The sequence below is a fragment of the Drosophila biarmipes genome, unplaced genomic scaffold, assembly GCF_025231255.1.
Source record: "Drosophila biarmipes strain raj3 unplaced genomic scaffold, RU_DBia_V1.1 ptg000004l, whole genome shotgun sequence".
NCBI lineage: Eukaryota > Metazoa > Arthropoda > Insecta > Diptera > Drosophilidae > Drosophila > Drosophila biarmipes.
Window position 1 is genome coordinate 1,786,561 of NW_026114526.1, and position 144,179 is coordinate 1,930,739.

The 144,179-nt window shown below is 35.0% G+C and overlaps 3 protein-coding genes and 3 long non-coding RNA genes across 23 annotated transcripts; 2 read left to right on the forward strand and 4 right to left on the reverse strand.

Annotated features, from left to right (window-relative positions):
* Positions 1 to 1,927: 1,927 nt before the first annotated feature.
* On the reverse strand, positions 1,928 to 3,514 carry LOC108024276 (repressor of RNA polymerase III transcription MAF1 homolog). Of its 5 annotated transcripts, none has more exons than XM_017094169.3 (5): positions 3,246 to 3,514; positions 2,720 to 3,103; positions 2,420 to 2,666; positions 2,090 to 2,367; positions 1,928 to 2,035 (listed from the first exon to the last, which is right to left on the reverse strand). In XM_017094169.3, exons 2-5 carry the CDS (start codon positions 2,818 to 2,820, stop codon positions 1,981 to 1,983), a joined length of 681 nt encoding a protein of 226 aa, XP_016949658.1. In that variant the 5' UTR covers positions 2,821 to 3,103; positions 3,246 to 3,514; the 3' UTR covers positions 1,928 to 1,980. The 5 variants fall into 5 exon arrangements, with proteins under 5 accessions (XP_016949658.1, XP_050745526.1, XP_016949661.1 ...); XM_050889569.1 differs by having other exon boundaries at positions 2,720 to 3,100; positions 3,301 to 3,512; XM_017094172.3 differs by having other exon boundaries at positions 3,301 to 3,512.
* A 1,296-nt stretch (positions 3,515 to 4,810) lies between these two features.
* On the forward strand, positions 4,811 to 54,554 carry LOC108024275 (uncharacterized). The gene is made up of 11 exons (XR_007764800.1): positions 4,811 to 5,098; positions 5,168 to 5,241; positions 9,763 to 9,852; positions 38,836 to 39,147; positions 39,208 to 40,352; positions 44,911 to 45,222; positions 45,283 to 46,431; positions 51,396 to 51,707; positions 51,768 to 52,916; positions 53,118 to 53,326; positions 53,396 to 54,554. It is a non-coding gene; the product is annotated as an uncharacterized LOC108024275 (long non-coding RNA).
* LOC122818737 (uncharacterized) lies at positions 37,260 to 66,313 on the reverse strand. 8 transcript variants are annotated; one of them, XR_007764797.1, is made up of 4 exons: positions 66,298 to 66,313; positions 39,504 to 39,735; positions 37,720 to 37,909; positions 37,260 to 37,646 (listed from the first exon to the last, which is right to left on the reverse strand). XR_007764797.1 is itself a non-coding variant. In XM_044093815.2 (2 exons), the coding sequence occupies exons 1-2, from the start codon at positions 39,654 to 39,656 to the stop codon at positions 37,748 to 37,750; spliced, it is 315 nt and encodes a 104-aa protein (XP_043949750.1). In that variant the 3' UTR covers positions 37,672 to 37,747. The 8 variants fall into 8 exon arrangements, 1 of the variants encoding a protein (XP_043949750.1); XR_007764796.1 differs by lacking the exon at positions 66,298 to 66,313 and adding an exon at positions 59,815 to 59,830; XR_007764795.1 differs by lacking the exon at positions 66,298 to 66,313 and adding an exon at positions 53,454 to 53,469.
* Positions 66,314 to 75,380: 9,067 nt separating this feature from the next.
* On the forward strand, positions 75,381 to 96,394 carry LOC108030491 (RNA polymerase I-specific transcription initiation factor RRN3). Of its 4 annotated transcripts, XM_044093794.2 has the most exons (7): positions 75,381 to 75,854; positions 75,909 to 75,932; positions 78,490 to 78,971; positions 81,349 to 81,840; positions 81,913 to 82,088; positions 95,713 to 95,962; positions 96,021 to 96,394. In XM_044093794.2, the coding sequence occupies exons 1-7, from the start codon at positions 75,627 to 75,629 to the stop codon at positions 96,214 to 96,216; spliced, it is 1,848 nt and encodes a 615-aa protein (XP_043949729.1). In that variant the 5' UTR covers positions 75,381 to 75,626; the 3' UTR covers positions 96,217 to 96,394. The 4 variants fall into 4 exon arrangements, with proteins under 4 accessions (XP_043949729.1, XP_043949730.1, XP_043949733.1 ...); XM_044093795.2 differs by lacking the exon at positions 75,909 to 75,932 and having other exon boundaries at positions 75,382 to 75,854; XM_044093798.2 differs by lacking the exons at positions 75,381 to 75,854; positions 75,909 to 75,932 and having other exon boundaries at positions 78,490 to 78,754.
* LOC127011652 (uncharacterized) lies at positions 92,158 to 94,501 on the reverse strand. The gene is made up of 3 exons (XR_007764835.1): positions 93,109 to 94,501; positions 92,936 to 93,050; positions 92,158 to 92,737 (listed from the first exon to the last, which is right to left on the reverse strand). It is a non-coding gene; the product is annotated as an uncharacterized LOC127011652 (long non-coding RNA).
* A 599-nt stretch (positions 96,395 to 96,993) lies between the features above and the next one.
* Positions 96,994 to 103,491, reverse strand: LOC127011650 (uncharacterized). Of its 4 annotated transcripts, none has more exons than XR_007764831.1 (3): positions 103,364 to 103,491; positions 97,173 to 97,490; positions 96,994 to 97,121 (listed from the first exon to the last, which is right to left on the reverse strand). It is a non-coding gene; the product is annotated as an uncharacterized LOC127011650 (long non-coding RNA). The 4 variants fall into 4 exon arrangements; XR_007764833.1 differs by lacking the exon at positions 97,173 to 97,490 and adding an exon at positions 102,192 to 102,509; XR_007764830.1 differs by lacking the exon at positions 103,364 to 103,491 and adding an exon at positions 98,345 to 98,496.
* Between the last annotated feature and the right edge of the window lie 40,688 nt (positions 103,492 to 144,179).

A 144,179-nucleotide genomic window follows, 5' to 3' on the forward strand; every position in this document is an offset into this window, starting at 1 on the left:
TCAGTGAGATGCAGGCTTAGGGAAGCGTCACCGTTCTCAGACTAGGGTGAACAGACTGACGAGTTCTTCAGGATCACTCCTCTCGACACCCGACCGCCTGTCCCTTGCTCTGTCCCGGATGGTCCAACTGGCGTTTTCGCTCAGATCGTGCGGACAGTCGAGGCGAAACGCCAGGAAGCTGCCTCGCTCTTCACTTCGCTTCTACGCCTTGTAGAAACGAACGTTCCACCGTAGCCTCACCCTTTCGCTTACTGTCCGTGCCGTTCCTACGGGCTCGATTCTCATTGCGTGGCTGTTGCGGTGTGGAGCCCTGCTCGCTGATGGCGGTGTCCTGCGAACTGCTCCTGACTGGGTAGCTGTACGTAGCATTGTGTTGGGTTCTCGGGCAGACGCCGATCCAAGACTTCTCTCCCTTCGGGCTCTTTACTCTCGGGGTTCGGTCGCGTCGCTCCTTCACAAATCAGAACCGTAGGCTCTCCCTTCTGGCTGATCCCGCCAGGACCTGCTAAACTCCACTTGGCGCACGGGGCTCACGCAGGGACATGCCAAAGTAGTGCTTGGGGCGAGGTACACTGGGGTTCGACAGGCTTACCCCCGAGCTCACGATTTCTTGTCGCCGGCCTTCACTGCTCCAAGTCTGGTAGACCCTCCAGGCGTAACGCCAGGACTTCGTTGGCAAGAATAAGCAGATCGCTTTGACTTAGCCGTGTGGTTCCCCTTGGACCTCAGCCACCTGTATCTCAGTTCGGAGATTCCTTGTAATCCCAATCCCGAACGTCTCGACGTAGCGATCTTGCTCCTTGTAGGCTCCGGCGCTGCTTTTGACGACTCGCCTTGTTGTGGCTCTCTCGTAGTTTACTTGGTTGGTTTTCTGTTCACTTGATATCTGATCGACTGCTTGTCCTAAATCTTCGACTGACCGTGATCGACTGACCCTGCTGCCAGCGCCCTGCGGGTTTTGAATTACGAAAACCGTTATTCCCCTTTTGCGCACGCCCCGCCGAAACTCTCCGCACCGGGTCCATAGTCCATGGCTCCTGTTTGACCCTCTTGGCCTTCATGCGCTGCTTCCCGCCGACGTCGAGCATGATGCTGCCTCCCGCTGATTCCCGTGATGCATATGGCATGCTTGTATGCCGCTTCGCTGCCGAGATGTGGCACCTTGGTCCAAAGTTTACGACCGCGTCCAAAGTCCGGCGGCATCCCGTTACTTCCTTTTGCACACGGCATTTTCGCTCTGCCCGCCAAGTCTCCGCTCTCTCTTTCTCCATCCTTTACTTTAAATTCCAAAATGTATATTTCTTATATTAAAATGGATAACTTATTGCTTACTTAAATGATACTTATTGGTGTCTCGTTCTATTTTGAAAACTAATTTTTTTTTTCTTATTCTAGATAGAGCCATCCGAGCCTCGGGAGAAACAGCTGCAAAAGGCAATGAGGTGTGTTAGGAACTTGAGCTGCCTTAAGTGGAAAGTTACTCAGACCTTGATGCAGAGGTACCCTGGAACCCAACGACCCCAATAACACGAGAGCCCACGTTGTAAATCGAATAAAAAATTTAATTAAATCAATACAAGAAAACAAAAATTATATTTTATTTTTGTGTATTTGCTAAGCGCTTAACCTGTGCTCAATCTGTGTTGCTTAATTAGGCGCTCAACCTGTACTGAATCTGTGCTTTTTCTTCGATTAAAAAAGCTCTCAAAAGGGTGCTTAGAAAAGGCCTAAATCTGTGCTCAGTCTTGAGCACTGCGGAAATGTGGAAATTTTAATTTAAAATTAGTATCAAACTTTCTTATTTTAAATATTTATTAACTTATTGAAGTTAACATCTCTCTTCAATCAAATTTCAAGGATACAGTAGACATGCAAATTTGCGGTCAAACCAATACCAGTTTAAAAACATTCTGGAATCTCCAGTCAATTGGTTTGAAAAAATTCTATATTAAATTTTGTGAAATAGGCGACAGCATTTTCTTAATATATATCCTCTTCCATCGAAAATTCCGAGGTTTCTCCAGCATATAGTGAACTGAAATATAGTAATTAATAACAGTTTTTATTTTTAAGAACAAATTATACATACTTTACTGCACGACTTGTAAAAAATACAATCCGCTTTAATTTCTTGTTGTAAAAGAAATAATTAAACGACCACAAACAGCCTGGTTCTCCAAAAGGATCACAGCTCAGATCGGGATTATAACTGTATATGTCACATTCTAATAAGATAACTTCGTCATCAACAGCAGACCATAATGGCTGTCGTATAACTTGATATTGATCTCCCGCTAATGCCGATAAATTTGAGTGAATTGAGTTCATTACCCACTGTAATGATGGCTCTTTGCTAAATTCATGAGACTTTAACCATTTTTTAGAATCGACAGACATGTATATAATATTAATTATTTACCTTAGCTTCAGAAAAATCGTAATCTGGCTCAAATGAAGCATTTAAAGTTGCAATTAAATAAAACAATGTCTTTCTGGAAATTGTATCACACATAGTAATGCCTTCATCTCCAGACTGACTGTTGTTTTGCCGAAAGTTAGGCGAAAAGTCAGACAAAGTTTGGGGTGGTGATAACGCCTGAAGGTCATGCCCATGAGTATCTGCTGTAAATCGTTTATACAGTACTTTTTCAGCTGCAACCATTTTGCTAAAAAAATTAATTAGTTTTGAATCATTTTTTAAATAATTTTAGGGACATACCATGAATAACTTTCTATGCGACCAAAGATCGTTATTCCACTTGTTTGTATAGAAAGTGCATTGTTGATGGCCTCAAAACGTGAACTCTCCAGTAACTTCATGATTTGAGAGGCAAGTTTCAGCAATAGGATTATACTCAGGTTGAACTATGACAACTAGTTCGTTTAGAATTTCGAACCAGTTAATACGTAAACTTGTGCCTTATTTGAACTTCAATAATTATTGCTTGAAGTATTGTCATTTCAAACAAAGAAACCATAATTTGATGACAATTAAAATCTCTGAACATGGTTTTCGGGACTCCAAAATTTGTCCTCTGATATTTGTTTGTGAACCCGTTTTAATTTTAAGTCAGCATAAAATCCACCATTTATTTAATTACTTCTAAAATCAAGATTAATTAACATTATGTTTATGATATAAATGTACATATAAAAAGTTATAAAATGTATGCATACATATCACAATAATTTATATTGTACGTTATATTGTAAGTAAGCATAGTTTAAGATTTAACTCTTCTTACATGGCTTACAAACATCCTCACTTTTAACCGATAAGAAGTGAATTTTAGCATATACCCGTGCGTGTACTTCTAAAAATGCACAGCATGTGTCTGAATTCAACACAATGTTGTGCGTCACATCAAACAAAAATTTTTTAATCAAACAATTTATTGACATAGAGCTAAAACACATATTTTACGAAAACATTTTTTTGAATTAACGAAATACCACCGACACAAATGTTTTACATGAACTTTTTAAGAACCAATTGTTATATCAATGTTTCCCAAACCATTTGAACGTATGGAATGAAACGTAATTTTCATACCTTGTATCTCTGCATATGTACACCAGAAAGAGTTGTCTACTTATATGATATTTCCACTTAAGCCTTATCTAAACTTCTTAAGGAAATACTTACAAAAAACAGGCCCCAAAGACGCCTTCAGAAGGTAGGTGCAATCATTATTGTGGGAATTGACCCACAGGAAGCTATACCACAACAAATCGAATCGGCAAAATAGTGGAGTTGATGAAAATAATCATATCATAGAAAAAAAACCTTAGTCCAACTATAGAGAGACAACCATCGGCCGGTCCTTTTTTTGCGTCTCTCCGTTATGTTCAACAACATTTTGGTGGAACAATTTTTGCGGCTCAGCGACATGTGAATGCCCTCATTTTTAAAAGCAATATTGTATTTCGAACTAAAACAACTAACTTGGTTTATAGAAGTTAATTATTTAAAAAACATTCATTATTTTCAAAACAAATTAAATAATTTAAATTCAATCATTATGTTATGTTTATATTTTATATCAATTTTAGTTTATAGAAATTTAGTCCGTTAAAATGTATTTAAATAACTAAAACTTTTTAATATCAACATTTAAAAAAAATACACTTACTATATTTTGCTCCATCAGTAGTATTACGCATAAGGAAGGTTATAAGTGCAGTGGCACGCACCAATAGCGAAGAGAAACCTAAAGAAGAAGAAGAAGACATGTTTGACTTGTTTGAGTTTTCAAAAGTGATATTTTTTTAAATAATAAAGACAGGTAAGTGCTTCATTACGTGCGCTTTTTAAATATTTTATAGGTTTTAAAATATAACCTAGAAAATTGTGGTTCGGTTACCTAAAGGTTGCATTATAAAATATTTTGCGTCAATACAAAACCTGCAAAGGATTTTACACAGTTGGAAATGTAAATATACAATTATAAAAGTAAATCATCTTTTAACACTTATATGATATTTATATTTTCAAGAACGTTGGCTAACTACTCAGGGGTCCGGACATATGATTCAGGAGGGCGATAAACAATGTAAAAACAAGTTTCCTCTAATGGAAATACTAAAAACTAAAACGTGAAGGTGATAGGCCATTCAAAAAATGAGTAAAAAGGAACAAGTAAAATACTTCAAAACTTTGTGTTTAAATTTTCCCTTGTGAAAAAGCGGACATCCCATAAAATTGTCTATAAAGAGTAACTTGTTCTTCACTCGTGGAAGCTGACATGTCACGCTTTATGCACAAGTTGAGTTATAAGTGATACCTTATTTTTGGAACTGAAGGGAGGTTAAACTAACCGAAGGAGTGAGAGAGAGGCAAATAGGCGCCTAATGCTTTTCGTCGGAGCTAAGGAAATATCACAACAAGTACCATATTACCGAGTAAATAATGCCAGCTTAAAGAATAAGAAATTTAATCTTTGCTTGTGCCACAGGCAGTAATACAAAAACAAGGCGAATTCGCAGAATAGTGAAAGTACTAGAAAAATTCCAATCGATATGCTCTTTGAGGAGGAGCATGACTTGGTGAACTTCGCTGTCTTCATGAACTTCCTACCAGGCGTGTCTAGACAAAGAAGTAAGTTTTTTCCAAAAAAATTTTTACGTTGTACTTATATGAGTATTTTGTTTATCTAAAAATCACCAGTAAAACGATCTCAGCCGATTTTTCCATTTTGGTGTCCTGTTGGTCAAATCCCACATCTCGGTGCCTTTCTTAAGGTGCGCGCAAGTTAACAACCAGCTCCCAGCATAAGTTAGGCAGGGCAATTTTACATTTAATTATATCATATCCTATATCAGTCAATAATCTTTATGCATTATACCTATACTTCTATGTAATAAGTGTACCACCCTAATATTGTACCACTCTTATGGTGTCCAAGAAGATGAGCCAGCGAAGTGCACCGCTATGGGCCAGCGATCGTACGACTTTAGCAATTTTGCGCTTGGTCAGCGAAGATGCACTTCGCGTCCGGTCATACGTTTTCCTTTTTGTCATATATTAGAAACGAATATAGAACAGGCTTTAATCTTAATAACTGAATCAAGGGTACACGAGCAGACAAATATAGCCATATTATTAAGAAGTTGATAGACAATAATTTCAATCCTACAACGGATTATATTTTTATGGGTATATGTAGGCAGTGCAAATATGTATTACATTTATAAAACTTCATGTCTGTTGATAAGGAAAGATCAGAAAATTTGAAAAAAACGAGTTAAGTCATCGATGAGCGCGATAATCTAAATGCTCAAAATAAAAGTATCAAAAACTGAACTAAGCCTTAAGATAACGATGACATAGCAAGGAAACAATACGACTATACTGATGAGAACATCAGAAAGTCGGGTGAAGGTTTAAGAAAATTTTTAGCTCATTATATTAATCGTCGACTGACGTAAACAAATCATTGAGGATTACATATTTAAATACGTAACAAAACCGATATCATTACCGGTTTCGCTTTTCAGAATTGGTTGATTATGATTAGGCTAGAAACTGTAAATGTGCTGCACGGACCAACGGCGACTGAATATACATGATCAATGGTAAAAAAAACTTGGTTGAAATGGGTTGACTGTTCAAAATTTAAACTAATTATGAAAATTTATAGGATAAATCATTATTCAACCTTCAGTAGTCTAAAGGCATCTGTAGTTTAACGTTTCAATAGAACTCTTAAAGAACTGAATTTAGTTTCAATTAATAAATAAAATAATAGAGTGCATGGAATAATTAAAATAAGTTCAAGTAATGTCAATTCTTTCAAAACAAATATTACAAACTTCCTATAATCACTTGAAAATATTTATTCCAAGTAAATTTCGTAAGGGGCCCACGTTCGTATTATACAACTGAAATCTTTAAAATTAGAGAGGTGAATAATAAATACCCTAAAACATACTTACTTGAAGATTTAGATGGTTGTCCGACTTAGAGCGGATTCTATAAAGAAGAACTAAAAAAAAAAAATACGATTTCCCCATACATACCTACATAGTTAAAGTTTTAGTTAAGTAGCTGGGGTTTTCAAAGACAAGCTGGATAAATAAGGAAGACATTCTGTAGTATAACAAATAATTTATTTAATTTAATTTTTTATATGTTCAGCTTATCTTATACTTAGTTTAATAATATTTTTTTACAATCTTTACTTAAATAAACTTTAAAAAAATAAATAAACTTTTTACAAACTCAACATTTTTTTTATTTATATTTTCCAAAGTTTGGTTCATAATAAAACATCTCCAATTCAATTGATTTATAAAATAGTTCCTTTTCAACAAATTATTTCTATGAGATTAGTCAATAACATTCTCACATTAATCATTTTGAAAATAAAAATCCCAATGAAGTAACAATAAATAGATAACAAACCTCAGTTCTATTGGATATGTTTTGACTCGAGAATAAGAAATAAGAATATGATTAAATAAAAAGAGATATTTGTTTACTTCTTGTTTATTTAGATTATTTTTGTTATTGTTATAGCTGAGGCGAGCACGCATTTCGTGGATGTCGCTGGTAACATTCTGAGAGCTCATCTTTCGTTTGTGGTGTCTCTTGGTCTTGATACTTAGTTATTTAGCAGTGAACAGGTCTTAAAATCATTTTGGTGCTGACGATAAATTTATAACTAACCCTTTTTATTAGTTTTGAGTCTCTTATTCTATTTACATTTTCTATGACTTTTTATTTTCGGAACATTTAAAAAGGTATTCTTACTATTAGAATTGCTGTTAAGTTTCAAGACTCTTGGTTTTATGGTTTGCAAGTAAAAAATACTTTACCAATTCTAATTTTATGACCTTTTTTATGTAGGGGTAATATTTCTAAAAGAAAATATGGAAAATGAGTATATTTGTTCCTCCGTAAGAGGGACCACGTTCGCATTAGTAAATATAAACATGTCTTTGAGAAAGGGGTACACCAAAGTATATAATTGAAACTTTAAAATTAGAAAGGTGAACACTACGTACCCGAAAACATACTTACTTGAAGGTTTAGATGGTAAACCGATGCAGGGCGGATTCCATAAAGAAGAACTCAAGACAACACGATTCCTATATGTACCTAGTTAAAAAAGTTGTAAGGCGAAAAGGAAATAAAGTTCTAATTAAGTTGCTGAGATTTTCAAAAACTAGCTGTATAAATAAGGAAGACATTATGTAGCACACCAAATGGTTTCTTTAATAATTTTTTTTATGTTTAGCTAAAATAAGCTTGGTTTAATATTATCATTTTTGTACAAATTTAACTTAAATAAAATTAATTAATTTTTATTTGTACTTGTACTGATTTATAAAATAGTTCCTTTTCAATATATTTTTTTGCAATTAAAGGTTATGTAATAATTCTCCATCGCTCATAATTATTAAGTATCTTCTCACCCAAGGTGAAAAATTTTTTTTATTCATTTAACTTTATTTTGTGTGCTTTTAATCTAAACATTGTTTTATTGCCATAAAAAAACGGTTTCAAAGTGTTCAATTGTAAGATTTCCTGAACTTTGCTTAATTATTTGAAAATTTAACTTGATCTATTTTATAAGAATAAACCTTTGAGCATAGACCTACAAATTCTGTAATGGGCTTCCGTCAAGCTCATCTTTAAACAAGAAAGGAAGTTAACTTCGGCAAACCGAAGTTTGTATACCCTTGCAGTTATAGGAAATAAGAATTTTTTAGGATTGTTGCTGACTTCAGTGATATTAAAAAAAATTGCATTCTTTTTTCAGACCATTTTTTTTTTACATTTTAAAAGATAACATGTCAAAAAGCTTCAAAGCTATAATTTGTTTCATATTATTTTCCCACCAATTTTCCGTTCCTATGACAGCTATATGATATAGTCGACCGATTTTGATAAAATTAAATTCGAAATTCAGATCTAATTAAAAAATGTTATTTCCAAGCTTAGAAGGTTATATGTCAAAAAGCACTGAAGCTATAATTGGTTCATATTATTTTTCGATCGTTCCTATGACAGCCATACGATATAATCGTCCCATTTCGATCAAATTTAATTCAAAATTCAGAACTACTTAAAAAATGTTATTTCCAAGCATAGAAGATTGTATGTTAAAAAACATCAAAGATATAATATTTTATATTTTTGACAAATTTTCCGATCGTTTCTATGGCAGCTATTTGATATAGTAGTCTGTTTTTGATAAAATTTAGTTCGAATTTCAAAACCAATTAAAAAATGTTATTTCCAAGCGTAGGAGGTTATACGAGTATATTAATTATTTCTCTGATAGTTCCTGCATAGAAAGAAGACTTTTGGGAAAGTTTCAGGCTGATAACTTTAACTTAGAGGCTTGTTTGCGTAGAAACGGACACTGCGGTGCAAGCTTCTGACTTAAAATATTATACCCTTTCAAGGATATAAAAACGCAAAACTTTTTTTTATTAACTCTTTTGAAGTTATACAGATTTATAACTATACCTGTTACTCGTAGATTAAAAGGGTAGAATAGATTCGTCAGAAAGTATGTAACAGGTAAAAGGAAGCGTTTCCGACCCCATGAAGTATATATATTCTTGATCAAGATAAATAGCTGAGTCGATCTAGCCATGTCCGTCCGTCCGTATGAACGCTGACATGTGTAAAACTGCCATTCACACAACATATACCGAAATAGCCTTTGCTGCCTTTATATCTCATTTTTCATTTTGCTCCCTCAAGCTGAGTAACGTGTATCGAGGTACTCGTCTATAGCGTTCTTCCTTGGTTTATCTGAATAGTCCGATGTATCAAATATTGCTTGAGAACATTACGAATACCTTTAAAAAATCCACAGTTGAAAGATAAATGAATCAGTATCCATTTAATTTAAGAGTAAATGTTGGTAGTGAAAATCATATATTTTTTATTTCGATAAATCTAATATCCAAATGCAAATCCTAAATACATTGGCTTATTAAGTGGAATGGAAAATCTTTTTATATGAATTGCTTAATGAAAATAGGATTTTGAAATAAAAGTTTTTCCACAATGTACTAAAACTAACAAGTTTAATGTCGACTCTGCCTTCGGCGTAAATAATAATAACTTTAAAAAAATTATTTTAAATTTTTTTGCACTTTTTCTATCTAAAATATTTAGATCAACAGAATTCTTTAACCAAGACTTTTGTAAGAACTGAACTCTTCTGGGGATCTCTTTCAATACTAACCTATACATTGTTGCAAACTCCCATAACTTATTTCATAATATTTCTTATTTCCCAGGTCAGCAATAAATTTGTTCACGTCATCCTCTTTTGAGGCCAGACAATTTGAAGGAAAAAATGGAAGATCATTATGAAGATGATGTAAACGGTAGGGATATATTAAGTCCACTTTCAAAAAATAACCGTATTTGTTAAGAATTTGTGAAAGGAAAACAACTTCAGGTTACGAGACACAGCTTTTGGCTTAATTGGCACTCGACCATTCACATCAGAATCCCTTTCGTATCGATTGTCTAAAAACAATACATTTTCCTCGCTTTTTCAAGCGTTATCGGAAATAAAGTGACCATCAAATGAGCATACTAAAATTCGGGAATCCAGTGTATTGGATTTCCTGATCATTGTGTACTTAGGACTACATTTAGATCTTATTATAATATTATTATGTTTCTATACATGTTATATTAAATCTACGCATTACAATGATTTCCTTTTACCTATCCACGGCCTTATATTTTTAGCACTTCAAACACCCTTGCTTAGATTTCGTGAAACTTGAAAGCCCTCATCATCCCTCAACGAGAATCTGTCGTTTCAAAGTTCCTTTGCTATTATGTATGGGCCTTTAGCCACTAGCTATTTTTATTTGTTTTACGTTTCTTTTACACAGCAATTGCTTAAATTCATTGTAGGTAAAGCAACTGCCTCTGACTGAAACAATAGACTTTGGTGTGCTGTAAGCCCTGAAGTAAGCGCTTAATGCTTTCAAAACTTCTTTTGTATTTGTCGTCTTAGCTGTGTATAATCTTACTAATCTTCAATAAGAAATATGTGTTTATTCGCCCTACCTATAGCTACTGGTCCATAATGATCTATATGTAATAATGGAATTGACTTATCCCCTTTTAGAATACTCTTAAGGAAACCTTCTGATTTTCCAGTTTTTGGGAAAAACACTACACATTTTAAGCAACTTTCAATTTGACTACTGCATTTTTGTTTCATGATCTTTAACCAATATATTTTTAAAATCGCGTCTATCATTTTATCCATGTTCATTATGGTATTTTTTTTAAAATGTTCTAACTCAAAGCTGATGTATTAGACTCTGTTTCCCTCGTTTGCTTTGAGACATAGAAAACGGAATGAAATTTTCCATCTCTTTTCATTTTGTGTTTACACCGCACCGAGACCTAAAGAACTTGAATCGAAATGTAACTCGAAATCATCTTTATGATCATAATTAGCTAAAACAGAAGACTCTTTAAGATTTTTTTAGGTTTAAAAAAAAATTTAACTCCCTCTCCTTAAATGGGAACTTCATATCATACAGTTATTTGGTTAAAATATAAAAGTCTTTTATGAATCGTCTAAAATATGAGTAAAAACCCAAAAAGAATCCTATATAATTTATGCTTGTTCGCATAAATTCGCATTTGTCCAATCGCAATTATAAGTTATTATTAACTTTTAAATCTTCTTCTACATCCTTGCTTGCTACCATAATGTCATCATTATATACGATAACTTTAGTCTCTCAAATCAAAGCGTCATTTTGTATGCCCATAGGCATTTTCAAAAATTCGAACTCTGGTAACGGAGTTACAAAGATAGTGCATTTTATTGATTCGTCACTCTCTTTGAGAATAATCTTTTTTGACTTACTTGTTCAAAAGGTCATCTATTAAAGCCTTTTTTTTATTAGCTTCCTATAGTCTAAGCATAACCTAAGACTTCCGGAATTTTATACGCTTGCAGAGGGTATAAAGATTTTAGTCAGAAGTTTGCAACGTGAAGGAGACGTTTCCGACCCCATAAATATATATATTATTGATCAGCGTCACAAGACGAGTCGATCTAGCCATGTCCGTCTGTCCGTCCGTTTCTACGCAAACTAGTCTCTCAGTTTTAAAGCTATCTTTCTATTGCAGGTAGTATATAAGTCGGAACCAGCCGAATCAGACAACTATATTATATAGCTCCCATAGGAACTATCGGGGAAAATTTAAAAAAAAAATGATATCTTTGGTGTACGGACGACTATATAATATAGCTACCATAGGAACAATCTGAAAATTTGTGGTAAAATAATATTGAAAAATTATATCTTCGGGGTTTTTTAACTTATAACCTCCTACTCTTGGAAATAACATTTTTAATTTGGTTTTGAATTTCAAATTAAATTTTAACAAAATCGGACGACTATATCATATAGCTGTCATAGGAGCGATCGGATAATTGGTGGGAAATAATGTGAAACAAATTATAGCTTTGTGGCTTTTTGACTTGATATCTTATAATATTGGGAATATAAATTTTTAAATTTTTAAGAATTTCGAATTCAATTTAATAAAATTATTGATTATTTTTTAGAACTGCAAGGGTATACAAACTTCGGCTTGCCGAAGATAATTTCCTTTCTTGTTTTTTACTAAAACAATCTATGAAGAGTATTCCGATTCGCTATTTTGTACGATTCCTTTTCACTGTTCGATAGTCGCCTAGGCTTTGATTAGAATTAGAATTCTTTTTTGTCTCTATTTCTACTAGTTGTTCTTTAACAGTCGCTTCCTTTAACAGTAGATCCGTTACAGTCTTTTCACCTAACAGGAAACAACTGTTTTTTAACAGTCGCTTCTCCTAATAGTGGTTCCCTAACAGTCTCATCCCCTAATAGTTGTTTACAAACAGTTGAAAGTTGAAGTTAAAGGGTTGACCAATCTTCTCATAAAACAGTTTCAAGTTGTTGGTATTGTTATTAAAATTACTATCTTCAATAGTGTCAAGAGTGTCTAGATTAATGCTCAAACCACAAATTTTAATGAAATGCCTTCGCAAAATTGATTCATGTCCAATGGACTCATCAGCGACGATTATCAAATCAAACTTAATCTTTAATTCTTTATTACAAAGCATAACGTTTTATGGCTCTTATTTATGCCATAATACTTAGTGCTAACTTTATTAATGTTAAGTCCAACAGGGACTTCAGAAGACTTTATAAAAATTTAATGGGGCATTCTGCAATAGTTGGTATATTAGTTAAGTAAGTAAAAAAAATTTCTATAAATCTTACTTCATTGTTGTTGTCAAAAGCGCTTTTCCTCTGAGGACATTGTTCCACGAAATGAGTTTACAAACTCTACAAACAGTTTAAAGTTTAATGTTGCTGAAGTATAACTTTCTAATAAAATACCGCAACTTCAAAGGAGAAGGACGTGTGCCGCACGCTCACAAGCCAACAAGATTTCTATACACTTTGTGTTCTTTATATAATTCAATAAATTCCTTGTCAATAAATACTTTATTACCATCCTGAACGAGCGCAGAGGTATTTTTTTTGAGAAATCAGAAGTGGGATAAGAGCTCCAAACAGCAATAAAATGACATAAAAGCTTTATTTTATTCACCAAGAAAGGAGAATGGAGAAATACAAAATTTGACAAAACGACAACGCTACAACGGACAAACCAATACGGTCAATGTAAGGTGGTAAAAAGGCAGAAAGGCAATACTCCACACTTTAAGAAGCATCTGGAGAAAAAAAAGGACGCAGAAGAAAACTGTGAAAAAGCACCAATAGTGAGAAAAAAACTTGAGAAGAAGCCACGGACCACGAGGCTAACTAAAATATTACTTAAACTAGGTCAACTAAGGGTTGCCGATCTGGATATTATTCTAAGCACAAACAATATTCCAGTCGTCGAAAACAAACAGGATGTGATGAAATCGAACGCGATGATTACGAATTCGATGCAAATATTGTGCAATCTCAAATTGACGAGCTGAAGCAGTTGATGATCAGGCCTTAAGTGTTCATCAGAGAAATGCGACTTCGGGACAAGCTAACTTAGGGAGCACCGCATGTCCTGCACGTTAGGCATACCACCACCAGGCCAGAAAGCCCCGAACGCACAGCTTATACCAACACCATCATCAAGGGTGTGATCGCTGTGTTTCCCGAGTATGATTCAGTTAGGGACAACATTACTTCACAACAATTTATAAGCAAAACCGATCAGTTGCAAAGCGTTTATGAATAGAATGATGGGACAGTATTGTTTGCCGTATAGAATAAACTAAGAGGTGTCGCTAAGGAATGGTTAGATGCACAGACTGTGTTCCAAACATGGGAATTGTTTAAGACCGCCCTTTTACAAGATTTTCATAGCGTGGTAAACACAGCTGATGTTCATAACGAAAATCCAACGAATCGTTTAGCGAATACTTCTACATCATGATGGCAATTGGAAGACGAGCTAATATAGAGGAGCAATCCATCAATTCTTGTATTATTAACGGATTGAACCAAAGCGACTGCAGCAAGGCTTTGTTAGTTATGAATCTTCAGACGTGTTCGGATCTATTCAGGTCTCTGGACAATATAAAAACAGTGCAAACACTGCAGCAACAAAGTGCCTCTTCTCAGTCTGTTTACACGAAAGGCCAAGACGTAGCAGGCGGCGAGGCTAAACCTAAAGGACCAAAATGTTTTAATTGTAACCAAATGGGTCACATAGCTGCTAAGTGTCCAGATCCGCAGAAGTAGTTATACTGTTCAATATGTTCAAAGGTTGGGCATGAAGCTAAGGATTGCAGGGCTGTCATCAATCGCTTAAGTAGACGCAGCAAATACCAAAATACCACCTATAATGAAGACTATTGAGCTTGGAAGAAGAGAGTTTTCAGCATTCGTCGATACTGGCAGCGTCCATACACAAATTAAATTCATGTCATTCATGACATTCTTCCATACGACGTTCTCATGGACAGAGACTTAATCGCAGTAAAGACTACGAACAGATTGGAAATGCAGGCTCGATAATGCAAGCAGAGGAATCGGAAATCAAATTCAATATAAGTGCTGACGTCAGTAGCTCCCAGCGCAATGAGGTGAGCTATATGTTGCATAGATATACAAATTGTTTTGCCGAAGACCTTTCCCATACTGGCAGATGCAATGCCACTGCATGGACATCAAGGTGACAAAGGCAACACCCATACTGGGTCGTAGATACCAGGTAAGGCAAACAAAAGCTCTCAACGCAGTCACGATAAAAAAAAAACTATATCTAATGGCAATTGTAGAGGAAGCAAGCTGTCTGGAAACTAGTACTATACAATGTACAATTCTGGATATGACTTAAGGATATTATCAGATTCCAATGGAAAGCAAGAAATTTATTACATTTCCCGATGGATTCTACGAATTCAACGTAATGCCATTTGGCTTGCTAAATGCACCAATAGTATTTCAGGAGGTCATCATGGATTTGCTACGACAGCGAGAACATCAACGCAACATAATAACTTATGTAGACAAAGTCATCAAAAACAGTTGACGAAGGACTTGTCATTCTAAACGAGTTTTTGCAGGCAATCCGATCAGCTGGTCTAACTCTACGGCCATCCAAATGTTCTTTCCTGCAGACTAAGGTCAAGATTTTGGGACACTTAGTAACCGCAAACAGAATTCAGCCAGGAATCGAGAAATCCATATGCATCAGCAATTATGGAACGCTGCAAAACGATGCTGATGTACGCAGGTTTCTCGGCATTACTAGATTCTTCCGCAAGTTTGTCAAAGAATATAGCATAATGAGTAAGCTTCTAGAAAAGTCAAGAGTTCCTGTGAGAAGCAGAACAAGAAACAGCATTCTGGAACTTAAAGGAAGCTTTTACATCGCAGCCCGTATTGACTCTTTATACGGATGCAAGCAGCAAAGGTTCTAGGAAGAAGAACTGATGATGGCAGCAAGTTGGTGGTACCTCAAGCAATCAGATGGCGTAACCATGTGGGTAACCAAGCGCAACCATGATGCAGCAGGACATTTTGGAACCGAAAAGACTTTGGAAAAGCTAAAGAAACATTTCTGGTTCCCAAGGATGCGAGGATATATCAAGTCTTACATTGCGTCTTATCCTGAATGCTGTGTGAATAAGGTAAAAGGCGGAAAGTCTGAGGGTGAACTATACCTGCAGGAAGTAGTACCCATATTGTTCCGAACAATTGATATTGATCACATTGGGCCGTTCATAAGAAGTAAAACCGGAAACTGTCACATTCTAGTAGTTGTGTGAGCTTTTACGAAATACACCTTTCTAATACCAACACGTAATTAAAATAAGGCACCAGTTATAAAAGCCTTGAAACAAAATTTGCGCATCGTTTACGTCAAAAGGAGTTCGACAATTTTATGAATGAAAATGGAATTCAGCACATCGGCAATGTAAGAATAAAACGATACTAAGTGTATTGAAAACGAGCACAGCTAACGATAAGGATTGGGATCTAAACCTGGGTAAAATTCAATGGAGTATGAATACAAACATCAATTCTACCACAAGGTTTACTTCAAACGGTCTGGTATTTAACTTCAATGTATATGTATCCAAAAATCGGTTAACTCAGGCTTAAACTCAGGAATCTGAACCACAAGTCAATGTTGAAGTAAATCGCCAACAAGCAGAACAAAACATTAAAGCAGAGCAGCAAAAATGAAAGATACGATACGATGCCAGGCCTACTTACCCAAAGAAATTCGGTGTGTACGACAATATTGAAGATGACAAGTGCATATTTAAAATTTTGTGAACTTTAAAACAATTACCTATAATTCTAGTAGGTTATATTAACTATTCATTGGTTAGAAGAGTTGAGAAGTATAGATCCTAAAAAAATATTTGATAGAAGTGTAATAATTAGGACACCATCAAAACGATAAAGGAGACAGAAAATCATAGATCGAAGGAGAAGGCTGGTTAGAAGAGGTCGTACATACTTTGCTTGCAGGTTAGACTGTTGAGTTTGACAGACAAATTGCAAATTATTCTTATTATGTGTGCGGCCTGGGGTGGTCTTCCTCAGCCGCATTGGTTGAAGGGTGATCTTCGGTGCGGGGGAAGTGGTTGTCGCTAGTAGCGCCTTTACTTGTAAAATGACTACTAACAGTAGCCACTTGCCAGGTTCAACCGCAGGTGCGGGGGAAATGGTCACCGCTAGCTGTGCCTGTTGGTGTTAAGTGACTGCGAATAGCAGCCACTGGTGGTATCCGCCCGTGGTTGCGGAAAGAAGGGGTTGTTTTGGGTACGTCTTCACACGTAGAAGTTGGAGATCCCTCGCAGCTGTCTTAGCCGGATGGCTGTACTTTCAGCTTTGTAGATAAGGATGAATTTAGTTGGGAGGTAACTGACCCTATCTCCTACTGGCCTAGAGACTCAGACAGCGCAAATAATATAAAGATATTTAACGGCGGACTGCCGTAGTTTTTCAAAACTATAGAACTTTTGTTCTTTATTGTTACAGAGCATGAAGTGAAGTGAATTCAATTGTCGACTTCAAGCTGAACATAACATGATACTCACGCACATACGAGGTGTGTTCAAAAAGTAAGGTGAATTTGTATTTTCAAGAACAACTATTAATTTATTTACCAATATTAATGTTGTCCCCTTCAAAGTAATCTCCCTCAGATACAATACACTTATGCCAACGGTTTTTCCAATCCTCAAAGCACTTCCTAAAGCACTAATAATATTTAAAAATTACATCTTCGGTGTTTTTATCTAATAACCTCCTTCGCTTGGAAATAACATTTTTTATTTGGTTTTGTATTTCGAATTAAATTTTATCAAAATTTGACGACTATGTAATATAGCTGCCATAGGAAATTAATAGGAAAACATGAAATAAAAATTATATCTTTTGTGTTTTTTAACATATAACCTTATAAGCTTAAAAATAACATTTTTTAATTAGTTCTGAATTTCGAATAAAATTTTATTAAAATCTGACGAATATATCATATAGCTGTCATAGGAACGATCGGATAATTGGTGGGAAATAATAGGAAACAAATTATAGCTTTGGGGCTTTTTTACTTATTATCTTATAATATTGGAAATATACATTTTTGTATTTTTAAGAATTTCGAATTCAATTTAATAAAATTATTGATAATTTTTTATAACTGCAAGGGTATACAAACTTCGGCTTACCGAAGTTAACTTCCTTTCTTGTTTCTCTTATTTTATTACATAAAGATTTTTCTCCATTTAGTAATCTGGTAAAACAAGAATCTTCGGGGTTTAATGTGCAATAGTTGTTTAATAATTCGGTCTTAAAATTAGAAATTACATAAAACTTATTTTTACATTTTGCGACATGATTATTGATTAACAATTTTTCAGCACTGTGCGAAATGGATCTTGAGTTGTAATCTTTAAAACGATCAATAATTATAGGGTACTTAATATATATATTAATAAGATATATATTAATAAGATCAGTTATAATAACAGGTTTTTGTCATCATTGTTTAGAATTTTTGTGTTAAAAAGATCTATTTTTGCTAATGTAATTGTGTCCATTAAATTCATAAGTCCGTAAGTCAGCAAACGAAGGCGGTATTTTCTGAGTGGAATTTCTTGATCTCTAAAGGCGGTTATAAAGTTGTCAGATAGAGTTTTTATTTCTTTAAATATTTTGGAATTAATAAGGAATTGATCGTTATTGTTTTTTATCAAATCATCAATTTTATTTTGAACTGTTATGAAATCATCATGATCTGGTGTTCCTGCTATCCATTTCCAGATTGTGCCTAATTCATTAATGCCTCTTTTTGACCTAGTAGGTAATATTTGAGAAATACGCATTTTTATAATTTTTAAATCGTTGGTTATTTCCCATTTTGAATTCTGAACGTTATGACTGTTTAATAATTCTGTTTCAAGAGTAATAATATCTTTATAAAAACTTAAGTTAGTTATATGAAATAAATCCGCGTATGATTCATAAATGAGGACTTCTTTGGTATACTTGTAAAGAAAGAAATCATGGTTTGTGTAATGCATAATTTCGGATTTGGCTACCAGCAATAATAAATAAATTATTGAATTCATTATCTGTTTAAAATTTAATATTATCTTTATGAATCGTACGGTTTCTGTTATTAATAATAACTTTATTAGGATGATTTTCCTTAACTACCTGTTTTTTATATCTTGAGTTAAGCTTATTTCTTTCCCCTTGTTTCTTTTTGTAAATTACTTCACCTACGTGATAGTCCTTTTCTTTTCTGTCTTTATTATGAAAATGTAACATTTTATCCTGTGCTTGCTTCAACAATTGGGGAATTTTATCGTGTTTGATTTTGTTAAATAATATATCATTCGGTAGTTGATTGGTTATAGAGTAAATTGATAAGTTGTATTTCTGTGCTGCTCTAATTACTATTTCAAAATAATCAACTAATGCAACGTGCAATTTCTGTTAAAGTAGAGTGTGCCCTTTTAATTTGTCCGTTGGAAGTACTATTTTGAGGATCTGCATAAAATAAAGATATGACCTTTCTTTGTGCAAAAGATTTAAATTGGGATGAAGAAAAACTTGGTTCGATATCTATCATCAAGGTTTTGGGTAATGGGAATTGTTGTAAAATCTCTGAAACTTTGTTTTCTATAAGTAATTTAAATTAATTAGATTTTGAATATGAATCTATACAAGTGATGAATATAAGATTTTGGGCGTAATTAATGTCAATATGCAAACTTTCACCTTCTCTATCCGGAATAGGTGCTTGACCGATAGGAATTTGCACTGGATGTCTGTTATATTTGTTCTGATTGCAGATTGTGCAATTCTTAACAAACTCCTTTAGTTTTTGAAATTAGTTAGGCCAATAACATAGCAGGTTAATTTGTTTATAATTTTCATCAAGCCCTCTGTGTGCTTGACATTGCGTTTCTGTTATTATAAGCGATCTGTCTTCTAGTGTTCTAGTAAATAAAAATTTATTTATAAAATTATCCTTAAGTGGTTTTTGAATTATATAAAGGTCTCCTAAGCTACAATGAATTCCAATTGTTATATAAGGTGGAATGTATTCCTTTAAGAGAGTTATTAAATTTTCCGGAGTGCATACTCTATTATATGTCTAGTATTTCCGAACACGTTAATCGCCTCATGTATTGTATACCTCCCCGTTCCTATAAGCAATTGTTGCTTAAACTGGTGTAAGGGTCTTCGGGTTTCTTGTATAACATTCTCAAAACTACTCTCTGCTGAATGCTGAGTGTTTTGATCTGAGACCGACTCGATACTATCTGTTAAGTTATTAATTTGTATCCTAGATAATGCATCTGCAACAACATTTGCTGCTCCTGGCTTATAAATAATTTTTGGAGAATAACTTTCAATGAAAGAATACCATCTTTTCATTTCGATATTAGGGTTCTTTTGAGAAATTGAAAATGAAAGAGGTTGATGATCTGTGTAGATTTCAATGTTGTTAACTCCATATAAATAACTTCGTAAATTTTTAAAAGCCCAAACTATAGCTAAAAGTTTCTTCTTATTAGTAGCATATAATTGTTCAGTTTTTGTGAGGGTTTTTGATATAAAAGAAAGTGGTTTTCCTGCCTGAGAAAGAACCGCACCAATAGCCAAATAAGACGCATCGGTGGTTAAAGTAAATTTTTTATTATAATCGGGTTGAACTAACGCGATTAAATTATTTTTGAGCTCGTTGAAAGCTCTTACAGCTGGCTCATCCAACTGTATAGAAGTTTTGCGGGATGCCTTTTTTGGATACTCTTTTATATATTGGTAGTTCTTTTTTGTTCTTATAAATTCTTGTTTTAATATAACAAGAAGTTGCCCCTGTATCAATTAACATCTTTAATTTTTTATTTATTTTATTATCCTGTCTTATTAGGTAGGGTAGTCCTACTCCTGAGTTTGACCTCTTCAATGTTGTTCAACCTTATGGTCTTGTTAGCCGGTTGGTTAACAGTTCCTGTTTGTACTCTTTTATTTTGAGGTTGCTCCTGTTGTGTGTTTTGTGTTAAAATTTTTTTAGTTTGATTCCATTTATTTTAATAATTATTATATCCCTGATTATTACTGTTATGGGGTCTATTTGGCATCTGGATTAATTTATCAACATCCGTTGGCTCTGGCTTACTTTGTTGTCTAAAAGAGTTCTACTGATTTTGTTGGTCATTATTAAATCTTCCCTGATTCCAGGTATTGTTTCTATTTTGATTAAATATATTATAATTATTTCTTTGCTTGATTAAACCTTAAGTTATTAGTATATTTTTGATTATTATTATTATTGGTATATTGTCTGGGTTTGTTATTTGAGTTTTGTTGCCCATATAAGTTAGACTCATTAGTCTTGCGTTGTGATGATATTAAAATGTATCGCGAATTGGGCCCTCAAATTGTTGCTATCAAGTTCTTGTACTATTATCGGGTACGGTAAATCGGGTGGATTCATTGAAAATATTACATCTGAGATATGGCCGTTAAGGCCAGTTATGAACACTCGTAGGGCTGTCTTTCTATGTTTTTCATTAAGTTCAGATGTAATTGGTTTATTCCTCCCAAGTGTCATAATGGTTTTGTTAATCAAGAGAGTTAATTTTTTATTTACCAATATAAAAAAATTCCATAATCGATAATTTCCCCTGACTTAATACACTTAAGTCCTGCTCTAAAATATGTATAGGTCGCTTGTCACTAAAAACAAAATCTAGTCTTGCCATTATGGCGTCAAAATTCAATACGGTTCCATTTGAGTTAAAGCATCATTGGCAATGCCTGTAATTTTATTTCGAAGAATAGATAGTGCCGAAAAGTATTTTTCACTTCCCCTTTTGTATTGTCCCATTGCTATTTCCGCCGATTCTATCCAGCTAACAAAACTATCTTCTTCGCCTTTATATTCTCGAACCGACTTAATGATTTTATATGAAGTATCGCACCTCACGTTTGGACCAACAGCTTCCACTTTGAATTCCTCAACCTTCTTTAAATTGTGATTTAATTGTGTCTTTAAACTCGCAATTTCATTCATTAAGGACTCAATTCATTATTAACTATTTGTCCTATTAAATCGCTTACATTAACCATCTGGCTGCTAGAAGCCACTGGAGGTAAGGGTGAAGTCATGGTTAGAACTTTTTCAAAGTCGTTGATTAACTCTTCCACCTTGTTTGTTTTTATTTAAAAATTTTTTCGAACTATATTTATATATATGAAACTATAATTAAACAGCTCACTAATTGTTCTTCTTAGTTTCCTTGGATATGGGATGTCTTCCTTTTGCCTGATGATCCTGTTTGGGGTCTTCTTAAAGCGAGGGATGGCCCTCAGCTCTTCCTTCTTTTGTTGAATTTGTATTTGATTTTTAATTAAAATTTTTTATTTATTTGTTTGATTTTTAAATATCTGTTTGTTATCTTTATTTTTGTTTAATATTTGTTTTTGAGAGTAATGTTTTTTTTTTTGCAGTGTGTTTTTCGTTACGGTCACTAATTTAAGGATTGTTGTAAACAAAGGGGGATTATTGCATTAATTGTTTTCCTCCTTTAGCTATTTTCACGATGTAAGCACTTTTTATAAATATTTTTTTTTTTTGATAATTCTTATTCACTAGTTTACACAATTTTTATTAAAACCGAACTTAATTTTCACTGCTCGCGATATTAAAATTGTCGACCGATCAATTCGGATTCAAAAACGGACTGCATGACTTTGGTTCAATAATTCATAATCAAACCTCGGCTGAAAAGAATTATCATAAAAATTTGATTAAGAGAATCATCCAAGAGAGTCGAAGAATTTGATGATGAAAATTGTCAATTAAATTTGAAATTGCAATTTTGCAGAATTGAGATTCTGCCGGAAAACGATGTTTACGTTAGCGGACTTGGGTATCGCTTTTTGGGGCTCTGGTGTTTACAATATCGGCTTGGATGTTTACAGAATCAGTTTGGAGCGGAGAGTGTGAAACTGATCTGGGTGGGAATCGATCGGAGGCTTTGTTTAAAGAATGGAAAAAAGCTCTTGGCTCAAAGTTGTTTATAAATTGGGCAAGGGCCCCTATTTAATGTGTCATATAACTTGCACACTTTGTATGTTTTTAGTTTTTGCTCAGTTTCATGGAAATCATACAGACAGCTGTGTGTGGAGCAATAATGCATCCACCGAGGGAGTAGATACTTGTGAATCCCATCGAATTACGAATTACAAAGAGAAAGTACTTAATATTATGAAAATATATTATAATATGGGAAAAAACAATAATATTAGAAAACATATTTTCAAAATAAATGAATACATTTGTAATTATGCTCCAAAATAATCTTCAGACTTTTTATTTCGAGTTTGAACTTCAGGTATACTTGTGAGTTGTCACTCGGTGATTTCAACGTAACGTGATGGGACGTGCCAGAGATAGGCAGTCAGTGATCTTCTCAATGAGCAGTATGGATTTGAAAATATTCCCACATCTAAATATCATAAACTTGTGAGATTTATTTTATTGGCTTCCTTTTCTCAACTTGATCGGACATGTTTCTCTAGATAACAATCTTTGTATAGCTCGGCTGTGCGATCTTTTTCACATGCATAGCAACTATATGCAAATTATCCCAGAAGCCGGTATAAAAAATAAGAACTTCCGAGGATGGCTAAAAAATAATTTCAAATAAATCGGAAATATGGAGATGTGGAAAACCAAGACGGCAGATTAGCAGGAAAAACTGTCGAAATTGCTTCGCTAGGGCCCATGTGATGTACCAGTCTATATGTGTTACCTGCCGACAAGCCTTAGCCTTATGCTCGAAGAGAGGACGCCCGGGAAAATCGTTCTGCCGTAATTGCCGGGGACTTTAATGCCTGGGCTACGAAGTGGGGCTCTCCCCGAACAAATGCGAGGGGAAAGGCGCTACTTGAGACTTTCGCCGCACTTGACCTAGTACTGCTGCACTCTAAAACAAAACTGATTATTTCTAGAGCCGGCAACAGTTTTATCATTAACCTCATATTTGTGAGCGATGGGCTGGCTTCGGACTCAAGCTGGGAGGTAAGTGACACCTACGGGGGTAATGACCATGCAGCAATAATTTGTACGATAAGGTGTACAAATGGCCCACCACGATTTCCTAAGACCGTGTCAGGGTAAAAAATAGAAAAAAAATGTTGTTCGAATGTCTCTCCACAAGCGGTTCAGCCAAAGAAAGAACAAACTGTGATGCCTGTGATGCATCTTTGCAGATAAAGGGGAAAATCCCATCAAGAAGAAGACCTGCACTGCACTACTGATGGAATCAATCCATTGTGGAAGCCAGGAAATACTGCCACAGGACAAGACACGCATACCAACGCTCAAGAGGAAGGTCTGAATACGAGACACACTTTATATGTTTTGCAGGGGAAGAAGATATAATAAAAGAGAGCAAACGCAGGTGCTTTAATAATATATGCAAAGAAATAGACGCCAACCCTTGGGGCTTCGCATATTAACTTGTCACCAAACGGCTTCGTAAGCTTTAATAGGCCATCGCCGACATGCACAATCAGCCTAAAAAGGATACCTGAATCACTATTTACTGAGCAAGAGAGTATGGCGCGAACCTCACAGATCGTGAACAGGGCGAGCATAAACTCACAACTCCTTGGGGTACTGAAGACAATACTGGAAGATAAGGCACCGAGACCAGATGGAATCTTTAATGAAGTTCTTAAAATTGCATTAAAAAAAGGGTATGTAACATGTATAACGCATGCCTAACAAAGGTGTGTTTCTAGTCGCTGGAAAACACTGGGACTGGTAATCATACCAAAGGGGGACAAGCCGGCGGAATAGCCTTATTTGTACAGACCACACTGCGTTCTGGATACGGTGCACATTGGGATAAAATGTCTTTATTTTGGCCATAACCGTAATATTAAAGCTAGAAAGTTGAAATTTGGAGAATTTGCTGCTTATATTATTTTTGAATTTCGGATTTTTTTTTTTAACACTACAACCTTGCCTCCCACATAATTGAACTGCAGTATTTATAAAATTCATATTAATTACACTTTCATATAAGTAATACTTTTCTCTTCCTTATTTTTTATCCACAATTGTTAGAAAATTTTTATATTTTAATATTTTTGCATATTATAACATATCTTAATTAACGAAAACTTAAAAATACGTACATAAACTTGTATTAATTTAAACTTTCTTCTTCTAAATCAAGATCAAAATATAGTATACTTTCAAACTCGTCTTCAACACTATATGCTTGGGCTGCATCTTCCGGTTTTGGAGGAACTAAAAGTGCAATAACTTCACTTGGCAATGGGTGTGATTTTGAGCTCTTTTTTTGAGCGATGCTTGATAAGTAAGGATCAGAAGAATCCAAAGCTCGGTGAAATACGTCTGTTAAATTGTTCACTTGGCTATTTTTCCTGGCATGCAAAATCCTATCGCGCTTGTAATATTTGTTGCGAGCCTCAGATGCGTTTTCGCCTAAGCAACCAACAGGAAGTACAGATGATTTAATTATTTCTGGACCATGAACTAAAATTTTGTGGACCGTAGCGGTCATTGGATACCACGGATATTTAATTAAATGCAAACGAAGCGTTTCTTCACAAAATTTCTTAAACTTATTAAAACAAACGTCATATTCGCATGATAAAACTATTAAAATGATATGTAGTTTGTTTAAAAGCTCTTCATCCAGTTCTAATATTGAGGCAAATAATTTAACATTCGAAAATGCTCTTCGTGCCGTATTGCCATCGTTTCAGTTTCAATTTCCATTCTGACTTGGTTTGTTAATATGTAACCCCATTTCAGACCAAAGCTTTCGCTCAATGTCCTTCTTGCGTACCATCATTATTTCTTTGTCAGAGTCCGTACTAATTCGCCACTTTTGAATACTAACACGATATGAGATGTTGAGAAGGAATTCCAAAAACCTAATCCATGCGTGGAGAGGACTAACTCCGTACTGATAAGAATTTGGTTTAGGCTTGAACTTTTGACTGTTAACCTCTGTTTCTTTTAAAAAGTCCTTCGGACTGGCACCACAAATTGGACAGGATTGTGTTGAATTAGTGCCCGTTAATGTATTCAACACCTTTCCATCGATGAGCGTCATGTGTACTTCGAATAGAACTTCCACTCTCAATTGTTCCGCCTCATACATAAATGGCTTTAAGTCTTTTATTTGCGAATCCAAAAGAAATTTGGAATTCAAAATATGATCCCGGCTTTCTTTAGCAAACTCAATTTTTAGCGGCCTTCAATATTTAACGGATTGTGGACATCTGTTTCTCCAAATAATTCTCCCAATTTGATCCACCATTTGAAGGGGAATTATGGTAGTGACAAACAAAGATTGGTCCAGGCAAATGGGTTCGGTATCATTAAACCTTTGCTTATAAACGCTCTGTCCAAAATTTAGGAACTTCACTAATCAGCAAGCTTGCATGCACCACGTGGCAAGAACAGCTGACTTTCAACAGCTGGTGGGCTGCACAATAAAATACAAATTAAATACCTACCGCGGTGGGTAAAATTGTTGAAAGAATAATCTGTTCCCGGCTAGAAGATTCCCATACCATCGATGTCCCTGGAAAACTGTACTAAATCGCCGACAAAGCCATTGAGGGAGAAAAGGTGGTTGTACGCCACTAAGCAATATTGCATAGCGACAGCAGTGGATGTTAAAAACACATTTAACTCCGATATTGAGCTACTTCGAAGTCCGCCTGCTCCTGTACGAAACTGTTTCCAGGAAATTGACCCACAGGGTCAGCGGCGGAGTCCCCCAAGGATCAGTCATATGCCCTTTGTTGTGGAATGTCATGTATAATGGGATCCTAAGGTTTACGAAGCCCGAAATGGCATGACTTATTGCCTTATCTGCCACGAAGCTTAAAAAAAGCACCCGCTTGGCTCGACTCTAAGGGTCCCGCCTTGGCACCGCTCAAGACTAAAGCAGTCCTGATTAGTAGCATGTAGAAAGTGGAGACGTCTACTATCAATATTTGAGAAGCCTCAATTAAATCTTGCACAAGCCTAAAATACTTGGCTGTCATGATCGACCACCGGCTTTCTTTCAAAGAATATCTGTGTACACTAGTGGAAAGGGTAGAAATTGCTGAATCCCTTCGGAAAAAATGCAGAAAGCTTAGTTGCAGGGAATGTCGGACGTATACGCTTATTCCAGAACTGCAAGAACTGTTATTAAAAATGGCAACACTCAAAGCTGCAGTAAAAAATGAGAAAATATATTATAAAAATTATCTAAAAAAAAGAATAGACAAAAAAATAATAATAAATAAAATACAAATACAAATTTAATACAAAAGAAGACCTGTGAAAAAATAGAAAAGAAAATTAATAATAAATAAAATAAAAAATAGAACAAAAAATAAATTTAATACAAAAAGAAGACATGTGTTAGAGGCGGTTCGTCCCTTGCACCTTCGTGGGAAATTAAAATACCCTGTGCGGCCACAGAAGAAAAAGGAAGAAGAGATGTGTGAGTGGCAGTCCGCCCCTTGCACCCCTGTTGGAAACTGAAGTACCCTGTGCAGGCAGAAGAGAAGAAAAAGAAGACTTGTGCGAGAGGCAGTCCGCCCCTTGCACCTCCGTTGGAAACTAAAATACCCTGTGCAGCCAGCACAGAAAGAAAAGAATACTTGTGCGAGTGGCAGTCTGCCCCTTGCACCTCCGTTGGAGACCAAATGTCCTGTACAGCCAGCACCCGTCCCGTCGGGGCACCAAGCCGAAGTACGAAAAAGTGAACCGACAGCGCTTCCAAGAGCGCACATCTTTAACATTTTTTGTATTATATTGTACAGATAAGTCAGTTTCTAGCTTCGGGTCCTAATTTTTTTTCGCTAGGTAGAGATACAAAAATTTATATCTCTTAGAAATTATACGAGGTGTGTTCAAAAAGTAAGGTGACTTTGTATTTTCAAGAAAAACTATTAATTTATTTATCAATATTAATGTTGTCCCCTTCAAAGTAATTCCCCTCAGATACAATACACTTATGCCAACGGTTTTTCCAATCCTAAAAGCACTTCCCATAAGCACTTTTCGGTATAGCCTTGAGCTCTTCCAGCGATGCAGTCTTTATCTCTTCAATAGTTGCAAATCTCCGTCCTTTCATACGTCTCTTTAGTTTTGGGAACAAGAAAAAGTCACATGGGGCCAAATCCGGTGAATATGGTGGCTGGGGCATTATTGTGGTGTTGTTTTTGGCCAAAAAATCTTTCAATAGCAAAGATGAGTGAGCTGGGGCATTATCGTGATGCAAAAGACATGAATTGCTTTCCACAATTCTGGACGTTTCTTTCGTATTGCTTCTCGCAAACGGCGCATAACTCCTATACCTCATAATAATACTGTTTATTGACCGTACTACCATATGGTAAGAACTCCTGATGCACCACGCCATGGTAATCGAAGAATACAGTGATCAAAACTTTGACATTTGATCGAACTTGGCGTGCTTTTTTCGGTCTTCGCTCACCTGGGCTCTTCCATTGTGACGATTGGGCTTTGGTTTCGATATCATAACTATATACCCATGATTCGTCACCAGTTATGACCCTTTTGAGTAAATCTGGGTCGTCGCTGACGTTATCCAACAGCTCTTGAGCGATGCTCATGCGACGGTTCTTTTGGTCAAAATTCAGCAATTTTGGAACAAACTTCGTTGAAACACGACTAATGCCCAAAACGTTTGAAAAATTTTCATGGCACGAGCGAAGCGATATACCGACATCTTCAGCAACTTCTCTGATAGTGACTCGACGATTTTCCAAAACAATTTTCTTCACTGCTTGAACGTTTTCATCAGTTGTTGACGTGCTTGGGCGTCCAGAGCGAGGCTCGTCATCTTCCCGTCCATCTTGGAAGAGTTTGTACCACTTGTAAACATTTTTTTACTCAAAACAGTTTCACCGTATGCCACTGTCAACATTTCAAGTGTTTCGGAGCACTTAATTTAATTTTTTACACAAAATTTGATGCAAATCCTTTGATCCATATTTTTTGATAGCAAAAAATCGCTGAGCACGTAAAACAACTTGTTACCTTTACGCCTCTCACAACTAAACAAAAAAGGTGATTCAATTGAAACTTGGTACAGATGTTAGGGAAGAGTGTACCAACATAACAAAACAAAAAAATCGATAATCGAAAATATGTTGCCCGCGAAATTTGAAAAGTCACTTTACTTATTGAACACACCTCGTAGAAGCCAGACTGATGATCTGGATAAAATCTAATTTATTAAAATGAAAACCATTGTTATAATAATATATTTAAAAAAAAAAAGAAAATACAAAAATATTATATGTATGCAGTGACATAAATATGCTAAAAATTACGCACAATTGATATAAAAAAATGAATACAAATCTAATATGGAATGGGAGCAGTTAACTATATCCGTGAAATAAAAGACATATTTGAAAAGACTTATAAGTATATAAGCCAAAATAGGCCAATACATAAGGACACTATTACTTAACATGCAAAGATTTTTGTTGATCCTTTCAATAGTGCAAGAACTTTGGTGCATGAAAATAGGATAGCAATAAATAGAGCGAATCGGTAAAAATGATCTAAATTATTGATCAAGTTACGAACAAATTTGATAACTGTCAAAGATAGGTATAATTTAAATATATCGATACTGACAATTTTAAATACCTCTTTGACCTAACGGAAAATGAATATTCCGACTCGAGCGAAGGAATGGAAATTAAAGAAAAAGATCTACGTGATCTATCAACTCCTGAATTTATAATAGTAACAGAAGCTGAAGAAGAAGAAGATATAGACTCAGATATAAGTGCGCCAGACAAAAAAGAATACATAATGGCTGATCCAGCAGCCCAAAGGGCATATATAAAGGACATCTCGAGCGCCATTCCGGAATTTAACAGACAAAAGATACACCTTCAAAGATTTGTAACAGCTTTGAAGTTGGTCAACTTGACTAAATATACATTCGAAGATCTACATTATACAAGGACCTGACAATAAACTGTATCATAAAAAAATTTCAATAAACATCCGACGTAGTCAAAGCTAAAATAGCGAAGACAACCCAGAAAGGCATAACAGCCGAGAAATTTACAACAGAAATAGACAATTTACAAAAGCTCTTTAAAGCTTCGTACATTGACGAAGGCCTACCAGCCGAACATGCTGATAAATTCAGCATTAAAGAAGCCATTAGTACAATGACTAAAAATTGTGAGCATGAAAAAAAGAAAAGAAAAGAATTCTTGAGGCAGGAAACTTCGCAACGACGAACGAAGCCATCACTAACTACTTACAATGTAGTACTGAAATGACAGGCATTTTTTACACTACTTAACACAAGAAATACAGAAAGGTAGTCAATTTTAATAAATTAAATTATGAATCGCTTTGGAACTACTACTAAATATATAATCCCACATAATTTTCATTTTAAAAATTTACCATTCGCTATTCCCTGTGATGGAATAATAAAAAATGTTATTTCGAAGCGAAGAAGGTTATATGTCAAAAAGCACTAAAGCTATAATTTGTTTCATATTATTCTCCTACCAATTTTCCGATTGTTCCTACAGTTCCGAATGTTCCGACAGCCATACGATATTGTCGTCCCATTTTGAAAAAATTTAATTCGAAATTCAAAACCTATTAAAAAATGTTATTTTCAAGCGTAGGAGGTTATATGTTAAAAAACGCCAAAGACAATCTTTTTTAAAATTTTTTCTCCGATAGTTCCTTTGGGGAGATATAGTTGTTCGATCCCTGTGATGGAATATTAGGAATCGACTTTATTAAAAAAATACAACTGTCAGCTAGACTTCAATGCATCCGAACTTATAAGTAGACCAATCAATTTAAAATTTTCAATTTATGTTCCAATAACATACAGTTGTCCGAAAAATTAAAATAGCTTCAATGGAAGACATTGTATTGAATTCCAACCAAGATATTGAGTATAGTATATATATAGCAAATATCATAGCATCCCCTGAAAATACTTTCATGAGACTACTTAACACAACAAATGCAGGTAAGGTAGTCAATATAAATAAATTAAATTATGAATCACTTTCAAACTACGATTTAGTTCAATCAAACAAAGAAAATAGAATAATGTCTGTATTATCTCAACTTGCCAAAAATTTTCCTCCACAATTCCGAACACAACCGTCAACCCTATGCACACAATATAGCGGTGTATTCGGATTGGAAACCGCATCGTTGAGTACTAATAATTTTTGTAAACAAAAGCTGAGATTGAAGGATGATGAACCGGTCTATATCAAGAACTACAGAAGTCCTCATAGTCAAAAAAAAAAACAAAATTCAAGCCCAGGTACATAAATTATAAAAATATAAAATTGTGGAACTATCTGTTTCTGCAATAACAGCCCAATCTTATTAGTTCCAAAAAGTCCATACGGGGCTCAGATGAAAAGAAATGGCGATTAGTAATTAACTATCGTAAAATCAATAAAAAACTATTGTCCGATAAGTTCCCACTACCTAGAATTGATGACATTTTAGACCAAATAGGTAGAGAAAAATATTTTTCATGGCTTGACTTAAGGTCAGGGTTTCGGATTAAATATAGCACCAAACTCTTTTCATAGAATGATAACTATAGCAGATCCTATAGATAAATCCTATTTCATTATTTTTTTAGACCATTTTTTTTTACATCTGTATGTTAGAGTAGTCCAATTTTTAATAAATTGAATTCGAAATATATTCCCTATATTATAAGATAATATGTCAAAAAGCTATAATTTGTTTCATATTATTTTCCCACCGATTTTGATAAAATTTAATTCGAAAATTAGAACTAATTAAAAAATGTTATTTCCAAGCTAAGAAGGTTATAAGCTATAATTTGTTTCATATTATTTTCCCACCAATTTTCCGATTGTTCCTATGACAACCATACGATATAGTCGTCACATTTCGATAAAATTTAATTCGAAATTCAAAACCAATTAAAAAATGTTATTTCCAAGCGTAGGAGGTTATAAGTTAAAAAACACCAAAGATATAATTTCTTTTTAAATTTTTTCTCCGATTCAATCAATTGCAATTCATTGGGCAATAACACTCTTCAGACCATATACTTTATCGAGAATAACCATCGAAGAGCTTAAAGACATGACCAAAAGACATTACCACTACAAGATATCAAAATAGATAGAAATCCTGCGCAGGAGAAAAAGAAATGGAGTTGTCAAGTCAATCTACAGAAAAAGTTTCAAGGCCCAACGTTTACGGAGTCATCAATAATGACGAAGTACGTAAAGTAGTGACCTTGCACCTGACCTGTTTCTTCAAACGTGGAAAACAAATTATTGCAAGATATAATGTTAGCGATTTATTTACCAATGGAATTCTTGACTTAAGTCAGTTCTTCCAAAGGCTTGAAATGCAAGCCGTTATCAGCCAACTAAAAGTGGCACCGTGGGAAAAAATATTTGAACAAGTTTTATTAGATAATTTTAAAAAAATGGGCAACAAAGCACTGATATCATTGAGAAGAGCAAAACTTAACCCAGTGACTGTATTATATAATGATAAAGAAAAAGAAGCTATACTGTTTACATTTCACAAAGATCCAGTACAAGGAGGTCACACTGGAATAACTAACACCTTGGTCATGGTCAAAAGGTGTTATTATTGAAAAGGTATGACCCGATATATTACTAATTACATAAGAAAATGTAAAAAATTTAAAAACTCAAAACTGACAACGCATACAAAAAATCCTATGACAATCACAGATACTCCAATAAGTGCTTGCAAAGAAAAGTGCAAACACTGTCGCAAAAGCTATTTTCAAGTCTTTTATATTAAGATACGGTCCAATAAAATCGTTCATTTCGGACCAGGGAACCGAGTGAAAAATTCGATTATAAAGGAGTTATGCAGATACTTAAAAATTAAAAATATAACATCTAAAGCACACCACTACCAGACAGTTGGGAAAGTAGAACGAAGTCACAGAAAATTTAACAAAAACATACACTCATACATATCGATTGATAAAAATGATTGGTACGTATGGTTAAAATATTTCGTATACTGCTTCAATACTACACCCTCAGTTTAGTTTTTGGAAAAACATCGAATTTACAAGAAGCATAGAGCCTATGTATAACATTGATGATTATGCTAGAAAGAGTAAATAAAGATTAGAAGTAGCACATAAAAGAGCCAGAATTATAATAGAGGTAAATAAGAGGAAAAACAAAGAATTTTATGACCCTTCGACTAATTACATAAATATATATATAGGAGATAAAGTTTTATTAAAAAATGAAGCAGGACATAAACTAGACTTTAAATATACTGGACCCTATAAAGTTGAGTGTGTAGAAGACAAGGCTAAAATAGTAATTTCAAATAATAAAATTAAGAAACGAACAGTTCATAAGGATAGACAAAAAATTTGTATTTTAAAATCACTTTAATTCTTAATTTTCTTTAATTAAAAAAAAAAATATTTTTTGATTTATAACAATACTTTCTGATTAGAACCAAAAAAAATTAAAATAATAATAATAAAAAAAAGAAAAATAAAATAAAATGTTTATTTATATTTATATATATATCCTAAGAAAATAACTCCAAACTCCCTCCAAAAGGAGGGAGATGTAACATGTTCACACCTCGAAAGTACACTGTACTCTGTGTTATGCATTTATATAAGTAAAAACATATTGTAGAACTTGGCCACAATACTTACAGACAAATGTACAACCCAAGCAATTTCCAGAGTGCACGGTTATATGATCAGAGTGCACTGGGACTGGAGATTGCAGAGTCAGCATATTTGACATGCGACGACCATCCGTCAGCCTTAAGCATTTACACATAAGCGTCGACCGCAGCTCTGCCGGCATATCTTAGCGATCATTAGCTATATGCACCAAGCTAGCAGAAGGGAACAGATATTCAAGTCCAAGGCCTCGGCTGCGCTGGCTGTGTTACAGAAGCATTGTATGTAATTAAAAAAAATAAACGAGTTGAGAGCGGGCGATAAATACGATTAGCTTCAACGTAAAAATCCTTAAACGAAAGTAGATCAAGTTAAAAAAAATTAAAGTTAATAAAAATGGCAACAAAGTTTCTACATTACCAACAAATTTTAGAAGACATAACCTAGGCAAGGGCGAGTATCACAGACTTCGACATCGCTCTGGATACAAGCAAAAGCAACAAACGAGAGAGGTCGATAAAAGAAGCTCAACCAGCGAACAAGAACACACAACCTAGTTCCTGCACGATCTATGAACCTATGAGTGATGACGAGATGGAACACTAGGAGGCCAACCATACTGGGTACGTATCTGCTGCCCTCCTCACCTGCAACACCTGGCAACAAGCAAAATAGACGTAGTCCTCATCCAAAGGAATGGATTGTTGGTAACAGCATCTGTTGCTTATCAACCCGTAGACAAGTTATTTCACACCAGAGTAGGGGAAAAAACCATGACCTGCATTTTAACCAAAACAAACATCAACGCTTATCTAATTCCACAGTTTAGGGAAGGCAAACTCACTACGGTCAGTCTGGAACTCTACGCGTACAGACATCACATCATTCAATCAAGCTTTCGGCCCTGACGGGCCAATGCCAAACACCATAACACAGCAAGTCATACACGCACACTTGTCTTAGGAACTTAACCTGAGAGGACCCGCTAACTTACACCACACGCAATTGGAAAGCGCAAACACAAACAAAAGCGGTGGGTTACACTATGACAATGACTATTCCCTTCAATTAATAGACAATACCCTAATATCTTATCCACTAGTCAACCAGTTTGAAGCGCGGAATTTACAATAACTCTAGACTACAAAAAAACTCCTCACAATAACTTTAACACTCTATCGACGCACGTGCTCAAAAGTCAAGAATAAGAAACTCTAGTCAGAACTTTAGCTGACATCTGACATTCAAAGAAGAGCGGCGCTCTGCATCCGTACCAAGCATTGAATACAATCCTCGACCTTAAGCCCCTGAACTTGCTTGCCAAAAGCTGGACATTAGCATCAGCGCTTAGGCTCCGCGAAGCAGCAGCCTGGACAACAGGCTCAACTGGTCACTCCGCTGTACTAACGAATCAGAATCAGTCCATACCACGCATAACAGACTACGTTCCACCCATAGTCGACTTCGAAAAAAGTTCAAGGTCTTCATACCTACCCGTACCCTCAACCTTAAACGCCTTTTAACCCTAGAAAGCTTACTCACGTCCCAGCCTTGCGGCCATAAAGGGCGTAAGCCCAAAAAGAACAAACTGGTTCGATAAAACCCAATAACCCATAAGCTAGAGAAAATGATCTGCACTGGGATTACATGGTATTAAAGATAACGGCAGCTCATAGCAGGTAGTAAGATTCAATTATTAGGCAAAGAAAAGAAATGTCTATAAATATTGCTCTCTATAGTGATGCTCTTGGGACACATTTTGTCCAATTTGATATCGTTGTTATCTTAACCTTCGTAATGGAGTCAAATACTGAATGTTATGAATCGTAAATTGTAATACCTATAAACTAAAGATATCCATCATAACAGCTCCGAAAAATATAAAAATAAAATATATAAAACAAACAATCTTCAATAAAACCTTAAAGAGAGATAACGTGGCCACTATAATAATATTTGTTTATGTCCAATAACAACTGAACAAACTTGGTAGAACCCTAAAAAGTAAGGTATTCTTAACAACAAATCTTAACCAATCTTAGCCATTAATATAGACATCAATCACCGCATTCAACTGTATGGGTCAGTAAACGTAATGTTATGATAGCATCTTCAAGGCCAAATGAAATGCAACTGGCAAAATAAATTGTGCCCCAGATTTATTAAAACACAACAGAAAAGTGATCTTTTAAACTCTCATAGTAAGGCCTTTTATCCTGTCAACCAAAAAATTGTATCCTACGTAGCTCAGTAATTTTAATAACTTTTTGCTAACATCAGGAAAATTCTTAAAATCCTATTTGACAAACAAGTATCCAGCGCTAGTATCTGGTTCAATCATTTCTAACTCGTGTTCCTGAAGTATCAGTCCTAAAAAATTGACTCAAGAACTGAAGGCGCTACTATTAATAAACTTTGTGCCAATATCCAACGTTGAATTGTTGCAGCCGACCGATTTATGCTTAAAGCTTGCAGTAGAATTATGCTGCGAAAACTGCAGTTCCCAAATGTAGGAAGTTTAATAAAAGAAATCAAATTGATGACGTGATCAAAAGGTTATCATCCCAAGGATGCACTCTTCGTATCCTAGCATTCATTATGGGTGACTTCAATTAAGTTAAAACCAGCAGGGGATTGTTAGTAGTCGCAATCTTTCAAACCCATTTATCTTCAGTATGAAAATTTAGCAAGTAAAAGAAGAAATAAAAGGTTCGAAAACCTGAACTTAAAAAACGTAATTCGATCCTGGCAGGAATTGGTGAACCGAAACGGCCGTTATCCGTTCAGCTTCCAACCACCAGTAAAATTTGTCGAACAGCTGCTTCGTTAGCATTTGCACCCTAAAAAAAGGGCATTAATTGGGATCGTGGGTTTTAAGCACCAGAGAAGTACTTCGGAAGACTGTTTAACTATGCAGAAGAATTAACTATGGAAGGATTCACTGCTTGAAACCGGTTTGTGGGAAGTCGGAGTAAAGTCTATTGATATACTGTATTCATGTACTGTACTGTATATATATACTGTATTCATTTACGAAGAGACAATCGCGATCGAGGCGGAGCCAATCCTCAACTCTCGGCCATTGCCACCCTTAACAGAAGAACCAAACGACCTAGAAGCCCTTTCTTCAGCGCACCTGATAGTTGGGTAGTCCTTGATGCCTGCACCTGATTCCGTAACTAACGACAGCAGGCTGTCTTATCATACGCGGTGGTACCGTGTAACGACTTTAAAACATAAATTCCTTAAAATGTGGAGGCGAGACCACATTCACAAACTTTAGGCTCGGGCCAAATGGCTCAGACCTGCAGCCAACATTCAACCGGGCCAAATTGTTAGCATCTATGAGGACAATACATCTTCCCAAGGGTGGATACTGGGTCGAATCATGGAAACGCCGACTGAAAAACTGAAAAAATTTGGGCTTAAACGAACGGTTGTCAGGTTGCTTTAAAAAAATCCAACGCGGTCCCAGAGTAACGAATATTTTCGAGTTTATGGGAAAAATAAAATACAGAGTTGAGAGATAAAGTTTACCTTGCGACTTAATATGCTTCCTTGGCGAATCGTCGACGTCGAGAGGCAGCTGTTGGGTGGCACCCTACTGGATGGCTTACTGTGCGGAATTGCTTTAGCAAGTGAGCCAACATCGGTAGCACTTTGGACTTACTATTGCCGTTTGTAATCTTGAATTCAAATATTAAATCAATGCGTATTCGTTCTTAACTTTGCTTTAATGTACAATGTTTACTCTTATATACTAGAGCTAGATATGAACCCAAGATCATTAGATATTTAATACAGGTTTGATTTTTCCAAGCGTAATTAAATAACATTATTATTTTAATTTTAATCTCTGTTAATATAGGAGCCGTTAATACTTTAAATTATTGTCATGAAAAAACCTTCAATTACCATCTCCTCGAAGTAGTTTGAATAAATATGCAACATAATGCAAATATTCATGTAACAATTTAAATAGTTGGGTCGTCGCGATTGCAAGGGTCAAAGTAAGTCATGCGTTAGATAAAATCAAAACGAAATTTTAATGGGGATGACCAGCATACATATTTTACGCGTACCCCCAAAGTAGAGAAAATCGCTACTCTCATTCTAGTCTCAGTTGTTTTAGTTCACATTAATAGCTCAATCACCAATATTCGTATACAGCACTGAATTTTCTGGTAATATTATAAAAGAATCCAGCGCCAATCCAAGCGAATGAACGTGTTTTTTCCTAAGCTTCAAATAAAAATAGTTTTAACTATAAACTTATAGCTAAAATAAGCGTAGACATCAGTAAAAAGTGTAATAAGATTTCGCTTTTACTGTGAATAGTGCAAATCTTCTTTAGAACCGCCAAGATTGCCATATGAACTGATTTAAATAAATAAACAAACAATTAAAGTCAAACACCGCTTCTATATTTGTGTACGAACATCGAACCTACCGCCTTCGAACATATTTGTCCCCACTCTTTACACTCTTCGCGTCGCTATTTCTTTGCAATGCAGAGAAAATCCTCTGCGTCGAGAGTATGGATCAGCTTTTGGCGCTCTCGCAAGACCTTGGCGCTGATAAGCCAGCTTCTCATCTTCCGTCACGCTCTGCATCTTCGTCATCTGCGATGGATGGAATCTCTGAGAATTGTAAGGGATTTCGCCGCTATAATGTTCATGTATCTTAATCTAATTATAAATAGGTAATTTAAATTCGTATATTCTCTCCTCATTAGACATAAGATTTTTCTAACTCTTAAAATTACGACTCTCTTTATAAGGTATCTCACACTCTCTCGAGACTCTTTTTTGTCTTTAATAGTAGTGCATAGACTAATTATTATAGCAAAAGCAATAGGTGCGTATGAGTTACTGATTGTCTAGTTTGTTGATGATGTATGACAATGTATGCACGCCGAATGCGAGCAGCTATACTTAATCACGTAATCAGATAACTGGCCATCGTGTATGCCATACTAACACTCTAAACTTAGTAAATAAAATTGAAGAATTTAGGTATTTATTTGTTAATTCAAATATCAAAATTATATGTTTGTCCGAAACGTGGTTTTCGCCTTATGTTAGCGATTCGTTAGTAGAGTGTAGTGGCTACGATCTCTTTCGTTTAGACCGAAGTAGCCACGCTGGGGGAGTAGCCATAGATGTAAGTAAACGTCTCAATGCAAAAGTTTGTTTATAAACATCCGAGTGATAGTTCCGCTGAATGGATATTTTTTTTCAGATCACAAATACCTTATACTCATCAAAAACTTTTGATTGGCTGCATTTATAGACCACAAGGATTTATTGACTACCAAAATGTAATTGACTGGGGATTTCAACACGATTAAAATAAATAATCGGACTATCTATTCTATTCTATTGGCTTAAATTTAGTAAACTCATCAGTACCTACACATTTTTCAAACCACTGTGATACACTCCTTGACTTATTTATTTTTTTTTTTTTGTAACTAACTGTAATAAAATTTCCATGTATAATCAACCTTCAATGGCAATGTTTTTGAAACACGATCTAATTTATTTAATTTTTAATATTATTACAGACTTAACTGAAAACCATATAGTTTAGAGGGACTTTAAAAATATTGACTACGTCTTGCTAAGTACCGACTGTAATTTATGTGACTGGGACTCTATTTATGGCTATAAAAATATTAATTCTCAATTGTCTGTCCTACAAGATAATATTATATATTTATACAACCGTTCAGTATCATTAGTGACGAAAATGACCAAGCCTCGTAAAAATCCATGGTTTAGTGTAGCAATTAACAAACGGGATACTGCATTTCAAAAATGAAAGCGATATAAGACAAGCCAGCGCGCATCCCTGATATTAAGAAACTAGGCAGTTGGTAAGTCCAACACAACCCGATGTGATGTCAATCCTAATGAACTTAATAAACAATTTACAGACTGTAAAGTACCTGATGTAATAAAAGATGACTATCTTGACCACCTTCCTAAAAATACGTATCGAAATTGTGATATTATAAATTGCTGCTGTTATAATGGTACCTGTGATAGTAGTTTTAGTTTCACGGTTACTACTGAGACTGATGTCCTTAAATCAATAGTACTGATTAAGTCAAATGCAAATGGAGTCTACGACATAAGCCTAATATTTATAAAGATAATATTACCAAAAATATTACCATTATTACATTTATATAAGTACAAACATATTGTAGAACTTGGCCACAATACTTACAGACAAATGTACAACCCAATTTCCAGAGTGCACGGTTATATGATCAGAGTGCACTGGGACTGAAGATTGCAGAGTCAGCATATTTGACATGCGACGACCCTCCGTCAGCCTTAAGCATTTACACATAAGCGTCGACCGCAGCTCTGCCGGCATATCTTAGCGATCATTAGCTATATGCACCAAGCTAGCAGAAGGGAACAGATATTCAAGTCCAAGGCCTCGGCTGCGCTGGCTGTGTTACAGAAGCATTGTATGTAATTAAAAAAAATAAACGAGTTGAGAGCGGGCGATAAATACGATTAGCTTCAACGTAAAAATCCTTAAACGAAAGTAGATCAAGTTAAAAAAAATTAAAGTTAATAAAAATGGCAACAAAGTTTCTACATTACCAACAAATTTTAGAAGACATAACCTAGGCAAGGGCGAGTATCACAGACTTCGACATCGCTCTGGATACAAGCAAAAGCAAAAAACGAGAGAGATCGATAAAAGAAGCTCAACCAGCGAACAAGAAAGCCAAAACAACCAACCGAGCCACATGATCTAGGTCTTTTGCAGAAGTGGTAAAAGATAGAAAGATCATTGGAGGCATCGACCAGAACGAAGAAGGCGGCAGAATCCCAAGAAATCAGTGGGGTCTGGTTAGGCGGGCGACAGTGGCTTAAAAATAACTTCCAATGATCTTCCTTAAACAGGCGTGTCCAGAACCCCTCGCAGCGCAACAGTTCGACAAGGCGCAGCTCCATATCAACGATACGGACAAAATAGCGGCACACAACCTAGTTCCTGCACGATCTATGAACCTATGAGTGATGACGAGATGGAACACTAGGAGGCCAACCATACTGGGTACGTATCTGCTGCCCTCCTCACCTGCAACACCTGGCAACAAGCAAAATAGACGTAGTCCTCATCCAAAAGAATGGATTGTTGGTAACAGCATCTGTTGCTTATCAACCCGTAGACAAGTTATTTCACACCAGAGTAGGGGAAAAAACCATGACCTGCATTTTAACCAAAACAAACATCAACGCTTATCTAATTCCACAGTTTAGGGAAGGCAAACTCACTACGGTCAGTCTGGAACTCCACGCGTACAGACATCACATCATTCAATCAAGCTTTCGGCCCTGACGGGCCAATGCCAAACACCATAACACAGCAAGTCATACACGCACACTTGTCTTAGGAACTTAACCTGAGAGGACCCGCTAACTTACACCACACGCAATTGGAAAGCGCAAACACAAACAAAAGCGGTGGGTTACACTATGACAATGACTATTCCCTTCAATTAATAGACAATACCCTAATATCTTATCCACTAGTCAACCAGTTTGAAGCGCGGAATTTACAATAACTCTAGACTACAAAAAAACTCCTCACAATAACTTTAACACTCTATCGACGCACGTGCTCAAAAGTCAAGAATAAGAAACTCTAGTCAGAACTTTAGCTGACATCTGACATTCAAAGAAGAGCGGCGCTCTGCATCCGTGCTAATAATAATCATAGCAGGTAGTAAGATTCAATTATTAGGCAAAGAAAAGAAATGTCTATAAATATTGCTCTCTATAGTGATGCTCTTGGGACACATTTTGTCCAATTTGATATCGTTGTTATCTTAACCTTCGTAATGGAGTCAAATACTGAATGTTATGAATCGTAAATTGTAATACCTATAAACTAAAGATATCCATCATAACAGCTCCGAAAAATATAAAAATAAAATATATAAAACAAACAATCTTCAATAAAACCTTAAAGAGAGATAACGTGGCCACTATAATAATATTTGTTTATGTCCAATAACAACTGAACAAACTTGGTAGAACCCTAAAAAGTAAGGTATTCTTAACAACAAATCTTAACCAATCTTAGCCATTAATATAGACATCAATCACCGCATTCAACTGTATGGGTCAGTAAACGTAATGTTATGATAGCATCTTCAAGGCCAAATGAAATGCAACTGGCAAAATAAATTGTGCCCCAGATTTATTAAAACACAACAGAAAAGTGATCTTTTAAACTCTCATAGTAAGGCCTTTTATCCTGTCAACCAAAAAATTGTATCCTACGTAGCTCAGTAATTTTAATAACTTTTTGCTAACATCAGGAAAATTCTTAAAATCCTATTTGACAAACAAGTATCCAGCGCTAGTATCTGGTTCAATCATTTCTAACTCGTGTTCCTGAAGTATCAGTCCTAAAAAATTGACTCAAGAACTGAAGGCGCTACTATTAATAAACTTTGTGCCAATATCCAACGTTGAATTGTTGCAGCCGACCGATTTATGCTTAAAGCTTGCAGTAGAATTATGCTGCGAAAACTGCAGTTCCCAAATGTAGGAAGTTTAATAAAAGAAATCAAATTGATGACGTGATCAAAAGGTTATCATCCCAAGGATGCACTCTTCGTATCCTAGCATTCATTATGGGTGACTTCAATTAAGTTAAAACCAGCAGGGGATTGTTAGTAGTCGCAATCTTTCAAACCCATTTATCTTCAGTATGAAAATTTAGCAAGTAAAAGAAGAAATAAAAGGTTCGAAAACCTGAACTTAAAAAACGTAATTCGATCCTGGCAGGAATTGGTGAACCGAAACGGCCGTTATCCGTTCAGCTTCCAACCACCAGTAAAATTTGTCGAACAGCTGCTTCGTTAGCATTTGCACCCTAAAAAAAGGGCATTAATTGGGATCGTGGGTTTTAAGCACCAGAGAAGTACTTCGGAAGACTGTTTAACTATGCAGAAGAATTAACTATGGAAGGATTCACTGCTTGAAACCGGTTTGTGGGAAGTCGGAGTAAAGTCTATTGATATACTGTATTCATGTACTGTACTGTATATATATACTGTATTCATTTACGAAGAGACAATCGCGATCGAGGCGGAGCCAATCCTCAACTCTCGGCCATTGCCACCCTTAACAGAAGAACCAAACGACCTAGAAGCCCTTTCTTCAGCGCACCTGATAGTTGGGTAGTCCTTGATGCCTGCACCTGATTCCGTAACTAACGACAGCAGGCTGTCTTATCATACGCGGTGGTACCGTGTAACGACTTTAAAACATAAATTCCTTAAAATGTGGAGGCGAGACCACATTCACAAACTTTAGGCTCGGGCCAAATGGCTCAGACCTGCAGCCAACATTCAACCGGGCCAAATTGTTAGCATCTATGAGGACAATACATCTTCCCAAGGGTGGATACTGGGTCGAATCATGGAAACGCCGACTGAAAAACTGAAAAAAATTTGGGCTTAAACGAACGGTTGTCAGGTTGCTTTAAAAAAATCCAACGCGGTCCCAGAGTAACGAATATTTTCGAATTTATGGGAAAAATAAAATACAGAGTTGAGAGATAAAGTTTACCTTGCGACTTAATATGCTTCCTTGGCGAATCGTCGACGTCGAGAGGCAGCTGTTGGGTGGCACCCTACTGGATGGCTTACTGTGCGGAATTGCTTTAGCAAGTGAGCCAACATCGGTAGCACTTTGGACTTACTATTGCCGTTTGTAATCTTGAATTCAAATATTAAATCAATGCGTATTCGTTCTTAACTTTGCTTTAATGTACAATGTTTACTCTTATATACTAGATGCTAGATATGAACGCAAGATCATTAGATATTTAATACAGGTTTGATTTTTCCAAGCGTAATTAAATAACATTATTATTTTAATTTTAATCTCTGTTAATATAGGAGCCGTTAATACTTTAAATTATTGTCATGAAAAAACCTTCAATTACCATCTCCTCGAAGTAGTTTGAATAAATATGCAACATAATGCAAATATTTATGTAACAATTTAAATAGTTGGGTCGTCGCGATTGCAAGGGTCAAAGTAAGTCATGCGTTAGATAAAATCAAAACGAAATTTTAATGGGGATGACCAGCATACATATTTTACGCGTACCCCCAAAGTAGAGAAAATAGCTACTCTCATTCTAGTCTCAGTTGTTTTAGTTCACATTAATAGCTCAATCACCAATATTCGTATACAGCACTGAATTTTCTGGTAATATTATAAAAGAATCCAGCGCCAATCCAAGCGAATGAACGTGTTTTTTCCTAAGCTTCAAATAAAAATAGTTTTAACTATAAACTTATAGCTAAAATAAGCGTAGACATCAGTAAAAAGTGTAATAAGATTTCGCTTTTACTGTGAATAGTGCAAATCTTCTTTAGAACCGCCAAGATTGCCATATGAACTGATTTAAATAAATAAACAAACAATTAAAGTCAAACACCGCTTCTATATTTGTGTACGAACATCGAACCTACCGCCTTCGAACATATTTGTCCCCACTCTTTACACTCTTCGCGTCGCTATTTCTTTGCAATGCAGAGAAAATCCTCTGCGTCGAGAGTATGGATCAGCTTTTGGCGCTCTCGCAAGACCTTGGCGCTGATAAGCCAGCTTCTCATCTTCCGTCACGCTCTGCATCTTCGTCATCTGCGATGGATGGAATCTCTGAGAATTGTAAGGGATTTCGCCGCTATAATGTTCATGTATCTTAATCTAATTATAAATAGGTAATTTAAATTCGTATATTCTCTCCTCATTAGACATAAGATTTTTCTAACTCTTAAAATTACGACTCTCTTTATAAGGTATCTCACACTCTCTCGAGACTCTTTTTTGTCTTTAATAGTAGTGCATAGACTAATTATTATAGCAAAAGCAATAGGTGCGTATGAGTTACTGATTGTCTAGTTTGTTGATGATGTATGACAATGTATGCACGCCGAATGCGAGCAGCTATACTTAATCACGTAATCAGATAACTGGCCATCGTGTATGCCATACTAACACTCTAAACTTAGTAAATAAAATTGAAGAATTTAGGTATTTATTTGTTAATTCAAATATCAAAATTATATGTTTGTCCGAAACGTGGTTTTCGCCTTATGTTAGCGATTCGTTAGTAGAGTGTAGTGGCTACGATCTCTTTCGTTTAGACCGAAGTAGCCACGCTGGGGGAGTAGCCATAGATGTAAGTAAACGTCTCAATGCAAAAGTTTGTTTATAAACATCCGAGTGATAGTTCCGCTGAATGGATTTTTTTTTTCAGATCACAAATACCTTATACTCATCAAAAACTTTTGATTGGCTGCATTTATAGACCACAAGGATTTATTGACTACCAAAATGTAATTGACTGGGGATTTCAACACGATTAAAATAAATAATCGGACTATCTATTCTATTCTATTGGCTTAAATTTAGTAAACTCATCAGTACCTACACATTTTTCAAACCACTGTGATACACTCCTTGACTTATTTATTTTTTTTTTTTTGTAACTAACTGTAATAAAATTTCCATGTATAATCAACCTTCAATGGCAATGTTTTTGAAACACGATCTAATTTATTTAATTTTTAATATTATTACAGACTTAACTGAAAACCATATAGTTTAGAGGGACTTTAAAAATATTGACTACGTCTTGCTAAGTACCGACTGTAATTTATGTGACTGGGACTCTATTTATGGCTATAAAAATATTAATTCTCAATTGTCTGTCCTACAAGATAATATTATATATTTATACAACCGTTCAGTATCATTAGTGACGAAAATGACCAAGCCTCGTAAAAATCCATGGTTTAGTGTAGCAATTAACAAACGGGATACTGCATTTCAAAAATGAAAGCGATATAAGACAAGCCAGCGCGCATCCCTGATATTAAGAAACTAGGCAGTTGGTAAGTCCAACACAACCCGATGTGATGTCAATCCTAATGAACTTAATAAACAATTTACAGACTGTAAAGTACCTGATGTAATAAAAGATGACTATCTTGACCACCTTCCTAAAAATACGTATCGAAATTGTGATATTATAAATTGCTGCTGTTATAATGGTACCTGTGATAGTAGTTTTAGTTTCACGGTTACTACTGAGACTGATGTCCTTAAATCAATAGTACTGATTAAGTCAAATGCAAATGGAGTCTACGACATAAGCCTAATATTTATAAAGATAATATTACCAAAAATATTACCATTATTACATTTATATAAGTACAAACATATTGTAGAACTTGGCCACAATACTTACAGACAAATGTACAACCCAAGCAATTTCCAGAGTGCACGGTTATATGATCAGAGTGCACTGGGACTGGAGATTGCAGAGTCAGCATATTTGACATGCGACGACCCTCCGTCAGCCTTAAGCATTTACACATAAGCGTCGACCGCAGCTCTGCCGGCATATCTTAGCGATCATTAGCTATATGCACCAAGCTAGCAGAAGGGAACAGATATTCAAGTCCAAGGCCTCGGCTGCGCTGGCTGTGTTACAGAAGCATTGTATGTAATTAAAAAAAATAAACGAGTTGAGAGCGGGCGATAAATACGATTAGCTTCAACGTAAAAATCCTTAAACGAAAGTAGATCAAGTTAAAAAAAATTAAAGTTAATAAAAATGGCAACAAAGTTTCTACATTACCAACAAATTTTAGAAGACATAACCTAGGCAAGGGCGAGTATCACAGACTTCGACATCGCTCTGGATACAAGCAAAAGCAACAAACGAGAGAGGTCGATAAAAGAAGCTCAACCAGCGAACAAGAAAGCCAAAACAACCAACCGAGCCACATGATCTAGGTCTTTTGCAGAAGTGGTAAAAGATAGAAAGATCATTGGAGGCATCGACCAGAACGAAGAAGGCGGCAGAATCCCAAGAAATCAGTGGGGTCTGGTTAGGCGGGCGACAGTGGCTTAAAAATAACTTCCAATGATCTTCCTTAAACAGGCGTGTCCAGAACCCCTCGCAGCGCAACAGTTCGACAAGGCGCAGCTCCATATCAACGATACGGACAAAATAGCGGCACACAACCTAGTTCCTGCACGATCTATGAACCTATGAGTGATGACGAGATGGAACACTAGGAGGCCAACCATACTGGGTACGTATCTGCTGCCCTCCTCACCTGCAACACCTGGCAACAAGCAAAATAGACGTAGTCCTCATCCAAAAGAATGGATTGTTGGTAACAGCATCTGTTGCTTATCAACCCGTAGACAAGTTATTTCACACCAGAGTAGGGGAAAAAACCATGACCTGCATTTTAACCAAAACAAACATCAACGCTTATCTAATTCCACAGTTTAGGGAAGGCAAACTCACTACGGTCAGTCTGGAACTCTACGCGTACAGACATCACATCATTCAATCAAGCTTTCGGCCCTGACGGGCCAATGCCAAACACCATAACACAGCAAGTCATACACGCACACTTGTCTTAGGAACTTAACCTGAGAGGACCCGCTAACTTACACCACACGCAATTGGAAAGCGCAAACACAAACAAAAGCGGTGGGTTACACTATGACAATGACTATTCCCTTCAATTAATAGACAATACCCTAATATCTTATCCACTAGTCAACCAGTTTGAAGCGCGGAATTTACAATAACTCTAGACTACAAAAAAACTCCTCACAATAACTTTAACACTCTATCGACGCACGTGCTCAAAAGTCAAGAATAAGAAACTCTAGTCAGAACTTTAGCTGACATCTGACATTCAAAGAAGAGCGGCGCTCTGCATCCGTACCAAGCATTGAATACAATCCTCGACCTTAAGCCCCTGAACTTGCTTGCCAAAAGCTGGACATTAGCATCAGCGCTTAGGCTCCGCGAAGCAGCAGCCTGGACAACAGGCTCAACTGGTCACTCCGCTGTACTAACGAATCAGAATCAGTCCATACCACGCATAACAGACTACGTTCCACCCATAGTCGACTTCGAAAAAAGTTCAAGGTCTTCATACCTACCCGTACAGACTGAGCTTCTGCTCAGCGCTCAACCTTAAACGCCTTTTAACCCTAGAAAGCTTACTCACGTCCCAGCCTTGCGGCCATAAAGGGCGTAAGCCCAAAAAGAACAAACTGGTTCGATAAAACCCAATAACCCATAAGCTAGAGAAAATGATCTGCACTGGGATTACATGGTATTAAAGTTAACGGCAGCTCATAGCAGGTAGTAAGATTCAATTATTAGGCAAAGAAAAGAAATGTCTATAAATATTGCTCTCTATAGTGATGCTCTTGGGACACATTTTGTCCAATTTGATATCGTTGTTATCTTAGCCTTCGTAATGGAGTCAAATACTGAATGTTATGAATCGTAAATTGTAATACCTATAAACTAAAGATATCCGTCATAACAGCTCCGAAAAATATAAAAATAAAATATATAAAACAAACAATCTTCAATAAAACCTTAAAGAGAGATAACGTGGCCACTATAATAATATTTGTTTATGTCCAATAACAACTGAACAAACTTGGTAGAACCCTAAAAAGTAAGGTATTCTTAACAACAAATCTTAACCAATCTTAGCCATTAATATAGACATCAATCACCGCATTCAACTGTATGGGTCAGTAAACGTAATGTTATGATAGCATCTTCAAGGCCAAATGAAATGCAACTGGCAAAATAAATTGTGCCCCAGATTTATTAAAACACAACAGAAAAGTGATCTTTTAAACTCTCATAGTAAGGCCTTTTATCCTGTCAACCAAAAAATTGTATCCTACGTAGCTCAGTAATTTTAATAACTTTTTGCTAACATCAGGAAAATTCTTAAAATCCTATTTGACAAACAAGTATCCAGCGCTAGTATCTGGTTCAATCATTTCTAACTCGTGTTCCTGAAGTATCAGTCCTAAAAAATTGACTCAAGAACTGAAGGCGCTACTATTAATAAACTTTGTGCCAATATCCAACGTTGAATTGTTGCAGCCGACCGATTTATGCTTAAAGCTTGCAGTAGAATTATGCTGCGAAAACTGCAGTTCCCAAATGTAGGAAGTTTAATAAAAGAAATCAAATTGATGACGTGATCAAAAGGTTATCATCCCAAGGATGCACTCTTCGTATCCTAGCATTCATTATGGGTGACTTCAATTAAGTTAAAACCAGCAGGGGATTGTTAGTAGTCGCAATCTTTCAAACCCATTTATCTTCAGTATGAAAATTTAGCAAGTAAAAGAAGAAATAAAAGGTTCGAAAACCTGAACTTAAAAAACGTAATTCGATCCTGGCAGGAATTGGTGAACCGAAACGGCCGTTATCCGTTCAGCTTCCAACCACCAGTAAAATTTGTCGAACAGCTGCTTCGTTAGCATTTGCACCCTAAAAAAAGGGCATTAATTGGGATCGTGGGTTTTAAGCACCAGAGAAGTACTTCGGAAGACTGTTTAACTATGCAGAAGAATTAACTATGGAAGGATTCACTGCTTGAAACCGGTTTGTGGGAAGTCGGAGTAAAGTCTATTGATATACTGTATTCATGTACTGTACTGTATATATATACTGTATTCATTTACGAAGAGACAATCGCGATCGAGGCGGAGCCAATCCTCAACTCTCGGCCATTGCCACCCTTAACAGAAGAACCAAACGACCTAGAAGCCCTTTCTTCAGCGCACCTGATAGTTGGGTAGTCCTTGATGCCTGCACCTGATTCCGTAACTAACGACAGCAGGCTGTCTTATCATACGCGGTGGTACCGTGTAACGACTTTAAAACATAAATTCCTTAAAATGTGGAGGCGAGACCACATTCACAAACTTTAGGCTCGGGCCAAATGGCTCAGACCTGCAGCCAACATTCAACCGGGCCAAATTGTTAGCATCTATGAGGACAATACATCTTCCCAAGGGTGGATACTGGGTCGAATCATGGAAACGCCGACTGAAAAACTGAAAAAATTTGGGCTTAAACGAACGGTTGTCAGGTTGCTTTAAAAAAATCCAACGCGGTCCCAGAGTAACGAATAGTTTCGAGTTTATGGGAAAAATAAAATACAGAGTTGAGAGATAAAGTTTACCTTGCGACTTAATATGCTTCCTTGGCGAATCGTCGACGTCGAGAGGCAGCTGTTGGGTGGCACCCTACTGGATGGCTTACTGTGCGGAATTGCTTTAGCAAGTGAGCCAACATCGGTAGCACTTTGGACTTACTATTGCCGTTTGTAATCTTGAATTCAAATATTAAATCAATGCGTATTCGTTCTTAACTTTGCTTTAATGTACAATGTTTACTCTTATATACTAGATGCTAGATATGAACGCAAGATCATTAGATATTTAATACAGGTTTGATTTTTCCAAGCGTAATTAAATAACATTATTATTTTAATTTTAATCTCTGTTAATATAGGAGCCGTTAATACTTTAAATTATTGTCATGAAAAAACCTTCAATTACCATCTCCTCGAAGTAGTTTGAATAAATATGCAACATAATGCAAATATTCATGTAACAATTTAAATAGTTGGGTCGTCGCGATTGCAAGGGTCAAAGTAAGTCATGCGTTAGATAAAATCAAAACGAAATTTTAATGGGGATGACCAGCATACATATTTTACGCGTACCCCCAAAGTAGAGAAAATCGCTACTCTCATTCTAGTCTCAGTTGTTTTAGTTCACATTAATAGCTCAATCACCAATATTCGTATACAGCACTGAATTTTCTGGTAATATTATAAAAGAATCCAGCGCCAATCCAAGCGAATGAACGTGTTTTTTCCTAAGCTTCAAATAAAAATAGTTTTAACTATAAACTTATAGCTAAAATAAGCGTAGACATCAGTAAAAAGTGTAATAAGATTTCGCTTTTACTGTGAATAGTGCAAATCTTCTTTAGAACCGCCAAGATTGCCATATGAACTGATTTAAATAAATAAACAAACAATTAAAGTCAAACACCGCTTCTATATTTGTGTACGAACATCGAACCTACCGCCTTCGAACATATTTGTCCCCACTCTTTACACTCTTCGCGTCGCTATTTCTTTGCAATGCAGAGAAAATCCTCTGCGTCGAGAGTATGGATCAGCTTTTGGCGCTCTCGCAAGACCTTGGCGCTGATAAGCCAGCTTCTCATCTTCCGTCACGCTCTGCATCTTCGTCATCTGCGATGGATGGAATCTCTGAGAATTGTAAGGGATTTCGCCGCTATAATGTTCATGTATCTTAATCTAATTATAAATAGGTAATTTAAATTCGTATATTCTCTCCTCATTAGACATAAGATTTTTCTAACTCTTAAAATTACGACTCTCTTTATAAGGTATCTCACACTCTCTCGAGACTCTTTTTTGTCTTTAATAGTAGTGCATAGACTAATTATTATAGCAAAAGCAATAGGTGCGTATGAGTTACTGATTGTCTAGTTTGTTGATGATGTATGACAATGTATGCACGCCGAATGCGAGCAGCTATACTTAATCACGTAATCAGATAACTGGCCATCGTGTATGCCATACTAACACTCTAAACTTAGTAAATAAAATTGAAGAATTTAGGTATTTATTTGTTAATTCAAATATCAAAATTATATGTTTGTCCGAAACGTGGTTTTCGCCTTATGTTAGCGATTCGTTAGTAGAGTGTAGTGGCTACGATCTCTTTCGTTTAGACCGAAGTAGCCACGCTGGGGGAGTAGCCATAGATGTAAGTAAACGTCTCAATGCAAAAGTTTGTTTATAAACATCCGAGTGATAGTTCCGCTGAATGGATATTTTTTTTCAGATCACAAATACCTTATACTTATCAAAAACTTTTGATTGGCTGCATTTATAGACCACAAGGATTTATTGACTACCAAAATGTAATTGACTGGGGATTTCAACACGATTAAAATAAATAATCGGACTATCTATTCTATTCTATTGGCTTAAATTTAGTAAACTCATCAGTACCTACACATTTTTCAAACCACTGTGATACACTCCTTGACTTATTTATTTTTTTTTTTTTGTAACTAACTGTAATAAAATTTCCATGTATAATCAACCTTCAATGGCAATGTTTTTGAAACACGATCTAATTTATTTAATTTTTAATATTATTACAGACTTAACTGAAAACCATATAGTTTAGAGGGACTTTAAAAATATTGACTACGTCTTGCTAAGTACCGACTGTAATTTATGTGACTGGGACTCTATTTATGGCTATAAAAATATTAATTCTCAATTGTCTGTCCTACAAGATAATATTATATATTTATACAACCGTTCAGTATCATTAGTGACGAAAATGACCAAGCCTCGTAAAAATCCATGGTTTAGTGTAGCAATTAACAAACGGGATACTGCATTTCAAAAATGAAAGCGATATAAGACAAGCCAGCGCGCATCCCTGATATTAAGAAACTAGGCAGTTGGTAAGTCCAACACAACCCGATGTGATGTCAATCCTAATGAACTTAATAAACAATTTACAGACTGTAAAGTACCTGATGTAATAAAAGATGACTATCTTGACCACCTTCCTAAAAATACGTATCGAAATTGTGATATTATAAATTGCTGCTGTTATAATGGTACCTGTGATAGTAGTTTTAGTTTCACGGTTACTACTGAGACTGATGTCCTTAAATCAATAGTACTGATTAAGTCAAATGCAAATGGAGTCTACGACATAAGCCTAATATTTATAAAGATAATATTACCAAAAATATTACCATTATTACATTTATATAAGTACAAACATATTGTAGAACTTGGCCACAATACTTACAGACAAATGTACAACCCAAGCAATTTCCAGAGTGCACGGTTATATGATCAGAGTGCACTGGGACTGGAGATTGCAGAGTCAGCATATTTGACATGCGACGACCCTCCGTCAGCCTTAAGCATTTACACATAAGCGTCGACCGCAGCTCTGCCGGCATATCTTAGCGATCATTAGCTATATGCACCAAGCTAGCAGAAGGGAACAGATATTCAAGTCCAAGGCCTCGGCTGCGCTGGCTGTGTTACAGAAGCATTGTATGTAATTAAAAAAAATAAACGAGTTGAGAGCGGGCGATAAATACGATTAGCTTCAACGTAAAAATCCTTAAACGAAAGTAGATCAAGTTAAAAAAAATTAAAGTTAATAAAAATGGCAACAAAGTTTCTACATTACCAACAAATTTTAGAAGACATAACCTAGGCAAGGGCGAGTATCACAGACTTCGACATCGCTCTGGATACAAGCAAAAGCAACAAACGAGAGAGGTCGATAAAAGAAGCTCAACCAGCGAACAAGAAAGCCAAAACAACCAACCGAGCCACATGATCTAGGTCTTTTGCAGAAGTGGTAAAAGATAGAAAGATCATTGGAGGCATCGACCAGAACGAAGAAGGCGGCAGAATCCCAAGAAATCAGTGGGGTCTGGTTAGGCGGGCGACAGTGGCTTAAAAATAACTTCCAATGATCTTCCTTAAACAGGCGTGTCCAGAACCCCTCGCAGCGCAACAGTTCGACAAGGCGCAGCTCCATATCAACGATACGGACAAAATAGCGGCACACAACCTAGTTCCTGCACGATCTATGAACCTATGAGTGATGACGAGATGGAACACTAGGAGGCCAACCATACTGGGTACGTATCTGCTGCCCTCCTCACCTGCAACACCTGGCAACAAGCAAAATAGACGTAGTCCTCATCCAAAAGAATGGATTGTTGGTAACAGCATCTGTTGCTTATCAACCCGTAGACAAGTTATTTCACACCAGAGTAGGGGAAAAAACCATGACCTGCATTTTAACCAAAACAAACATCAACGCTTATCTAATTCCACAGTTTAGGGAAGGCAAACTCACTACGGTCAGTCTGGAACTCTACGCGTACAGACATCACATCATTCAATCAAGCTTTCGGCCCTGACGGGCCAATGCCAAACACCATAACACAGCAAGTCATACACGCACACTTGTCTTAGGAACTTAACCTGAGAGGACCCGCTAACTTACACCACACGCAATTGGAAAGCGCAAACACAAACAAAAGCGGTGGGTTACACTATGACAATGACTATTCCCTTCAATTAATAGACAATACCCTAATATCTTATCCACTAGTCAACCAGTTTGAAGCGCGGAATTTACAATAACTCTAGACTACAAAAAAACTCCTCACAATAACTTTAACACTCTATCGACGCACGTGCTCAAAAGTCAAGAATAAGAAACTCTAGTCAGAACTTTAGCTGACATCTGACATTCAAAGAAGAGCGGCGCTCTGCATCCGTACCAAGCATTGAATACAATCCTCGACCTTAAGCCCCTGAACTTGCTTGCCAAAAGCTGGACATTAGCATCAGCGCTTAGGCTCCGCGAAGCAGCAGCCTGGACAACAGGCTCAACTGGTCACTCCGCTGTACTAACGAATCAGAATCAGTCCATACCACGCATAACAGACTACGTTCCACCCATAGTCGACTTCGAAAAAAGTTCAAGGTCTTCATACCTACCCGTACAGACTGAGCTTCTGCTCAGCGCTCAACCTTAAACGCCTTTTAACCCTAGAAAGCTTACTCACGTCCCAGCCTTGCGGCCATAAAGGGCGTAAGCCCAAAAAGAACAAACTGGTTCGATAAAACCCAATAACCCATAAGCTAGAGAAAATGATCTGCACTGGGATTACATGGTATTAAAGTTAACGGCAGCTCATAGCAGGTAGTAAGATTCAATTATTAGGCAAAGAAAAGAAATGTCTATAAATATTGCTCTCTATAGTGATGCTCTTGGGACACATTTTGTCCAATTTGATATCGTTGTTATCTTAGCCTTCGTAATGGAGTCAAATACTGAATGTTATGAATCGTAAATTGTAATACCTATAAACTAAAGATATCCGTCATAACAGCTCCGAAAAATATAAAAATAAAATATATAAAACAAACAATCTTCAATAAAACCTTAAAGAGAGATAACGTGGCCACTATAATAATATTTGTTTATGTCCAATAACAACTGAACAAACTTGGTAGAACCCTAAAAAGTAAGGTATTCTTAACAACAAATCTTAACCAATCTTAGCCATTAATATAGACATCAATCACCGCATTCAACTGTATGGGTCAGTAAACGTAATGTTATGATAGCATCTTCAAGGCCAAATGAAATGCAACTGGCAAAATAAATTGTGCCCCAGATTTATTAAAACACAACAGAAAAGTGATCTTTTAAACTCTCATAGTAAGGCCTTTTATCCTGTCAACCAAAAAATTGTATCCTACGTAGCTCAGTAATTTTAATAACTTTTTGCTAACATCAGGAAAATTCTTAAAATCCTATTTGACAAACAAGTATCCAGCGCTAGTATCTGGTTCAATCATTTCTAACTCGTGTTCCTGAAGTATCAGTCCTAAAAAATTGACTCAAGAACTGAAGGCGCTACTATTAATAAACTTTGTGCCAATATCCAACGTTGAATTGTTGCAGCCGACCGATTTATGCTTAAAGCTTGCAGTAGAATTATGCTGCGAAAACTGCAGTTCCCAAATGTAGGAAGTTTAATAAAAGAAATCAAATTGATGACGTGATCAAAAGGTTATCATCCCAAGGATGCACTCTTCGTATCCTAGCATTCATTATGGGTGACTTCAATTAAGTTAAAACCAGCAGGGGATTGTTAGTAGTCGCAATCTTTCAAACCCATTTATCTTCAGTATGAAAATTTAGCAAGTAAAAGAAGAAATAAAAGGTTCGAAAACCTGAACTTAAAAAACGTAATTCGATCCTGGCAGGAATTGGTGAACCGAAACGGCCGTTATCCGTTCAGCTTCCAACCACCAGTAAAATTTGTCGAACAGCTGCTTCGTTAGCATTTGCACCCTAAAAAAAGGGCATTAATTGGGATCGTGGGTTTTAAGCACCAGAGAAGTACTTCGGAAGACTGTTTAACTATGCAGAAGAATTAACTATGGAAGGATTCACTGCTTGAAACCGGTTTGTGGGAAGTCGGAGTAAAGTCTATTGATATACTGTATTCATGTACTGTACTGTATATATATACTGTATTCATTTACGAAGAGACAATCGCGATCGAGGCGGAGCCAATCCTCAACTCTCGGCCATTGCCACCCTTAACAGAAGAACCAAACGACCTAGAAGCCCTTTCTTCAGCGCACCTGATAGTTGGGTAGTCCTTGATGCCTGCACCTGATTCCGTAACTAACGACAGCAGGCTGTCTTATCATACGCGGTGGTACCGTGTAACGACTTTAAAACATAAATTCCTTAAAATGTGGAGGCGAGACCACATTCACAAACTTTAGGCTCGGGCCAAATGGCTCAGACCTGCAGCCAACATTCAACCGGGCCAAATTGTTAGCATCTATGAGGACAATACATCTTCCCAAGGGTGGATACTGGGTCGAATCATGGAAACGCCGACTGAAAAACTGAAAAAATTTGGGCTTAAACGAACGGTTGTCAGGTTGCTTTAAAAAAATCCAACGCGGTCCCAGAGTAACGAATAGTTTCGAGTTTATGGGAAAAATAAAATACAGAGTTGAGAGATAAAGTTTACCTTGCGACTTAATATGCTTCCTTGGCGAATCGTCGACGTCGAGAGGCAGCTGTTGGGTGGCACCCTACTGGATGGCTTACTGTGCGGAATTGCTTTAGCAAGTGAGCCAACATCGGTAGCACTTTGGACTTACTATTGCCGTTTGTAATCTTGAATTCAAATATTAAATCAATGCGTATTCGTTCTTAACTTTGCTTTAATGTACAATGTTTACTCTTATATACTAGATGCTAGATATGAACGCAAGATCATTAGATATTTAATACAGGTTTGATTTTTCCAAGCGTAATTAAATAACATTATTATTTTAATTTTAATCTCTGTTAATATAGGAGCCGTTAATACTTTAAATTATTGTCATGAAAAAACCTTCAATTACCATCTCCTCGAAGTAGTTTGAATAAATATGCAACATAATGCAAATATTCATGTAACAATTTAAATAGTTGGGTCGTCGCGATTGCAAGGGTCAAAGTAAGTCATGCGTTAGATAAAATCAAAACGAAATTTTAATGGGGATGACCAGCATACATATTTTACGCGTACCCCCAAAGTAGAGAAAATAGCTACTCTCATTCTAGTCTCAGTTGTTTTAGTTCACATTAATAGCTCAATCACCAATATTCGTATACAGCACTGAATTTTCTGGTAATATTATAAAAGAATCCAGCGCCAATCCAAGCGAATGAACGTGTTTTTTCCTAAGCTTCAAATAAAAATAGTTTTAACTATAAACTTATAGCTAAAATAAGCGTAGACATCAGTAAAAAGTGTAATAAGATTTCGCTTTTACTGTGAATAGTGCAAATCTTCTTTAGAACCGCCAAGATTGCCATATGAACTGATTTAAATAAATAAACAAACAATTAAAGTCAAACACCGCTTCTATATTTGTGTACGAACATCGAACCTACCGCCTTCGAACATATTTGTCCCCACTCTTTACACTCTTCGCGTCGCTATTTCTTTGCAATGCAGAGAAAATCCTCTGCGTCGAGAGTATGGATCAGCTTTTGGCGCTCTCGCAAGACCTTGGCGCTGATAAGCCAGCTTCTCATCTTCCGTCACGCTCTGCATCTTCGTCATCTGCGATGGATGGAATCTCTGAGAATTGTAAGGGATTTCGCCGCTATAATGTTCATGTATCTTAATCTAATTATAAATAGGTAATTTAAATTCGTATATTCTCTCCTCATTAGACATAAGATTTTTCTAACTCTTAAAATTACGACTCTCTTTATAAGGTATCTCACACTCTCTCGAGACTCTTTTTTGTCTTTAATAGTAGTGCATAGACTAATTATTATAGCAAAAGCAATAGGTGCGTATGAGTTACTGATTGTCTAGTTTGTTGATGATGTATGACAATGTATGCACGCCGAATGCGAGCAGCTATACTTAATCACGTAATCAGATAACTGGCCATCGTGTATGCCATACTAACACTCTAAACTTAGTAAATAAAATTGAAGAATTTAGGTATTTATTTGTTAATTCAAATATCAATATTATATGTTTGTCCGAAACGTGGTTTTCGCCTTATGTTAGCGATTCGTTAGTAGAGTGTAGTGGCTACGATCTCTTTCGTTTAGACCGAAGTAGCCACGCTGGGGGAGTAGCCATAGATGTAAGTAAACGTCTCAATGCAAAAGTTTGTTTATAAACATCCGAGTGATAGTTCCGCTGAATGGATATTTTTTTTCAGATCACAAATACCTTATACTCATCAAAAACTTTTGATTGGCTGCATTTATAGACCACAAGGATTTATTGACTACCAAAATGTAATTGACTGGGGATTTCAACACGATTAAAATAAATAATCGGACTATCTATTCTATTCTATTGGCTTAAATTTAGTAAACTCATCAGTACCTACACATTTTTCAAACCACTGTGATACACTCCTTGACTTATTTATTTTTTTTTTTTTTGTAACTAACTGTAATAAAATTTCCATGTATAATCAACCTTCAATGGCAATGTTTTTGAAACACGATCTAATTTATTTAATTTATAATATTATTACAGACTTAACTGAAAACCATATAGTTTAGAGGGACTTTAAAAATATTGACTACGTCTTGCTAAGTACCGACTGTAATTTATGTGACTGGGACTCTATTTATGGCTATAAAAATATTAATTCTCAATTGTCTGTCCTACAAAATAATATTATATATTTATACAACCGTTCAGTATCATTAGTGACGAAAATGACCAAGCCTCGTAAAAATCCATGGTTTAGTGTAGCAATTAACAAACGGGATACTGCATTTCAAAAATGAAAGCGATATAAGACAAGCCAGCGCGCATCCCTGATATTAAGAAACTAGGCAGTTGGTAAGTCCAACACAACCCGATGTGATGTCAATCCTAATGAACTTAATAAACAATTTACAGACTGTAAAGTACCTGATGTAATAAAAGATGACTATCTTGACCACCTTCCTAAAAATACGTATCGAAATTGTGATATTATAAATTGCTGCTGTTATAATGGTACCTGTGATAGTAGTTTTAGTTTCACGGTTACTACTGAGACTGATGTCCTTAAATCAATAGTACTGATTAAGTCAAATGCAAATGGAGTCTACGACATAAGCCTAATATTTATAAAGATAATATTACCAAAAATATTACCATTATTACATTTATATAAGTACAAACATATTGTAGAACTTGGCCACAATACTTACAGACAAATGTACAACCCAAGCAATTTCCAGAGTGCACGGTTATATGATCAGAGTGCACTGGGACTGGAGATTGCAGAGTCAGCATATTTGACATGCGACGACCCTCCGTCAGCCTTAAGCATTTACACATAAGCGTCGACCGCAGCTCTGCCGGCATATCTTAGCGATCATTAGCTATATGCACCAAGCTAGCAGAAGGGAACAGATATTCAAGTCCAAGGCCTCGGCTGCGCTGGCTGTGTTACAGAAGCATTGTATGTAATTGAAAAAAATAAACGAGTTGAGAGCGGGCGTTAAATACGATTAGCTTCAACGTAAAAATCCTTAAACGAAAGTAGATCAAGTTAAAAAAAATTAAAGTTAATAAAAATGGCAACAAAGTTTCTACATTACCAACAAATTTTAGAAGACATAACCTAGGCAAGGGCGAGTATCACAGACTTCGACATCGCTCTGGATACAAGCAAAAGCAACAAACGAGAGAGGTCGATAAAAGAAGCTCAACCAGCGAACAAGAAAGCCAAAACAACCAACCGAGCCACATGATCTAGGTCTTTTGCAGAAGTGGTAAAAGATAGAAAGATCATTGGAGGCATCGACCAGAACGAAGAAGGCGGCAGAATCCCAAGAAATCAGTGGGGTCTGGTTAGGCGGGCGACAGTGTTCCTGCACGATCTATGAACCTATGAGTGATGACGAGATGGAACACTAGGAGGCCAACCATACTGGGTACGTATCTGCTGCCCTACTCACCTGCAACACCTGGCAACAAGCAAAATAGACGTAGTCCTCATCCAAAAGAATGGATTGTTGGTAACAGCATCTGTTGCTTATCAACCCGTAGACAAGTTATTTCACACCAGAGTAGGGGAAAAAACCATGACCTGCATTTTAACCAAAACAAACATCAACGCTTATCTAATTCCACAGTTTAGGGAAGGCAAACTCACTACGGTCAGTCTGGAACTCTACGCGTACAGACATCCATCATTCAATCAAGCTTTCGGCCCTGACGGGCCAATGCCAAACACCATAACACAGCAAGTCATACACGCACACTTGTCTTAGGAACTTAACCTGAGAGGACCCGCTAACTTACACCACACGCAATTGGAAAGCGCAAACACAAACAAAAGCGGTGGGTTACACTATGACAATGACTATTCCCTTCAATTAATAGACAATACCCTAATATCTTATCCACTAGTCAACCAGTTTGAAGCGCGGAATTTACAATAACTCTAGACTACAAAAAAACTCCTCACAATAACTTTAACACTCTATCGACGCACGTGCTCAAAAGTCAAGAATAAGAAACTCTAGTCAGAACTTTAGCTGACATCTGACATTCAAAGAAGAGCGGCGCTCTGCATCCGTACCAAGCATTGAATACAATCCTCGACCTTAAGCCCCTGAACTTGCTTGCCAAAAGCTGGACATTAGCATCAGCGCTTAGGCTCCGCGAAGCAGCAGCCTGGACAACAGGCTCAACTGGTCACTCCGCTGTACTAACGAATCAGAATCAGTCCATACCACGCATAACAGACTACGTTCCACCCATAGTCGACTTCGAAAAAAGTTCAAGGTCTTCATACCTACCCGTACAGACTGAGCTTCTGCTCAGCGCTCAACCTTAAACGCCTTTTAACCCTAGAAAGCTACTCACGTCCCAGCCTTGCGGCCATAAAGGGCGTAAGCCCAAAAAGAACAAACTGGTTCGATAAAACCCAATAACCCATAAGCTAGAGAAAATGATCTGCACTGGGATTACATGGTATTAAAGTTAACGGCAGCTCATAGCAGGTAGTAAGATTCAATTATTAGGCAAAGAAAAGAAATGTCTATAAATATTGCTCTCTATAGTGATGCTCTTGGGACACATTTTGTCCAATTTGATATCGTTGTTATCTTAGCCTTCGTAATGGAGTCAAATACTGAATGTTATGAATCGTAAATTGTAATACCTATAAACTAAAGATATCCATCATAACAGCTCCGAAAAATATAAAAATAAAATATATAAAACAAACAATCTTCAATAAAACCTTAAAGAGAGATAACGTGGCCACTATAATAATATTTGTTTATGTCCAATAACAACTGAACAAACTTGGTAGAACCCTAAAAAGTAAGGTATTCTTAACAACAAATCTTAACCAATCTTAGCCATTAATATAGACATCAATCACCGCATTCAACTGTATGGGTCAGTAAACGTAATGTTATGATAGCATCTTCAAGGCCAAATGAAATGCAACTGGCAAAATAAATTGTGCCCCAGATTTATTAAAACACAACAGAAAAGTGATCTTTTAAACTCTCATAGTAAGGCCTTTTATCCTGTCAACCAAAAAATTGTATCCTACGTAGCTCAGTAATTTTAATAACTTTTTGCTAACATCAGGAAAATTCTTAAAATCCTATTTGACAAACAAGTATCCAGCGCTAGTATCTGGTTCAATCATTTCTAACTCGTGTTCCTGAAGTATCAGTCCTAAAAAATTGACTCAAGAACTGAAGGCGCTACTATTAATAAACTTTGTGCCAATATCCAACGTTGAATTGTTGCAGCCGACCGATTTATGCTTAAAGCTTGCAGTAGAATTATGCTGCGAAAACTGCAGTTCCCAAATGTAGGAAGTTTAATAAAAGAAATCAAATTGATGACGTGATCAAAAGGTTATCATCCCAAGGATGCACTCTTCGTATCCTAGCATTCATTATGGGTGACTTCAATTAAGTTAAAACCAGCAGGGGATTGTTAGTAGTCGCAATCTTTCAAACCCATTTATCTTCAGTATGAAAATTTAGCAAGTAAAAGAAGAAATAAAAGGTTCGAAAACCTGAACTTAAAAAACGTAATTCGATCCTGGCAGGAATTGGTGAACCGAAACGGCCGTTATCCGTTCAGCTTCCAACCACCAGTAAAATTTGTCGAACAGCTGCTTCGTTAGCATTTGCACCCTAAAAAAAGGGCATTAATTGGGATCGTGGGTTTTAAGCACCAGAGAAGTACTTCGGAAGACTGTTTAACTATGCAGAAGAATTAACTATGGAAGGATTCACTGCTTGAAACCGGTTTGTGGGAAGTCGGAGTAAAGTCTATTGATATACTGTATTCATGTACTGTACTGTATATATATACTGTATTCATTTACGAAGAGACAATCGCGATCGAGGCGGAGCCAATCCTCAACTCTCGGCCATTGCCACCCTTAACAGAAGAACCAAACGACCTAGAAGCCCTTTCTTCAGCGCACCTGATAGTTGGGTAGTCCTTGATGCCTGCACCTTATTCCGTAACTAACGACAGCAGGCTGTCTTATCATACGCGGTGGTACCGTGTAACGACTTTAAAACATAAATTCCTTAAAATGTGGAGGCGAGACCACATTCACAAACTTTAGGCTCGGGCCAAATGGCTCAGACCTGCAGCCAACATTCAACCGGGCCAAATTGTTAGCATCTATGAGGACAATACATCTTCCCAAGGGTGGATACTGGGTCGAATCATAGAAACGCCGACTGAAAAACTGAAAAAATTTGGGCTTAAACGAACGGTTGTCAGGTTGCTTTAAAAAAATCCAACGCGGTCCCAGAGTAACGAATATTTTCGAGTTTATGGGAAAAATAAAATACAGAGTTGAGAGATAAAGTTTACCTTGCGACTTAATATGCTTCCTTGGCGAATCGTCGACGTCGAGAGGCAGCTGTTGGGTGGCACCCTACTGGATGGCTTACTGTGCGGAATTGCTTTAGCAAGTGAGCCAACATCGGTAGCACTTTGGACTTACTATTGCCGTTTGTAATCTTGAATTCAAATATTAAATCAATGCGTATTCGTTCTTAACTTTGCTTTAATGTACAATGTTTACTCTTATATACTAGATGCTAGATATGAACGCAAGATCATTAGATATTTAATACAGGTTTGATTTTTCCAAGCGTAATTAAATAACATTATTATTTTAATTTTAATCTCTGTTAATATAGGAGCCGTTAATACTTTAAATTATTGTCATGAAAAAACCTTCAATTACCATCTCCTCGAAGTAGTTTGAATAAATATGCAACATAATGCAAATATTCATGTAACAATTTAAATAGTTGGGTCGTCGCGATTGCAAGGGTCAAAGTAAGTCATGCGTTAGATAAAATCAAAACGAAATTTTAATGGGGATGACCAGCATACATATTTTACGCGTACCCCCAAAGTAGAGAAAATAGCTACTCTCATTCTAGTCTCAGTTGTTTTAGTTCACATTAATAGCTCAATCACCAATATTCGTATACAGCACTGAATTTTCTGGTAATATTATAAAAGAATCCAGCGCCAATCCAAGCGAATGAACGTGTTTTTTCCTAAGCTTCAAATAAAAATAGTTTTAACTATAAACTTATAGCTAAAATAAGCGTAGACATCAGTAAAAAGTGTAATAAGATTTCGCTTTTACTGTGAATAGTGCAAATCTTCTTTAGAACCGCCAAGATTGCCATATGAACTGATTTAAATAAATAAACAAACAATTAAAGTCAAACACCGCTTCTATATTTGTGTACGAACATCGAACCTACCGCCTTCGAACATATTTGTCCCCACTCTTTACACTCTTCGCGTCGCTATTTCTTTGCAATGCAGAGAAAATCCTCTGCGTCGAGAGTATGGATCAGCTTTTGGCGCTCTCGCAAGACCTTGGCGCTGATAAGCCAGCTTCTCATCTTCCGTCACGCTCTGCATCTTCGTCATCTGCGATGGATGGAATCTCTGAGAATTGTAAGGGATTTCGCCGCTATAATGTTCATGTATCTTAATCTAATTATAAATAGGTAATTTAAATTCGTATATTCTCTCCTCATTAGACATAAGATTTTTCTAACTCTTAAAATTACGACTCTCTTTATAAGGTATCTCACACTCTCTCGAGACTCTTTTTTGTCTTTAATAGTAGTGCATAGACTAATTATTATAGCAAAAGCAATAGGTGCGTATGAGTTACTGATTGTCTAGTTTGTTGATGATGTATGACAATGTATGCACGCCGAATGCGAGCAGCTATACTTAATCACGTAATCAGATAACTGGCCATCGTGTATGCCATACTAACACTCTAAACTTAGTAAATAAAATTGAAGAATTTAGGTATTTATTTGTTAATTCAAATATCAATATTATATGTTTGTCCGAAACGTGGTTTTCGCCTTATGTTAGCGATTCGTTAGTAGAGTGTAGTGGCTACGATCTCTTTCGTTTAGACCGAAGTAGCCACGCTGGGGGAGTAGCCATAGATGTAAGTAAACGTCTCAATGCAAAAGTTTGTTTATAAACATCCGAGTGATAGTTCCGCTGAATGGATATTTTTTTTCAGATCACAAATACCTTATACTCATCAAAAACTTTTGATTGGCTGCATTTATAGACCACAAGGATTTATTGACTACCAAAATGTAATTGACTGGGGATTTCAACACGATTAAAATAAATAATCGGACTATCTATTCTATTCTATTGGCTTAAATTTAGTAAACTCATCAGTACCTACACATTTTTCAAACCACTGTGATACACTCCTTGACTTATTTATTTTTTTTTTTTGTAACTAACTGTAATAAAATTTCCATGTATAATCAACCTTCAATGGCAATGTTTTTGAAACACGATCTAATTTATTTAATTTTTAATATTATTACAGACTTAACTGAAAACCATATAGTTTAGAGGGACTTTAAAAATATTGACTACGTCTTGCTAAGTACCGACTGTAATTTATGTGACTGGGACTCTATTTATGGCTATAAAAATATTAATTCTCAATTGTCTGTCCTACAAGATAATATTATATATTTATACAACCGTTCAGTATCATTAGTGACGAAAATGACCAAGCCTCGTAAAAATCCATGGTTTAGTGTAGCAATTAACAAACGGGATACTGCATTTCAAAAATGAAAGCGATATAAGACAAGCCAGCGCGCATCCCTGATATTAAGAAACTAGGCAGTTGGTAAGTCCAACACAACCCGATGTGATGTCAATCCTAATGAACTTAATAAACAATTTACAGACTGTAAAGTACCTGATGTAATAAAAGATGACTATCTGGACCACCTTCCTAAAAATACGTATCGAAATTGTGATATTATAAATTGCTGCTGTTATAATGGTACCTGTGATAGTAGTTTTAGTTTCACGGTTACTACTGAGACTGATGTCCTTAAATCAATAGTACTGATTAAGTCAAATGCAAATGGAGTCTACGACATAAGCCTAATATTTATAAAGATAATATTACCAAAAATATTACCATTATTACATTTATATAAGTACAAACATATTGTAGAACTTGGCCACAATACTTACAGACAAATGTACAAGCCAAGCAATTTCCAGAGTGCACGGTTATATGATCAGAGTGCACTGGGACTGGAGATTGCAGAGTCAGCATATTTGACATGCGACGACCCTCCGTCAGCCTTAAGCATTTACACATAAGCGTCGACCGCAGCTCTGCCGGCATATCTTAGCGATCATTAGCTATATGCACCAAGCTAGCAGAAGGGAACAGATATTCAAGTCCAAGGCCTCGGCTGCGCTGGCTGTGTTACAGAAGCATTGTATGTAATTAAAAAAAATAAACGAGTTGAGAGCGGGCGATAAATACGATTAGCTTCAACGTAAAAATCCTTAAACGAAAGTAGATCAAGTTAAAAAAAATTAAATTTAATAAAAATGGCAACAAAGTTTCTACATTACCAACAAATTTTAGAAGACATAACCTAGGCAAGGGCGAGTATCACAGACTTCGACATCGCTCTGGATACAAGCAAAAGCAACAAACGAGAGAGGTCGATAAAAGAAGCTCAACCAGCGAACAAGAAAGCCAAAACAACCAACCGAGCCACATGATCTAGGTCTTTTGCAGAAGTGGTAAAAGATAGAAAGATCATTGGAGGCATCGACCAGAACGAAGAAGGCGGCAGAATCCCAAGAAATCAGTGGGGTCTGGTTAGGCGGGCGACAGTGGCTTAAAAATAACTTCCAATGATCTTCCTTAAACAGGCGTGTCCAGAACCCCTCGCAGCGCAACAGTTTGACAAGGCGCAGCTCCATATCAACGATACGGACAAAATAGCGGCACACAACCTAGTTCCTGCACGATCTATGAACCTATGAGTGATGACGAGATGGAACACTAGGAGGCCAACCATACTGGGTACGTATCTGCTGCCCTCCTCACCTGCAACACCTGGCAACAAGCAAAATAGACGTAGTCCTCATCCAAAAGAATGGATTGTTGGTAACAGCATCTGTTGCTTATCAACCCGTAGACAAGTTATTTCACACCAGAGTAGGGGAAAAAACCATGACCTGCATTTTAACCAAAACAAACATCAACGCTTATCTAATTCCACAGTTTAGGAAAGGCAAACTCACTACGGTCAGTCTGGAACTCTACGCGTACAGACATCACATCATTCAATCAAGCTTTCGGCCCTGACGGGCCAATGCCAAACACCATAGCACAGCAAGTCATACACGCACACTTGTCTTAGGAACTTAACCTGAGAGGACCCGCTAACTTACACCACACGCAATTGGAAAGCGCAAACACAAACAAAAGCGGTGGGTTACACTATGACAATGACTATTCCCTTCAATTAATAGACAATACCCTAATATCTTATCCACTAGTCAACCAGTTTGAAGCGCGGAATTTACAATAACTCTAGACTACAAAAAAACTCCTCACAATAACTTTAACACTCTATCGACGCACGTGCTCAAAAGTCAAGAATAAGAAACTCTAGTCAGAACTTTAGCTGACATCTGACATTCAAAGAAGAGCGGCGCTCTGCATCCGTACCAAGCATTGAATACAATCCTCGACCTTAAGCCCCTGAACTTGCTTGCCAAAAGCTGGACATTAGCATCAGCGCTTAGGCTCCGCGAAGCAGCAGCCTGGACAACAGGCTCAACTGGTCACTCCGCTGTACTAACGAATCAGAATCAGTCCATACCACGCATAACAGACTACGTTCCACCCATAGTCGACTTCGAAAAAAGTTCAAGCTCTTCATACCTACCCGTACAGACTGAGCTTCTGCTCAGCGCTCAACCTTAAACCCCTTTTAACCCTAGAAAGCTTACTCACGTCCCAGCCTTGCGGCCATAAAGGGCGTAAGCCCAAAAAGAACAAACTGGTTCGATAAAACCCAATAACCCATAAGCTAGAGAAAATGATCTGCACTGGGATTACATGGTATTAAAGTTAACGGCAGCTCATAGCAGGTAGTAAGATTCAATTATTAGGCAAAGAAAAGAAATGTCTATAAATATTGCTCTCTATAGTGATGCTCTTGGGACACATTTTGTCCAATTTGATATCGTTGTTATCTTAGCCTTCGTAATGGAGTCAAATACTGAATGTTATGAATCGTAAATTGTAATACCTATAAACTAAAGATATCCGTCATAACAGCTCCGAAAAATATAAAAATAAAATATATAAAACAAACAATCTTCAATAAAACCTTAAAGAGAGATAACGTGGCCACTATAATAATATTTGTTTATGTCCAATAACAACTGAACAAACTTGGTAGAACCCTAAAAAGTAAGGTATTCTTAACAACAAATCTTAACCAATCTTAGCCATTAATATAGACATCAATCACCGCATTCAACTGTATGGGTCAGTAAACGTAATGTTATGATAGCATCTTCAAGGCCAAATGAAATGCAACTGGCAAAATAAATTGTGCCCCAGATTTATTAAAACACAACAGAAAAGTGATCTTTTAAACTCTCATAGTAAGGCCTTTTATCCTGTCAACCAAAAAATTGTATCCTACGTAGCTCAGTAATTTTAATAACTTTTTGCTAACATCAGGAAAATTCTTAAAATCCTATTTGACAAACAAGTATCCAGCGCTAGTATCTGGTTCAATCATTTCTAACTCGTGTTCCTGAAGTATCAGTCCTAAAAAATTGACTCAAGAACTGAAGGCGCTACTATTAATAATCTTTGTGCCAATATCCAACGTTGAATTGTTGCAGCCGACCGATTTATGCTTAAAGCTTGCAGTAGAATTATGCTGCGAAAACTGCAGTTCCCAAATGTAGGAAGTTTAATAAAAGAAATCAAATTGATGACGTGATCAAAAGGTTATCATCCCAAGGATGCACTCTTCGTATCCTAGCATTCATTATGGGTGACTTCAATTAAGTTAAAACCAGCAGGGGATTGTTAGTAGTCGCAATCTTTCAAACCCATTTATCTTCAGTATGAAAATTTAGCAAGTAAAAGAAGAAATAAAAGGTTCGAAAACCTGAACTTAAAAAACGTAATTCGATCCTGGCAGGAATTGGTGAACCGAAACGGCCGTTATCCGTTCAGCTTCCAACCACCAGTAAAATTTGTCGAACAGCTGCTTCGTTAGCATTTGCACCCTAAAAAAAGGGCATTAATTGGGATCGTGGGTTTTAAGCACCAGAGAAGTACTTCGGAAGACTGTTTAACTATGCAGAAGAATTAACTATGGAAGGATTCACTGCTTGAAACCGGTTTGTGGGAAGTCGGAGTAAAGTCTATTGATATACTGTATTCATGTACTGTACTGTATATATATACTGTATTCATTTACGAAGAGACAATCGCGATCGAGGCGGAGCCAATCCTCAACTCTCGGCCATTGCCACCCTTAACAGAAGAACCAAACGACCTAGAAGCCCTTTCTTCAGCGCACCTGATAGTTGGGTAGTCCTTGATGCCTGCACCTGATTCCGTAACTAACGACAGCAGGCTGTCTTATCATACGCGGTGGTACCGTGTAACGACTTTAAAACATAAATTCCTTAAAATGTGGAGGCGAGACCACATTCACAAACTTTAGGCTCGGGCCAAATGGCTCAGACCTGCAGCCATTATTCAACCGGGCCAAATTGTTAGCATCTATGAGGACAATACATCTTCCCAAGGGTGGATACTGGGTCGAATCATGGAAACGCCGACTGAAAAACTGAAAAAATTTGGGCTTTAAAAAAATCCAACGCGGTCCCAGAGTAACGAATATTTTCGAGTTTATGGGAAAAATAAAATACAGAGTTGAGAGATAAAGTTTACCTTGCGACTTAATATGCTTCCTTGGCGAATCGTCGACGTCGAGAGGCAGCTGTTGGGTGGCACCCTACTGGATGGCTTACTGTGCGGAATTGCTTTAGCAAGTGAGCCAACATCGGTAGCACTTTGGACTTACTATTGCCGTTTGTAATCTTGAATTCAAATATTAAATCAATGCGTATTCGTTCTTAACTTTGCTTTAATGTACAATGTTTACTCTTATATACTAGATGCTAGATATGAACGCAATATCATTAGATATTTAATACAGGTTTGATTTTTCCAAGCGTAATTAAATAACATTTTTATTTTAATTTTAATCTCTGTTAATATAGGAGCCGTTAATTCTTTAAATTATTGTCATGAAAAAACCTTCAATTACCATCTCCTCGAAGTAGTTTGAATAAATATGCAACATAATGCAAATATTCATGTAACAATTTAAATAGTTGGGTCGTCGCGATTGCAAGGGTCAAAGTAAGTCATGCGTTAGATAAAATCAAAACGAAATTTTAATGGGGATGACCAGCATACATATTTTACGCGTACCCCCAAAGTAGAGAAAATCGCTACTCTCATTCTAGTCTCAGTTGTTTTAGTTCACATTAACAGCTCAATCACCAATATTCGTATACAGCACTGAATTTTCTGGTAATATTATAAAAGAATCCAGCGCCAATCCAAGCGAATGAACGTGTTTTTTCCTAAGCTTCAAATAAAAATAGTTTTAACTATAAACTTATAGCTAAAATAAGCGTAGACATCAGTAAAAAGTGTAATAAGATTTCGCTTTTACTGTGAATAGTGCAAATCTTCTTTAGAACCGCCAAGATTGATATGAAAACTGATTTAAATAAATAAACAAACAATTAAAGTCAAACACCGCTTCTATATTTGTGTACGAACATCGAACCTACCGCCTTCGAACATATTTGTCCCCACTCTTTACACTCTTCGCGTCGCTATTTCTTTGCAATGCAGAGAAAATCCTCTGCGTCGAGAGTATGGATCAGCTTTTGGCGCTCTCGCAAGACCTTGGCGCTGATAAGCCAGCTTCTCATCTTCCGTCACGCTCTGCATCTTCGTCATCTGCGATGGATGGAATCTCTGAGAATTGTAAGGGATTTCGCCGCTATAATGTTCATGTATCTTAATCTAATTATAAATAGGTAATTTAAATTCGTATATTCGCTCCTCATTAGACATAAGATTTTTCTAACTCTTAAAATTACGACTCTCTTTATAAGGTATCTCACACTCTCTCGAGACTCTTTTTTGTCTTTAATAGTAGTGCATAGACTAATTATTATAGCAAAAGCAATAGGTGCGTATGAGTTACTGATTGTCTAGTTTGTTGATGATGTATGACAATGTATGCACGCCGAATGCGAGCAGCTATACTTAATCACGTAATCAGATAACTGGCCATCGTGTATGCCATACTAACACTCCAAACTTAGTAAATAAAATTGAAGAATTTAGGTATTTATTTGTTAATTCAAATATCAATATTATATGTTTGTCCGAAACGTGGTTTTCGCCTTATGTTGGCGATTCGTTAGTAGAGTGTAGTGGCTACGATCTCTTTCGTTTAGACCGAAGTAGCCACGCTGGGGGAGTAGCCATAGATGTAAGTAAACGTCTTAATGCAAAAGTTTGTTTATAAACATCCGAGTGATAGTTCCGCTGAATGGATATTTTTTTTCAGATCACAAATACCTTATACTCATCAAAAACTTTTGATTGGCTGCATTTATAGACCAGAAGGATTTATTGACTACCAAAATGTAATTGACTGGGGATTTCAACACGATTAAAATAAATAATCGGACTATCTATTCTATTCTATTGGCTTAAATTTAGTAAACTCATCAGTACCTACACATTTTTCAAACCACTGTGATACACTCCTTGACTTATTTATTTTTTTTTTTTTGTAACTAACTGTAATAAAATTTCCATGTATAATCAACCTTCAATGGCAATGTTTTTGAAAGACGATCTAATTTATTTAATTTATAATATTATTACAGACTTAACTGAAAACCATATAGTTTAGAGGGACTTTAAAAATATTGACTACGTCTTGCTAAGTACCGACTGTAATTTATGTGACTGGGACTCTATTTATGGCTATAAAAATATTAATTCTCAATTGTCTGTCCTACAAGATAATATTATATATTTATACAACCGTTCAGTATCATTAGTGACGAAAATGACCAAGCCTCGTAAAAATCCATGGTTTAGTGTAGCAATTAACAAACGGGATACTGCATTTCAAAAATGAAAGCGATATAAGACAAGCCAGCGCACATCCCTGATATTAAGAAACTAGGCAGTTGGTAAGTCCAACACAACCCGATGTGATGTCAATCCTAATGAACTTAATAAACAATTTACAGACTGTAAAGTACCTGATGTAATAAAAGATGACTATCTTGACCACCTTCCTAAAAATACGTATCGAAATTGTGATATTATAAATTGCTGCTGTTATAATGGTACCTGTGATAGTAGTTTTAGTTTCACGGTTACTACTGAGACTGATGTCCTTAAATCAATAGTACTGATTAAGTCAAATGCAAATGGAGTCTACGACATAAGCCTAATATTTATAAAGATAATATTACCAAAAATATTACCATTCATAATTTCATATATAATGCTGCCTTGACACAATAAATATTTCCCGACTCTTGGAAATTAGCTAAAATAATACCAATCCCAAAATCTGCAAATGAGTACAGGCCAATTTCAGTCCTACCATATCTGTCAAAAGTCTTCGAACGACTTATGGTTGATCAGATGACGAATTATTTTGAAGCTAATAATATTCTAACTGATAAGCAATCAGGGTTAAAACGTCTATGTAATTTCTCGCGTGCATCAGTACAACTAATTTCTTTTTATTACCACAATCGGGGGCAGTCGGTTTTCGTAAATAATGTGTATTCGTCTTTTCTATGTCTGAAACGTGGTGTGCCCCAAGGATCCGTCCTAGGTCCGTTACTGTTCTCAGTTTATGTAGGTAAATCATTTTACCTAGTAATATGTCGAACTGTGAAGTACACATGTATGCTGATGATGATCAAATGTATGTAAGCCGTCCTATTCGTAGAATTAATAAATGAATAAGTGTTTGTCAAACCGAACCGCAAATTGTTAGCCAGTGGGCGGGAGTCAATGGGCTTGGCTTAAACCCAAAAAAGTGTAAATGTCTTGTTGAGAGAAAAAAGGGATAGCTACCGATGTACTGCAAAAATTAATTATTAATATGGCTCCTATTTAGTATGTAAAGACAGCAATTAATCTAGGATTTACGTTTAATCAAACATTGACGTGGGATGATCACATTAATAAATCTGTGGGAAAAATGTATGCAATACTTTGAAACTTATACTTGACCAAAAACTTCTTACCGACCAAAATAAAAGAGACAATTGCAAAAATGTACCTCATATCGGTACTTTTCTACGGAATAGAGGTCTGCAGTGACTGCAGCTCCGTAGGTCAGCACAAGCTGTGTGCCATATCAAGATCCTAGAGAAAGGTCCTGATGCTGCTCGAGCAGCAGAGTCCCTGGACGATTAAAATATCTTTAAAGGAAAAGAGTGAAAGCGACGGTGTTATGTTTTTTTTAATATCAGCTGATAGAGATAACGGACATGTGGAAAAAGGTGAGACCGAGTATTAAAGAATTTTTTTTTCTACTATTCCCATGTAATAAACTTGAATGTATTAAAGAAAAAGTGTTTGTATTACATTTTGTATATCGGCAAAATAAGACATAAAAATAAAGTTTTATTACTTCTGAATGAAAAAACGACTTCCTAAAAGTAAGCAATATGTTTAAGTATGTATTTCTATAGATCAGGCCACCAAATCCAATAAATATACAGATCTACAGGAATTTAATTGTTATCATTTTACACTTCACTCTGCCGACGATATCGCGTCAACTTTGAGCGCGGAGCTAACAATCTGGGCTCTGTTGTCAAATTTTTGTGAGCAAAATCAAAGCATGTAAAATAATAGAAAAAGCCACCTTCCTAGCTATGCCCACTGCCTAGACCTGGTTGCAGCAGTACCAACACGTATGAAAAATGCGAACTGGTACAGGCAGTCGACAAGCCGTACATCATAATTCTGGAGGCACATACGAGGTGTGTTCAAAAAGTAAGGTGACTTTGTATTTTCAAGAAAAACTATTAATTTATTTATCAATATTAATGTTTTCCCCTTCAAAGTAATCCCCTCAGATACAATACACTTACTTCCAATCCTCAAAGCACTTCCCATAAGCACTTTTCGGTATAGCCTTGAGCTCTTCCAGCGATGCAGTCTTTATCTCTTCAATCGTTGCAAATCTCCGTCCTTTCATACGTCTCTTTAGTTTTGGGAACAAGAAAAAGTCACATGGGGCCAAATCCGGTGAATATGGTGGCTGAGGCATTATTGTGGTGTTGTCTTTGGCCAAAAAATCTCTCACAAGCAAAGATGAGTGAGCAGGGGCATTATCGTGATGCAAAAGCCATGAATTGTTTTTCCACAATTCTGGACGTTTCTTTCGTATTGCTTCTCGCAAACGGCGCATAACTTCCAGATAATATGTTTATTGACCGTACGACCATGTGGTAAGAACTCCTGATGCACAACGCCATGGTAATCGAAGAATACAGTGATCAAAACTTTGACATTTGATCGACCTTGGCTTGCTTTTTTCGGTCATGGCTCACCTGGGCTCTTCCATTGTGACGATTGGGCTTTGGTTTCGATATCATAACTATATACCCATGATTCGTCACCAGTTATGACCCTTTTGAGTAAATCTGGGTCGTCGCTGACGTTATCCAACAGCTCTTGAGCGATGCTCATGCGACGGTTCTTTTGGTCAAAATTCAGCAATTTTGGAACAAACTTCGTTGAAACACGACTAATGCCCAAAACGTTTGAAAAATTTTCATGGCACGAGCGAAGCGATATACCGACATCTTCAGCAACTTCTCTGATAGTGACTCGACGATTTTCCAAAACAATTTTGCTTGGGCGTCCAGAGCGAGCCTCGTCATTGGCATCTTCCCGGCCATCTTGGAAGAGTTTGTACCACTTGTAAACATTTTTTTACTCAAAACAGTTTCACCGTATGCCACTGTCAACATTTCAAGTGTTTCGGAGCACTTAATTTAATTTTTTACACAAAACTTGATGCAAATCCTTTGATCGATAGCAAAAAATTGCTGAGCACGCAAAACAACTTGTTACCTTTACGCCTCTCACAACTAAACAAAAAAGGGGATTCAATTGAAACTTGGTACAGATGTTAGGGAAGAGTGTACCAACATAACAAAACAAAAAAATCGATAATCGAAAATATATTGCCCGCGAAATTTGAAAAGTCACCTTACTTTTTGAACACACCTCGTACATATGTAACTGCTGGAACAGCGCTTAAAAAATTGTCGAACGCCTCTCTTGACAAGAGAGCATATATTTTCAGTTCTCCTGAGCTTGACTTCGATGAGCGCTGTAACTAGCCCGAAGAATAAAAAAATCTTTAAACTCAGCCATGTTCGCGCTGTACCGTTGTGGAAACCAAAATTTAAAAATGGAAGAAAAAAAACAAAAATCATGCCAAATTCAGGAGGTCTGTGCCAAGGACGCAAAATGTTGTGGGACTTGACCCAAAGGAAACAATACCACTACATATTATATTGAAAAAAAGGTAAGGCTTACTTCTTTTGTGTGAACAGCTCTGACAGCGTGTCCATGTATGGAGCGAAATCCATATTGGACATGCTCCGTCTTAATCAGCATCTCGATTGGAATGTTTAAGTCCTTTTACTATAGATTAGATTTGTTGTTGTCTTGCTTCCTGTGGGTCGAGTCCCAAAATAATGGGCAACATCATAATATTACCTTAAGCTTCAGTCTTAGATTTTGTGCCAGCATGTACGGTATATGAGTAAATTTGAGTTCGTCTCAATCACGTTTCGTAAAACAAATTAAACCCACAGGTTTTGAGAAAATTGATTTTCAGTGGTGGGTATAAAGTACATACAATATTATAATTTGTCGTTTCCCACGGTCCACGCCAGCAGGACTACCCGCACCCATGACATCAACCATAAAAATATGCATATTTTCTATGCCAACTTTAATTAATTCATACAATTCTCACAGAGGTTGTGCCCACTTGCACCGTATCGCATTCGAAGGATCTTAATTTTAGCTAATTTCTGTATTAATTTTAAACGATCCAAACCCGCAGCTTTCGGAAAATTCAAGTATTTTCAATTATGGCTTTTCCCACGCCATGAGCTTGTCCAGACCAACGAGAAAGAGAACTTAGCTAATAAAAATTTGATATAAAAATATATTATTTTGATATTAGGCTGGACTGACCACAAGCAAATTGCAAAATAAACTAACGCTCGGACAAAAAATAAAAGTTTGGGTCAAAAGGAAGAGGAAGTGTCTCAGAAGTTACTTCTTCGAAATCGCGGCCGTTATAGTTTTTGTAAAATGTGTGCTATCTCCTTTCTATCGCTTAGAAGTGACTTCTACGCGATAGATGTATATTTTATTTTTGTAAGACTTAGAAGTAACTTCTGGTCGATATGCGATATGATTAGCGCCCTTTTGCCTATCCTAATTCCACCGTTCCACTTTCGTTGCTAACTCATCGACGCTAGTTTGACGTATATTCAAAAAGGAAACTTATTTGACGAACATGCGGTTTCGCTTTTTGCAGTACAAAAAATAATAATAAAAATATTACCTTACCTGCGGGTCGTGGTCACACAACAACGTCATTTGCTTTTAATAAAATCTATATTTTTGACCGAATATTCTGTGATTAAACTAAAAAGATTCAATAGACTATTAGGCATTACAGTGAATCTGCGCTACAGAAAATTTTTTTGTAGCTCTTCATTGAGACATTCAGTTTTGTGACTATGGACGACACTATGTCCTTACACACAAGCAAGACGGGTTTGACTTCCTTTTTTAAGAAGTTTTCTAGTGAGGAACGCTATCGAGCCACAGCAGTGGCAGTCAATAAAGTTCGTTTTTCCAGTCCAAAAGAAAGGGGACTTGCAGAATCTGTTCGCGTTGCCCTAGAAGAAGGGAATTTCCACCTGCTTAAGGAGTTCACAAATTTTCTCCGTCAAGCAGAACTCAATGTATGTTTATCAAGATTACTTGGTATACCCTAACAGACGTTGTTCTAATTTCAGTCAGAAGTTTGCAACGCATTGAAGGTGATGCTTCTGACACTATATGATATCGAAGCTTTTCGTATTGACAATTTGCCGTTATTTACTTGTAAATCTCTTCATTTTCAAAATTTGTATAAAAAAAATTAGGGTGTTCTGTTAAGCAGTACAAATCGTTAAACTTGAAAATCCCTTAATGTTTTTAGCTAGTATTTTGACGTTACTTATCCGTAAATTATTTGTGAAATAAATACCATTTATATACCCTTGCAGAGGGTATTTTGATTTCAATCCGAGGGTATTTTGATTTGTCCGTCCGCAAAATAGTATATAAGTTTTAAAGCTATCAGTCTTTCTTTTTTCTTTTGTATATAGCCTCCTATGCTTGAAAATAACATTGTTTAAATAGTTCTGATTTTCGAATTTATTTTTATCAAACTCGGATGATCACATAGTTGCATTGAAACGATCGGGAAAATAATATAAAGCAAATTATATCTTTGATGTTTTTTGACATATTACCATTTACTCTTGGGAATATCATTTTGTATTTTTAAGAATTTTGAATTAAAACTGAAACATATACACATGTAGCTGTCAAAGATACGGTCAGAGAAATAATGTAACATTTTTTTTTGAAGCTAGCAACAATCCTTTAAAATTTTACATGGTGTTACTAACATAAACTCATAAACTTCCTTATAACTGCCGAAGAAAACTTTGTTGTTCTGCTAAGTTGATGTAAAATAAGCAAGAAGAATTATTGCTTATTTGGATCTGCCGATTTCAGCGTTGTACTTCATAAGAAGGGTAGTTTAATTATTTGTTTCCTTATTTTGTGTCCTTTTATAAAATACTTTTTTATTTTAAAATATGTGCAAGAAATATATTTGTCGCTTTTAGCGGAAAAATCCCAGTTAAAAATCTTTTTGGAAAGGGTAACATTTAATAGAGCTGGTCTGCTAGCTTTGTATCAAAACAAATAGGGTTTTTTTTTTTAAATTTTACAAACATATCGGAAAAATGATTTCTTTTACAAATAACTCACCGATAAATAAAGGAAAAGTACCAGTTAAAAACATTTAGAACATTTTGTGTTCAGAGTGTTGTTCTAGCAGTACAACTAAGTTTTTCTAAAAAAAAAATATTTAAAATTTAGGGACAAAACTAATTCTTTCACAAATAATTTACGAATAAATAACTGAAAATACCAGTTAAAAATTTTTGAAAAGCTTAATGTTTAAGATGGTACTGCTAATTTGATATCGAGCACGTTATAGGTAAAAAAATTAAACTGTTAAATTTTTTTTACGTTTAATTTACAGAATAATAACGGCAATAGGAAAAAAAAGTTTGGATATCAAAATTTGTTTTTTTAACGTGATGTATATGACAAATATTTTATTCTTGATCGGTATCATACGAGTCGATCTAGCCTTGTCCATCTGTCTATATAATTACTGAGGTCTCGGAAACTAAAAGCTAAAACTGTACATAGTATTAAGCAGCGCAGTTTGATTTCGGCAAGAACTTACAAGTACGCTTACTCGTATGCCTTCGAACTCCATTAACGCTTAAGTCCAATAATACCAATCGCTATATTATTTTACAAGTTATGAATAAGTTAAGCAGTCATTGTATGGTCACTAGTACACACTGCCAAGTAGGCCCGTTAGGTACGTGTAGCGTGCCAACCGAAATGACTTGGAATTTTATTTAAAAATTGGTAAACAGTCTAATCTCTATTTCTTATTAATTATTTTTTGAGAGGATATTGCAATTTTTATTTCTCAATACCTATTACCTTCACTGATAAGTCGATGTAGCCATTTCCTTCAGACCATCTGTTTTAATACTGTTTGCAAAGTTCATTTTAAAAGATTTGGAACTTTCGAACTGATATAAAATATATACGTTCAAATTTTTTTTGAAAACAGTCGGATAAAGTAGTTGAAAAACTGTCCATATCCTTTAGCTCCAAGAGACACAATCAGCTTAAACTAGTATAATTTCTGAGTTTTTAATCAGAATATAAGGCAGTGAAACTTCAAAAATTAAATTTTTAGGATTCTTAAATAAATATATTTTTTTAAAATATGAACTCAGTTTTTTTCAACCAAAAAAAAAGGAGGAACAAGCATACAACCGGTCAATGCTGATCTAGTGACGTGCTTGTAAAATATTTAATCATCCTTTTAAAATAAATTAAAATGAGTTTATTCAAATATACATATATAAGAAAAGTTACCAAAACCAATTTTAATAAGGCGTAAGCCAAAAAAAAAAAACATGGGATCAGTGCCGAATCCCGAAAACAAACAAAAAAACTGCATTTTCTGGTTATTGGCACTTAAACAGGTATTTAACGTGATTTGAAGATAAGTTATACGTATTTTTTACTCTAGATATTTTTATATTTCAATGGTTTTCACCGCTTTAATTTAAGCTATGGACGTAGTATATGATAAACATACAGTAAAATAGTATAATAAAATACAATTTATGTAATCGGCAAACGCAATAAAGATTCGGCTCGCCGAAAAAAGCTTTGTTCTCGGTTTTCATTTTATTTTTACTGATTAATACTTCTCTTTTTTTTAAGGATGACGATTTTTTGGTGATTGTAAAGGATGCTAAAAAAATTGTGTACAGCCTGACTCCAGATTTTGTTCATGTTATAGAGTGTTTGCTCTCCCTGAACTGGAAACAAAGGAATTCCGAAATAATCCAAGTTTATACCGAATTTTATATAGATATAATGGTTACCCACAATAGATATTTACCTATGGGAATATCTAAATTAATTGTACACTGGATTCCTGACGATTTAGATGAATCAGACTGGCTCAATGGATGTCCTTCAGAAAGTACGAGACTTGTATTAAAACCCATCCATGAAGTACTGAATCGCATTTTAACTGCAGTTCCAATGGCATTTGATTTAGTCATTGATGCCATATCCGCTAAGTTTCCGTATTTTAAAAAACCAGCCCATGTAACGGCTGGTTATCTGTTTAACGTGCTCTGGATAATCGAGTACAAGCCGATGTTTGAGGAACTAATTTTGCAGTTGGTTCTGCAGAAGTAAATACTATACCTACTTATTAATTTATTAAGGGTGTACCAGTATGAGTACAGGTGCAAGGTATACGAGGTGTGTTTAAAAATTTAATTTCCCGGGCTACGTATTTTCGATAATCGATTTTTTTTGTTATGTTGGGACACTCTTCCCAAACATCTGTACCAAGTGTGATGTGTAAATCATTCTTTGTTTGATTTTTAAAGACGTAAATGTTAGAAGTGGGCTCGGCGATTTTTTCTATAAAAAATATGAATCAAAAGATATGCATAATATTTTGTGTATTAAAACATAAAATTTTGTGCTGCGAAATACTAGAAATGTTGACAGTGGCATACTGTTAAACTGTTCTAAGTAGAAACAAGAAAGGAAGTTAACTTCGGCAAGCCGAAGTTTGTATATGCAGTTGTATGCAGTTATAAAAAATAATCAATAACTTTATTAAATTGAATTCGAAATTCTTAAAAATATACAAATTTATATTCCCGATATTATAAGACAAAAAAAAGCCCCAAAGCTATAATTTGTTTCACATTATTTCCCATTAATTATCCGATCGTTCCTATGACAGCTATATGATGTAGTAGTCCGATTTTGATAAAAATTTAACTCGAAATTCAAAACCAAATAAAAAATGTTATTTCCAATCGTAGGAGGTTATAAGTTAAAAAACACCGAAGATATAATTTTTCAATATTATTTTACCACTCATTTTCCGATTGTTTCTATGGGAGCTATATGATACAGTCGTCCGATTTTGATAAAATTTAATTCGAAATTCAGAACTAATTTAAAAATGTAATATCCAAACTTCGGAGGTTATATGTTTAATAACACCGAAGGTATAATTATTTTTAAATTTTTTCCCCCATAGTTCCTATAAGATATAGTTGTCCGATCCCGATAATTCCGACTTATATACTACCTGCAATAGAAAGAAGGCTTTTGGAAAAGTTTCAGCCCGATAGCTTTAAAACTGAGAGACTGGTTTGCGTAGAAACGGACGGACAGACGAACAGACGGACGGACAGACGGATCATCAGCATGGCTAGATCGACTCGTCTTGTGACGCTGATCAAGAATATATATACTTTATGGGGTCGGAAACGTCTCCTTCACTGCGTTGCAAACTTCTGACTGAAATCATTATACCCCCTGCAAGGGTATATAAAATCGAAAATACTTACCCCGCGAATAAGAAAAGGGGCCTTACTTTTTGAGCACACCTCGTAAATCGAGAGTGACAAAGAAAGCGATCAGCGTTGAGTTTGAGAGGATTTTGTACAACCTGACACATTACATTATAAATTGGATTGCCACATGAATTTCCGGTCATCAACCGGAATATCGCAAATCAACCAAAGTAGCAGACAAATGTAAAGCCGTTTCAGCTATTTGTAACACGATTATAGCTTATTATACCCGTTTCTCGTTCGGTACCGGAGTATGTTGTATTTGCCGGGAAGTACGTAACATAGGGTTCGCAATCTCGAGCTTCGGTAAGAAAATAGGGTTAGACTTGGAAAAAACTAAACTTTATGTTTATTTAGATTAATTTTTTACAATTAATTAGAGTTAGTTTTTGAATACAATATCGATCACATGGCAACCTTTGTTCTTGATGAAAAAAAGTGTATATTAAGATCATTTTCTATGACTTTCTCGAGCATGTCGCCCGGTATATTGTCCATTTCGGTGCGAATACTCTCCTTGAGTTCTGTTATGGTTCAGATATCCACAATTGCACGCCTATTTTCGATAAACAAAGTCAACACTTCGACACGTCCACGGCTCAAAGTGTACCTACCCAAGCTAATCGCTTGACAAACGTAAAAGATATTCTATGTTTTTATATCAAAGCTCGAGTTGGCGCACCCTGTACAAATTCTTGAAATGTCTGAATTTTATAATGCGTAGTTAAAAAAGCTAGCATTAAGCATACACATTGTAGGTTCTGTTGTAGAGTGCTATGGAAATATGAAGCGAAGCGATTGCTGACAATTGCATACCAGCAACTGGGCCTAATTAACGGATTATCTGATTTCAAATGCCATGATAGTCAAAATAAATAGCTTTTCCATTTATTCAAAATCGGAAACGCTTCCTTCTGCCTGTTACATACTTTCCGACGATTCTATTATACCCTTTTACTATACGAGTAATGGATATGAAAAGTAAGTAAATGTGAATGTGTTGTCTTTTCGTGTTGGCAAAGCCCCTTTGCCTATGCTTCATATATCGAGAGTTTGAAGCGCTGTTTCTGTTGGCACACAGTGATTTATAGTCCGGCTGGGCACAATATAGAATGAGTTAAGAATTGCCCATGCTTTTTGACGATTGCTCTTCTGATATAATCTAACGTTATCTTTTTATGTATCTCAGACTTGTAGTACTAGATGTTAATGCTCCGCGAGATGAAATTGGCTCGGAATCAGATGATGAGGATGACAAAATGAAGGCAGCTCCCTTGTTTCAAAAAGACGATTTATCCGCCGACTCCTTGGCTCCGACTGCAAATACTGTTAAGCATCCCGTTGGCAAAACCTTGGATATAAGTCTCCTCATGCTTTATAGGTTTTTTGACAGTAAATGTCGCATCCACCAAAACAGTAACGACCAACAGCGCTGGACTGCAAATCGTTTATTTAAAATGTTACTTCATATATTCGACGAAGTTCTGTTACCCAGTCACAATACTCATCATGTGCAATTCGTCTTATTTTATGTAACTAGTATTCGATTTGCATATTCGGAGTCTTTTCTTGATTTGCTTTGGAAGAAGGTTCAAAATCCCAATATATCGGCCATTATTCGACATACTGCGGTAGGATACATGGCAAGTTTTTTATCTCGCGCCAGGTTTTTGCCACTTAGGTAAGAGAATTTTTAAGAATTATACAATCTTTAAAAAGTTTTGATGATTTAATGTTTGTTTCTTATTTTTAGAATTGTAATATACTATTTAAAAGAGTTAAGCAAATGGGCTCATAACTACATTGACGACTCGGGTGAATATAACCAGAATTGCTCTTTGAAGGCTCACTTGGTTTTTTACTCTGTCTGCCAAGCTGTGTTCTACTTGATTGCGTTTCGTGCCAGAGATTTGACTGCTAATTCAAAAGGTATGACAAAAATGTTCTTATTTTTAAAAGTATACAAATACAAAATAAGTACAGAATAGGTTTGGATGGTGTCGAATATACCTGTGGCAAGTAGGCTAAGAACAAAATTTAATTGCAACTACTAAAGTAAATGAATACTAGAAAATTAAATTTTTAGTTACAAAGACAAAATAAAAGCAGAAAGACACACCCTACCCTGCAGTTCCACATGACACCGATAGGTCCTGCCCTTCAAATTTGTATTCCTTTGTCAAACTACATTTTTATACCCTTGCAGAGGGTATAATGATTTCAGTCAGAAGTTTGCAACGCAGTGAAGGAGACGTTTCCGACCCCATATATATTCTTGTTCAGCGTCAATAGACGATAGATCTAGCCATGTCCGTCTGTCTTTCCGTCCTTCTGTCTGTCTTTCCGTCCGTTTCTACGCAAATTAGTCTCTCAGTTTTAAAGCTATCGGGCTGAAACATTCCCAAAAGTCGTCTTTCTATTGCAGGTAGTATATAAGTCGGAACCAGCCGGATCGGACAAGTATATCTTATAGATCCCATAGGAACTATCGGAAAACATTTTTTTTTGATATTTGATCTTTGGTTTTTTTCACATATAACCTTCTTAGCTTGGAAATATCATTTTTTAATTAGTTCTGAATTTCGAACTAAATTTTATCAAAATCGGGCGACTATATCATATAGCTGTCATAGGAACGATCGGAAAAGTGGTGGGAAAATATTATGAAAGAAATTATAGCTTTGTGGCTTTTTGACATATTATCTTATTATATAGGGAATATAATTTGTTATATTTTTAAGAATTTCGAATTACATTTAATAAAAATCTGACTACTATAACATATTTAAAAAAATGGTCTGAAAAAAGAATGAAATAATTTTTTTTTTTTAATATTACTGAAGTCAGTAACAATCCTTAAAAATGTAATTGGTGTTAATTAAGTTAAATATTTCCTATAACAGTAACTTCCTTTCTTGTTTTTTACTAAAAATTGCAAAAAATGTTAAACTTGTATTTCTTTAACTTGTACAGCGCATTTGTGAACCTGATAAATTACAAAAGTCCCCTTTAAGGTCGGAAACTTTTTCTTCAACCTGTAATATATTTTTCGACGAATATAATATAAAGTTTACTCTAAGAGTAATGAGTGTAAATAAGGAAATGTACAATCTACTTATAAGATGCATCCCTAATTTAATCAGGAACTGATATACGAGCTGTTTATATAAAATATTAACGTACAGAAAACTACAAGAATATAGGGCTTATTTCTGAATCACAAAGTGCAATATCTGTGGACGGACATGGCGAGATCGACTGGGCCATTTCGGGGGAGAAAACTCTCCCACCGGTTTGGGAGTTAAGCTTGGAGTCGTTTGTATATTTTGACGGCGTTTTCAAATTGGTGTGGGAGGTTGTCCCAGTCCTTACGACTGGGTATGAAGATCTTATACCTTCTTTCGATGTTGACTGAGGGTAGATCGTGGTCTGTAATGTTTGGTATAGTTATCTGATTTGTTAGGATACTAGGGTGACACATTGAGCCTGTTGTTCATGCCAATGCTTCGCGGAATCTCAGCGCTGTTGCAGAGAGTTTGAAGAAATGTACCCTGCAGAAGGATAACTACGTCATCTGCGTAGGCTACCACTTTAGTGCCCGCTTCCTCTTGAAGTAACCCATAGAAGAGGTAAAATTACACCCTCTTGCAGGGATCCTCTGCTGCCATTCCTGGTCGAGTGAGCAGATTCCATAGTGGAGTACAATACTTTGCTTGTAAGCATGGTGTGTATAAGTCCCTCTAAAGGCTGCTCAGTGCCCAGTTCAGCCAGAGCGCCTGTGATAGCCGTTGCTGCCAGAGAGAATTCCTTTTTGCGGAAACTTCTCTCTATACAAGATAGTAGGGAGTGTAGGGAGGTACCTATTGATTTTCCTTTGCCGTACGCATGTTGTTGTCAATTAGCCTTCCCAGGGTCTTCAAGAAAGAAGGAAGAGAGACTTATTAGGCGGCAGTCCTTTGGGAGAATTTTCCGGCTTTCGGTATAAAAATTAATTTAGCGTCTAGAGATTTTGATAAAATTCTTCTGAGTCTTCGTAGTAGATTCTATGCTACTACTATTCAAGTAAACTCTGCACTCGCTTTTCAGAGTCGCCGGGGTTGTGTTCCACCAGGGGCGTTTCTGCTTTGTCTTGACTGTTCTGCTGTTCCGCAGTTGTCACTGAATGTACGTGCGTCGGTTTAGCATGTAAGATTCTCTTGGGGAGATTTTTGTGGTATTCCCAGTTGGTTGATCTCAAAATAGTGATGTTTGAGATGTTGTGTTATGTTCTATGATGTGATAAGTGTGTTCATTTAGCTCCACTCTGACCGTGGTTAGGTCGCCTTCGCCAAACTGTGGAAGGATATGCGTTAATGTGTGTCTTGGTAAGAATTCAGGTTCTGGTTTTACCCTTACCTTTGGTGTAAACTAGCTTGTATATGGGGGTTAATAAGCCACCATCTTTATGACCGCTCAATGGCTAGGCACACTACGCTTCCTCCGCTATGTCCTGGAGAGCAGTGCGACCCGGTAGGGTCGTGCCCTGAGTGCAAAGCTGCTTCTGGCTTTTGTAGAGCTAGTCAGCTGACACGTACCCTGTATGGATGTCCTCCTCGTGTTCCGTTTCGTAGTCGCCCAGCGGTTTGTACGATGCGCAGGCAGCAAGGTTGTCTGTCGTTAGCTTATCTGTGTCGTATATGTGAAGCTACACTCTCGTGGTTCTGTTGGGCTGCGAGGGGTTCTAAGGCAGCCTGGTTCAGGAGGATCACCACATTCTTGGTGAAGCGCTCTGTTTTCTTCACCTTAACCACTTTCCATCTGTCGGAAGCTTCGAGTTGAACCTCGTTAACAAACTGAGCTTAGCCCCTGGCTCCTCGCAAACTCCCAGATTGGCCCCGTTTTTGGCCACTTTTGGAGAAACTCGCTAGTTCGGCAGAAAAACAGTTATAAATAGCTAATGTTTGTGCCTAACCGACAAGGGGTGTAGTAAGCACCTTGTCGCTGGCACGGGGATGCGCGATATGTGTTTTGTTAAAACCGGCGTATACGACGGTTGGATCACTCCGCGGGACAAGGGGGGTAGCGTGAGCGCCTAAGATATCTGCTGTGTACATCGTTCATGTCGAGGGCAACTACTTGGGTTACTTAGCCTCCAAAAGAAAAACGAAAATTTTGGAAATGTAACGATTTATTTCTCAACATAATCTCTTTTAGCTCGATACACTTGACCCAGCGATGCTCCAACTTCTTTAAACCGTCTGAAAAATACGTTTTCTCGAGGTTTGCAAAATAGGCCTCTGTGGCGGCGACGACCTCTTCATTCGACGCAAATTTCTGTCCATCGAGTGACTTTCGAATTTGGAAACAAAAATAACTCACAGCATCCAAGCGCTCTTTGATTTCGCTGAGCGATTTCCGTTCGAAAAACAAAAATCGAGTCACAGACCGATATTGCTCTTTCTCTATTTTGCTAAAATCCGCCGTCCACATCTGCTTACTCACAACGCTTTCAACGTCTTCTGTAATCTATAAGGCAACTACAAACGCCCACGGTTATACCAATTTGGAAAACTTGTCTCGGCTTCAAAAGTCACTGCATGGCCGACCTAAAAATTTGGTTATATCCAAACAATGTCGAAACAATTCGGCAAATATCACATAACCACTTTGGACGACCCAAAGTGCTACTACGAAGTGAGCTTCATTTCTCCGTAGACAATAAACAGGAGTCTTCCCGTAAATACACGATTTTGTAAAATTGACCACAAGCTCTATAAATGCGACAATTTAAAGAAGAACCCTTACATAAAAAATAGGAAACAACGAGTTTGTTTTATTAAATATTAAATCTTTGCCCGGGATACTCTATACAAAATATCTCATTTCGTAAAAAATGCAAAATTGATTCCTGTCAAAGGATCGTCTTCTTTACGATTCAAATCCGCTAAGATTGAGAATAGTCCAGCTGAAACAAAGACCTACATAGTTTCTACAACAATAATGGATAAAGAAACACCGAACACGATTTTCATATCGTGGCCATAATTGTTACAGGTCCAAAATCGCTATGCACGATAATTGCTTTAATCGACGAGGGTTCAAGTATACCTCTTATCGTACAGGAAACAGCCGAATTGCTGGGTCTCAAAAGATCAAAAAGCCATATGACATTAAAGTGGAAAGGTAACACACAACACCAGAAATGTCCCAGCGAATAAACCTAGAACTACAAGGATATTTTTCGAGATATCTATCTTATTTCCAAATGAAAATTGTAAAAGAAGTCAAGACGTTAATGGTACCATGCCAAGGAGACGACAAACAAATTCGAAAATGGCTATTAAATGGCTAGAATGGGTTAATATTAAAATGTCAGATAGTTACGACACGGCGCTACGTCGACTGAAAAAAGCGGCAAGTGAAATGTTCAAGGATGAATCGTTTTAGATTACGACCAACTGCAGCTCAAAATAATTCACCATACTTGATCTCGACTTGCAAACTTTATATTTTGGTAGAAGCCTTTGTATGAGAAAAAAGTAGCAATAGTGTTTGTGATGGGTAAAGCGAACTGTAGTCCTGTAAAAACATTGTGAATAACACGCCTCGAACTACTAGCTGCAGTTCTAGGAATTTCGACTTAAACACACCATGTAAAATAACCATGAGATCAGCCCAAAAAATTTTTATACAATCAGATAGCCGCCGTTATAAGCAATATGTCGTCCACAGAATAACAGAAATTTTTTGAAAGCTTAATAAATAATAATCAAATAATTCCGCAGACGCTGCCACACACATCTCATCAAAGGCAGATCTAAGTGTCTGGATTGATGGACACCCTTTTTTATGTCTCGACAGCTTCGAGTGTGTAACGGGTCGCCACATTCAAATAAAATTCAGGCTGAGCTGGTACTATGGAATTCAAGCGCACGCGGGTATACTCGGCTGGCTGCTTGTCGGCTGCCTATTAAAAGAAAGTCCAAAAATTCCCCATGTACTCTAGCTGAATCTCAAACTGACCTCACTAGATGTTCCCGAGGTCCCATAATACCCACGCAACCATTGCACATTGGGATGAAATGCCTTTATTTTGGCCAAAACCTAATAAGTTCGTGTTAATATATAAATAATGTTACAATTATTTTAAGCTAAGAAATGTCCCGAGAAATCGAAAATATTTAATTTGTATTTTATTGTGCAGCCCTCGTCTTGCACCAGCTGTTGAAAGTCAGCTGTTCTTGCCACGTGGTGCATGCAAGCTTGCTGATTAGTGAAGTTCCTAAATTTTGGCGTTCTCGTATTTTTAAACAGTTTGACCAATTGAAATACCTTAAAATGGAAAATATTTCGCATGGTGTGTAGAAAATATTTGTATAAGTGTTTAATTATATGTGCTTTTGTATTGTCATGTTTTTAAGGTAATACGTAAACACTAGTTTTGTTGATTCTAACCTAAAAATATTTGTGTTTCGTGGAGCATATCTAGCAACATACAACAGGATTCAAATAACAACTTATGTGGTAGTATGAGTTATTATGTGTATATTCAGATAGCATTTTAATAATTTGCGGGAATTTGCGGGGGGGTTAAATATTTCAACAGATTCATGCAAGGTTGCTATTCGTCGAGGTGACCTACTAGAAGTTTGGCTGGATAAAAATCGCAATGTCAACAAAGCGCACAGAAATATTCGTCGTTTCAAAGAAGAAAATGCTAGCTGGCTTGCATCGGAGCTAATATTTTATTCAAAAGATGATTGTAGTCATAATCTTGGTGGACGACCTCGGGTCTCTTATGACGAAGGAAGTTTACGGCATAAAAGAAGACTTGCTTCCGAACTTTCAAAGGAAAATTCAACACTTCTACTTGTTGAAGCAGCTGCTATGTCTGCTAAGAAGGTCAAAAATACGGATATTTCTCACATATTAAAAACGACAAAAATAGTCCTGACAGTTCAAAATTAAGGCAACAACTTTCATTGAAAGAGCCTATACCATTATCACCTGATGAGGCCCTAGCATTTATTATAGAAAACTTGTTTTCCAAGCAGCAATATATTAACATACGCTTAAAAAGTATCGAAAAGAACTGCAATATAAATCCAAGCTACGAAAAGGTGAGAGAAGCTAAGGAAAAGTGTCGGCCTATAGATATAAGCGTATCCGATACTATTGCCGAAGTGCCAATGCAGAACTTACTGAACCATACAGCATCTCGGATCATTTTATATCAAAAGCCTGTTTTCCAACAATTTATTGATATAAATAAAGTAAAGCTAATAGTAAGCTATGGTTTTGACGGTTCAACCGGACAGAGCGTTTATAAGCAAAGGTTTAATGATACCGAACCCATTTTCCTGGACCAATCTATGTTTGTCACTACCATAATTCCCCTTCAAATGGTGGATCAAATTGGGAGAATTATTTGGAGAAACAGATGTCCACAATCCGTTAAATATTGAAGGCCGCTAAAAATTGAGTTTGCTAAAGAAAGCCGGGATCATATTTTGAATTCCAAATTTCTTTTGGATTCGCAAATAAAAGACTCAAAGCCATTTATGTATGAGGCGGAACAATTGAGAGTGGAAGTTCTATTCGAAGTACACATGACGCTCATCGATGGAAATGTGTTGAATACATTAACGGGCACTAATTCAACACAATCCTGTCCAATTTGTGGTGCCAGTCCGAAGGACTTTTTAAAAGAAACAGAGGTAAACAGTCAAAAGTTCAAGCCTAAACCAAATTCTTATCAGTACGGAGTTAGTCCTCTCCACGCATGGATTAGGTTTTTGGAATTCCTTCTCAACATCTCATATCGTGTTAGTATTCAAAAGTGGCGAATTAGTACGGACTCTGACAAAGAAATAATGATGGTACGCAAGAAGGACATTGAGCGAAAGCTTTGGTCTGAAATGGGGTTACATATTAACAAACCAAGTCAGAATGGAAATTGAAACTGAAACGATGGCAATACGGCACGAAGAGCATTTTCGAATGTTAAATTATTTGCCTCAATATTAGAACTGGATGAAGAGCTTTTAAACAAACTACATATCATTTTAATAGTTTTATCATGCGAATATGACGTTTGTTTTAATAAGTTTAAGAAATTTTGTGAAGAAACGCTTCGTTTGCATTTAATTAAATATCCGTGGTATCCAATGACCGCTACGGTCCACAAAATTTTAGTTCATGGTCCAGAAATAATTAAATCATCTGTACTTCCTGTTGGTTGCTTAGGCGAAAACGCATCTGAGGCTCGCAACAAATATTACAAGCGCGATAGGATTTTGCATGCCAGGAAAAATAGCCGAGTGAACAATTTAACAGACGTATTTCACCGAGCTTTGGATTCTTCTGATCCTTACTTATCAAGCATCGCTCAAAAAAAGAGCTCAAAATCACACCCATTGCCAAGTGAAGTTATTGCACTTTTAGTTCCTCCAAAACCGGAAGATGCAGCCCAAGTATATAGTGTTGAAGACGAGTTTGAAAGTATACTATATTTTGATCTTGATTTAGAAGAAGAAAGTTTAAATTAATACAAGTTTATGTACGTATTTTTAAGTTTTCGTTAATTAAGATATGTTATAATATGCAAAAATATTAAAATATAAAAATTTTTCAACAACTGTGGATAAAAAATAAGGAAGAGAAAAGTATTACTTATATGAAAGTGTAATTAATATGAATTTTATAAATACTGCAGTTCAATTATGTGGGAGGCAAGGTTGTAGTGTTAAAAAAAAAAATCCGAAATTCAAAAATAATATAAGCAGCAAATTCTCCAAATTTCAACTTTCTAGCTTTAATATTACGGTTATGGCCAAAATAAAGACATTTCATCCCAAAGTGCATTGGTCATTCCTTTCCATGCGTCCGAATGACCCCTTCGAACGCAAGCTACCCTATCGCGGAATCATTCTAGCTCCGGCAACAGACTGTTAACTCAGTTCATTATAAAGGATTTATTACCAGCTAAGAAAATAAATAAAAATGATTATTTATCTTAGTACTAAACATGCAGAATTTTATAATTAAAATACGGGTACGATTAAATGAGATAGATTAAGTTTGAAATACAAACTTTAATCTACAATTAAAAACTGGGCGATAGTTATCCCTTGTTGTGGCGGAAATACAATTTAAATTGCAACCTGATATAATTAAAGATGCAAGGAATACTCATTGAATCAAAATAAAACAATTGTCAAAAAGGAATTGTTAAAAGGAGAGATCTTGAAATCTCGATCTGCCTGATTGCAGGGTATTTAGGTGCGGTGGGATTCAGATTTTTCTCTTCATTTCTTTACGCCGCCTTGAGTTTTCTTATTATCATTTAAATGCAAAAATTTAGACACACCGCTTTCAGGAACATCCATCGATGAAAGCGCTTTCACCGAGACGTTCGCGGCTATCTGCGGGAAATTTATAGATAATACAAAACATAGATAATACAAAACCGAACCAAAACTTAAATCCATTTAAAAATTCCATGACCTCCAAAAACAACTGGAAAAAACTCTTTCTCCTTGCATGACTTTATACTACTTCGCCACCATCCACTATATGATTTCCCATTTTTTAGGCTTCACTTAAACTAATTTGCGTTATATAATAATTTTTCTTTCGTATGTCTTTCACAATTTTCTCATCTGGCCGGAAGGTTATGTCCGAATGTAGCTGGTCACAAACGTTCTTGACAACATATTTCACCGGGCGGGGCCACAAAAAACTGATGGGGACTTAATTTTTCCGATTTTCCCCCCTTTCTTTCCTTTTCAAGATCTTAGTTCAATTCCCGGGCATTTTTACGGCAAGTTTACGTTTCCATGGCGAATGTCCGCCGCGGCTCCGCGACGGAACGACGTCTCACAGCGCGGTCAAGCGACTGCTCTTTCACTCTTGCTCAAACTAAGAACCAACCAAAAGCTTTTGATTTAGAACTTAGACAAACGCAATGGATTTATGCTTCGCCCAAAGGCAAACGCTGTTGGCGGGCCCCTGAGCGGAGATTTTCTTCTGTTTCTCGACCCAATCGTTCCGGCAGCTTGATAGACTCCGAATAAGGGATGACTTCCGTAGATTCCGCTCGAACGGACGGCCAGTAGCCTGCCGAATACGCTTAACGTCACTCTCTAGACCCCGAATATTCCGATCTCTTTAACTCACTCTGATCCGCAGCTGACTTCCTGACTATATTTCCTTCCTTTCCGGTAACGCCAAACGTAGAAAAGGCGGCACTTAGTCACTCGCGCTAAACTTTGCAGATTGAACACTTTTAAAAAACCGACTCTGATGCCACAATTTGGGCGGTAACCCATACCCCGGAGTATGAGGTGAAAAACAAGATCCAAGAAAGCCTGACACTTGCCCCTGTTACTCTCACTTAATCCGAAAACTGCCACAGAATATTTTCTGGCGCCATCCATGTGCCATGAGCCTCAGATGGAGCCACTTCTGTTAAAGCAAGCGCTACAAGTGGACGTCACCACCTAAAGATATAAAATCTCACGACCATGACAGAGAAGTCCAAAATTTGTATTTGTTGCTGACACTCGATATGATAAACGAAAACAGTAGATACGAGAAACTAATGCGAGTCTATTTTTGGGTTCGCCGTGCCATCGAGCAGTTCTTAAATAAATACTATAAAAAGTCTACAGTATTAACAGCTGATGAAATTTCTAGTTCTGAAAAACTATTATGCAAATCAAACCAGCACGCTTGTTTCCTCCCAAATGTTATGGTCAACCCATATCCAATTCCAGTCCCAAAAGGGAACTTCATCGGTGTTGGCAGAGAGCAATAGATTAAGGTGGTGGATGCGATTGCAAAGGAGAGTGGTCGCTGTGGTATTGACTGGGTATTTAATACGGCAGGCAATCCTGCTCCTGGTGGAGCAAACAAAGACGATCCACCTACCCCAAATCATTTTTTGTTTGGTTGCCCAAACCATGTATAAACACCGTTAGTTGACGAAAACGTTAAAGCAATGCAAATTAAGTTTCTCACTAGTGATTTAAGTAAAAAAATTTATTTTTATTTATTAATCACTTAATCACTACTACAATTTTTTAATAGGTCGAACTTAGTTAATTCACTGCTCGTTTACTTTTACTCGATTTGATTTGGGCTGCGTGAAATTGATCTGGGTGGGAATGATTCGGAGGCCTGGTTGAATGAAATAGCTGACCACGGGTTTATCTCGGGTCTGTCAGAGTTATTTGGAAATTGGCTCTCGGCTCAAAGTTGTTTATAAATTGGGTAAGAGCCCCTAAATAATGTGTCATATAACTTGCATATCCGGCAGCAGTTGATGAAGACCTTCTGTATACGTTATATTCTGAGGTACTTGCCGACTCCAACCAGACGCACTAAATGGTTTAATCGTAATCGTAAGCATATACAAATTAGAGATGTAGTTCTAATTTGCGGCTCGACCGAGCGCCATTGAAATTCATATCGCAAAGGACGAAAAGTACGATCAGCAATGGTGAAAATTGCAACCGGAGTACTTCGAAAACCAGCGTCGAAATTAGCCATCCTCGACATCATTGATGAATCTCGGCAGGCGCCTTGATTCACGGAGGCTGGAATGTACTTTATTATTATAATTTTTCATATAATTTAAGTCAAGATATATTTTACATTTAATGTTTAATTTTAACCGAGTACTTAGCTATGATTATATAGGATTAAAAGCTCAAGAAAGGATGGTCACTTTTTGTCGAGACGATTATCTAAGCCTTTAAAACAAATAAAACATACTCTTAAGCTAAAATACTAACCGTCAAGCAAAAAATATGTGTGTTCTTATTATGTCCTGATCGTCAACAACGATGTCGGTCGTTCCCGTGGGAGCTTTATAGGTAAAGTGATTTCCGTTTGCTAGCAAACTTATAACTAATTACTGAAATATTAAGGTAACGTCCCATTTCGAATAACTAACGGTTATGCTTACCGAAAACGAAATTTAACAGTCTTGTGTTAGGTTAGAATAGGTTAGAAAGGTTGCCAGATTATGGTCTGACACACGTAGACCTCAGTTTGTCCATTGTGATATGGTATGATCTTTTGGGTCCCCTATCTTTTATGTTTCATACTAAAATCAGGTTAATTTTAGATTTTACAAACGCGTTTTTGTTTTTTAGGCTAATCTCCGATATTTCGGTAACATCTTTGATGAAGGGAATTCCTAAGTGCTTTAATGTGAGTCTGGATATGGCGGGGCAGAAGCAGAGAAGGTGTTCGACCGTTTAATCTTCTTCTTCATCCCTGCCACTTCTACAGAAGTATTTTTTTTGCTGCTTTTAGAATGCCGGCATGTGTAAAAACGAGCCATTCCCATTTCTTTCTATCTGGAATCATAGGCCTCGAAGGCTGTGTGACTGTATTCAAGAGTTTTGCATAGATCCGCTTTTTATACTTGTTACCCGTACAGATTCGTCAGAAAGTACTACCCAAGGTTCCTGTACTAGGACCAGGTTGGCTCCGCCCCCGCTCAGTTGAAGCAGTAGTGCAGCCGACGCTGTTTTACTGTGGTGTAGGTTGATTTGCAGAAGTCTTAATGATAACTACAGTTGCAATCTCCACCACGGTGACTTCGGCCTCTTCCGTATCGCTCAGGTCCACGTCTTCGATTGCCGGTCCAAGCGCTCGCATCAGTATGATCAGCGACGAAACGGTCGAGTAGCCGTCCTTCGGCCCACTAGGTGGGCAGATCTGCTAGCTGCATTGGAGTCGACTTTGTAAATGTTGGCAGGAGTGGCACTGAAAGCGAAGTTCAGCACTTCTCGAGCAGCTTCGATTAGAGCTACCCACTCCTTGTTCAGGACTACGATTGCCTGGTTAACATCCTCTTCTGTCTCCTCCACCCTGACGACTTTTCGTGGGGAGTTGCGGGTTGCATTCCTGCAGCATGTAGAGGATGTCCTCCGGCGCCTTTATTGCAGCTGGGAGCCAAATCCGAGCTCGGGGCCTACCGCTGACTATCGCAGCTCTATGGATTGCTGCCTTTTCGCCTGAGCACCTTTTTGGGCGGGCTTAACCTTCCCGGTTTTCAAAAGCACCGACTCATTATTGTTGCTAGCTTCAGTGGTATAAAAATAAATATATATATTTCATTATTTCTCTGACTGTTTCTTTGACAGCTATATGTTAGAGTAGTCCAAATTTTATTAAATTTAATTCAAATTTATTGAATATAAAGAATAATATTCCCATTATTATAAGATAATATGTCAAAGGACACTAAAGCTATAATTTGTTTAATATTATTTTCCCACTAATTTTCCGATTTTTTATATTATTTTCCGACCCATTTTTTGATCGTTCGTGTGACAGCTATATAATACAGTCGTCCGATTTTGATAAAATTTAATTTAACATTTGAAACTAATAAAAAAAATGTTATGTCCAAGCTTAGAAGGTTATATGTTAAAAAACACCAAATAAATAATTTTGTATATTATTTTTCCACCAATTTTTAGATCGATTGTATGGCAGCTATATGATATAGTCGTCCGGTTTTAATAAAATGTAATTCGGAATTGAAAACGTATTAAAAAATGTTGTTTCCCAGCAAGGAAGGTATTATGTTAAAAAAAAAAAATAATGAAAATTCTTTTAAATTTGTTGTTCCGATTATTCCTATGGGAGCTATAAAAGAGCTACCTGCAAAAAAAAGAGACCTTTGGGAAAGTTTCAGCCCGATAGCTTCAAGACTGAGAGACTAGTTGCTTGAAAACGGACGGACAGACGGACGGACTCTTTTAAGTAGGTTTATTTTTGTTACATAATTCAAATATCTGAAAAAAATAAATATTACTATTTAACAGAGCGGAGAGAAAGAAGCAAAGTAAGGGGACTCTAAAAGTACTTGTACTTCTATTGTAGATAGTATATAAATCAAAAGGAGACGGATCGGACAAATATGTTATATAGTAATACACAGAAAAAAATATTAGCAACATTATAGGCACGTCGATGTACAACTGTCGCGGGTACAGCTCATTTTAATGATTTCATAAAATAAATAAATTTTTACTTTCATATTATACTATTTTTATAGGAATTGTGGATAAGTTAATATAAATTAATATACAAATTCTGTAACATAAGCTTTAAGCTGCAGGGGTATGTCAACATCGGTTTGACGAATTTTACTTACTTAATTTAAATGGGAATGCAGAAAAGCCAGGTTCCAAAGTTGATCGAACTCAGCCAAGTGCATACAACAATAACAATAGCAGCAATGAATCGACGCGTAGTCACAAATTATATAAAAAAAATAACCATTCTTTTATCTTATATAAGTCGTAATGAGCCAGATCGGACACCTATATTGGATCGCTCATATAGGAATGATCAAAAAAATAAATTAACTAAATGACTAATGTCTTGGGAATACTATTCTTTTAATATTAGAGAATTTCGAAAATTAAAAAAAAAAATTGGGACAGTTATATCTTATAGCTTCAAATAAAAAAAAATTGTTAAATATTCTTTCGCATCATCAATTTTTGTCCGTAATAGCTTAATTGTTATTTTTTAAAACTATTTTTAGGATTACTCTTTCTTCAATCTCTTCAACTATCCCGCCTCGCTATGTGTCATTTAAATCCTCTGCGATACTGTCTAGCCCCAGTGGCTACAGCATTTGCCGGTTTTACGAGAACTTACCAGCTTGCCTATTGTCATACTGTTTTGGAGCGCAACGCTCGGCGTAAACTAGCCACTGTATACGGCCACGACAAATGTATGCCCGAGGAGACGCTCGAATCTTTCTTCCCATTTGATCCTTATTTGTTAAAGCTGTGAGTATTTATCTAATATAACTCTTCCAATATGTGATCAGCCTTTTTTTATTTCAAGATCGAACAAGTATATTAAGGCCAATTATATGGAATACCAGTGTAACGATAAGGATGACTATATGGATAGCTCTATCGACGAGCACCTTTCTAGAAAACGTGCTGCTTCTGAAATACTAGAGGAAGACGATTTTATTCTAGCCGACAAACGCCAAAATCATTTGGAACTTTCTAAATGCCAACAGCTTGACAAATAATTTAATTTTTCATCTTTCACCGGGCTGAACGTATAAGTCATGCTTATTTAAGAACCGGATTTTGTTATTAAACAAAATTTTCACTTACTATAAAGAATATATATGAAATTGTAACAAAATAAGGTTGTGCTTTTTGATAGCGATAAAATATAAGAAACGTTCGATAATTAATTGAAAACGTTTACATAGTTTTTGTTATTTGATAACAGTGGTATGGCTAGGTACTCTTAGATATAATACACTTAATTAATTTTAGGTTGAGGTCACAATCATTGTCATTAATCATTGGTGTTTATGATTTTGAGCAATAGAATAACCTTGTGTTCCAACATTTAACATAACGTAATAATTTTTTTTGCGCTAATCATGGTATATTAATGCATTATTATAATAATTTTATTATTATGTTCTAATTTTTATGTTTTGTCAATGCTAACGGATATTATTAAATAAATTTACTTTTTATATTTTTCTCATCAAAATCGTACAGCCAAACACAGGCAGAAATTGCACCGTGCCTATATCAGCTATTTTTCCTAAGGGTTCCTGCTCTATTTCCGGCGTGCGTACAGCATACCGTATATTATTGTTTGAGGTGTCATTCTGATAGTTTTTAAGGTACTACATCTATTTGAACATTGATTTCCTCTATAGTTTCCAATGCTACAATTCTAATTGATTTTGTAATTGGTATTATAATTGTTTCTTTTATAATACCCAATGCTACAATTCTAATTGATTTTGTAATTGGTATTATAATTGTTTCTTTTATAATACCCACGCACTGCAGTCCACAGTAATGGAGCTTGCTCTATCAGCCACCAATGGCTTCATTCATTGTTGTGAATGTTCCAGCTTTAAGCATTGTTTTGAGCTTGCCATGTTCCCAGTTTTTGATCATTGTTCTAAATAAATATACTAAATTATGAACTGAAAAGTATTTGTCTCATCAATACCTATCCTATTTGTGCGGCGGCATATCTTAGGTGGTGGTCATATGGCGAAGTGCTGCATTACCTTTGTGCCGAAAAGGGGTATGAGATGGGGTTGGTGATTTTTAATACGAAAATGCTGAATTTTATAAAACTTCACAAGAAAAAATACTTTTTTGTTGTTAAATTAATTTTTTTTTATTATCGGTAGATATTTTATTTATTTTTAAAATTTAATAATTTGATCGTTGTTATTGTTATACGTTTTTGATTTGGTTTTAAGAAATCGTTTTTTTTTCAATTGATTTGCCTTGGGAATCAAAGTTTCTGCATTGCCAGCTTCTAAAACAACAAAAGAATAAATATTAAATTTTGGAGTTTTAAAGTAAAACAAGAATGGAAACTAACTTTGGTAAGCCAAAGTTTTAATACCCTTGCAGTTTTCAAGAATAAAATTGTGACTAGAAAAGCATAAATATAAAATAATAAACAAATCACCACATTGTTCCTATGGGAGCTATAGGATATAGACGTCCGAGCAGGTCGCTTTTAGAAGTTGAACTGCGTACAAAGATCGCTAGCATTTGAACTGAACTTGAAAACGGTATTGAGACAGACAGACGGACATGGCTAAATGTATATACTTTATAAGTTCGGAAAGGTCTCCTTTACTGCGTTACAAAATTCGGACCTAGAGTGAAATCGGAAAATAGAGTAAAATTAAGTATATTTAATAAAAAATAAAATTTTTTTAACACAAAAAACATTTTTAAAAGTGTTATAGCTCAAAAATAAAATTTTACGTTTAAAAGTTCCGCAAATAACTATGCAATGAACTCCAATGTATATGTAAATATTGACCAACTGCTACCCGTGAAATAATTGTCTTGGGAAACAAGAAGACTTATAAAAAGAACTGTCGTCTAAATTTTGTCAATTTGTTATCAATTTTCTTTGGTGCATTTGCAATTGGCAAAGCTTGTCATTTAATAAATCACTATTTTGAAAAACTGGGGGTCTGTCATTAGTTTTGCACGTAACTCCTCTGTTTCTAAAACTTCCATCTGATTAATAATATCAGCTGTATTGAATGCCCAACTATCAGACACTTTTAATACATTTGGCGGCTGCGCTGATTCTATTTCCCAAAATCTATTCTATTCTGTTGGCATTTCTCTTTCTGCTCTTTAACTAACCGACGTATGTGCCTGTTGCTGTTCGTGGCTTAATATGACACAAAATTTTGGTAGTAATGGCAATCCGTTACGATTAACATTGCGCCCACCGATATCGAATAATCGATTGCAATAAAAACACTTCGCTAATACGCTAATATTATTTTTATTTTTTTATATTTATATATAATTATGTAATTATATATTTATTTTAATTATTTAAGAACCAATAAAACCCGCTTGTTTGGGAATGGAAAAAAATTGCTGAAAAAGTTGTATTCGTTTTAAAAATAATTATATATTTTTATAGTTCATATAGGAGCGTTCACTCTCCTATGTCTTTTTCACTTGTAAAAAAACACAAGCCACTTATTAACCACTCGTTGGTCGATCTTTTCTATCCCGAAAGAGCCACCGACCTCTCGAGAACTACAGGGCACCAATTGATCTAAATGAGATTAACACGCTCATAACGCCAACCGCTTAAATCGAAGCACTCGACAGTGGTCAATAATTGTATTTTTTGGACTTCATAAAGTTTAGAGTCAATTGTTTTTGATTTAATGACTTCTAGCGAAGCGTAAATTATACCATTGCAGAGGGTATAATGATTTCAGTCAGAAGTTTGCAACGCAGCGAAGGAGACGCTGCCGACCCCAAAAAGTATATATATTTTTAATCGGCATTACTAGACGAGTCGGTCTCAGTTTTAAAGCTATATAGTTGAAGCCGTCCACTCTAAAAGTTTTTTTTCTTTTGCAGCTAGTATATAAGTAGAAACCAGCCGGATAAAACAACTATAACACCCAAATGAATAATCTAAAAAAAATTTAAAAGAAAAAAGTTTGTATACCCTTGAAAGAAAGAAATAATCAACGTAAGTAACACCATGTGATATTTTCTCTGACAGTTTCTTTGACAGGTTTATGTAAGAGTCGTCCGATTTTTATTAAATTTTATTTAAAATTCTTAAAATATTTATTTATTTATTATTAAAGATAGAGAAGTTAACAAAACTAGATTAACTTAGTTGGTAAAGCGCTGGCGGCAAGGCCTTCGGCTTTTAATGTTAATAATATTAAGTCTATTAGTTTAATTACATATTGTTCTTTGTATTTAGGCTACTTAGTTGGTAAATTTTATTTATGTGCATTTTTGGTATTTTTTAAATTTTGTAGTATAGGTTTGAAGTTTTTAAGAAAATTAATATTTTTTTTAAATTATCAGGGTTGAGTTCGTTAAGATTTAATGGGTTAGTATTTTTGAAGATAGATAGTTTAGTAGGGAGGAGTGATAGGAATGAATTTAATAGGATGGGTATGGTATTGTCGCTTTGTTTTGTGTTTTCTGTGGCCTAGTCTAAGGCGTGTTATTTTAATTTAATCGAGTCTGCTCGATTTGGGATGGAAGGATCTGCAATAGTTGTCGATGTTTGAATTGTCTTTGTTAATGTTTTTATACCATTTTATTGTTTAGTTTATTTCTTGTTTTGGAGCTAGTTTTGTAAGAAGTGATCTGATTTTGTTGGAGTACAAATTGTTGTTGGTTGTGTTTCTTATGGCGTCAATTGCTGAGAGAGAGTCAGAGAAGATCATGAACTTTCCCCTTATGCTTTTGACTTGGACGATCGCTACTAATATGGCTATTATTTCTGCGGAGAGTACTGATGAGTGTGGGGGTATGATACCATATTTAATAATATAAGTATCTGTTGCGATTGCAAATGATATAGTTGAGTTCATTATTGATCCGTCCGTAAATATGAATTTGTGTGTTTTATGGCTGTCTTTGGAATGTTTGTATAGTTTCCTCTATGTATCTGGTGGTGTGGTTTGCTTCTTGTGCGTTCTAATTGTTGTTTGTTATGAGGTTTGGGAGATCCCAAGGTGACTGGTATTTGTTCGTAGGGTATGTTTAGTGCTTGACAATGGGTTATTGTGCTGTCTATGGTTGATGGGTTCTTTTTTGATTTTCTTTGTTTGACAAGTTTGAGTATTGGTGTATCTTTGGAAAATATAAGGTTTTTTGTGAGTTTGGCTGTTTGAAGGTCTCATTGTGGACGTAGGCTACGCCAAGGGCTAGACGGATTGCAGTGTTAAAGGGTGTTTTTAATTTGTTTAGCACGCTTTTCGGAGTCATGTAATAAGTTGTCTATGTTGAAATTAAGGCTTTTGTTGTTTCTGAAGTTTATTATGAGTAAAAAATCATCGGCGTATGCGTTAAATTTAATTTCTCTGTGTAGAGATATTACGTTTGAGAGTTTATTGTATGCGATGAGAAATAGGATTATCGATATAGGTGATCCATGTGGGATACCATTGGATAATGGGAGTGAATTTGACATGTGCGGACCGACTCTGAAATTTTTGATATAATTGATTATTTTTGGACCTGTTTTTCATTCCTCGAGTTGATTAATTATAGTGTGCAAATTAAGTTTCTCACTTGTGATTTAATTAAAAAAATGTATTTTTATTTATTAATCACTTAATCTCTACTACAATTTTTTAATAGGTCGAACTTAGTTAATTCACTGCTCGATTACTTTTCCTCGATTTGCACTACTGCTCGATTCGGATCTCAAAAACGGACTGCCTGATCTCTAGTTCAATGATCAATAATCACACTTCGTCTTAAGAGAATTTATCCCCAAAAATTGATAAAGAGAATGGCTCAAGAGAGTCGGAAATAGGATGATGCAATTTGCCAATTAAATTTGAAGTCCAGTCTTGGCCGGAAATTGGTGTTTACATTAGCGGAGTTTTAGGGACCGCTTTGGGGATCTTTTTGTTTACGTTAACGAACTCGGGGCTCGCTTTGGGGATCTTTTGTTTACGTTAGCGTCGATGATTGGTTATTGAATGAATTGTTAAATTGTATTTTTGTGCTGCTCTTATTATAATTTCGGGATAATCAATTAAATTAAGCTCATCTTTAATGCAGCGAGCAATTTCTGTTAAGGTAGAGTGCGCCCTTTCTATTTGTCCGTTAGACGTACTATGTCGAGGATCTGCAAAGAATAAAGATATCCCATTTCTTTGTGCAAAAGATTTAAATTGGGATGAAGAAAAACTTGGTTCGTTATCTATCATCAAAGATTTGGCTAATGGAAATTGTTGTAAAATTTCTGAAACTTTTCAACAATTCTTTATAAACTCCTTAAGCTTTTTGTATAAATTCGGCCAATAATAGAGTCTAGTTATTTGTTTATAATTTTCATCAAGCCCTCTATGAGCTCTACAATGAGTTTCTGTGATAATAAGAGATCTGTCTTCAGCGTTCTCGACATCCTGGACAAATGTCTTAGTGTATATAAATTTATTTATAAAATTGTCCTTAAGTGGTTTTCAAATTCTGTAAAAATCCTCTAGAGTACAGTGAACTCCTATTGTTATGTTGGGTGGAATATATTCCCTTAAGATTGATACTAAATTTTTTGGAGTGTCATACTCTATTATATGTCTTTTATTTCCGAATACATTAATCGACTCATGTATTGTATACCTCCCCTCATTCTGATAGTTTTTAAGGTACTACATCTATTTGAACATTGATTTCCTCTATAGTTTCCAATGCTACAATTCTAATTGATTTTGTAATTGGTATTATAATTGTTTCTTTTATAATACCCAATGCTACAATTCTAATTGATTTTGTAATTGGTATTATAATTGTTTCTTTTATAATACCCACGCACTGCAGTCCACAGTAATGGAGCTTGCTCTATCAGCCACCAATGGCTTCATTCATTGTTGTGAATGTTCCAGCTTTAAGCATTGTTTTGAGCTTGCCATGTTCCCAGTTTTTGATCATTGTTCTAAATAAATATACTAAATTATGAACTGAAAAGTATTTGTCTCATCAATACCTATCCTATTTGTGCGGCGGCATATCTTAGGTGGTGGTCATATGGCGAAGTGCTGCATTACCTTTGTGCCGAAAAGGGGTATGAGATGGGGTTGGTGATTTTTAATACGAAAATGCTGAATTTTATAAAACTTCACAAGAAAAAATACTTTTTTGTTGTTAAATTAATTTTTTTTTATTATCGGTAGATATTTTATTTATTTTTAAAATTTAATAATTTGATCGTTGTTATTGTTATACGTTTTTGATTTGGTTTTAAGAAATCGTTTTTTTTTCAATTGATTTGCCTTGGGAATCAAAGTTTCTGCATTGCCAGCTTCTAAAACAACAAAAGAATAAATATTAAATTTTGGAGTTTTAAAGTAAAACAAGAATGGAAACTAACTTTGGTAAGCCAAAGTTTTAATACCCTTGCAGTTTTCAAGAATAAAATTGTGACTAGAAAAGCATAAATATAAAATAATAAACAAATCACCACATTGTTCCTATGGGAGCTATAGGATATAGACGTCCGAGCAGGTCGCTTTTAGAAGTTGAACTGCGTACAAAGATCGCTAGCATTTGAACTGAACTTGAAAACGGTATTGAGACAGACAGACGGACATGGCTAAATGTATATACTTTATAAGTTCGGAAAGGTCTCCTTTACTGCGTTACAAAATTCGGACCTAGAGTGAAATCGGAAAATAGAGTAAAATTAAGTATATTTAATAAAAAATAAAATTTTTTTAACACAAAAAACATTTTTAAAAGTGTTATAGCTCAAAAATAAAATTTTACGTTTAAAAGTTCCGCAAATAACTATGCAATGAACTCCAATGTATATGTAAATATTGACCAACTGCTACCCGTGAAATAATTGTCTTGGGAAACAAGAAGACTTATAAAAAGAACTGTCGTCTAAATTTTGTCAATTTGTTATCAATTTTCTTTGATGCATTTGCAATTGGCAAAGCTTGTCATTTAATAAATCACTATTTTGAAAAACTGGGGGTCTGTCATTAGTTTTGCACGTAACTCCTCTGTTTCTAAAACTTCCATCTGATTAATAATATCAGCTGTATTGAATGCCCAACTATCAGACACTTTTAATACATTTGGCGGCTGCGCTGATTCTATTTCCCAAAATCTATTCTATTCTGTTGGCATTCCTCTTTCTGCTCTTTAACTAACCGACGTATGTGCCTGTTGCTGTTCGTGGCTTAATATGACACAAAATTTTGGTAGTAATGGCAATCCGTTACGATTAACATTGCGCCCACCGATATCGAATAATCGATTGCAATAAAAACACTTCGCTAATACGCTAATATTATTTTTATTTTTTTATATTTATATATAATTATGTAATTATATATTTATTTTAATTATATAAGAACCAATAAAACCCGCTTGTTTGGGAATGGAAAAAAATTGCTGAAAAAGTTGTATTCGTTTTAAAAATAATTATATATTTTTATAGTTCATATAGGAGCGTTCACTCTCCTATGTCTTTTTCACTTGTAAAAAAACACAAGCCACTTATTAACCACTCGTTGGTCGATCTTTTCTATCCCGAAAGAGCCACCGACCTCTCGAGAACTACAGGGCACCAATTGATCTAAATGAGATTAACACGCTCATAACGCCAACCGCTTAAATCGAAGCACTCGACAGTGGTCAATAATTGTATTTTTTGGACTTCATAAAGTTTAGAGTCAATTGTTTTTGATTTAATGACTTCTAGCGAAGCGTAAATTATACCATTGCAGAGGGTATAATGATTTCAGTCAGAAGTTTGCAACGCAGCGAAGGAGACGCTGCCGACCCCAAAAAGTATATATATTTTTAATCGGCATTACTAGACGAGTCGGTCTCAGTTTTAAAGCTATATAGTTGAAGCCGTCCACTCTAAAAGTTTTTTTTCTTTTGCAGCTAGTATATAAGTAGAAACCAGCCGGATAAAACAACTATAACACCCAAATGAATAATCTAAAAAAAATTTAAAAGAAAAAAGTTTGTATACCCTTGAAAGAAAGAAATAATCAACGTAAGTAACACCATGTGATATTTTCTCTGACAGTTTCTTTGACAGGTTTATGTAAGAGTCGTCCGATTTTTATTAAATTTTATTTAAAATTCTTAAAATATTTATTTATTTATTATTAAAGATAGAGAAGTTAACAAAACTAGATTAACTTAGTTGGTAAAGCGCTGGCGGCAAGGCCTTCGGCTTTTAATGTTAATAATATTAAGTCTATTAGTTTAATTACATATTGTTCTTTGTATTTAGGCTACTTAGTTGGTAAATTTTATTTATGTGCATTTTTGGTATTTTTTAAATTTTGTAGTATAGGTTTGAAGTTTTTAAGAAAATTAATATTTTTTTTAAATTATCAGGGTTGAGTTCGTTAAGATTTAATGGGTTAGTATTTTTGAAGATAGATAGTTTAGTAGGGAGGAGTGATAGGAATGAATTTAATAGGATGGGTATGGTATTGTCGCTTTGTTTTGTGTTTTCTGTGGCCTAGTCTAAGGCGTGTTATTTTAATTTAATCGAGTCTGCTCGATTTGGGATGGAAGGATCTGCAATAGTTGTCGATGTTTGAATTGTCTTTGTTAATGTTTTTATACCATTTTATTGTTTAGTTTATTTCTTGTTTTGGAGCTAGTTTTGTAAGAAGTGATCTGATTTTGTTGGAGTACAAATTGTTGTTGGTTGTGTTTCTTATGGCGTCAATTGCTGAGAGAGAGTCAGAGAAGATCATGAACTTTCCCCTTATGCTTTTGACTTGGACGATCGCTACTAATATGGCTATTATTTCTGCGGAGAGTACTGATGAGTGTGGGGGTATGATACCATATTTAATAATATAAGTATCTGTTGCGATTGCAAATGATATAGTTGAGTTCATTATTGATCCGTCCGTAAATATGAATTTGTGTGTTTTATGGCTGTCTTTGGAATGTTTGTATAGTTTCCTCTATGTATCTGGTGGTGTGGTTTGCTTCTTGTGCGTTCTAATTGTTGTTTGTTATGAGGTTTGGGAGATCCCAAGGTGACTGGTATTTGTTCGTAGGGTATGTTTAGTGCTTGACAATGGGTTATTGTGCTGTCTATGGTTGATGGGTTCTTTTTTGATTTTCTTTGTTTGACAAGTTTGAGTATTGGTGTATCTTTGGAAAATATAAGGTTTTTTGTGAGTTTGGCTGTTTGAAGGTCTCATTGTGGACGTAGGCTACGCCAAGGGCTAGACGGATTGCAGTGTTAAAGGGTGTTTTTAATTTGTTTAGCACGCTTTTCGGAGTCATGTAATAAGTTGTCTATGTTGAAATTAAGGCTTTTGTTGTTTCTGAAGTTTATTATGAGTAAAAAATCATCGGCGTATGCGTTAAATTTAATTTCTCTGTGTAGAGATATTACGTTTGAGAGTTTATTGTATGCGATGAGAAATAGGATTATCGATATAGGTGATCCATGTGGGATACCATTGGATAATGGGAGTGAATTTGACATGTGCGGACCGACTCTGAAATTTTTGACATAATTGATTATTTTTGGACCTGTTTTTCATTCCTCGAGTTGATTAATTATAGTGTGCAAATTAAGTTTCTCACTTGTGATTTAATTAAAAAAATGTATTTTTATTTATTAATCACTTAATCTCTACTACAATTTTTTAATAGGTCGAACTTAGTTAATTCACTGCTCGATTACTTTTCCTCGATTTGCACTACTGCTCGATTCGGATCTCAAAAACGGACTGCCTGATCTCTAGTTCAATGATCAATAATCACACTTCGTCTTAAGAGAATTTATCCCCAAAAATTGATAAAGAGAATGGCTCAAGAGAGTCGGAAATAGGATGATGCAATTTGCCAATTAAATTTGAAGTCCAGTCTTGGCCGGAAATTGGTGTTTACATTAGCGGAGTTTTAGGGACCGCTTTGGGGATCTTTTTGTTTACGTTAACGGACTCGGGGCTCGCTTTGGGGATCTTTTGTTTACGTTAGCGTCGATGATTGGTTATTGAATGAATTGTTAAATTGTATTTTTGTGCTGCTCTTATTATAATTTCGGGATAATCAATTAAATTAAGCTCATCTTTAATGCAGCGAGCAATTTCTGTTAAGGTAGAGTGTGCCCTTTCTATTTGTCCGTTAGACGTACTATGTCGAGGATCTGCAAAGAATAAAGATATCCCATTTCTTTGTGCAAAAGATTTAAATTGGGATGAAGAAAAACTTGGTTCGTTATCTATCATCAAAGATTTGGCTAATGGAAATTGTTGTAAAATTTCTGAAACTTTATTTTCTATATTTAGTTTATTAGGGATTTTGATTGCAGATGGTGCAATTCTTTATAAACTCCTTAAGCTTTTTGTATAAATTCGGCCAATAATAGAGTCTAGTTATTTGTTTATAATTTTCATCAAGCCCTCTATGAGCTCTACAATGAGTTTCTGTGATAATAAGAGATCTGTCTTCAGCGTTCTCGACATCCTGGACAAATGTCTTAGTGTATATAAATTTATTTATAAAATTGTCCTTAAGTGGTTTTCAAATTCTGTAAAAATCCTCTAGAGTACAGTGAACTCCTATTGTTATGTTGGGTGGAATATATTCCCTTAAGATTGATACTAAATTTTTTGGAGTGTCATACTCTATTATATGTCTTTTATTTCCGAATACATTAATCGACTCATGTATTGTATACCTCCCCGTTGCTATTTGCAATTGTTGCTTAAGCTGGTTTAAGGGTTTTCGGGTTTCTTGTATTACATTCTCAAAACTACTCTCTGCAGAATGCTGAGTATTTTAATCTGAGACCGATTTATTACTTTCCGTTAAGTTATTTATTTTAATCCTAGATAAAGCGTCCGCAACAACATTTGTTGCTCCTGACTTGTAAATAATTTTGGGTGAATAGCTTTCAATAGAGGAATACCACCTTTTCATCTCAATATTTGGATTTTTTAGAGAAATGGAAAATGAAAGAGGTTGATGATCGGTATAGATCTCGATGTTGTTAACCCCATATAAGTAATTTCGAAGATTTTTAAAAGCCCATACAATGGCTAAAAGTTCCTTTTTATTGGTTGCGTATAATTGTTCGGTTTTTGTCAGAGTTTTTGAAATAAATGTTATTGGTTTTCCTTCCTGAGAAAGAACAGCACCAATTGCTAAGTCAGATGCAACCGTTGTTAGAGTAAATTTTTTATTATAGTCTGGTTGTACTAGTTCTACTTGTGCAATTAAATTTTCTTTGAGCTCGTTAAAAGCTTTTACAGCTGAATCATCAAACTGTATTAAAGTTTTACGTGATGCCTTTTTTGATACTTTGCCGTTTTGGCCTTCTAAATATTTTGTTAAAGGTTTAGCTATCTTTGCGTAATTTTGCACAAATTTTCTGTAATATCCTGAAAGGCCTAGGAAGCTTATAAGCTCTCGAATATTTTTAGGTATCGGATATTTTACGATAGTATACATTTTTTCGGGATCGGTTTTTATCACATTGTGGGAAACAACGTAACCGAGAAAATTGGTTTCTAATTTAAAGAACTTTGATTTTTCAATTGAAATTTTCATGTTTGCGTTCAGCCAAATTTTAATAATGAGAATTAAATCTTTGTAATGTTGTTCAATTGTTTTTGAAAATATAATTATGTCATCCATATAAACGTGACATGTTTTACACACTTGTTCTCTTAAAATATTATCCATCGCTCGTTGAAATATTCTTGGAGCGTGGGTCAAACCGAAAGGCATTCTTAGGAATTCGTATTTCCCGTTGTTTATTGAAAATGAGGTTTTCTGAATGTCTGGTTCATTCATGAGAATCTGATGAAATCCAGATTGCAAGTCAATTGTTGAAAAGTATTTGGCTTTCCCAAGATTTGACAAAATCACTGAAGGGTCCTGCATTGGATATCTATCTGGTATTGTATTTTCATTAAGTTTTTTATAATCAATTACGAGTCTGAGTTTTGGAGTTCCGTCTTCATTGAAACCCTTTTTTGGTGCTACTAGTACTGGTGAATTATAAGGACTTCTACTTGGCCTTATAATTTCTTCATTTAACATTCAATTTATTTCAGAATTTACAAAAATCTGAAGCTGATTGAGCATAAGGGTATTGTTTGCTGTAAATGGCCCTATCATTTACGGTGTTTATTTCACCGCGGATATCTGTCCTAAATGGGATCTGCATATTTATTTTTGAATGCTCTTCATTGATAATATTTAATATTTCGTTCTCCAGATCTTTTCTTTGATCTGCAGATGATATGTTTATGTTGTTTATTTTTTGATTGTCGGGTAAGTCAACGACGGCGTATTCAGAATTTTTAAATTCCAAACTTTTATTTTTGTCGGATTTCTCAACGACAGCGCGTTCAGGATTTTTAATTCCCAAACTTTTATTTTTGTCGGATATTTCAACGACGGCGTGTTCGGAATTTTTTAATTCCAACCTTTTATTTTTGTCGGATTTTTCAACGACGGCGTGTTCAGGATTTGTGTATCCCAAACTAGATTCGCTTTGATTACCCATTTCAGATTCGTATCTGATTTGAGCTTTTTCATCAAAGTATTTTTTTAATATAAATTCCTTTAATGGAAGAATGGTGTTTTCTTCTGTTAAAGAATGTTGGTTTAATATGTTTCCATTATCGTAATTTAGTTTTTCTTCTATTCCATTATATTTAATTACTCCCTTAGCTGTATCAATTACCGCTCCTATTTTTTTTAATAGCTTATAGCCGACCAGTAAATCTGAGTCTAGCCCATCTATTTCATGAAAAGTATATCGCGTGTCAAAAATAGTTATCATATGATAATATTTAATTATTGAATATGCATTCACTGTAGATACTCTTTTGTAAATTGGAAGATCGTTTTTATTATTATAAATTCCTGTTCTTATATAACACGATTTTCCCCCAGTGTCAATTAATATTTTTAATTTTTTATTTATTTTTGGATCATTTCTAATTAAGTAGGGTAAGCATACTCCTGACTTTTGTCTAAAAAATGGTTCTCTTCAATGTTATTTAATCTCATCGTTTTGTTAGCCGGTTGCTTAACAGTTCCAGTTGGTACCCTTTTATTTTGGGCTTGTCCTTGCTGAGTGTTCTGGGTCTCAAATTTTTTTGTTTGATCCCACTTGTTCTGACTACTATTATAGCCTTGATTATGGCTGTTGCTAGCCTTATTCTGAACCTCGATAGACTCGTCTACCTCCATTGGTTCCGGGTTATTTTGTGGCTGCCTATAGGTGCTCCACTGGTTTTGTTGGTTATTATTAAATCTACCCTGGTTTCAAGAATTATTTTTATTCTGATTATAATAACCGTAAGTATTTTTGTTCTGGTAGTTGTCATGATTAAACCTTAAATTATTATTGTTTCGCTGGTTACTGTAACTATTGTTTTGCTGTCTTGTCTTGTGGTTGAAATGTGTTTGTCCATTTCCGCTAGAGTTTGGCACGCTATGTCTTCTCTGAGTAGTAGAGAAACTATTTGCGAAATGAGCCCTCATGTTGTTGCTTTCCAATTTCTTGACCATTGCATTTGGTAGGTCAGGTGGATTCATTGAGAAAATAGTATCTGAAATTTGGCCGTTGAGGCCGGTAATGAAAACTCTAAGAGCTGTCTTCCTATGTTTCTCATTCATTTCCGCTGTTATAGGTTTGTTTCTACCGTAGGTCATAATAGTTTTATTAATTAGCAGAGTTAATTTTCTATTAACTGTACCATAATAATCCATTATGACTCAATACACTTAATTCCTGTTCAATAATGTGAATTGGTCGTTTGTCGCTAAAGACGAACTCAAGTCCGGCCATTATGGCATCGAAATTTAATACAGTACCGTTATGGGTTAAGGCGTCGTTTGCCATTCCTGTTATTTTGTTTCGTAATATAGATAAGGCAGAATAAAATCTTTCACTCCCTCTGGCATATTGCCCCATGGCTACTTCTGCCGATTCTCTCCAGCTTACATATTTATCCTTTTCACCTTTATATTCCCTAACAGATTTGAAGACCTCATAAGATGTGTCGCATTTTATATTCGGATCTACAATCTCTATCTGATAATGCTCAACCGTTTTAATTTTGTGAGAAAGCTGCGATCTTAAGTTAACGATCTCCACCTTTAATGGATTTAATTCAAAATTTACAATTTGCTTAATTAAATCTCTTACATTTAACATGGTGTTGTTTGTTATTGCCTGATGGCTTGTATTTTCTTGGGGCGGATTCATGTGGAGTCTTTTATTTGCTCCAGTCTGGCTTGTTGAAGGTTCTGGCATTTTGAGAACTTTTTCGAAATTTGAAATTAACTCTTTCACTTTGTTTATTTATATTACCTTTCTTACAAATTTTTAATATAATAATAATAATGAAAACTCTAAGAGCTGTCTTCCTATGTTTCTCATTCATTTCCGCTGTTATAGGTTTGTTTCTACCGTAGGTCATAATAATTTTATTAATTAGTAGAGTTAATTTTCTATTAACTGTACCATAATAATCCATTATGGATAATTTTCCCTGACTCAATACACTTAATTCCAGTTCAATAATGTGAATTGGTCGTTTGTCGCTAAAGACGAACTCAAGTCTGGCCATTATGGCATCGAAATTTAATACAGTACCGTTATGGGTTAAGGCGTCGTTTGCCATTCCTGTTATTTTGTTTCGTAATATAGATAAGGCAGAATAAAATCTTTCACTCCCTCTGGCTACTTCTGCCGATTCTCTCCATCTTACATATTTATCCTCTTCACCTTTTTATTCCTTAACAGATTTGATGATCTCATAAGATGTGTCGCATTTTATATTCGGATCTACAATCTCTGTCTGATAATCCTCAACCGTTTTAATTTTGTGAGAAAGCTGCGATCTTAAGTTAACATCTCCTCCTTTAATAGATTTAATTCAAAATTTACAATTTGCCTAATTAAATCTCCTACATTTAACATTGTCTTGTTTGTTATTGCCTGATGGCTTGTATTTTCTTGGGGCGGATTCATTTGGAGTCTTTTATTTGCTCCAGCTTGGCTTGTTGAAGGTTCTGGCATTTTGAGAACTTTTTCGAAATTTGAAATTAACTCTTCCACTTTGTATATTTATATTTCCTTTCCTAAAAATTTTTAATATAATGATAATAATAACAAATGTATGATAATAATAAAATAGTATCGCTCACGAATCGTCCTTATTTTTTTTCTTCTCGTTGTTATTTTGCCTGTTGGGGTGGTCCTTATCCTGAATGATGATCCCGATTGGGGTCGTCCTTCTTTTTTTGTTTTTAGATTTTGTCTCGGGGACTTTCTTCTTTATTTCTGTTTTTAAATTAGGTCTTCCTTCTTTTCCAATATTTGGCGAGGGATTGCCATTCAGCCTTTTTTCTTAGAATGTCTTTGTTGTTGACTTTGAAGATTTTTTTTTAAATTGTTTTTCACAATGTTTATTTTTTTGAGGAAAATTTTTGTGTCACTTTTTGATTTTTATATTGTCCGGGCAGTGAATTTATGTTACGATCACTATTTTGTAATTTAAGATTTCAAGGGAATTATTTCATTAATTATTTTCACCTTAGTTTTTTTTTATCAACACAAACGGGTTTTTTTGGCCGCGTTAAATTCCTTTTTTCACTTTAAAACTTTTTTGTTTTTATTTTAAAGCTTTGATTTTTTAGAATTTTTTAATCGCACGGCCCCACGTTGGGCGCCAATTAAGTTTCTCACTTGTGATTTAATTAAAAAATTAATTTATTAATCACTTAATCTCTACTACAATTTTGTAAAAGGTCGAACTTTGTTAGTTCACTGCCCGTTTACTTTTTCTCGATTAGCACTACTGCTCAATTCGGATCTCCAAAACGGACTGCCTGATCTCTAGTTCAATGATCAATAATCAAACCTCGGCTTAAGAGAATTTATCCCCAAAAATTGATAAAGAGAATGGCTCAAGAGAGTCGGAAATAGGATGATGCAATTTGCCAATTAAATTTGAAGTCCAATCTTGGCCGGAAATTGGTGTTTACATTAGCGGAGTTTTAGGGACCGCTTTGGGGATCTTTTTGTTTACGTTAACGGACTCGGGGCTCGCTTTGGGGATCTTTTGTTTACGTTAGCGGACTGGATGTTTACAGCATCCGTTTGATTTGGGCTGCGTGAAATTGATCTGGGTGGAAATGATTCGGAGGCCTGGTTGAAAGAAATAGCTGACCACGGATTTATTTCGTGTCTGTCAGATTTATTTGGAAATTGGCTCTCGACTCAAAGTTGTTTATAAATTGGGTAAGAGACCCTAAATAATGTGTCATATAACTCCCCCTATTCTAAATTGAATCGTCCCGATTCATTGGAACTGATGGGTATATTGGATGTAATTGTTGGGTTAATTCGACAATGATATTTTCTTCTAGGGTATTTTCATTGTCGGGTATGTTATTTATTTCTTTATCGGACATATTATTTTCTGGTTCAATTTCTATATGAATTTGCCATGGTTGAAATATTGAAAATTTTCTGAATTTGATTATAATCATAATAGTTAAATATATAAATGTGAATATGATTAATATTAACGTAACTGGTATTTGAGTTTGTTTAATTTGAATAAATCGATTTAGTATGTTAATATTATCGAATGTGAGTTCCGAATCATTAGATTACATTTAACATGGTGTTGTTTGTTATTGCCTGTTGGCTTGTATTTTCTTGGGGCGGATTCATGTGGAGTCTTTTATTTGCTCCAGTCTGGCTTGTTGAAGGTTCTGGCATTTTGAGAACTTTTTCGAAATTTGAAATTAACTCTTTCACTTTGTTTATTTATATTACCTTTCTTACAAATTTTTAATATAATAATAATAATGAAAACTCTAAGAGCTGTCTTCCTATGTTTCTCATTCATTTCCGCTGTTATAGGTTTGTTTCTACCGTAGGTCATAATAATTTTATTAATTAGCAGAGTTAATTTTCTATTAACTGTACCATAATAATCCATTATGGATAATTTTCCCTGACTCAATACACTTAATTCCAGTTCAATAATGTGAATTGGTCGTTTGTCGCTAAAGACGAACTCAAGTCTGGCCATTATGGCATCGAAATTTAATACAGTACCGTTATGGGTTAAGGCGTCGTTTGCCATTCCTGTTATTTTGTTTCGTAATATAGATAAGGCAGAATAAAATCTTTCACTCCCTCTGGCTACTTCTGCCGATTCTCTCCATCTTACATATTTATCCTCTTCACCTTTTTATTCCTTAACAGATTTGATGATCTCATAAGATGTGTCGCATTTTATATTCGGATCTACAATCTCTGTCTGATAATCCTCAACCGTTTTAATTTTGTGAGAAAGCTGCGATCTTAAGTTAACATCTCCTCCTTTAATAGATTTAATTCAAAATTTACAATTTGCTTAATTAAATCTCCTACATTTAACATTGTCTTGTTTGTTATTGCCTGATGGCTTGTATTTTCTTGGGGCGGATTCATTTGGAGTCTTTTATTTGCTCCAGCTTGGCTTGTTGAAGGTTCTGGCATTTTGAGAACTTTTTCGAAATTTGAAATTAACTCTTTCACTTTGTATATTTATATTTCCTTTCCTAAAAATTTTTAATATAATAATAATAATAACAAATGTATGATAATAATAAAATAGTATCGCTCACGAATCGTCCTTATTTTTTTTCGTCTCGTTGTTATTTTGCCTGTTGGGGTGGTCCTTATCCTGAATGATGATCCCGATTGGGGTCGTCCTTCTTTTTTTGTTTTTAGATTTTGTCTCGGGGACTTCCTTCTTTATTTCTGTTTTTAAATTAGGTCTTCCTTCTTTTCCAATATTTGGCGAGGGATTGCCATTCAGCCTTTTTTCTTAGAATGTCTTTGTTGTTGACTTTGAAGATTTTTTTTTTAAATTGTTTTTCACAATGTTTATTTTTTTGAGGAAAATTTTTGTGTCACTTTTTGATTTTTATATTGTCCGGGCAGTGAATTTATGTTACGATCACTATTTTGTAATTTAAGATTTCAAGGGAATTATTTCATTAATTATTTTCACCTTAGTTTTTTTTTTATCAACACAAACTTTTTATTTATTCGTCTTTTGTATCGGGTTTTTTTGGCCGCGTTAAATTCCTTTTTTCACTTTAAAACTTTTTTGTTTTTATTTTAAAGCTTTGATTTTTTAGAATTTTTTAATCGCACGGCCCCACGTTGGGCGCCAATTAAGTTTCTCACTTGTTATTTAATTAAAAAATTAATTTATTAATCACTTAATCTCTACTACAATTTTGTAAAAGGTCGAACTTTGTTAGTTCACTGCCCGTTTACTTTTTCTCGATTAGCACTACTGCTCAATTCGGATCTCCAAAACGGACTGCCTGATCTCTAGTTCAATGATCAATAATCAAACCTCGGCTTAAGAGAATTTATCCCCAAAAATTGATAAAGAGAATGGCTCAAGAGAGTCGGAAATAGGATGATGCAATTTGCCAATTAAATTTGAAGTCCAATCTTGGCCGGAAATTGGTGTTTACATTAGCGGAGTTTTAGGGACCGCTTTGGGGATCTTTTTGTTTACGTTAACGGACTCGGGGCTCGCTTTGGGGATCTTTTGTTTACGTTAGCGGACTGGATGTTTACAGCATCCGTTTGATTTGGGCTGCGTGAAATTGATCTGGGTGGAAATGATTCGGAGGCCTGGTTGAAAGAAATAGCTGACCACGGATTTATTTCGTGTCTGTCAGATTTATTTGGAAATTGGCTCTCGACTCAAAGTTGTTTATAAATTGGGTAAGAGACCCTAAATAATGTGTCATATAACTCCCCCTATTCTAAATTGAATCGTCCCGATTCATTGGAACTGATGGGTATATTGGATGTAATTGTTGGGTTAATTCGACAATGATATTTTCTTCTAGGGTATTTTCATTGTCGGGTATGTTATTTATTTCTTTATCGGACATATTATTTTCTGGTTCAATTTCTATATGAATTTGCCATGGTTGAAATATTGAAAATTTTCTGAATTTGATTATAATCATAATAGTTAAATATATAAATGTGAATATGATTAATATTAACGTAACTGGTATTTGAGTTTGTTTAATTTGAATAAATCGATTTAGTATGTTAATATTATCGAATGTGAGTTCCGAATCATTAGATTACATTTAACATGGTGTTGTTTGTTATTGCCTGTTGGCTTGTATTTTCTTGGGGCGGATTCATGTGGAGTCTTTTATTTGCTCCAGTCTGGCTTGTTGAAGGTTCTGGCATTTTGAGAACTTTTTCGAAATTTGAAATTAACTCTTTCACTTTGTTTATTTATATTACCTTTCTTACAAATTTTTAATATAATAATAATAATGAAAACTCTAAGAGCTGTCTTCCTATGTTTCTCATTCATTTCCGCTGTTATAGGTTTGTTTCTACCGTAGGTCATAATAATTTTATTAATTAGCAGAGTTAATTTTCTATTAACTGTACCATAATAATCCATTATGGATAATTTTCCCTGACTCAATACACTTAATTCCAGTTCAATAATGTGAATTGGTCGTTTGTCGCTAAAGACGAACTCAAGTCTGGCCATTATGGCATCGAAATTTAATACAGTACCGTTATGGGTTAAGGCGTCGTTTGCCATTCCTGTTATTTTGTTTCGTAATATAGATAAGGCAGAATAAAATCTTTCACTCCCTCTGGCTACTTCTGCCGATTCTCTCCATCTTACATATTTATCCTCTTCACCTTTTTATTCCTTAACAGATTTGATGATCTCATAAGATGTGTCGCATTTTATATTCGGATCTACAATCTCTGTCTGATAATCCTCAACCGTTTTAATTTTGTGAGAAAGCTGCGATCTTAAGTTAACATCTCCTCCTTTAATAGATTTAATTCAAAATTTACAATTTGCTTAATTAAATCTCCTACATTTAACATTGTCTTGTTTGTTATTGCCTGATGGCTTGTATTTTCTTGGGGCGGATTCATTTGGAGTCTTTTATTTGCTCCAGCTTGGCTTGTTGAAGGTTCTGGCATTTTGAGAACTTTTTCGAAATTTGAAATTAACTCTTCCACTTTGTATATTTATATTTCCTTTCCTAAAAATTTTTAATATAATAATAATAATAACAAATGTATGATAATAATAAAATAGTATCGCTCACGAATCGTCCTTATTTTTTTTCGTCTCGTTGTTATTTTGCCTGTTGGGGTGGTCCTTATCCTGAATGATGATCCCGATTGGGGTCGTCCTTCTTTTTTTGTTTTTAGATTTTGTCTCGGGGACTTCCTTCTTTATTTCTGTTTTTAAATTAGGTCTTCCTTCTTTTCCAATATTTGGCGAGGGATTGCCATTCAGCCTTTTTTCTTAGAATGTCTTTGTTGTTGACTTTGAAGATTTTTTTTTTTAAATTGTTTTTCACAATGTTTATTTTTTTGAGGAAAATTTTTGTGTCACTTTTTGATTTTTATATTGTCCGGGCAGTGAATTTATGTTACGATCACTATTTTGTAATTTAAGATTTCAAGGGAATTATTTCATTAATTATTTTCACCTTAGTTTTTTTTTTATCAACACAAACTTTTTATTTATTCGTCTTTTGTATCGGGTTTTTTTGGCCGCGTTAAATTCCTTTTTTCACTTTAAAACTTTTTTGTTTTTATTTTAAAGCTTTGATTTTTTAGAATTTTTTAATCGCACGGCCCCACGTTGGGCGCCAATTAAGTTTCTCACTTGTGATTTAATTAAAAAATTAATTTATTAATCACTTAATCTCTACTACAATTTTGTAAAAGGTCGAACTTTGTTAGTTCACTGCCCGTTTACTTTTTCTCGATTAGCACTACTGCTCAATTCGGATCTCCAAAACGGACTGCCTGATCTCTAGTTCAATGATCAATAATCAAACCTCGGCTTAAGAGAATTTATCCCCAAAAATTGATAAAGAGAATGGCTCAAGAGAGTCGGAAATAGGATGATGCAATTTGCCAATTAAATTTGAAGTCCAATCTTGGCCGGAAATTGGTGTTTACATTAGCGGAGTTTTAGGGACCGCTTTGGGGATCTTTTTGTTTACGTTAACGGACTCGGGGCTCGCTTTGGGGATCTTTTGTTTACGTTAGCGGACTGGATGTTTACAGCATCCGTTTGATTTGGGCTGCGTGAAATTGATCTGGGTGGAAATGATTCGGAGACCTGGTTGAAAGAAATAGCTGACCACGGATTTATTTCGTGTCTGTCAGATTTATTTGGAAATTGGCTCTCGACTCAAAGTTGTTTATAAATTGGGTAAGAGACCCTAAATAATGTGTCATATAACTCCCCCTATTCTAAATTGAATCGTCCCGATTCATTGGAACTGATGGGTATATTGGATGTAATTGTTGGGTTAATTCGACAATGATATTTTCTTCTAGGGTATTTTCATTGTCGGGTATGTTATTTATTTCTTTATCGGACATATTATTTTCTGGTTCAATTTCTATATGAATTTGCCATGGTTGAAATATTGAAAATTTTCTGAATTTGATTATAATCATAATAGTTAAATATATAAATGTGAATATGATTAATATTAACGTAACTGGTATTTGAGTTTGTTTAATTTGAATAAATCGATTTAGTATGTTAATATTATCGAATGTGAGTTCCGAATCATTAGATATAATATATTCGGATACTAAAAAATCTGTATATTTTCGAGCTGTGATGTATTCCAATATCTTATTGTCTACATTGGTGTAGGAAATATTATTAATTTTAGTGGTGCCATTAAAAGTTATTAAATATGACCCATTTAAATGAGTGTCATTAACTGTATTTTCTCCATTTACAAAAATGGCTCCATCTTGGATTACATCTACATTTTTATTTTTTTCTCGGATTTTGATACAAAAGGATTTTTTTCGATTTAGTAATCTAGTGAAACAAGAGCCTTCTGGGTAAAGTGTGCAATAATTATTAAATATTTCTGTCTTAAAATTGGACATTACATAGTACTTCTTTCTACATTCTGCGACGTGATTATCAATTAATAATTTTCCATCATTATGTGAAATGGATATTGAATCAATTTTGGCAAGTGTAATGTGTCCATTAAATTCATAAGATTGTAAGTAAGCAAACGCAGACGATATTTTCTAAGTGGAATTTCTTGATTTTTAAAGGCTGTTTTGAATTGTTCAGACAAAGATTTTATCTCTTTAAATATTTTAGAATTAATAACGAGTTGATCATTATTATTTTGTTTTAAATCATCGATTTTATTTTGGACTGTTATGAAATCATCATGATCTGGTGTTCCCGTTATCCATTTGCAAATGGTGCCTATTTCATTAATGCCTCTTTTTGATCTACTGGGTATAACTTAAGAGATAAGTATTTTGATAATTTTTAAATCGTGGGATATTTCCCAAAGAAAATTCATGTTGTCGTGACCCTTTAGAAATTCTGTTTCAAGATTAATTATTTCTCTATAAAGACTTATAATAGTTATATGAAATAAATCTGCGTGTGATTCATAAATAAGAACATCTTTGGTATCCCTGTAAAGAAGGAAATCATGGTTCGTGTAATCCATAATTTCGGATTTGGTTGTAGCTACCAGCAATAATAAGTACATTATTGAAATCATTATCTGTAATTTGAAACAAGTTATTTAATATTATCTTTATGAATCGTACGGTTTCTGTTATTTATAATAACTTTATTTGGGAGATTTTTCTTAACTACTTGTTTTTTATATCTAGAATTAAGCTTGTTCCTTTCCCCGTGTTTCTTTTCGTAAATTACCTCTCCTACGTGATAATTCTTATTTTGTCTATCTTTATTGTGAAAATGCAACATTTTCTTTTGGGCTTTCTGCAATAATTTAGGAATATCATCGTGTTTGATTTTTTTAAATAATATATCAAAATAAATAATATATCTTATTATAATTTCGGGATAATCAATTAAATTAAGCTCATCTTTAATGCAGCGAGCAATTTCTGTTAAGGTAGAGTGTGCGCTTTATATTTGTCCGTTAGTCGTACTATGTCGAGGATCTGCAAAGAATAAAGATATCCCATTTCTTTGTGCAAAAGATTTAAATTGGGATGAAGAAAAACTTGGTCCGTTATCTATCATCAAAGATTTGGCTAATGTAAATTGTAAAATTTCTGAAACTTTATTTTCTATATTTAGTTTATTAGGGATTTCTTTTACTACTAAGTATTTCGAGTACGAATCTATACAAGTGATGAATATAAGATTTTGAGCGTAAAATATGTCAAGATGCAAATTCTCACCTTCTCTTTCTGGAATTGGTGTTTGACCGATAGGAATCTGTACTGGGTGTCTGTTGTGAAGTTTGGCCAATAATAGAGTCTAGTTATTTGTTTATAATTTTCATCAAGCCCTCTATGAGCTCTATAATGAGTTTCTGTGATAATAAGAGATCTGTCTTTAGCGTTCTCGACATCCTGAACAACAACTCGTCCGCAGCAACATTTGTTGCTCCTGACTTGTAAATAATTTTGGGTGAATAGCTTTCAATAGAGGAATACCACCTTTTTATCTCAATATTTGGATTTTTTTGAGAAATGGAAAATGAAAGAGGTTGATGATCGGTATAGATCTCGATGTTGTTAACCCCATATAAGTAATTTCGAAGATTTTTAAAAGCCCATACAATGGCTAAAAGTTCCTTTTTATTGGTTGCGTATAATTGTTCGGTTTTTGTCAGAGTTTTTTAAATAAATGTTATTGGTTTTCCTTCCTGAGAAAGAACAGCACAAATTGCTAAGTCAGATGCAACCGTTGTTAGAGTACATTTTTTATTATAGTCTGGTTGTACTAGTTCTACTTGTGCAATTAAATTTTCTTTGAGCTCGTTAAAAGCTCTTACATCTGAATCACCAAACTGTATTAAAGTTTTACGTGATGCCTTTTTTGATACTTTGCCGTTTTGGCCTTCTAAATATTTTGTTAGCTATCTTTGCGTAATTTTGCACAAATTTTCTGTAATATCCTGTAAGGCCTAGGAAGCTTCGAAGCTCTCGAATATTTTTAGGTATCGGATATTTTACGATAGTAGAAATTTTTTCGGGATCGGTTTTTATCACATTGTGGGAAACAACGTAACCGAGAAAATTGGTTTCTAATTTAAAGAAGTTTGATTTTTTAATTGAAATTTTCATGTTTGCGTTCAGCAAAATTTTAATAATGAGAATTAAATCTTTGTAATGTTGTTCAATTGTTTTTGAAAATATAATTATGTCATCCATATAAACGTGACATGTTTTACCCACTTGTTCTCTTAAAATATCATCCATCGCTCGTTGGAATATTCATGGAGCGTTGGTCAAACCGAAAGGCATTCTTAGGAATTCGTATTTCCCGTTGTTTATTGAAAATGAAGTTTTCTGAATGTCTGGTTCATTCATGAGAATCTGATGAAATCCAGATTGCAAGTCAATTGTTGAAAAGTATTTGGCTTTCCCAAGATTTGACAAAATCACTGAAGGGTCCTGCATTGGATATCTATCTGGTATTGTATTTTCATTAAGTTTTTTATAACCAATTACCAGTCTGAGTTTTGGAGTTCCGTCTTCATTGAAACCCTTTTTTGGTACTACTAGTACTGGTGAATTATAAGGATTTCTACTTGGTCTTATAATTTCTTCATTTAACATTCGATTTATTTCAGAATTCACAAAATCTGAAGCTGATTGAGCATAAGGGTATTGTTTGCTGTAAATGGCCCTATCATTTACGGTGTTTATTTCACCGCGGATATCTGTCCTAAATGGGATCTGCATATTTATTTTTGAATGCTCTTCATTGATAATATTTAATATTTCTTTCTCCAGATCTTTACTTTGATCTGCAGATGATATTTTTATGTTATTTATTTTTTGATTGTCGGATAGTTCAACGACGGCGTGTTCAGAATTTTTATATTCCAAACTTTTATTTTTGTTCAGGATTTTTAATTCCCAAACTTTTATTTTTGTCGGATATTTCAACGACGGCGTGTTCGGAATTTTTTAATTCCAACCTTTTATTTTTGTCGGATTTTTCAACGACGGCGTGTTCAGGATTTGTGTATCCCAAACTAGATTCGCTTTGATTACCCATTTCAGAATCGTATCTGATTTGAGCTTTTTCATCAAAGTATTTTTTTAATATAAATTCCTTTAATGGAAGAATGGTGTTTTCTTCTGTTAAAGCATGTTGGTTTAATATGTTTCCATTATCGTAATTTAATTTTTCTTGTATTCCATTATATTTAATTACTCCCTTAGCTGTATCAATTACCGCTCCTATTTTTTTTAATAGCTTATAGCTTACCAGTAAATCTGAGTCTAGCCCATCTATTTCATGAAAAGTATATCGCGTGTCAAAAATAGTTATCATATGATAATATTTAATTATTGAATATGCATTCACCGTAGATACTCTTTTGTAAATTGGAAGCTCGTTCTTATTATTATAAATTCCTGTTCTTATATAACATGAGGTTGCCCCAGTGTCAATTAATATTTTTAATTTTTTATTTATTTTTGGATCATTTCTAATTAAGTAGGGTAAGCATACTCCTGACTTTTGTCTAAAAAATGGTTATGTCGTCTTGTTATTTCGTCTTGTTAGCCGGTTGGTTAACAGTTCCAGTTGGTACCCTTTTATTTTGGGCTTGTCCTTGCTGAGTGTTCTGGGTCTCAAATTTTTTTGTTTGATCCCACTTGTTCTGACTACTATTATAGCCTTGATTATGGCTGTTGCTAGCCTTATTCTGAACCTCGATAGACTCGTCTACCTCCATTGGTTCCGGGTTATTTTGTGGCTGCCTATAGGTGCTCCACTGGTTTTGTTGGTTATTATTAAATCTATCCTGGTTTCAAGAATTATTTTTATTCTGATTATAATAACCGTAAGTATTTTTGTTCTGGTAGTTGTCATGATTAAACCTTAAATTATTATTGTTTCGCTGGTTACTGTAACTATTGTTTTGCTGTCTTGTCTTGTGGTTGAAATGTGTTTGTCCATTTCCGCTAGAGTTTGGCACGCTATGTCTTCTCTGAGTAGTAGAGAAACTATTTGCGAAATGAGCCCTCATGTTGTTGCTTTCCAATTTCTTGACCATTGCATTTGGTAGGTCAGGTGGATTCATTGAGAAAATAGTATCTGAAATTTGGCCGTTGAGGCCGGTAATGAAAACTCTAAGAGCTGTCTTCCTATGTTTCTCATTCATTTCCGCTGTTATAGGTTTGTTTCTACCGTAGGTCATAATAGTTTTATTAATTAGCAGAGTTAATTTTCTATTAACTGTACCATAATAATCCATTATGACTCAATACACTTAATTCCTGTTCAATAATGTGAATTGGTCGTTTGTCGCTAAAGACGAACTCAAGTCCGGCCATTATGGCATCGAAATTTAATACAGTACCGTTATGGGTTAAGGCGTCGTTTGCCATTCCTGTTATTTTGTTTCGTAATATAGATAAGGCAGAATAAAATCTTTCACTCCCTCTGGCATATTGCCCCATGGCTACTTCTGCCGATTCTCTCCAGCTTACATATTTATCCTTTTCACCTTTATATTCCCTAACAGATTTGAAGACCTCATAAGATGTGTCGCATTTTATATTCGGATCTACAATCTCTATCTGATAATGCTCAACCGTTTTAATTTTGTGAGAAAGCTGCGATCTTAAGTTAACGATCTCCACCTTTAATGGATTTAATTCAAAATTTACAATTTGCTTAATTAAATCTCTTACATTTAACATGGTGTTGTTTGTTATTGCCTGATGGCTTGTATTTTCTTGGGGCGGATTCATGTGGAGTCTTTTATTTGCTCCAGTCTGGCTTGTTGAAGGTTCTGGCATTTTGAGAACTTTTTCGAAATTTGAAATTAACTCTTTCACTTTGTTTATTTATATTACCTTTCTTACAAATTTTTAATATAATAATAATAATGAAAACTCTAAGAGCTGTCTTCCTATGTTTCTCATTCATTTCCGCTGTTATAGGTTTGTTTCTACCGTAGGTCATAATAATTTTATTAATTAGCAGAGTTAATTTTCTATTAACTGTACCATAATAATCCATTATGGATAATTTTCCCTGACTCAATACACTTAATTCCAGTTCAATAATGTGAATTGGTCGTTTGTCGCTAAAGACGAACTCAAGTCTGGCCATTATGGCATCGAAATTTAATACAGTACCGTTATGGGTTAAGGCGTCGTTTGCCATTCCTGTTATTTTGTTTCGTAATATAGATAAGGCAGAATAAAATCTTTCACTCCCTCTGGCTACTTCTGCCGATTCTCTCCATCTTACATATTTATCCTCTTCACCTTTTTATTCCTTAACAGATTTGATGATCTCATAAGATGTGTCGCATTTTATATTCGGATCTACAATCTCTGTCTGATAATCCTCAACCGTTTTAATTTTGTGAGAAAGCTGCGATCTTAAGTTAACATCTCCTCCTTTAATAGATTTAATTCAAAATTTACAATTTGCTTAATTAAATCTCTTACATTTAACATGGTGTTGTTTGTTATTGCCTGATGGCTTGTATTTTCTTGGGGCGGATTCATGTGGAGTCTTTTATTTGCTCCAGTCTGGCTTGTTGAAGGTTCTGGCATTTTGAGAACTTTTTCGAAATTTGAAATTAACTCTTCCACTTTGTATATTTATATTTCCTTTCCTAAAAATTTTTAATATAATAATAATAATAACAAATGTATGATAATAATAAAATAGTATCGCTCACGAATCGTCCTTATTTTTTTTCTTCTCGTTGTTATTTTGCCTGTTGGGGTGGTCCTTATCCTGAATGATGATCCCGATTGGGGTCGTCCTTCTTTTTTTGTTTTTAGATTTTGTCTCGGGGACTTCCTTCTTTATTTCTGTTTTTAAATTAGGTCTTCCTTCTTTTCCAATATTTGGCGAGGGATTGCCATTCAGCCTTTTTTCTTAGAATGTCTTTGTTGTTGACTTTGAAGATTTTTTTTTTAAATTGTTTTTCACAATGTTTATTTTTTTGAGGAAAATTTTTGTGTCACTTTTTGATTTTTATATTGTCCGGGCAGTGAATTTATGTTACGATCACTATTTTGTAATTTAAGATTTCAAGGGAATTATTTCATTAATTATTTTCACCTTAGTTTTTTTTTATCAACACAAACTTTTTATTTATTCGTCTTTTGTATCGGGTTTTTTTGGCCGCGTTAAATTCCTTTTTTCACTTTAAAACTTTTTTGTTTTTATTTTAAAGCTTTGATTTTTTAGAATTTTTTAATCGCACGGCCCCACGTTGGGCGCCAATTAAGTTTCTCACTTGTGATTTAATTAAAAAATTAATTTATTAATCACTTAATCTCTACTACAATTTTGTAAAAGGTCGAACTTTGTTAGTTCACTGCCCGTTTACTTTTTCTCGATTAGCACTACTGCTCAATTCGGATCTCCAAAACGGACTGCCTGATCTCTAGTTCAATGATCAATAATCAAACCTCGGCTTAAGAGAATTTATCCCCAAAAATTGATAAAGAGAATGGCTCAAGAGAGTCGGAAATAGGATGATGCAATTTGCCAATTAAATTTGAAGTCCAATCTTGGCCGGAAATTGGTGTTTACATTAGCGGAGTTTTAGGGACCGCTTTGGGGATCTTTTTGTTTACGTTAACGGACTCGGGGCTCGCTTTGGGGATCTTTTGTTTACGTTAGCGGACTGGATGTTTACAGCATCCGTTTGATTTGGGCTGCGTGAAATTGATCTGGGTGGAAATGATTCGGAGGCCTGGTTGAAAGAAATAGCTGACCACGGATTTATTTCGTGTCTGTCAGATTTATTTGGAAATTGGCTCTCGACTCAAAGTTGTTTATAAATTGGGTAAGAGACCCTAAATAATGTGTCATATAACTCCCCCTATTCTAAATTGAATCGTCCCGATTCATTGGAACTGATGGGTATATTGGATGTAATTGTTGGGTTAATTCGACAATGATATTTTCTTCTAGGGTATTTTCATTGTCGGGTATGTTATTTATTTCTTTATCGGACATATTATTTTCTGGTTCAATTTCTATATGAATTTGCCATGGTTGAAATATTGAAAATTTTCTGAATTTGATTATAATCATAATAGTTAAATATATAAATGTGAATATGATTAATATTAACGTAACTGGTATTTGAGTTTGTTTAATTTGAATAAATCGATTTAGTATGTTAATATTATCGAATGTGAGTTCCGAATCATTAGATATAATATATTCGGATACTAAAAAATCTGTATATTTTCGAGCTGTGATGTATTCCAATATCTTATTGTCTACATTGGTGTAGGAAATATTATTAATTTTAGTGGTGCCATTAAAAGTTATTAAATATGACCCATTTAAATGAGTGTCATTAACTGTATTTTCTCCATTTACAAAAATGGCTCCATCTTGGATTACATCTACATTTTTATTTTTTTCTCGGATTTTGATACAAAAGGATTTTTTTCGATTTAGTAATCTAGTGAAACAAGAGCCTTCTGGGTAAAGTGTGCAATAATTATTAAATATTTCTGTCTTAAAATTGGACATTACATAGTACTTCTTTCTACATTTTGCGACGTGATTATTAATTAATAATTTTCCATCATTATGTGAAATGGATATTGAATCAATTTTGGCAAGTGTAATGTGTCCATTAAATTCATAAGATTGTAAGTAAGCAAACGCAGACGATATTTTCTAAGTGGAATTTCTTGATTTTTAAAGGCTGTTTTGAATTGTTCAGACAAAGATTTTATCTCTTTAAATATTTTAGAATTAATAACGAGTTGATCATTATTATTTTGTTTTAAATCATCGATTTTATTTTGGACTGTTATGAAATCATCATGATCTAGTGTTCCCGCTATCCATTTGCAAATGGTGCCTATTTCATTAATGCCTCTTTTTGATCTACTGGGTATAACTTAAGAGATAAGTATTTTGATAATTTTTAAATCGTGGGATATTTCCCAAAGAAAATTCATGTTGTCGTGACCCTTTAGAAATTCTGTTTCAAGATTAATTATTTCTCTATAAAGACTTATAATAGTTATATGAAATAAATCTGCGTGTGATTCATAAATAAGAACATCTTTGGTATCCCTGTAAAGAAGGAAATCATGGTTCGTGTAATCCATAATTTCGGATTTGGTTGTAGCTACCAGCAATAATAAGTACATTATTGAAATCATTATCTGTAATTTGAAACAAGTTATTTAATATTATCTTTATGAATCGTACGGTTTCTGTTATTTATAATAACTTTATTTGGGAGATTTTCGTTTATTGATATGATTGGTTATTGAATGAATTGTTAAATTGTATTTTTGTGCTGCTCTTATTATAATTTCGGGATAATCAATTAAATTAAGCTCATCTTTAATGCAGCGAGCAATTTCTGTTAAGGTAGAGTGTGCCCTTTCTATTTGTCCGTTAGACGTACTATGTCGAGGATCTGCAAAGAATAAAGATATCCCATTTCTTTGTGCAAAAGATTTAAATTGGGATGAAAAAAAACTTGGTTCGTTATCTATCATCAAAGATTTGGCTAATGGAAATTGTTGTAAAATTTCTAAAACTTTATTTTCTATATTTAGTTTATTAGGGATTTTGATTGCAGATAGTGCAATTCTTTATAAACTCCTTAAGCTTTTTGTATAAATTCGGCCAATAATAGAGTCTAGTTATTTGTTTATAATTTTCATCAAGCCCTCTATGAGCTCTACAATGAGTTTCTGTGATAATAAGAGATCTGTCTTCAGCGTTCTCGACATCCTGGACAAATGTCTTAGTGTATATAAATTTATTTATAAAATTGTCCTTAAGTGGTTTTTGAATTCTGTAAAAATCCTCTAGAGTACAGTGAACTTCTATTGTTATGTTGGGTGGAATATATTCCCTTAAGATTTATACTAAATTTTCTGGAGTGTCATACTCTATTATATGTCTATTATTTCCGAATACATTAATCGACTCATGTATTGTATACCTCCCCGTTGCTATTTGCAATTGTTGCTTAAGCTGATTTAAGGGTTTTTGGGTTTCTTGTATTACATTCTCAAAACTACTCTCTGCAGAATGCTGAGTATTTTAATCTGAGACCGTTTCATTACTTTCCGTTAAGTTATTTATTTTAATCCTAGATAAAGCGTCCGCAACAACATTTGTTGCTCCTGACTTGTAAATAATTTTGGGTGAATAGCTTTCAATAAAGGAATACCACCTTTTCATCTCAATATTTGGATTTTTTTGAGAAATGGAAAATGAAAGAGGTTGATGATCGGTATAGATATCGATGTTGTTAACCCCATATAAATAATTTCGAAGATTTTTAAAAGCCCATACAATGGCTAAAAGTTTCTTTTTATTGGTTGCGTATAATTGTTCGGTTTTTGTCAGAGTTTTTGAAATAAATGTTATTGGTTTTCCTTCCTGAGAAAGAACAGCACCAATTGCTAAGTCAGATGCAACCGTTGTTAGAGTAAATTTTTTATTATAGTCTGGTTGTACTAGTTCTACTTGTGCAATTAAATTTTCTTTGAGCTCGTTAAAAGCTCTTACAGCTGAATCATCAAACTGTATTAAAGTTTTACGTGATGCCTTTTTTGATACTTTGCCGTTTTGGCCTTCTAAATATTTTGTTAAAGGTTTAGCTATCTTTGCGTAATTTTGCACAAATTTTCTGTAATATCCTGAAAGGCCTAGGAAGCTTCTAAGCTCTCGAATATTTTTAGGTATCGGATATTTTACGATAGTATACATTTTTTCGGGATCGGTTTTTATCACATTGTGGGAAACAACGTAACCGAGAAAATTGGTTTCTAATTTAAAGAACTTTGATTTTTCAATTGAAATTTTCATGTTTGCGTTCAGCCAAATTTTAATAATGAGAATTAAATCTTTGTAATGTTGTTCAATTGTTTTTGAAAATATAATTATGTCATCCATATAAACGTGACATGTTTTACACACTTGTTCTCTTAAAATATCATCCATCGCTCGTTGAAATATTCTTGGAGCGTGGGTCAAACCGAAAGGCATTCTTAGGAATTCGTATTTCCCGTTGTTTATTGAAAATGAGGTTTTCTGAATGTCTGGTTCATTCATGAGAATCTGATGAAATCCAGATTGCAAGTCAATTGTTGAAAAGTATTTGGCTTTCCCAAGATTTGACAAAATCACTGAAGGGTCCTGCATTGGATATCTATCTGGTATTGTATTTTCATTAAGTTTTTTATAATCAATTACGAGTCTGAGTTTTGGAGTTCCGTCTTCATTGAAACCCTTTTTTGGTGCTACTAGTACTGGTGAATTATAAGGACTTCTACTTGGCCTTATAATTTCTTCATTTAACATTCAATTTATTTCAGAATTTACAAAAATCTGAAGCTGATTGAGCATAAGGGTATTGTTTGATGTAAATGGCCCTATCATTTACGGTGTTTATTTCACCGCGGTTATCTGTCCTAAATGGAATCTGCATATTTATTTTTGAATGCTCTTCATTGATAATATTTAATATTTCGCTCTCCAGATCTTTTCTTTGATCTGGAAGATCTTTTAATGGAAGAATGGTGTTTTCTTCTATTAAAGAATGTTGGTTTAATATGTTTCCATTATCATAATTTAATTTTTCTTCTATCCCATTATATTTAATTACTCCCTTAGCTGTATCAATTACCGCTCCTATTTTTTTTAATAGCTTATAGCCGACCAGTAAATCTGAGTCTAGCCCATCTATTTCATGAAAAGTATATCGCGTGTCAAAAATAGTTATCATATGATAATATTTAATTATTGAATATGCATTCACCGTAGATACTCTTTTGTAAATTGGAAGCTCGTTCTTATTATTATAAATTCCTGTTCTTATATAACATGAGGTTGCCCCAGTGTCAATTAATATTTTTAATTTTTTATTTATTTTTGGATCATTTCTAATTAAGTAGGGTAAGCATACTCCTGACTTTTGTCTAAAAAATGGTTATGTCGTCTTGTTATTTCGTCTTGTTAGCCGGTTGGTTAACAGTTCCAGTTGGTACCCTTTTATTTTGAGCTTGTCCTTGCTGAGTGTTCTGGGTCTCAAATTTTTTTGTGTGGTCCCACTTGTTCTGACTATAATTATTATTTTGATATTTATTATAGCCTTGATTAAAGCCATAGTTAGCCTTAATCTGAACCTGGATAGACTCATCTACCTCCATTGGTTCCGGGTTATTTTGTGGCTGCCTATAGGTGTTCCACTGTTTTTGTTGGTTATTATTAAATCTACCCAGGTTCCAAGAATTGTTTTTATTCTGATTATAATAACCGTAAGTATTTTTGTTCTGGTATTTGTCATGATTAAACCTTAAATTATTATTGTTTCTCTGGTTACTGTAACTATGGTTTTGCTGTCTTGTCTTGTGGTTGAAATGTGTTTGTCCATTTCCACTAGAGTTTGGCTCGCTATGTTTTCTCTGAGTAGTAGAGAAACTATTTGCGAAATGAGCCCTCATGTTGTTGCTTTCCAATTTCTTAACTATGACCATTGCATTTGGTAGGTCAGGTGGATTCATTGAGAAAATAGTATCTGAAATTTGGCCGTTGAGGCCGGTAATGAAAACTCTAAGAGCTGTCTTCCTATGTTTCTCATTCATTCCCGCTGTTATAGGTTTGTTTCTACCGTAGGTCTGCCGATTCTCTCCAGCTTACAAATTTATCCTCTTCACCTTTTTATTCCCTAACAGATTTGATGATCTCATAAGATGTGTCGCTTTTTATATTCGGATCTACAATCTCTATCTGATATTCCTCAACCGTTTTAATTTTGTGAGAAAGCTGCGATCTTAAGTTAACGATCTCCACCTTTAATGGATTTAATTCAAAATTTACAATTTGCTTAATTAAATCTCCTACATTTAACATGGTGTTGTTTGTTATTGCCTGAAGGCTTATATTTTCTTGGGGCGGATTCATGTGGAGTCTTTTATTTGCTCCAGTCTGGCTTGTTGAAGGTTCTGACATTTTGAGAACTTTTTCGAAATTAGAAATTAACTTTTCCACTTTGCATATTTATATTTCCTTTCTTACAAATTTTTTATAAAATAATAATAATAAAAAATGTATGATAAAAATAATAAACAAAATAGTATCGCTCACGAATCGTCCTTATTTTTTTTCTCGTTGTTATTTTTCCTGTTGGGGTCGTCCTTACTTCCTTCCTTCTTTATTTCTGTTTTTTAATTAGGTCTTTTTTCTTTTTCAATATTTGGCGAGGGATTGCCCTTCAGCCTTTTTTCTTAGAATCTTTGTTGTTGATTTTGAAGATTTTTTTTTAAATTGTTTTTCACAATGTTTATTTATTTGATGAAAAATTTTTTGTCGCTTTTTGATTTTTATATTGTCCGAGCAGTGAATTTATGTTACGATCACTATTTTGTAATTTGAGATTTCAAGGGAATTATTTCATTAATTAATTTCCACCTTAGTTTTTTTGATCAACACAAACTTTTTATTTATTCGTCGGTTGTATCGGGTTTTTTTGCCTCGCTAAATTCCTTTTTTCACTTTAAAACTTTTTTGTTTTTATTTTAAAGCTTTGATTATTTAGAATTTTTTAATCGCACGGCCCCACGTTGGGCGCCAATTAAGTTTCTCACTTGTGATTTAATTAAAAAAATTTATTTTTATTTATTAATCACTTAATCTCTACTACAATTTTGTAATAGGTCGAACTTAGTTAATTCACTGCTCGTTTACTTTTTCTCGATTAGCACTACTGCTCGATTCGGATATCCAAAACTGACTGCCTGATCTTTAGTTCAATAATCAATAATCAAACCTCGGCTTAAGAGAATTTATCCCCAAAAATTGATAAAGAGAATGGCTCAAGAGAGTCGGAAAATAGGATGATGCAATTTGCCAATTAAATTTGAAGTCCAATCTTGGCCGGAAATTGGTGTTTACATTAGCGGAGTTTTAGCGACCGCTTTGGGGATCTTTTTGTTTACGTTAACGGACTCGGGGCTCGCTTTGGGGATCTTTTGTTTACGTTAGCGGACTGGATGTTTACAGCATCCGTTTGATTTGGGCTGCGTGAAATTGATCTGGGTGGGAATGATTCGGAGGCCTGGTTGAAAGAAATAGCTGACCACGGATTTATCTCGGGTCTGTCAGATTTATTTGGAAATTGGCTCTCGACACAAAGTTGTTTATAACATTACGTAGTACTTATTTCTACATTTTGCGACGTGATTATCAATTAATAATTTTTCATCATTATGTGAAATGGATCTTGAATCAATTTTGGCAAGTGTAATTGTGTCCATTAAATTCATAAGATCGTAAGTAAGCAAACGCAGACGATATTTTCTAAGTGAAATTTCTTGATTTTTAAAGGCTGTTTTGAATTGTTCAGACAAAGATTTTATCTCTTTAAATATTTTAGAACTAATAACGAATTGATCGTTATTATTTGTTTTAAATCATCGATTTTATTTTGGACTGTTATGAAATCATCATGATCTGGTGTTCCCGCTATCCATTTCTAAATGGTGCCTATTTCATTAATGCCTCTTTTTGATCTACTGGGTATAACTTGAGAGATAAGTATTTTGATAATTTTTAAATCGTGGGATATTTCCCAAAGAAAATTCATGTTGTCGTGACCCTTTAGAATATCTGTTTCAAGATTAATTATTTCTCTATTAAGACTTATAATAGTTATATGAAATAAATCTGGGTGTGATTCATAAATAAGAACATCTTTGGTATCCTTGTAAAGAAGGAAATCATAACGGACTCGGGACTCGCTTTGGGGATCTTTTGTTTACGTTAACGGACTGGATGTTTACAGCATCCTTTTGATTTGGGCTGCGTGAAATTGATCTGGGTAGGAATGATTCGGAGGCCTGGTTGAAAGAAATAGCTGACCACGGATTTATCTCGTGTCTGTCAGAGTTATTTGGAAATTGGCTCTCGACTCAAAGTTCTTTATAACATTACATAAAACTTATTTCTACATTTTGCAACGTGATTATCAATTAATAATTTTCCATCATTATGTGAAATGGATCTTGAATCAATTTTGGCAAGTGTAATTGTGTCCATTAAATTCATAAGATCGTAAGTAAGCAAACGCAAACGATATTTTCTAAGTGGAATTTCTTGATTTTTAAAGGCTGTTTTGAATTGTTCAGACAAAGATTTTATCTCTTTAAATATTTTAGAATTAATAACGAATTGATCGTTATTATTTGTTTTAAATCATCGATTTTATTTTGGACTGTTATGAAATCATCATGATCTGGTGTTCCCGCTATCCATTTCCAAATGGTGCCTATTTCATTAATGCCTCTTTTTGATCTACTGGGTATAACTTGAGAGATAAGTATTTTGATAATTTTTAAATCGTGGGATATTTCCCAGAGAAAATTCTTGTTGTCGTGACCCTTTAGAAATTCTGTTTCAAGATTAATTATTTCTCTATAAAGACTTATAATAGTTATATGAAATAAATCTGCGTGTGATTCATAAATAAGAACATCTTTGGTATCCCTGTAAAGAAGGAAATCATGGTTCGTGTAATCCATAATTTCAGATTTGGTTGTAGCTACCAGCAATAATAAGTACATTATTGAAATCATTATCTGTAATTTGAAACAAGTTATTTAATATTATCTTTATGAATTGTTAAATTGTATTTTTGTGCTGCTCTTATTATAATTTCGGGATAATCAATTAAATTAAGCTCATCTTTAATGCAGCGAGCAATTTCTGTTAAGGTAGAGTGTGCCCTTTCTATTTGTCCGTTAGACGTACTATGTCGAGGATCTGCAAAGAATAAAGATATCCCATTTCTTTGTGCAAAAGATTTAAATTGGGATGAAGAAAAACTTGGTTCGTTATCTATCATCAAAGATTTGGCTAATGGAAATTGTTGTAAAATTTCTGAAACTTTATTTTCTATATTTAGTTTATTAGGGATTTTGATTGCAGATAGTGCAATTCTTTATAAACTCCTTAAGCTTTTTGTATAAATTCGGCCAATAATAGAGTCTAGTTATTTGTTTATAATTTTCATCAAGCCCTCTATGAGCTCTACAATGAGTTTCTGTGATAATAAGAGATCTGTCTTCAGCGTTCTCGACATCCTGGACAAATGTCTTAGTGTATATAAATTTATTTATAAAATTGTCCTTAAGTGGTTTTTGAATTCTGTAAAAATCCTCTAGAGTACAGTGAACTTCTATTGTTATGTTGGATGGAATATATTCCCTCAAGATTGATACTAAATTTTCTGGAGTGTCATACTCTATTATATGTCTATTATTTCCGAATACATTAATCGACTCATGTATTGTATACCTCCCCGTTGCTATTAGCAATTGTTGCTTAAGCTGATTTAAGGGTTTTCGGGTTTCTTGTATTACATTCTCAAAACTACTCTCTGCAGAATGCTGAGAATTTTGATCTGAGACCGATTCAATACTTTCCGTTAAGTTATTTATTTGAATTCTAGATAAAGCGTCCGCAACAACATTTGTTGCTCCTGACTTGTAAATAATTTTGGGTGAATAGCTTTCAATAGAGGAATACCACCTTTTCATCTCAATATATGGATTTTTTTGAGAAATGGAAAATGAAAGAGGTTGATGATCGGTATAGATATCGATGTTTTTACCCCATATAAGTAATTCCGAAGATTTTTAAAAGCCCATACAATGGCTAAAAGTTTCTTTTTATTGTTTGCGTATAATTGTTCGGTTTTTGTCAGAGTTTTTTAAATAAATGTTATTGGTTTTCCTTCCTGAGAAAGAACAGCACAAATTGCTAAGTCAGATGCAACCGTTGTTAGAGTACATTTTTTATTATAGTCTGGTTGTACTAGTTCTACTTGTGCAATTAAATTTTCTTTGAGCTCGTTAAAAGCTCTTACAGCTGGATCATCAAACTGTATTAAAGTTTTACGTGATGCCCTTTTTGATACTTTGCCGTTTTGGCCTTCTAAATATTTTGTTAAAGGTTTAGCTATCTTTGCGTAATTTTGCACAAATTTTCTGTAATATCCTGTAAGGCCTAGGAAGCTTCTAAGCTCTCGAATATTTTTAGGTATCGGATATTTTACGATAGTAGAAATTTTTTCGGGATCACATTTTGGGAAGCAACGTAACCGAGAAAATTGGTTTCTAATTTAAAGAACTTTGATTTTCAATTGAAATTTTCATGTTTGCGTTCAGCAAAATTTTAATAATGAGAATTAAATCTTTGTAATGTTGTTCAATTGTTTTTGAAAATATAATTATGTCATCCATATAAACGTGACATGTTTTACCCACTTGTTCTCTTAAAATATCATCCATCGCTCGTTGGAATATTCTTGGAGCGTGGGTCAAACCGAAAGGCATTCTTAGGAATTTGTATTTCCCGTTGTTTATTGAAAATGAGGTTTTCTGAATGTCTGGTTCATTCATGAGAATCTGATGAAATCCAGATTCCAATTCAATTGTTGAAAAGTATTTGGCTTTCCCAAGATTTGACAAAATCACTGAAGGGTCGTGCATTGGATATCTATCTGGTATTGTATTTTCATTAAGTTTTTTATAATCAATTACGAGTCTGAGTTTTGGAGTTCCGTCTTCATTGAAACCCTTTTTTGGTACTACTAGTACTGGTGAATTATAAGGACTTCTACTTGGCCTTATAATTTCTTCATTTAACATTCGATTTATTTCAGAATTTACAAAATCTGAAGCTGATTGAGCATAAGGGTATTGTTTGATGTAAATGGCCCTATCATTTACGGTGTTTATTTCACCGCGGTTATCTGTCCTAAATGGAATCTGCATATTTATTTTTGAATGCTCTTCATTGATAATATTTAATATTTCGCTCTCCAGATCTTTTCTTTGATCTGGAAGATCTTTTAATGGAAGAATGGTGTTTTCTTCTATTAAAGAATGTTGGTTTAATATGTTTCCATTATCATAATTTAATTTTTCTTCTATTCCATTATATTTAATTACTCCCTTAGCTGTATCAATTACCGCTCCTATTTTTTTTAATAGCTTATAGCCGACCAGTAAATCTGAGTCTAGCCCATCTATTTCATGAAAAGTATATCGCGTGTCAAAAATAGTTATCATATGATAATATTTAATTATTGAATATGCATTCACTGTAGATACTCTTTTGTAAATTGGAAGCTCGTTCTTATTATTATAAATTCCTGTTCTTATATAACACGAGGTTGCCCCAGTGTCAATTAATATTTTTAATTTTTTATTTATTTTTGGATCCTTTCTAATTAAGTAGGGTAAGTCAGGAGTAACTTTTGTCTAAAAAATGGTTTTTCTCAATGTTATTTCGTCTTGTTAGCCGGTTGGTTAACAGTTCCAGTTGGTACCCTTTTATTTTGGGCTTGTCCTTGCTGAGTGTTCTGGGTCTAAAATTTTTTTGTGTGATCCCACTTGTTCTGACTATAATTATTATTTTGATATTTATTATAGCCTTGATTAAAGCCATAGTTAGCCTTAATCTGAACCTGGATAGACTCATCTACCTCCATTGGTTTCGGGTTATTTTGTGGCTGCCTATAGGTGTTCCACTGTTTTTGTTGGTTATTATTAAATCTACCCAGGTTCCAAGAATTGTTTTTATTCTGATTATAATAACCGTAAGTATTTTTGTTCTGGTATTTGTCATGATTAAACCTTAAATTATTATTGTTTCTCTGGTTACTGTAACTATTGTTTTGCTGTCTTTTCTTGTGGTTGAAATGTGTTTGTCCATTTCCGCTAGAGTTTGGCACGCTATGTCTTCTCTGAGTAGTAGAGAAACTATTTGCGAAATGAGCCCTCATGTTGTTGCTTTCCAATTTCTTGACCATTGCATTTGGTAGGTCAGGTGGATTCATTGAGAAAATAGTATCTGAAATTTGGCCGTTGAGGCCGGTAATGAAAACTCTAAGAGCTGTCTTCCTATGTTTCTCATTCATTCCCGCTGTTATAGGTTTGTTTCTACCGTAGGTCTGCCGATTCTCTCCAGCTTACAAATTTATCCTCTTCACCTTTTTATTCCCTAACAGATTTGATGATCTCATAAGATGTGTCGCTTTTTATATTCGGATCTACAATCTCTATCTGATATTCCTCAACCGTTTTAATTTTGTGAGAAAGCTGCGATCTTAAGTTAACGATCTCCACCTTTAATGGATTTAATTCAAAATTTACAATTTGCTTAATTAAATCTCCTACATTTAACATGGTGTTGTTTGTTATTGCCTGAAGGCTTATATTTTCTTGGGGCGGATTCATGTGGAGTCTTTTATTTGCTCCAGTCTGGCTTGTTGAAGGTTCTGACATTTTGAGAACTTTTTCGAAATTAGAAATTAACTTTTCCACTTTGCATATTTATATTTCCTTTCTTACAAATTTTTTATAAAATAATAATAATAAAAAATGTATGATAAAAATAATAAACAAAATAGTATCGCTCACGAATCGTCCTTATTTTTTTTCTCGTTGTTATTTTTCCTGTTGGGGTCGTCCTTACTTCCTTCCTTCTTTATTTCTGTTTTTTAATTAGGTCTTTTTTCTTTTTCAATATTTGGCGAGGGATTGCCCTTCAGCCTTTTTTCTTAGAATGTCTTTGTTGTTGATTTTGAAGATTTTTTTTTAAATTGTTTTTCACAATGTTTATTTATTTGATGAAAAATTTTTTGTCGCTTTTTGATTTTTATATTGTCCGAGCAGTGAATTTATGTTACGATCACTATTTTGTAATTTGAGATTTCAAGGGAATTATTTCATTAATTAATTTCCACCTTAGTTTTTTTGATCAACACAAACTTTTTATTTATTCGTCGGTTGTATCGGGTTTTTTTGCCGCGCTAAATTCCTTTTTTCACTTTAAAACTTTTTTGTTTTTATTTTAAAGCTTTGATTATTTAGAATTTTTTAATCGCACGGCCCCACGTTGGGCGCCAATTAAGTTTCTCACTTGTGATTTAATTAAAAAAATTTATTTTTATTTATTAATCACTTAATCTCTACTACAATTTTGTAATAGGTCGAACTTAGTTAATTCACTGCTCGTTTACTTTTTCTCGATTAGCACTACTGCTCGATTCGGATATCCAAAACTGACTGCCTGATCTTTAGTTCAATAATCAATAATCAAACCTCGGCTTAAGAGAATTTATCCCCAAAAATTGATAAAGAGAATGGCTCAAGAGAGTCGGAAAATAGGATGATGCAATTTGCCAATTAAATTTGAAGTCCAATCTTGGCCGGAAATTGGTGTTTACATTAGCGGAGTTTTAGCGACCGCTTTGGGGATCTTTTTGTTTACGTTAACGGGCTCGGGGCTCGCTTTGGGGATCTTTTGTTTACGTTAGCGGACTGGATGTTTACAGCATCCGTTTGATTTGGGCTGCGTGAAATTGATCTGGGTGGAAATGATTCGGAGACCTGGTTGAAAGAAATAGCTGACCACGGATTTATTTCGTGTCTGTCAGATTTATTTGGAAATTGGCTCTCGACTCAAAGTTGTTTATAAATTGGGTAAGAGACCCTAAATAATGTGTCATATAACTCCCCCTATTCTAAATTGAATCGTCCCGATTCATTGGAACTGATGGGTATATTGGATGTAATTGTTGGGTTAATTCGACAATGATATTTTCTTCTAGGGTATTTTCATTGTCGGGTATGTTATTTATTTCTTTATCGGACATATTATTTTCTGGTTCAATTTCTATATGAATTTGCCATGGTTGAAATATTGAAAATTTTCTGAATTTGATTATAATCATAATAGTTAAATATATAAATGTGAATATGATTAATATTAACGTAACTGGTATTTGAGTTTGTTTAATTTGAATAAATCGATTTAGTATGTTAATATTATCGAATGTGAGTTCCGAATCATTAGATATAATATATTCGGATACTAAAAAATCTGTATATTTTCGAGCTGTGATGTATTCCAATATCTTATTGTCTACATTGGTGTAGGAAATATTATTAATTTTAGTGGTGCCATTAAAAGTTATTAAATATGACCCATTTAAATGAGTGTCATTAACTGTATTTTCTCCATTTACAAAAATGGCTCCATCTTGGATTACATCTACATTTTTATTTTTTTCTCGGATTTTGATACAAAAGGATTTTTTTCGATTTAGTAATCTAGTGAAACAAGAGCCTTCTGGGTAAAGTGTGCAATAATTATTAAATATTTCTGTCTTAAAATTGGACATTACATAGTACTTCTTTCTACATTTTGCGACGTGATTATCAATTAATAATTTTCCATCATTATGTGAAATGGATATTGAATCAATTTTGGCAAGTGTAATGTGTCCATTAAATTCATAAGATTGTAAGTAAGCAAACGCAGACGATATTTTCTAAGTGGAATTTCTTGATTTTTAAAGGCTGTTTTGAATTGTTCAGACAAAGATTTTATCTCTTTAAATATTTTAGAATTAATAACGAGTTGATCATTATTATTTTGTTTTAAATCATCGATTTTATTTTGGACTGTTATGAAATCATCATGATCTAGTGTTCCCGCTATCCATTTGCAAATGGTGCCTATTTCATTAATGCCTCTTTTTGATCTACTGGGTATAACTTAAGAGATAAGTATTTTGATAATTTTTAAATCGTGGGATATTTCCCAAAGAAAATTCATGTTGTCGTGACCCTTTAGAAATTCTGTTTCAAGATTAATTATTTCTCTATAAAGACTTATAATAGTTATATGAAATAAATCTGCGTGTGATTCATAAATAAGAACATCTTTGGTATCCCTGTAAAGAAGGAAATCATGGTTCGTGTAATCCATAATTTCGGATTTGGTTGTAGCTACCAGCAATAATAAGTACATTATTGAAATCATTATCTGTAATTTGAAACAAGTTATTTAATATTATCTTTATGAATCGTACGGTTTCTGTTATTTATAATAACTTTATTTGGGAGATTTTCCTTTATTGATATGATTGGTTATTGAATGAATTGTTAAATTGTATTTTTGTGCTGCTCTTATTATAATTTCGGGATAATCAATTAAATTAAGCTCATCTTTAATGCAGCGAGCAATTTCTGTTAAGGTAGAGTGTGCCCTTTCTATTTGTCCGTTAGACGTACTATGTCGAGGATCTGCAAAGAATAAAGATATCCCATTTCTTTGTGCAAAAGATTTAAATTGGGATGAAAAAAAACTTGGTTCGTTATCTATCATCAAAGATTTGGCTAATGGAAATTGTTGTAAAATTTCTAAAACTTTATTTTCTATATTTAGTTTATTAGGGATTTTGATTGCAGATAGTGCAATTCTTTATAAACTCCTTAAGCTTTTTGTATAAATTCGGCCAATAATAGAGTCTAGTTATTTGTTTATAATTTTCATCAAGCCCTCTATGAGCTCTACAATGAGTTTCTGTGATAATAAGAGATCTGTCTTCAGCGTTCTCGACATCCTGGACAAATGTCTTAGTGTATATAAATTTATTTATAAAATTGTCCTTAAGTGGTTTTTGAATTCTGTAAAAATCCTCTAGAGTACAGTGAACTTCTATTGTTATGTTGGGTGGAATATATTCCCTTAAGATTTATACTAAATTTTCTGGAGTGTCATACTCTATTATATGTCTATTATTTCCGAATACATTAATCGACTCATGTATTGTATACCTCCCCGTTGCTATTTGCAATTGTTGCTTAAGCTGATTTAAGGGTTTTTGGGTTTCTTGTATTACATTCTCAAAACTACTCTCTGCAGAATGCTGAGTATTTTAATCTGAGACCGTTTCATTACTTTCCGTTAAGTTATTTATTTTAATCCTAGATAAAGCGTCCGCAACAACATTTGTTGCTCCTGACTTGTAAATAATTTTGGGTGAATAGCTTTCAATAAAGGAATACCACCTTTTCATCTCAATATTTGGATTTTTTTGAGAAATGGAAAATGAAAGAGGTTGATGATCGGTATAGATATCGATGTTGTTAACCCCATATAAATAATTTCGAAGATTTTTAAAAGCCCATACAATGGCTAAAAGTTTCTTTTTATTGGTTGCGTATAATTGTTCGGTTTTTGTCAGAGTTTTTGAAATAAATGTTATTGGTTTTCCTTCCTGAGAAAGAACAGCACCAATTGCTAAGTCAGATGCAACCGTTGTTAGAGTACATTTTTTATTATAGTCTGGTTGTACTAGTTCTACTTGTGCAATTAAATTTTCTTTGAGCTCGTTAAAAGCTCTTACAGCTGGATCATCAAACTGTATTAAAGTTTAACGTGATGCCTTTTTTGATACTTTGCCGTTTTGGCCTTCTAAATATTTTGTTAAAGGTTTAGCTATCTTTGCGTAATTTTGCACAAATTTTCTGTAATATCCTGTAAGGCCTAGAAAGCTTTTAAGCTCTCGAATATTTTTAGGTATCGGATATTTTACGATAGTATACATTTTTTCGGGATCGGTTTTTATCACATTGTGGGAAGCAACGTAACCGAGAAAATTGGTTTCTAATTTAAAGAACTTTGATTTTTCAATTGAAATTTTCATGTTTGCGTTCAGCCAAATTTTAATAATGAGAATTAAATCTTTGTAATGTTGTTCAATTGTTTTTGAAAATATAATTATGTCATCCATATAAACGTGACATGTTTTACCCACTTGTTCTCTTAAAATATCATCCATCGCTCGTTGGAATATTCTTGGAGCGTGGGTCAAACCGAAAGGCATTCTTAGGAATTCGTATTTCCCGTTGTTTATTGAAAATGAGGTTTTCTGAATGTCTGGTTCATTCATGAGAATCTGATGAAATCCAGATTCCAATTCAATTGTTGAAAAGTATTTGGCTTTCCCAAGATTTGACAAAATCACTGAAGGGTCCTGCATTGGATATCTATCTGGTATTGTATTTTCATTAAGTTTTTTATAATCAATTACGAGTCTGAGTTTTGGAGTTCCGTCTTCATTGAAACCCTTTTTTGGTACTACTAGTACTGGTGAATTATAAGGACTTCTACTTGGCCTTATAATTTCTTCATTTAACATTCGATTTATTTCAGAATTTACAAAATATGAAGCTGATTGAGCATAAGGGTATTGTTTGATGTAAATGGCCCTATCATTTACGGTGTTTATTTCACCGCGGTTATCTGTCCTAAATGGAATCTGCATATTTATTTTTGAATGCTCTTCATTGATAATATTTAATATTTCGCTCTCCAGATCTTTTCTTTGATCTGGAAGATCTTTTAATGGAAGAATGGTGTTTTCTTCTATTAAAGAATGTTGGTTTAATATGTTTCCATTATCATAATTTAATTTTTCTTCTATTCCATTATATTTAATTACTCCCTTAGCTGTATCAATTACCGCTCCTATTTTTTTTAATAGCTTATAGCCGACCAGTAAATCTGAGTCTAGCCCATCTATTTCATGAAAAGTATATCGCGTGTCAAAAATAGTTATCATATGATAATATTTAATTATTGAATATGCATTCACCGTAGATACTCTTTTGTAAATTGGAAGCTCGTTCTTATTATTATAAATTCCTGTTCTTATATAACATGAGGTTGCCCCAGTGTCAATTAATATTTTTAATTTTTTATTTATTTTTGGATCATTTCTAGTTAAGTAGGGTAAGCATACTCCTGACTTTTGTCTAAAAAATGGTTATGTCGTCTTGTTATTTCGTCTTGTTAGCCGGTTGGTTAACAGTTCCAGTTGGTACCCTTTTATTTTGGGCTTGTCCTTGCTGAGTGTTCTGGGTCTCAAATTTTTTTGTGTGGTCCCACTTGTTCTGACTATAATTATTATTTTGATATTTATTATAGCCTTGATTAAAGCCATAGTTAGCCTTAATCTGAACCTGGATAGACTCATCTACCTCCATTGGTTCCGGGTTATTTTGTGGCTGCCTATAGGTGTTCCACTGTTTTTGTTGGTTATTATTAAATCTACCCAGGTTCCAAGAATTGTTTTTATTCTGATTATAATAACCGTAAGTATTTTTGTTCTGGTATTTGTCATGATTAAACCTTAAATTATTATTGTTTCTCTGGTTACTGTAACTATGGTTTTGCTGTCTTTTCTTGTGGTTGAAATATGTTTGTCCATTTCCACTAGAGTTTGGCTCGCTATGTTTTCTCTGAGTAGTAGAGAAACTATTTGCGAAATGAGCCCTCATGTTGTTGCTTTCCAATTTCTTAACTATGACCATTGCATTTGGTAGGTCAGGTGGATTCATTGAGAAAATAGTATCTGAAATTTGGCCGTTGAGGCCGGTAATGAAAACTCTAAGAGCTGTCTTCCTATGTTTCTCATTCATTTCCGCTGTTATAGGTTTGTTTCTACCGTAGGTCTGCCGATTCTCTCCAGCTTACATATTTATCCTTTTTACCTTTATATTCCCTAACAGATTTGATGACCTCATTAGATGTGTCGCATTTTATATTCGGATCTACAATCTCTGTCTGATAATCCTCAACCGTTTTAATTTTGTGAGAAAGCTGCGATCTTAAGTTAACGATCTCCACCTTTAATGGATTTAATTCAAAATTTACAATTTGCTTAATTAAATCTCCTACATTTAACATGGTGTTGTTTGTTATTGCCTGATGGCTTGTATTTTCTTGGGGCGGATTCATGTGGAGTCTTTTATTTGCTCCAGTCTGGCTTGTTGAAGGTTCTGACATTTTGAGAACTTTTTCGAAATTAGAAATTAACTTTTCCACTTTGCATATTTATATTTCCTTTCTTACAAATTTTTTATAAAATAATAATAATAAAAAATGTATGATAAAAATAATAAACAAAATAGTATCGCTCACGAATCGTCCTTATTTTTTTTCTCGTTGTTATTTTTCCTGTTGGGGTCGTCCTTACTTCCTTCCTTCTTTATTTCTGTTTTTTAATTAGGTCTTTTTTCTTTTTCAATATTTGGCGAGGGATTGCCCTTCAGCCTTTTTTCTTAGAATGTCTTTGTTGTTGATTTTGAAGATTTTTTTTTAAATTGTTTTTCACAATGTTTATTTATTTGATGAAAAATTTTTTGTCGCTTTTTGATTTTTATATTGTCCGAGCAGTGAATTTATGTTACGATCACTATTTTGTAATTTGAGATTTCAAGGGAATTATTTCATTAATTAATTTCCACCTTAGTTTTTTTGATCAACACAAACTTTTTATTTATTCGTCGGTTGTATCGGGTTTTTTTGCCGCGCTAAATTCCTTTTTTCACTTTAAAACTTTTTTGTTTTTATTTTAAAGCTTTGATTATTTAGAATTTTTTAATCGCACGGCCCCACGTTGGGCGCCAATTAAGTTTCTCACTTGTGATTTAATTAAAAAAATTTATTTTTATTTATTAATCACTTAATCTCTACTACAATTTTGTAATAGGTCGAACTTAGTTAATTCACTGCTCGTTTACTTTTTCTCGATTAGCACTACTGCTCGATTCGGATATCCAAAACTGACTGCCTGATCTTTAGTTCAATAATCAATAATCAAACCTCGGCTTAAGAGAATTTATCCCCAAAAATTGATAAAGAGAATGGCTCAAGAGAGTCGGAAAATAGGATGATGCAATTTGCCAATTAAATTTGAAGTCCAATCTTGGCCGGAAATTGGTGTTTACATTAGCGGAGTTTTAGCGACCGCTTTGGGGATCTTTTTGTTTACGTTAACGGGCTCGGGGCTCGCTTTGGGGATCTTTTGTTTACGTTAGCGGACTGGATGTTTACAGCATCCGTTTGATATGGGCTGCGTGAAATTGATCTGGGTGGGAATGATTCGGAGGCCTGGTTGAAAGAAATAGCTGACCACGGATTTATTTCGTGTCTGTCAGATTTATTTGGAAATTGGCTCTCGACTCAAAGTTGTTTATAAATTGGGTAAGAGACCCTAAATAATGTGTCATATAACTCCC

Coding starts and splice junctions, on each gene's coding strand:
- LOC108024276 (XM_017094169.3), bottom strand. CDS start 2,820: ATGAAGTTACTGGAGAGTTCACGTTTTGAGGCCATCAACAATGCACTT. Junction 2,667..2,719: donor CGCATAGAAAGTTATTCATG/GTATGTCCCTAA, acceptor TAATTTTTTTAG/CAAAATGGTTGCAGCTGAAA. Junction 2,036..2,089: donor TTTACAAGTCGTGCAGTAAA/GTATGTATAATT, acceptor ACTATATTTCAG/TTCACTATATGCTGGAGAAA.
- LOC122818737 (XM_044093815.2), bottom strand. CDS start 39,656: ATGCCGGCAGAGCTGCGGTCGACGCTTATGTGTAAATGCTTAAGGCTG. Junction 37,910..39,503: donor ATTGGGTTGTACATTTGTCT/GTAAGTATTGTG, acceptor TACAATTCTCAG/AGATTCCATCCATCGCAGAT.
- LOC108030491 (XM_044093794.2), top strand. CDS start 75,627: ATGGACGACACTATGTCCTTACACACAAGCAAGACGGGTTTGACTTCC. Junction 75,855..75,908: donor TCCGTCAAGCAGAACTCAAT/GTATGTTTATCA, acceptor TTCTAATTTCAG/TCAGAAGTTTGCAACGCATT. Junction 82,089..95,712: donor TTTGACTGCTAATTCAAAAG/GTATGACAAAAA, acceptor AACTATTTTTAG/GATTACTCTTTCTTCAATCT.